Source organism: Gavia stellata, chromosome 4 (genome assembly GCF_030936135.1).
Source record: "Gavia stellata isolate bGavSte3 chromosome 4, bGavSte3.hap2, whole genome shotgun sequence".
In the NCBI taxonomy this organism is placed as follows: domain Eukaryota; kingdom Metazoa; phylum Chordata; class Aves; order Gaviiformes; family Gaviidae; genus Gavia; species Gavia stellata.
The window spans coordinates 54,691,486-54,805,475 of record NC_082597.1 but is presented as its reverse complement, the minus strand read 5'-3'; the positions used below and the strand labels follow the sequence as shown (position 1 = coordinate 54,805,475).

The window sequence follows — 113,990 nt, the reverse complement described above, 5'->3', positions numbered from 1 at the left end:
TGTACTCCAGGAACTTCCAGCCTGGATGCTGTGCCTGGGGCTGGGAGGAGGTGAGGTCTGAACAAGACAGAAAAAACAGCCAATTGCCGAGTCTCTGGCCTTGATCATTTTTCTTCCCACCTTCTTGACAATGCAGGAGCTCCCCTAAGCTAGGGGGAAGAACATCAGTGCGCAGCCATTGTTAGCAGCCAAATGGAGAGGACTTGGCTGGAAGTAAGGAGGTTTACAAAGCTTCTGGCTTGCAGTATGGAGAGAAAGAGAGCACATGCTTCAATTTGGACCAGTAACCGCAACCTAAGGAGCCCCTTTCTGGCCCTGCTGTGCTCCTTTCCTCCCACTTAGCTGGCCCCTGGATGGGAAGGGTGACCAAGCTCTCCGGTGGGAGCCCCTGGGCTCCCTGCTGCTCTCCAGACCCAGCAGCCCTGGCTGTTTTGCTTGGCAAACAAAAGCGACACCCCCTAAATGACAGGAATACCTCAGGGAAGAGTTTAGTGAAGGTTTAATTGCCAATTAACCTCTTCAGAAATGCAAACACAGCTTCAGCCAATGGTATGAGGAATCCAAGAAAGCGTCAGAGATAAGGGACAGCTCTTGGTGTGTGCATGATATGGCAAAGGGAAGCTTCAGCCTCCCCACAGCAGCCATTGCCTGATAATCCCTTCCTTGTTCACTATTAACAAACTGCCATAACAGACATTTGTTTGCAGTAACAAAATATGAACTGGCACATGAGCAGCTCTCCTGAAAAGGCTGTAAAGTGCTTTTTCCAGGAATCCCTGGCTACAGACAGGACCTCACTCCAGGATAAAACCTAGCAGCTGTTGGGCACCAGACAGTGCCGCTGCATTTCAGCAAGCATGCAATACTCCCTCTCCAGCACCTGCAGGGAGGTTCATTTAATCACACAGAAAATTCATTTGCCTTTTAAAATGTAAGCACAAAGGCAAAGGAATCACTACAAATTTTGGCTCTGACCTTCTGCTTGGCACACAACACATCCTATAATGCATGGGAGAAGCTAAGGTATATTCCTGAAAAGAAAGCCCATGCTGTGTGTGAATGAAGGGATCTCACATATGCTATGGATTTCAGCAATATTGCTGACTCCAAGGGCTTTATCAAGATACACGGCCATGATGTACGTAAGAGTGAAGTTGCCATGAGATCTTACATTACATGGGGTTAGCCCTTCCTCAGCCAGAACTGAACTCACACAGTAGATCTGAAGCTGTGTTGAACTGGAACTGAACTAAACTTCAGTTCTTACCTGACAACCCAAGTAAGAACTAAATCCAACCTATAATGATTCACCTGTCTGATCAGCTGTGTGGTTTTACTAGAGTTAAAGGCAAAGGCAAGTAGCAATCCACACGCATGATTCTGCCAAACAAAACACACATTCTAGATAAATTACATGACAGTCTGATTTCTTCAGCAAACACAGCATCTGTTGCAGTCCTGTTCCAATTAAAAAAGTCTGCTATTACATAACAGTTGATAATCCCCAATCTCCGGAGTGGTTAATCTAGATGTCCGCATGGTTAAAACCTCTGCTGGCCAACTGAAATCTGACCTTCCTAACTACTCATTTATAATCATCAAACAGAGAAATGACACTGTTGAGTCTGTTACTTGTTAGGATGTATCCTAACTGTCCAGGACAGCACAAAATTTTGACAGGTTTGCCCTAAATCTAACCATCCTTCTCTTTATTCATCAAAAGGATTTAAGACTAATATAATTAAGTTATTGAATATAAATGAACCATCTCTTCCTAACAAGCAGTCCTACACTATTAAGCAATGAGAGACTTGCCCGGAGAGCCCAGGAGGATCTCCATTGCTTTCTATCATTTACCTCATTGCTTTGTATCTTCTAGAGCACTTGTGAACACAGATCCCAGTCAGTCCCTGAATGGCTGAAGTCATATATGCCTGCAGGTGTGCAATGGAGGGATCTCTACCTGCACAGGGGCTGTAGTAGCTTTGTCTAGCACGAGGCTTCAAAGCACAGAGATGTCTCCTAAAATGCCATCAAGATAGGGAGAGCCACGCGGGAACTGCTGAGGCAGCTCACATCTCCCCTGTACCCTGGAAAACACAAGGAAGGCAGAGCTGGAAGCAAGTGGCTTGGGCAGGCACCAGTCTGTCAGCCAGGAGAATAGCCTGCAGGACCATATTAGAGTGCAGCATGAACAGCAAAGCTAAGAACCAGCCCTGGGGCAGTTTAGGGACCTGGTTGCAGGCTGCTTGGTGGAGCAAGGCTGGGGAGAAATGAGCAGGGCAGAATGAAGAGGGTGCTTAGAAAGGGGGATGCATGCATGAGACCTTCTTGGTGAACACAGGGAGTCAGACATGTAGGAATGGCTAAGAGTGGGGGGGGAGAAGATGGGAGGTCAAAAAAAAAAAAGGCACCAAATAACAGAAGCTTAATAATGCAACACATTCTGGTGCATGCTGAGAACAAGGAAATCTTGCTGGGGGAGGATCTCAGCAGAACTCAGCAGGCCTGTGCCAGCTGCAGGAGCAAAGCATGGGGTTGGCAGTTAATTACGTGAAGGGAATCCTTGGCCGATGCTTCCAAAGGAATAAGTCAGTCCATGCAGAGAGGGAGGCTGCACCCAGGGACTCATGGGTGGAGCAGCTCCCCTACCCCAGGCCATGCAGGGAGATTCCCTCTTCCTCAGCCACAGGAGGGGTGGCTCCCCAGCTGCATGCCCCTGAAGGCGACAACGCCCCAAGATCTCCTTCACTGAATGCTTCCAAAGGTTAGTGGAGTCCCTTGGTCAGCTTTATCTGATCAAATGATGGGAGTGGACTGGGTAATGATGCAATCCTGCAGACAATGCAAGAAAACAGAAAGATGCAAACTCTGCCTATCTGTGCAGCAGGATTTTGCTGACATGCTGAGCAGGCAAGCTAACCTGCTCTGGTGTACCAGTACAGCCTAGTATGTCAGGCAGTCCTGGCTTCTGCCACAGGGCTCAGCCCATTGCCCACTTCAGTCACAGAGAAAAGCCTTCCATCTGAAGCAGGACCTGGGGCAGTGGACAAGCTCACAAGCTGTTTCCTTCTATCCAGGATTCAATTTAAGGCTCAGCACGGCTTCTGATGCAGAGTTACCTTACTTTAGCAAAGCAGGCAGAAACTTACATATTTGTCCTGCCACTGTGAAGTCCAAGGAGGTGAGTGTCCAGATCACAGAAGCCACTTCAAGGCAAGGTCACCCAGCCATGGCTGGCTTCAGATGTCTACTTGTCAAAGGTCTTTCCCCACCAAGAGAGATAAACAGCTCCATGCAACTCACCATGCAGCTATAAAGAGGGACTTCTCCCCATCAGTCTTCCTCTTTATCCCTGTATTGATACCTGTATCAATTCCAGCAGCCAGAAAATTAGAGCTATTACTCAATAGATGTAACCAAAAGAAAGAGCGAAATCTTTTGTAATTTAGAAATAGTTGGAATAGTTGTAAGATAGGGAGCTCTGGGGTGATCTCACTTTAGACAGCCTTGGCCTTGGAGGAGCAGATGCATGGAACCATGAAGATAAGAAAGTTGCAAGATGCATACAAAACCAGCCTTGAAGGACATGATATACATGATCCCAGGACTGAGCTTGTGCAGAAACAAAGGTCAATCAGCAAACACAGTGAAGAAGAGTATGAGCCTTCATCTGAAGACCCCCGACGACCAGCCAGAGCCACTAACAAGCATGTGCAAAGGACATTAGCATACGTTAATAAGTTCTTGGAAATAAGATGAATATGTGTAACAATTCCAGGAAGTCAAATGCATACATATGTAATAGGCCAATATAAGCTACAAACTAACACTGTTTAGGTATGCATGCTAGGTGGAATTATCCGCTGTGCATCTGCCACTGCAATAAAGAATACCTGCTTTCTAACACACAAGCAAGCGTTAGAGAGTTCTTCTATGACCGACTTTTCTGGTAACAGTATCTTCACATGTCAATAACTACTGCACAGTTCTTTCCACAGATGTCAGCACATTTTTGGATGTTAACCCATAAGCTCTTTGAGGCAGAAAAGCATCTCCCCCATGCATTTTGTGCAACCCGTGTAAATTGGTAATACACAGTCCTGTAGATCTCAGGTGATCAGAGAAGCAAAGGGCTGACATGGCTAACTAAGCTGAACACTTCCACCAGGAGGCTGCCCTGGCCGAAGCAGGAGAGACTAAAGAACATGGCAAAGGACAAGAGCTCTCAAAGTTTTTATCCTTGTGTCCTGCTTGGCACAGGACAAGCACACGCTGCTGGTTCAGGGGTTCTGCCTTCCTTTCCAAGAATGGACAGAGCAATTAGCTTTCCAAAAGGCTTGTTTTGTTTAAAAAATGCTTTATTTGCTGTGTGTGTAAGATACAGAGATAAAGACACTCACCAAAGATTTCATTGATACTATGCCCTCCAGCAAGCTGCCTTCCCATTGCACAATAGGTTTATCAACAACAAAAGGCTAACAAGGCTCTGCCCTAGCCACATCTTCCTCTACATCCGCTGCTTCTACTAAATTCAAGAGAGCCACAACTGTCTGCCAAAGGATTTTCAAAGAAACATGGCAGTCATACTCACAAACAGTCCATGCAAATACAAGACCAAGACCAGTGACAGCAATTCCAGCAATTCCCCTTCCATCAGCTTAACACAACCCTGATGGAGAGGGAGATTCCTCACTAATCACAAAGAGCTGTTCATCAGCCAGACCAGGTGGCAGCATCTGTCCTGTGAAAGCAGCGTTAGCATTTTCAAAGAGGGGAGGTAGCCTGGCATTCAGAGGATGGATCTTCCAAAAGCCATCCTCTAAACTAGGTAGAGGCAAGTGTAGCTGGAGTAAGAGAAGTCATATCTGAGTGGGAGCCTTGGAAGAACCAGAATCACAAAATATTAGCATGCTTCACAAGGAAGGGCTCTTTAACAAACTCAGCTAAGATGAGCAAGCCCGGCTGCAGCCAGCCAGCTGAACACAGGCAGAAACATGGCTATCTCTAAACTCGATCATAGAGAAAGCAAACCAGCAAATCTATTTCTGACTTTTCTTCCATAGATCTTTTATTTGTCACTAAGTTATCCAATTTGGAGAGCATAGCCAATACTTTATTTGCATTTTTAAAAGTTTGCATTTTTATCTAAACTCTTCTTGAAAATTGGAAAGGCGACTCCATGATTCCTAGTTAATACAAAAGCAATTCTCACCAACAGGTAGAGCGAGCCTAAACTAAGATACATTCAAGTCATGTATGTGTATCCAATGGAGAATAGTCCATAGCTCTGTAGAACCTCCAAGAGGCATCCTGAGACCTGCAATTGCAGGCATGGAAAGCTGATTCTGCCTAGGCTCTGTTAAAGGAGTCTATTAGGCTGTCTGCTTCATATTGTTAACTGTGTTTGGAGAAGACCAGTCCTTAACAACCAAAGACAGCCTCTGGCATGCACCAAGTTAAAGGTTTAACACACCTGTAAGCATGCACAGGAGGAACAGTAATAGGAAATCACTCACTAGTGGCAAATTTATCATTCTGAATACATATTGAGGAGAAGTATTACTTTCCTGTTGATGATCCATCAAGCACAGAAACTGGCAAGGACAGATCAGGCTGGGTATCTCCTATTATAAATTCCCTTCAACTGAGCTACAATAAAGACAGCAAAAAACCAAGTATATCCAATTACATGCTTGACTGGGGTACCTTAATTTCTGTTGCTTTGAATAAAATTGAACGAGCCTCCACACATTCTCTCCCAGGCTTGCTCCACGGATCCTGTGTCCCCTTACACTGCTACTGCAGGAAGAAGACACTTGAGACTCCAACTCTCATTGTGCAAAAGACTTTTTCCTACATTAAAGCCAAGAAATTTCATTTTTTAGCCCCGTTCATGGGATGGAGCAGATGTACAACAAAAAACACACAAAGGAATAATTTTCTTCTGGAAAGCCAGCATAACCCAAGCAATTCAACCTTATCATGCAACTCTCTTCTACCTCACACAGATGAATTGCAGAGCAAGTTTTGCTATTTGCCTTTCTTCACACAAATATGTTTGTGGGCGAAAAATATGTTGGAGGATTAAAGGGGACTTAAATCGGTCCACATGGAAAACACGTGCCAAAAACCTGCCTTCCTTGACAATATCAAATAGGGAGGAGGAAGTGATGGACAGAAGGAATAGTCTCTTTGAGAGGCCTGTCAACAGGGTTCTTTTTCTGCCTTTGCTAGGATTCGAATGGAAGACAAAACATTTCTCCCTTTTTGCACAGAAAGCCCACATTGCATCTCCCTTTCCTCAGGAACCATTACACAAACACCAAGCCCAAGGGAAGGCCGAAACTTTTGGCAGAGTCCTACACCTAGAGTTCATTTTAGGGAGAGGCAACAGAACCGCATGTACATCCTGGCAACGATGAGAATCCTCCAGCAGAGAAAGGAAAGACAAAAATAGTCCTCTTCCCTTCGGGCACACAGTATTACCCTGTGTCAGCCTCTAGTAAACACAGCTTCAGGCTTCTAGACGCTTCCCTGAAAAAGTGCTGAACAAGCTCCAAGGGCATCCACCCCTCCCTGAGGACCTACAATGTCAACAGCTGAAGACTGCATGGTGCCACTGTCTCCTATTGCATAACTAGGCATGACCTTGGCACAGTCCAACACACATCCTACCATGAAACATGATGTATACCTGATTATCGTGTTCAGGAAGGCACACACCTGTGTCCCAGGGGGACTTTGGAAGCAGAGAGAAAGTGCTATTATCATCGTAAGTTTCCGTATCTGAAGGGTCCTCAGGAAGCGATACAGCACTGGAGGCATGGCTGTATTCATCCCTGGGCCAGACAGCAAGCGACCATTTCCATTTCTTAGGTGCCAGAGGAACAAAACATCTTAGCTCTCCCTCTTAAATAGTTATTCAGAAGGAGCTTTCATAGTCTGACCAGGAAAAAAAGCCATCTGAAGACTAAGAAAGTGTCTTTTAGCTTTTTTTTTTTTTTAAAAGTTCGGGACTTAACCCCAAAGCTTAAGATTCTGTCAGAAACTCATATTCTGATTCTCCATGTTTACACAGTTATAGGTTTTTTTCCCCAAAAATCTACTGGTAAGTGCGTAAGCAAGAGCAGTAAGAATTCAGAATGACTACATGGACTACTTCTGGCACCAAAGCTGCATTTTTACAGCATTTGCTCTGCAACATTTACAAGAATTAATTGCTCACTTGAATGTTTACAGAAGCTCCTCACATGCCACTGCAGGCAAACCACAACTTCACATTTATGCATCAAAATTCTTGGTACATGCCTGTGTCTTTCACAGGTCATGCAATCAATTCCATTTCTTCTTAAGTACTTCCAAGGACTTTTAAGTATGTTGGATATTTTCCTTCTTCTGTGATTGGCTAAACTAGGAACGTTTACTAATTTGAGCTGCTTTGTAAACTAAGGGCTTCCAGATTCCAAAACACTTCTTATTCTGAGAGTTCCCTCCTAAACTGAGCCTCTTCTCAGCACAAGTTAATGGTTTTGCTAGAAAGTCATCATACTTACCTCTCCCTCTTGGTCATCTCTTTTTTGGGACAGGGGGGAAGGTGGGCTGCCAGGTCCTTAGAACAGGCTGTGTTCCTCATGATTATTTTAAGCATACTTAGGCTCAGGCTGCCACCACAGAAAAAAGCCCTGGATTCCCCACCCTGGTTCCCAGCTGTGATTTCCTGCCCACCTCTTCCCTCACAGCTCCTGGGTAAAAGGTGCATGGCACTGGGGAAGGGAAACAGCCAAATCCATTTCAGACATGTCAATCCAGCACAGCTTCTGCTCTGGACCACTGGGTGGTTGCAGGGACTGCTACCTTTTTGCAGGTATCCTCACTTCTTGATGTGGAATAATAATAAAAATGAAACACAAATTTTGGTTTTCTACTGCTTTCACCCCATTTTCATCATTGACGTCAGTGTTTAATTTTACTCCTCCCCTCCAAAAGATTGTCCTACTTCTGCTAGCTCTAGAACATTTAAATGAAAGACACTGTATCGCCATTCTTTACTGCCTAAGGTAGACACCTATGCAGCATTAGAAAACAAAACTATAAAACATTATTTAAAATACATATTACAAGTATATAAACAATCACCTTCTCATTATGGACTTGGGAAGTGCAGAATTGTTTCCAACTGCAAACATCCCCACTGAACATCTTTTGAGAACACAGCTTTTGCTGAAACTTCACTTGAGTTTCAACCATAAAAAAAAAAAATGACAGGTAGTGTTATCCCAATCCTGCCTTACATCACTGAGGTTAATCCTCCACTTCAGCTCCCTGCTGTGCAGACTCAAGAGATGTGCAGAGAGGTGTGCTTCAGAACTGCCCCTTGAGTCCTCCTGACTGAACAAACACACTGGCATCAGTTGTTGTACAAAAGTATGCAGCTGCACACATACCAGTGCTGGTATTTTCTGAATCATCTTTTATCCAGACAGGTGTCTCTCCATTCTTTTCCTCTCATGTTTCATTAGATCAGCTACAGATTTTGCTTTAACCTGTCTGCAAATTCTGTTTTGACCAAATACATCTTTAGACACTCCCTATTCCACTTTAGCTGTACAAACACCCTCTAATCTAGCCCTCATGGTGTAGTCACAATAAGAAACTATTTCCTGCCCCTCCAACCTGTTGATATTTTTAGTTGAAATTGAATGCACATACCTGTGGCAGGTGAGGCACCAGTGAGAATGTGGGTGTGGTGATACCTTTGCTTTTCTAGTGCCAAGTGTTTCTATGACTTGTCATTCCCAATCAAGGGAGGCGGTCAGCTGTCTAGGAGTCCCTCCTCTCAAGGAGGCCCTGCACCCTTTTACAAGGAGCATCTCTACTTCTCTCCTCTGTTATTCTTGCAACTGCAGAGGAGGGATAGAGAATCTTCAATCCCATCAAAGGGGCAAGACAGATCCCATTTGCTGTTGCAGCCTTCCACACAGGAAAACACAGAGATGCTAGAGACTGCACCAATCTATTAAAGAAAGCCTCATACTACTTCTGAAAGGAATGACCCTGCCCTACCTCCTCCAGCAGAAAAATTGCCTTTCACATCACTTTACAAGATTGGTTCAGGACTGACTCTGCATGCCACCCGTTACATAGCTGGGAGTAACACTAAGAGGTTTTCCAGAGACCCAGGAACCTTAGAGGGATTTAATCTTCATTTGCTGATACCGGGACCAACCTTGTCCCACTTGTTAAGAAATTTTGTTCAAGTATCCAGCAAAACACAAGACCAGTCAGGAGAGTTCCCTTGCTCCATGGGAAATGAGCATTTGCATCTCCACCCATATGCTCACTCATTTTATTCCTCTCTCTCTGGTGCATTCTAGGGCTGTTTCCTCTTACCTGTGGGGATCCCTACCAAAAAGCCCTGCAGAATTAACACATTCTCATGACCGGGCTTCCACCCCTGCCTCTCTGCACTAGGACCCATGGAAGACGCATACTCTCTTCCTGCTTTGTAAGAATGCTCTTAGCAGTCAACATACCCAAGATGTGTACCCTTACTTATCTGCCACTGATCCTAGACTGCTTTAGAGCTATCAAACTTGAAGGTGAGTACTTGGGAGATTTGAGTAAATTGCTACAAAAAAAAGGACAAAGAACACTGGCACGCTTCTCACACCAGAGAGTATGTTTGTTCCTCATGAAGACAGCAGAGCTGTTTTAAATAAAAAAGAAAAAAACATGTTCCCCTTAGTTTTAACCATGCTGTGTTTTTTGTAACTTTGCAAAATGTGCTGCCCCAAATAAAAGTATAAAAGCATTCTCGTGTATATTAATGTTGACGCTATGAAGTAACCATTGTGCTCATCTTGACTACTGCAGTAGTTTCTGCTTTCCATTTAGATCTAAAAAAAGAAACTTTTGAACGTTGTTTTTCATGTAGCAGAAAATCCAGTTTATGAGTGGTTCTAATGGACATTAAATTTTCATGTTGAGTGATCACAGAGCTTCTCACCCTACTCTGCCCACCAGCAGAAACGTCCAGTGTGAAAATTTTTATTGCCAATGGCAACTAGCACTAACCTTCTGGTTTGATATGAAGGTAAGTACATTTATCCCATTCTTGCAAGAGTCTACTTATACAGCACTGAACTCTGCCTGAGACAGAGAAATAAATAGGGAAACACAGAAAGAGCCTCTACAATACCAGTTTCTCTTCAGCACCTAGCTCATGAACTGCTTTCCTCTGTAAATACCACCCTCTCGTGTTGGTTTGTAAGTACTACAAGAATCAGCCACAAAAAAAAAAAAAAAAAAAAACCACACACCCCAAAACCCAGACCTTTCCTTGATCTTGCCAATCGTTACAGATTCTGGATCGAATTCCAGGCAGTGAATAGCCTAATCCTGCCGAAACAGGTTCTCACTGTTCTGGGCCGCTCTTCAGCTGACACATCTAAGGTATTGATGTCATATCTGTATCACAAAGATTGACCTAAGAAGAAAACCTTCTGGCAGAGCGATGTTCAAAATGAGCAGAAGAGGTCAAGTGGTAAGACAAGCAAAACCAGGTAGCTTTAAAATTAAGCAAAATATATTTGGAGTTTTCCACATCACATGTCCCTTCACCAAGGCAAAGGCATCATAGCTGTGCTGTGGAAACTCAGTTGCTTCTTTTAACTTTTTCCTCTCTTTCTTCTGACAGACCTATCCAACCCCAGATGTGCTCAGTGTGTTTGAATAGTGAGACAGGCTACAGCAGTGGGAAAGCTGCACCCACACTGCACCTCTTCGTGAATGAGCATGGCCAGACCACAGCTGCTTTCAGGTCCAGAGGTGATGGTCTGGTGTCTCTGAAAGGAAGACTGGTCCCATGGTACCACAATGGGCCAAGCTCAGTCTGTAACTGGTGAAGCAAAAGAGAGGAAGTTGTTTCCCAGGTGGACTGCCCAGTTTCATAAGTAGTTCTGAAAGAAATCCACTGGAGATGGCTTGGTAGACCATTTTTGCTGAGCTCATGTAGCCATAAAGAGAAAAATAAAATAGTCTGTCCAAATACTGAACTAAAAGGCTTTCCTTTTCTTCTTTTTCCCACCTGCCACCTTATTCCTGACACCAATAGCTTCTTCTGTGTCATCATCATCATTCCGAGATCGCTTCTTCTCTCCCTGCTCCCGCAGCTCCTGCAATGCAATCAAGAGATTCACCAAGAGTTCTGGCACCTGATGAAATTCAGACTGAAACAGTGAGTAGAGGGACAAAAAGCCACCACCCACCATTCGAGCAAATCTCTGGGCCTCAGCCACACGCTCTGTCAGCATCATAACTTCTTCCTCTTGCATGGGGAATGCTGGCAGTTTCTTGCCAATCAGGTGTTCAATGCGCTGGAACAGCTCTACATCATACCTGAGAAAAGACAAGACACCAGCTTTAATCAGCCCTCCTGAGAGTGCTTCAGCTGTCACCATTCACGGACACAGAATCATAGAATCTTTTAGGTTGGAAAAGACCTTTAAGATCATCAAGTCCAACTGTTAACCTAACACTGCTAAGTCCACTACTAAACCACATCCCTAAGCATCTCATCCATATGTCTTTTAAAAACCTCCAGGGATGGTGACTCAACCACCTCCCTGGGCAGCCTGTTCCAATGTCTGACAACCCTTTCAGTGAAGAAATTTGCCCCAATATCCAATCTAAACCTTCCCTGGCACAACTTGAGGCCATTTCCTCTTGTCCTATCAGTTATGACTTGGGAGAAGAGACCAACACCCACCTCTCTGCAACATCCTTTCAGGTAGTTGTAGAGAGCGATGAGGTCTCCCCTCAGCCTCCTCCAGGCTAAACAACCCCAGCTCTCTCAAGTGCTCCTCCTAAGGCTTGTGCTCCAGACCACTCACCAGCTATGCTGCCCTTCTCTGGACATGCTCCAGCACCTCAGTATCTTTCTTGTAGTGCGGGGCCCAAAACTGAACGCACCACAGTATTCGAGGTGAGGCCTCACCAGCGCCGAGTACAGGGGGACAATCACCTCCCTACTCCTGCTGGCCACACTATTTCTGACACAGGCCAGAATGCCATTGGCCTTCTTGGCCACCTGGGCACACTGCTGGCTCATATTCAGCCGGCTGTCAATCAACACCCCCAGGTCCTTTTCTCTGGGGGAGCTTTCCAGCCACTCATCCCCAAGCCTGTAGCGTTGCATGAGGTTGTTGAGACCCAAGTGCAGGACCCGGCACTTGGCCTTGTTGAACCTCATACAATTGGCCTGGGCCCATCGATCCAGCCTGTCCAGATCCCTCTGCAGAGCCTTCCTACCCTTGAGCAGATCAACACACCGGCCCAACTTGGTGTCGCCTGCAAACTTGCTGAGGGAGCACTCAATCCCCTCGTCCAGATCATTGATAAAGATGTTAAACAAAACTGGCCCCAATACTGGGCCCCGCGGAACACCACTTGTGACCAGCCACCAACTGGATTTAACCCCATTCACCACAACCCTTTGGGCCTGGCCATCCAGACAGTTTTTTTACCCAGCGAAGAGTGCACCCGTCCAAGCTGTGAGCAGCCAGTTTCTCCAGGAGAATGCTGGGGGAAACAGTGTCAAAGGCTTTACTAAAGTCTAGGTAGACTATATCCACATCCTTTCCCTCATCCACTAAGCAGGTCACCTTGTCACAGAAGGACATCAGGTTAGTCAGGCAGGATCTGCCTTTCATAAACCCATGCTGACTGGGCCTGATCACCTGGTTGTCCTGTATGTGCCATGTAATGGCACTCAAGATGATCTCCATAATCAAGATGAGCTCCATAATCTTCTCCAGCACTGAGGTCAGGCTGACAGGCCTATAGTTCCCCGGATGCTCCTTCTGGCCCTTTTTGTAGATAGGTGTCACATTTGCTAACCTCTAGTCCACTGGGACTTTTCTGGTTAGCCAGGATTGCTGGTAGATGATGGGAAGTGGCTTGGTGAGCACTTCAGCCAGCTCCCTCAGTGCCCTTGGGTGGATCCCATCTGGTGCCATAGACTTGTGGCTGTCTAAGTGGCATAGCAGGTCGCTAACCATTTCCCATTGGATTGTGGGGGTTTCACTCTGCTCCCTGTCCCTATCTTCCAGCTCAGGGGGCTGGATACCCAGAGAACAACTGGTCTTACTATTGAAGACTGAGGCAAAGAAGGCATTGAGTACTTTAGCCTTTTCCTCATCCTTTGTCAGAATGTTTCCCCCAACATGCAGTAGAGGATGAAGATACTCCTTAGCCCTCCTTTTGTTACTAATATATTTATAGAAACATTTTTTGTGGTCTTTTACAGCTGTCGCCAGGTTATGCCCTTATCTCCAGCCCACAGATACTGTTAGCTTGTGCTGATGGTCTCACAAGCACCTCTTAATTGCATTCGAATGATGCCATTGTTTGGGATAGCTTCACTGATTTATTCAGCTCATCTCTGTTCAGAAGTATTTAGCAAAGACTTTTTTTAGACAAATACTTCAGTATTTATCAAAAACCCCACACTTATACATACATTTTCATAATATATAATGCAGGTTATTATACAATCACATTATAAACAGTTCTGCTCATTACATGCCTGCTTCTAGAATTTATCCTAGACCTTTCTCCCTACCCACCCTGGGCTTTTAATTCTCTCCTTTTTAACTAAATAAATCCAACTGGCACCTCAAAACAAAAAGTAGTATTGTCTTCCCACCCAGGAGGAGGTCAGATGTTTTCTGCTCTGAAACACAGCTGGGAAGAATAAGTCTGCTAGATTTTAACACTTACTGTGTGACAAAGGTGATAGATTTGCCAGATCTCCCAGCTCGAGCTGTTCTCCCAACACGATGAATGTAATCCTGAAAATAATTTTCTTGATAAGCAATAAGATACGTGCACCAAACACAGAACACATGTTTTCTTTAAGAAAGAACAAGAAGATGGAGAGAAAATATAGCCAGGATTAAATACTCAGGATCATGTGCAGGATTAGGATTTGAGAAGATGCTGGCTTATGGAGCCGTATCTTTGGTTTTAACAATTGAATTCTTTTCTTTCTAAAGGAAAAGACCACCTCCAATTACTCAAGACTGCAGGACAAAAGTTGTGATACGTGACTTTGCTAATGAACTATGACTTCCTTGGAAAGCTAATATTTAAAGTGAGCCAATGCCTGCATTTTCAGTCTTGGGATCTAGTGCTCTACATAGTCTGTCTTCCAGACAAACTCTCTGGGAAGTAGGTTTAAATTTGGCAAGAACAGTGAAAAGGAGGATGCACGAGAACAATTTGGAGGAGTCTGATCTATTAAGCGTCTTCTGTTTACATGGTTCTAGGCTGTTTTCTAGGTTTTATACTGCATTATGGAAATTAAAATACTCCCTTCTCTATGCAGGATCTGTGGAGAAAGGAAGCATCATGAGAAAGGATGTGTTCTGTGACATGGTTAGACGAGAGGGAAGGGCACAAAAACTGTAACAACATAATTCAAACTGCTGCCCCCACCATTATTTTTTTTAGCCTTTGTCCTTTTACAATGTCAAAAGCAATGTCTTCAAAAGAACCATCACACTATACATTGCAAACAGAAGAACATATCTTTGATCATTATACGGAACAATAGCAATTCCCGAAATGCACGTTAATGGTATACTTTCTGAAACTAGGCTGGGAAACAAAGTCACACTCCTAAGATAATACTATACTTTCTATACGGTAGAAAGTTAGTAACTTACTTTTTTTCAGTTTGCTGTACGTTTGTGATATAAGGTGAAACATATTACAAGACATCTTTCTTGATCAAATCCTCATTATTATTTTTTTTTTTTAAACACAGTTTAAAACATGAAGGCAGACCTGGATCATAGGAACACAGATGACTACCTGAAACTAGTAATATGTTAAAACTATTTTCAAAGTCTAGAAGCCCTTTAATATAATATGGCAAAACACATACTCTGAGAAGAAATACAGAGACACAGAACATCCCTCACTTCCCCTCTTCACTTATGGGATCAGTTCTACAATCCAGATGAGGCCACCCAACCAAACTGAGATACCAACTCAGTTGCAGAGGCTGAACTACATCTTTTAATCTACAGAAGTGGGAACTAAACTTCCAGTCAACAGAACAGAGAAAAGGTGTCTTTGTTCCTTTGTCTAGCTTCACTATGCCTCCCAGTGACTAGAAGCTCTCAGCTGGAACATAGACTAGCTTACCTTAGAGTGCGTAGGAATATCAAAGTTTATCACCACATCTACATGTGGGATGTCCAGACCTCTGCTTGCAACATCAGTAGCCAGCAGAATAGAACGTGCCTTTGCCTTGAACTTGTTTAGAGAGCCCAAGCGTTTATTCTGAAGGACAAAAAGGAAATGAGAGAATAATGCTCATTCTGGCTCTTTTGAAATACTGGTACAGAAGAACTGGAGGAGAAACTACAGAAAAATTTCACTTCTCTAATTTCTTTGAACTATTACAGAATCAGTGGCAGCATTCACATCAGTTAGATTTCTAGGGATGAGTCCAGTCCACTAGCTGTGAAATATTCCTTCTGCAAGGTAGTCGTGACTCAGCATGATGCAGCCCGTTTCCCAAGCGACGGGTCTCCTGTCTACCCCATTCTGTGGGGTATGCCCATACCTGACTCATCTGCCCATGGAGAGGAATGGCAGTGAACCCCAGGTTGCGGAGCAGTAGAGCAGTCCTCTGAGTATTGTTACATGTACTACAGAATATCATGAAAGAGTTTCCAGCTAGTTCATTCAAGATATAAACCAGGTAGGTGTCCTGTAAAGAAACAGACAAAGAAAAGGAAAAAAGATAATCACATAAGCCACATTGAAAAGTAGGTATAAGCCAGAGAAGATGACAAGGTGTTTGGCAGATGTGGGAACAACAAGACAAGACACAATCAGAAGAGGGAAGAAAAAGAAGTGGCACTACCTTGAATTTGGATGGGATGAAAATGTAGTACTGCTGTAGTTTTTCAACTGTCTGATATTTGGAAGAAACAGCACATTTAACAGGATTCTTCAGAGCAGCACGCTGGAGTTTTTGAACCTGGGAAGATCAATGTAAGTTAGTACTAGATAGACAGAGATCTTGTCAGAAACCTGTATCATACAGTCTAGTCAACAGTATAGCCTGATGGAAGGAGAACTAAAGCAGAGTACTCTGGTCTCACCTTCTTGGTCATGGTAGCAGAAAACAGGAATGTCTTCCTGTCTCGAGGAATCACTTTTAGTATCTTATCCACCTGTAAAAATATAAAGGAAATGGAAACGCCAAATACAACAGCATCAAGACATAAGCTTCCACCAAATATAATGATCATCCAAATAAAGAATAAGGCACATGTGCAACTTAGACTCACAGTAGGAACAAATTTCCCCTCTTCCAAAGGGAAGCTGTAGGCTGATAGCTTGTTGACAATTAGGCAGTGTGAACTCCAGCAGTCCAATAGCAGTGCAAATATCAGGCAATATTCCTGCAGGAACGTGCATGTGATTGTGTCCTGCAGTAACTGTGTCAATGTCAGATGCTCCTGAGAAACCAGTAGATTTCAGAGACAAAATGCCTTCTACTGTCTTGCTAGTGCTCTGCAGAACTCTGCTAAGTTCTACTCCCACCATAGACTTTTGTGCAATTATTAGATCTTAGTTACAATTTGCTATTAATTTCTACAGAACAGCTCAGCGTTTACTACATGACTGTACAAAGCAGTTTTTACAGGACTCATCTGGTGTTCCAAACTCTTTTTTTGGCACATTCCTACCTCTGTCTCAAAATCCATGTTAAGGATCCGGTCAGCCTCATCCATCACTAGGAACTTTAGAGCTCGTAAGTTGAAGCCCTTTGTGTTCTCCAGATGATCAACTAGACGGCCAGGGGTTGCTACCAACAAAATCATGAGAGCAAATTTAGAATGAAAGCAAAGGAAAAGATCCAAACAGGCAAGATAGTCAGTCTGTTACAGAAATGGGATTCTTTGCCCAAGAGAAGGAAAGGCAGATTGCTTTGTGGGAAGGACTCTTTCATAGGATATCTTCAAAGTGTTTTGAAATAAGACTAATGTAGTTAGACTCTCTGAAGAATACCCTCCTTCCACCTCTCCCCCTTAAAAAAACAAAAAGCAAAACAAAACAGACTGTAGATGAGCTGTACTGAGAAGGATGAGACCAGCATTTTTGAATACTTGAGGAGAATGAAAAACCAAGTCTAGCAGGAATGCTTTGGAATGAGCTTGTAACAGCAAGGCTACTGCTGTATACTTTAGAAACATTAACAAGCCAGCACTCAGATCTCAGGACAAAAACAAATGAAGGATGTACTCTCACTTCTCCTTTATATGCACAAAACCATTTGGCACTCTTTCTTTGGACAACTGCAATTTGATAATATTCATACCCTGTACCTCCAGCATGTTAACTTACCAATTATAACATGTGGTTTCTTGGCTAAGGCCAGAGATTGAGACATCGTGTCAATTCCACCCACAATAACCGCTGCAGGACAAAACAGAATATAGTGAATCTCTCAGTGTAGCACCAGCCAGCGCCTGGCACTACAATGTTTCCTCCTACTCCCTGCCACCCACAACAACTCTGTACAAATGAAAGGCTACTTATCTTTATGAGAATGCATTTTGCTTTAGCACACCTGACCTTCCCAGCCCTCTTAAGCCATACAATTAAGTCTCTACTGGCACCAAGTATTTTACTTTCACAGTTGAAGAGCTACAGGCAGAATCTACTCCTTGCAGGTTAACTCAGCTGCAAAAATCTAGGAATTCTAAAAATGTCCACCAAGCTTTTATGTTTGTAGAGAATATCTAAAGAACCAATACAGACAGTCTGAAGGAAAGATTAAACTACATCACACTATAGAGTGGAGCTCTATGCAATTTCACTGGACATAAATGTACTATTGAGAAGATTCTCTCCTACTTTCATCTTTAACTGTTTGGACATAAAATGCAGAAGAGCTGCAGACTACTCCATGAGGAAAGACCATACAGTCTTTCTTTCCCAAACCTGATACCAGATCTCTGTCATCCAGCATCACAAGCTTTTCTCACCTTTTGTTCAACCCTCCATACAAATGCTCTCTACTTTTCCCTTTGCAATCTAGAGCTGACAAACTTCAGTCTTCAGGAAAACTGCTCCAATACCACAAAGCTACTTACTACAGTGGACACCGATGGAGGATCCAAGAGCTTCAAACTGCTCTGAGATTTGGAAGGCCAGCTCCCTTGTCGGTGTGAGGACAAGAGCAAATAATCGCTGAGGTGTTTCTAGCAGTGCTTGAAGAATCGGCAAAGCGAAGGCTCCTGTTTTTCCAGAGCCAGTTTCTGCCAGTCCAATGATATCTCTGCCTACAAGGAGCAGCAAGGAGGGCAAAAACTGTTACAAATCTAGACTAGAGAAAGAAGCCTTCAAAGCACTGTGCAATAAAGCACAAGAATTCTCTAAGGATAGAAAAAAAAAAGGACACACATTGTGAAATTCTTTGTTTTGGCCCTTTGTGTATCTGCAGCATTTTTAGAGTGCAACTTAATTTGTACAATAATTACAGTCTCAATGCCTTTCATCTTCTAGCTAACCTTCTGCCAATATACAGGTTTTCATACAAACTTTAGGTTCAAAAAAAGCTTTACTTTATTTCTCAAATCTGTCAGTCAATTTAAAACCTATTGCTTCTATCTGGGTAAGTATTCTAGACCAACTGTTGTCTGTTTACTGGCTTACAAGGAAATAGACTCGAGCAGTCAAGACTTAGGTCATACCAGCTACAAGACAACAGCACTACCAAACTCGCATTTTACAAGCCACAGTCTATTTTGTGCCATTGATTAAAAGAGCAATCTAAACCAGTTTGCAGCAGGAAGGATTAGGACAGCAAGTCCTTCGCCCCAAAACAATGCAGGCAACAGAGTAGAATTCATTAGTAGGATCCATTCTGACCTCCTAAACTCCTACAGCTGAGGAGAACATGCTGCCAACAAGCCTTAAACTGGAGATTACTTCTCAGTAATGCAATCCCACTTTTCCTTGTTTTTTGTTCGTGGTTTTGGGTTTTTTTTAAGAGAATCTTATATACGCCATAAAACAGTCTGACAACAGTTAAGTATTAGGACAGAGTAGACACTGAAAGTTTATTCCCATTCTGTCACTACATTGTTCTGTTCCTGCTTCACAGTGGGTTTTTTTAAAAAAAACAAACAAACAAAAACCAACCAACAAATATTCTAGGGGCAGCAATGTTTGCTGAATTCAGTAATTTATTTTCCTGTAATTCCAGGATGTTTACAGAAAGTCACTGTGATTTGGTTATTACTCACTCCAGAAATCTAATTTCAAAGAATTGCCTGCTCATAGCAAAGCAGATGATAAAAGGTATGTAATCAGTTAAGGCATCTCCAACTTCAGACACACACTGAAGGTCTCTACCAGAAGAGGCACAGTCCTAAATCCATCAAAAGTTTCCTGTGTATCCTTAAGTATTTCAGAAAGAAAGTAGTCAATGCAGACTAGCAGCTCACATGATTGACAGCAATTCTATTTAATGTGGAGTGTCAGAACTACACAACAGTAGTGAACACTCAAGAACCCATGTATATACCCATTTGAAAGTTTGCAATTACAGGTAGTGTTATAGGAGAAATTAGCATTCCAAGCTCCACTTGGGAAGGACACAAGAATGAACACAGAAACTACTTCTAGACAGAGATCTTCGATGATGAAGCAGCAAGAACACTCTCATCCTTGCCACTTACTTTTCACTCAGCAAAACTCATTCACATAGAGCTCCTGGGGCATCCCCAGATTCAGGATCAGGGAAGCACACTGCTCACCTTGGAGAGCCACTGGAATAGCCTCAACTTGGATCTTTGTTGGCATCTTCCATCCTAACTGGTCACAAGCTTCACACAGGACATCTGTCACTCCCTGAACATTAGTGAAAAGAGAAAAGGGAAACACACACCACCAAAGAGACCTAAATTAAATCATAGACTTAAATACATGCTGCAACAGAGACAAGCTTGTTTCCAGTCGAGACAAATCCCATCAGGCCCCCATCAATGCAACTACATAAAAGTGCAGGCTGCTTACAGTGATCCCCACCTCCATCAGTAACTTCATAGATTTGTTCAAAACTGATAGAGGTGACTGCCATCAGTAAGAAATTAGTGATTTTTTTTCCTAGTTTACACAAACAACTTTCCACACACACCCAGCTGTCTCTCTTCCCCTCTGGGGGTATCCCATGAGCATGGAAAAAGGAAAATACCTGCGCAAATTAACACAATTCAAAACACAAGCAGCCGACTGAAGAGCACAGACCGGAGCCCCCCCCTACCGGAGCAGAGGCCTAAACCCCCCAGACCTCCCGCTCGGGCACAGCACCACACCCGCGGACCGACGGCGGCGCACGTGTCTGCGTCCCGCGCACCAGCGGCTCCCACGGGCCTGGGGCCCCTCCAGCCTGCGAAGAGCTGCAGCCTGGGGCCTGTGCCACGACGGGGCAAGCACAGTGGGGCGGCGTGGGACACGGCCTGGCACACCGGGCTGTACCAGGAGGGGTCTCCCCCGCCCGGGGCTGATATGCGGGGTGGGGGCAGAAGGGTGCTCTTCGGGACGAGGAAGGGAGCAGCGGGGGCAGAAGCAGGTCCCGCCCGGCCTCACCAGGTCCTTGAAGCTCCGCGGCTCTTCTACCGCCGCCGCCGGCTCCGCCACTGCCTCCGGCTCCACCGCCTGCCCTGCCTCGTCTCCTGCCGCCATTTTGGACCGTCCCCCTCTAACGCAGCGCAGAGCACTCCGGGAGCTGTAGTCTCCCTTAGCCGTATCATGGGATTTTTAGTTCCGAGGAAAGAGCCAATCGGAGCGGGGTTCGAGGGGCCACGCGCGGCGGCCGTGACCCGTCGGGGCGGTCCCTTCCGCCGCTGCCGTCAGCGGCTGGAGCCGGGCCGGCGCCTGGGGAGAGCGGGTAGCGCCGCGCCGTCAAAGTACTGCAGCCGTGGCAGTGCTGCCGTGAGGTACAGGCGGTCTCATTTTCCTGAGGTCCGGAGGTGTCTTCTGCATCCGGAGTTCCTCGGAGTGCAGCTCTCTGGGAAGTAGGTGTAATGCTCGAGGGACCAAGTGTCTGTTTCTCTTCTCCTGATGTAAAGGAGTCGACGTCGGCCGAGTTGCCATGTCTGCGGAAACATCCTGACTCTGTACAAGGTTATTAAGCAGCACACTTGAGGAGGCCTTTCTTGTAAACGTGTTCAAGGCTTGTTTTCTTTAAACTTAATTGGGCTTATGCTTCTGCTAGGGGGCTTGATTTATGTGATGAGTGCTATGCTTTGCTAACTTAGAAACTGTGGGTGGATTTTCACTGAACTCCAGAGAGGTCTCCAGGGAAGGGGGAGTGACGAAGCTATAGCCGCCTGTATCGGGATAAGGGCACATTCAGTTGGCTGTGTGAAAACGTGCCTGCTTGGCACTAACTGCAAATGGCTACGCCTCTGGCCTGGAGCTCAGCATTTGCGTTGCTTAGGCAGTGTGCGTGATGGTGTTCTGTATTCATAAATTCTACAATTGTGAAAGAAAAAGACAAAATGAGCTAGCCAGGCACATAAATACAAGAATATATATAAGCTTACATATATAATACATATAAAGAGCAAATTAACTTCTTCAGAAGTGCTGGTGTGAAATGTTTTGAAGTACTAGCAAAGGGAAAAAAAGAAAAGTCAAGAACTGTCATTATTCCACCTTGTTTTCCTGTTTATGGTAGTTGCCAGTGTGCAACTTCATAGTGCCAGAAATACATAAAATAAACTGACCTGGGGCAACTCACAGCATGAAATGAGAGAATAGGTGATGGGGATAGATGCAAACACTCCCCCAACTCTCTTGATTGCTGCTATTGTGACTCAGGCAGGGAGCCTGCAAGTGCACAGTGAGAGGTGAAAATGGTGATGGATTTAGTGCCCTTTGAGGAGAGCAGCATCAAAATACCATGTCATGATGGTAGTTCCTGAGCTCATTGGTTTCCATCTGGTCTCGGTGTAGCCTTCCTGATCCGCAGTCCCAATGCTGATTGCCGCAGGGCAACCCTTCAGCTAGGTGAACATGCTTTGTTTTAGGGAAAAGGATGCTATCGTATCAAAGAGCTCGGTCTTTGAAAGGACAGCAGAGCTGACTGCAAAACAGAACTCGTGACTGTGTTTTTGAGCAGACCTCCCTCTCTCTTGCTGGTTGGGAAGCCCGGCTGGATGTGCTTGCAGTGGAAATGCTGACGTATCTGAGCATCTGTCACTGGATTCCAAGCGTGCCATTTCCTCTGCTCCCAGAACAATGAGGAAAGTGAGAGGAAATCCAAACAAACTCTGCGTGACAGGGAAAGGAGAGGAAACCTGAAACAATTCACTGGGCAACAGTGGAAATGAAACTGCTGCATCCCGCTGTGCTCAGGAGCAATGATTTTAAAATAAGTAAAACAAAACAAAAAAAATGGACAAGAAACACCTAATGTAGATGCTAGTTATGACCATATGTTTCAAAAATTATAGCAGTCTGAGCCATGAGCTTGCTATATATCATTAGTGCTGAAGGTTAAGCCTGGCCAGTACTTAGACATGGACCATTGTAAGGGTCACTGGGATGCCTCAGGAAATAGTGTCAGGGATGTGATGGGAAGTCACTGCTTGTCATTCTTTGTTGAACTCATTGCCCGTATAATATGGTAGGTGCTGTTTTGGTGAGGAGCAGGGTGGAGCAATTCTATTATGGTGAAATTCCTGTTTGTCTAAATCCCTTTTGTCACTAGATATATTTCAATAAAAGTTCCCTCCTGTCCTAACTGCTGTTGGGAAGAACTCACTTCTCAATGGTGATTCCCTTTTTGTGCTTCTCAGCACAGGACGCTGCAGATTGTACTGGATTTAGAAATTGTCACTCCAGGGCTTTTAGACTTGGCTTTTGACCAAATACGTTCCTAGTCCAACTGCATGTTACAAGCTCAGTCTTCCTTAGGGGGGACAGGGTGGGAGCATCTGCAGCAGATGAATTTTAGTGCAGGTATGGTATAGTGCCAACTATTTCACAAGGGATACGTAATAAGGCAAGATGGACAGTGTGTATAGTAGGTCACAGTTAATGGTAAATGGACCTGTCTACCCACTCGGATGCCCAGAGAGAGGCTATTGGGATATCCTGACTCCCTGACTGTACTCAGGCTCCTTTATCATAGATACCTTTTATTATGCTTTCAAAACATACTATGGGACTTAGTGTTAAAATGATGTTTGCATTCCTAGTTCACCATTGCATCATTCCTCCCTGCAGGAGTTTCAATAAAAGGGAGTAAAAATGGTATCAGGAGGCCAGGCTTCATTAACTGCCAGCCCTGGCTAATCATCAAATCACACAGGTACTCTTCCCCCCCGCCACTGCAGCTACCAAAGGAAGGGTTCAACCAACACATCTACTCGTTTGAAGGGTAAATAACATAACTACTAGTAAAAGAGCTGCTTACTGAAGACACTTCCCCTGAATGTTGCTTGTGACTCTAAGGGAGCCACAATATTGGAACTAAGCCAATATTGGAGTAGGTGCACCCCTGTTCCAGCCCGGGTCACTTCATATGCTTTCTTGGTACCAGTTCTGATGCTCGTCTGACCCAGACTGTTTCATGGAGCTGTTTCATGGAACAAAAGGAGTAGGAAATGCATCTTGCCCCCCAATATGGTAGATTTTTGCCAACACAGCTCCCAAAGCTGGCTCTCCAGGGTATCACATGAGATCCAGTGCTGACTGAATAGGAGGAGACAGGAAGGCTGCCCAGAGCTGGGTGAGGAGGATCTGACCACCTTGTACCTTGCCTGCTAGCTGCTAGATCAAGCATAGCTCAGGTATGAGGGCATAGACTTAGATTCACAGGACCACCTGGCTTAGAAGGTGTTCAAGAGCACTGGATGGGTTTTTGAGCAAACAAAGTCACACAGCTCCTCTGTCTTGTGTAGGATTACAGACCTTCCAGCCTGCAGGCCCCACACTCTGCCTGAACCTCCCTTTGCATTCCTAGCAAACAAACCCGGAGGGGAAAGTGGCTTAGACCTGGCCAAGAGAGCGTGGTACCTTGGGCTCAATCACACTCGCACAGCAGCACTGCGCAACAACCCAAATCCTGACCTTGAGTGAAGGGTTAATCTAGGGAAAACCAGAATAGAAGCAGGATTTTTTTTTCCCTGTGTGGCTGAGAATGGAAGCAAAATTTTCTGATTTGTCCCAGCTGCTGTGATTGTCGTGTAGGACTGTGCTGAGGACAGCAAATCAGCCCCCGTGAAGCTCTAAGGTATCAAATTCAGATTCTTCTGCCAGTCAGAGTAGTCCATTCAGAGCTGTTGTTTTTCCTATGTAGTTTCCTGTGTGTGGCCTGTATCAGAAATAGTGTGGCCAGCAGGAGCAGGGAGGTGATCATGCCTCTGTACTCGGCTCTGGTGAGGCTACACCTCGAATACAGTGTTCAGTTTTGGGCCCCTCACTACAAGAAAGACATTGAGGTGCTGGAGCATGTCCAGAGAAGGGCGACGAAGCTGGTGAGGAGTCTGGAGCACAAGTCTTATGAGGAGCAGCTGAGGGAACTGGGGTTGTTCAGTCTGGAGAAGAGGAGGCTGAATTACAATTACCTGAAAGGAGGTTGCAGAGAGGTGGGTGCTGGTCTCTTCTCCCAAGTGACTAGTGACAGGACTAGAGGAAATGGCCTCAAGTTGCGCCAGGGGAGATACAGACTGGATATTAGGAAAAAGTTCTTTACTGAGAGAGTGGTAACACAGTGGAACAGACTGCCCAGGGAGGTAGTGGAGTCACTCTCCCTGGAGGTATTCAAGGAGCGTGTGGATGTGGCATTGTGGGACATGGCTTGATGGGCATGGTGCTGTGTGGTGGGTGGGGGTTTTTTTTGGGTTTTTTTTTTTTTGTGGTGGTTTTCGTGGGTGGATGGGTGGTGGTTTGTTGGTTTGGTGGTTTTTTTTGTAATGGTTGGACTTGATGATCTTACAGGTCTTTTCCAACCTTAGTGATTCTGTGATTCTGTGACATGTGGACAAAGCTGCATTACTAGAAAACTGTGGAGGTAGGAGAACTATTTAAGTTATATAATTTTCTCTGTGATGATAAAACCAGCCATCTCAGAAGTATGGTGAAGTCGTAACTGATCTGGTAGAGTTAGCTGGGGATATGCTGGATTACCAAGAAAAATTTAGCATCGTGTCTGCCTTTGTATAGTGCGCAGTTCACACTCTGAAAATACAGTTACGTGCTCACACATATGCACCTCGGTGTTTGCATGTCAGAGATCAGCATCCACAGTGTACCTTGGCTAATTTGCACACCAGGGTATGCACTCACACAGACATAAATGCATACACTCATACACAAGTGCCAGCTGTGTGGCATGGAGCTGATGACCTCACTTTTCATTCTCCCCTTTTGAACGTGTCCAGCTGCTCCTATTGATTCCCTGGCTCCAGTGCCTGAAGCATGAAATCGAGCAGGGTGAGCCAGGGGGCAGGAATGTGATCATATGCAGGTGTGCAGAGAGACACTGACACAAAAGTGCTTCATATTCATTTAATTGAACCAGCAATGTACTTTTCAATTTCTGGCAAACAAACATGAGCATTACAGGCATCTGAGTCACACTCTGAAGGACCAAAGCTTTTGTTCTTCTTATGTGTAAAAACAAATGTTGATGTCATGAGAGGAAGAGACAGAAAGGACAAGGATTCAAGCTTTGTGAGATGTACTATTGCCCTTCTTAAGAGTTTGCTCAGCATTACAGAATTACTGAGTGGGTTTTCTGATCATTTTGATTCATGCATCTGCAGGGAAGTTTCCCTTACCAATGGGGCCTACTTGTGGAGGTGGAATTATCCCTGCATTAACTCCTAGTTGTCTCAAGCCAGTTTCCGGGGCCTCTTCCTTGTACCTCTTCAAGGTACTGACATGATCCCCATCATCACAATACCTGAGCACTTTGCAATATTTGTCCCAGAAACATCCTTGTGAGGTAGGGAAGTGCTACTATCCCCGTTTTTAGACCAAGAGCTGAAGCACTGAGTGGTCAAAAATCACAAAGGACATATTTAGCAAAACAGTCACTTGAAACAGAGTCCCAGTCCTTCCTCCTGCTTCGTAAGTGCTCTACCACTGAATCATCCTACTCCTCTGCACCCCTCTTGAGTATTAGTACCAGTATATATTTTGCTAACATTAAGCTTACCCAGGGAAGCATCACTAGGAGTATGAGTAGCTTTCCGTGAGTGCTGCCTCCACCCTCACAGACAAACCACTGTGGGTCTCATGGGCTGCTTGACTGCACGGAGAGCGGCACCTCCACCTCTCAGATGTCCTCCCATCACAGCTGGGCTGCAGCTCAGACCAGTAACAACAGCCTACGCTTCCCTCCCTGCTGCAAGAGGTACAACTGCTTTCTTCCACCAGTCTCCTGAGGCAGGCTCTGGTCCCAGGGTCACTGACCTGTCACTCCCCATTTTGGTTCCTAAGATCTGTCATTGATAGACCGCGTTTCACCTATTTTATAATGACCAGCATTCAGGCCACACTTTCCTTTTCCTACAGGGACTTGCCCTCCCTCACAACCAAAGAACAGGTGACTTGCTCTTACATGCCACAGACTTGCTTTGCCTCTAAGAACAGCTGCTTTCCTCTGGAGCAGAAGCCTTCTTTTTAAAAGAAAAAAAATACATCTTTAAATACACTATCAAAACCTTAAAATAATCATATGTAAATAAATAGAACACAAACATCACAGTTCTCAGCCTGGAGAGGTTTCTTCAGAAGGGATAACAATTTCTGGCCCCACTATTTCACCCTGGGATGATGAGCCATCCATACAGTCTGTCATATCTGAAATTTCCTTCAACAGCCTTCCCAGATGTACCTTGGTAACAGGACTGTACTCTACCGGGAATTGGCAGCTGCTGGCTTTTTGAGGGTACACCAGCCCTTTTACTACGCATAGATTCATAAGTTATTTACAGTCCAGGGTCAGTCAGCACCACGACTGCAGGGATGTCATCAGCCTCCTGAGCCGCTTCTTTTTGCTGTCTTGGGGAAGCAGAGCTGGGGAGATGGCTGGGGAAACATGGGTCTGAGGAACGGCCACCTTCCCCTGCCTGCAGGCTCTGGGATCTGCTGCTGTGTACCCAATAGTCCACATGTCCATCATAACCTCCAGCCTGAATCCGGTGGCTGCTGTGAGGTGACAGGTGGGGTGTGTGCAAAAGATTTAGCTTCAGCTTCCTATTATGAAGGAGTTTGTGTTCAGGTATAAATAAGGCATGTGAGAGATGTGCACACCTGTCTGGATGAGCATGACCAATATTACGATAGCAACAGGTAGCAGTGCTAATGGTGGCAATTAATAATGTAATGTCTCCAAGCCCAGTTTAAAGTATGGGGCAAACACTGTTTCAGCTGGATGGTCTTGGAGTCTCAGCAGTGGTTTTAGCACCCAAGTTGAGTCTCCTCGTGCGTGGAGAAAGCTCTGTCCTGGACTCAAGAAGTTCACAGACTTCATCCATCGCCCTGGTGCAGGTCTCGAGGTTAGCAGCCAGCTTCTGGATTTTGGCCTTCAGCACAGCCTGGCTCACTTTTGTGACCTCCTTTGTGTATTCTGGCACAAGGAAGCTGTGGGATCCACAAAAGACCATGAAACAGACGGAGTTGTACAGCGAGATGGAGGCCCTCTTCTCTGACTGGCGCAGTGTGGGGTCCCCTGGGCCTTGCCCCCGGTGGAGGAACTCCAGGCAGCCGAGGATTTCCCTCATCTGTTTCCGACAAGTCATTGCAATTTCCTGCACCTTCCTCACCTCCCGGGAATTGCAGAGCACTAAGGAGAGGTCGGAGGTGATGCTGACCGCCCCCCCGGCAGTGGCCAGGCCCAGACCCACAGCCGACGCCAGGAGAGAAGCTCCCAGCGTTGCCGGGCTCAGGGACAGCCCCACGATGGCTGTGACTGCTCCTGCTGCAGTCAGGGTGCTCCCACTGACATTGGCAATGAGGGACCTTTTGCGGAACTTGTTGAGTTTACGAGCCGCCTTGTGAAGGTGAGCAATTTGGCCACGCAGCCTCTGTCTCTGATCCAGCAGTGCTATGTGGAAGTGGTGCGTGGGGTCTAGTGCTCGGGGAAAGGCAGCACTGTTTCTCTCCATGGCCTCTGTCCAGAAACAGAAAAGACTGGGTTGGGATTTATGTTAAAAAGACCCGTGAGACATGCTCAGCCTGGACCACCATTTTAGGGGTGGCATCCAGCCAATTTTCTTTTTGCTTCACCCAGCTACATGAAAGGTTTGCTGTCTGCACACACGTACGCACTCACGTACAGACACACGTGTGTACGTACACACATGTACATTTAATTACATTATTCCACTGTAACTTTCAGACAGAGGAACTTTTAAATGTTTTTCTTGTTCCCTGAGAAGACTAAAATATCTTAAGGGCTGGGATCAGAGGTGCTGTTGTTATTATCTCTGTGAAGACAGAAAATGTCTCTTCCAACTCTAGGGACAGAAATTCCCTCGAGATTAAGTGACTCAGTGCCCAGAGTAGCAATGCTGCCAGAACTAATGTGTTGTCCCCACAATGGGATTCAGAGGATCTGCAATATTCAAAGGCACCTTTCACAAGAAAAGCAAGGCTCTGAGGACGTGAAAGCCACCCATTCAGGTTGCTATTTAGGGGTCATTTCCCATTAAAGGAGGACAGAGGGAAGCTGCTGAGGAGAGTCAAGGTCTGGCTTTTCCATCTAGGAGGTGAGAAGCTCTTTGATGCCTCAGACAAGTATTGTGAACATCCTTCCTTTCTTTATACCTAAGCAACTCAAGGTCCTGCAGCATTTTTTTCCAATTGTAACCTGTCATCAGGGTCTGGACAAAGATGGGAATCATTGTTCTGTGTTGCTTTGTCCAACCGGTGATGATGGATCCCCAGTGACAGTGGCAGGGAGGCCTATGGACCTTGTTTACAAGGTTCATGAAGGGCACATCAGAAAAACGAGCCCACTTTCACTGTGCATTCCTTTGGGGATGGAGAAACAGGGGAAATACAAGCTTGAAAACTGCTGACTATAGCAACTTCCCCTGGCAAGATAGCAGGAGAGTGTCTTCCCTTCTAGAGGGTGATTCTTCAGGGTTTTGGTGCTAGGTGATCTCTGTTTGCTCTCTCTGCTCTTTGTCACAAGGGTAGAAAAAAATGTTCCAATAAGCATTTTCAGGTTGCTCTAGGGCTACAAAGTGCTTTACAAAGGAAGCCAGCATCTTTAACCCTGCTTACATATAGGGCAACTGAGGCAAGGGAAGCAACAGGAGTGATGTAGCATCACCAGTTATCTGGTGGGAGCAGAGCTTTTGTGCTCCACAACACTGCACCGTGCAAAAGGCTGCGCTGCCTCTGCACCTAGCAAGGTCTAGCCATAGAGCTAAGAGGCTGTTTGCAGCCCATAATGCCCTCATAGCCAAAAGAAATCTCTATAGCAGAAAGAACCTGTCCCAGAGCCAACTAAGCAAAACTATTAATTGCTGCAACCACCTTTTCTCTTCTAAGTCTTCTGTACTGTGTGAACTGGAGGTGTCTGGTTCCTCACACAGGCACGCTATGTAGTTAGGATCCTTGGGGATTTCATTCTGCAGAACCCCTGTGTTTCAGAAGGAGGAAACCTCCTACCATAAAGAGTCTTTCCATCCTGTAGTGTGTAAGTAAATAATTCTCACTGCAATTTTCCCCCTTCTACTTGTCCTAATCCATCTCACACAGAATCCTTTAGGACCTCCCCCTATGTCCTTCAGAACAATAACCTCAGTCTCTCTTGGTATCATTGGGCCATTTGAGCCATTTAGTACATTTTGCTTTTCTTAGCTGTAGGCAGTGTCCTCTTATTTTTTACACTATAGTCAGAGATGAAGCTGAAAACACAAGGGCTAACACTAAGCTAAATGGATACCGGCATTGAAATGAACAATGAGCATATCATCAATAACTTAACAACAGATCAATATGTTGATCGTTAAATATATAAATTCCTGTAGCCTTTTAACAATTTGTTCTGCAGATTTTGTTGTTGAGAACAGTCTCAAGTAATAACAGTGGCCATCTCACTGCAGTTAGTAGAACAGTCATTCAATATACAGCATAAGCCGTACAGTGAGGCACGTTTTTTGAATATACTGGTTTATGCCAGCATAAAAGAAAACAAAACCAACTCCTGCTCTTAGAGAAAATAAAGGTTATACATTAGTCCAAAACCTGCAAACGCTTTCCTAATACAGTACTCAGAGAGACTCCAAAAATACTGGTTCAAACTTACCTTTAGTTTCCAGCTGACCTTCCCAAAGACAAATTTTGATCTGTTTCTGGAGGAGACCAATTTATAGCTCCTATGGACCAATTGCTGTGATGGGAATGCTTTGCCTCATACTGGGAGTTTGCCATTTCCTGCTCTCCCTTGTGCAGAAGGATGTGACACACTGGAAAGTGACCTGCGGGACAGCGAGCACACATCATGTTCAGGAAACGATCCCTGCGAATGAACATTGTGTGTTCGCTTTTCCTGAAGTGGAGGGGAAAAAAAATTTTAAAAAATCTCAGCCTATTCCTGGTGCTGAGCTAGTGCAGTCATTCCCCCCAGGGAACAGTTGCCTTTCCTTTCCCTGAAATAGCAACTGATTTTACTCTGTGCTGGGGCCGCCAATTGCTTGATGACTGAAGCTTCCCCCCACCACATGTCTAGAGCCAGTGGCGCATCAGCCAGCCAGCTACTTCATTCAAAGCCAGTGTACTTTTAAAATCCCAACTCTTTGGGACAATCGTGTGTGTGACTGGCTGGAGCACAGCAGTGCTGTGCGACAGCTGGAGCGGTGCTCCACTCCATAAAAGGGAAGCAGCTCCACAGCAAGGTGATTGCTCTGAATTCCCATCCCTTTGCCTTCTGAGTAGATAAAACCATGCAGCATCTTGCAAAAGGAGTGATCTCCTTGTGTTTTTGCTGTTTCTTAACCATGGGCACCATGATGGTTGAGAAGTAACCATGTTGTTTTCCTAAGGTGCCTGCCCAGCAACCAATGATCAGAAAGGGGCACTGGGATCCTCTCTTTTGCTGCCTGCTGTTGCCTGGCAGTTGTGCCCATGTACAGATGTGCTCAGAGGGAGGAAGTGATGAAGGTGTTGGGGAGGAACAGCGTAAGTGACACTCATGGCATTGCCTTTCACATTGAGCCAGGGCTAGCTTTAATCAAAGACATATTCTTTGGATGGGTTCAGGAAAAAAGGATTTTTTTGTGGCACTGAGTGGTGCAGCCCACTTTAGACCAAAGTGGCATGTGTCCTTATTGACACAGGGCCTGTGGTGCCAGGGACACCTGTTTTGAGCAGTTGTGCTTGAAGATGGGACATCTACTTTCTTGCTTGGTGGATTCTTACTCTTCAAGGCTGTTTGTTGACAGGGAACCTCTGATTGTGCCTTAGAGTCCTCCTGGCCTGGCTAATCTGAAAGCTACCTATCTGTCACTGAGTGGAGAGGCTTTACTGTTGAATGTGTGAGATGCATAGCCGTGCAATTGCTGGAGCTGAATTTAGGAAGGGACAAGGACTGAGAGGCAGCAGGCAGGGAGAGGAGAAGGCTGGGATTATTCATTTCAATGGCAACTTGGGTTTAGATCATCTTAAAATGACTGTGAAAAGTATGTCAAGTGTTTTGTCAGGGGTGGACCTGCATGAGATGGGACATGAGTAAATAAATAAATAGCATTGAAGAGCTACTTCAACCTGTCACAGACCTGAAAAGAGAAAACATTGTTTAGAAGATGCTTAAATAACTAATCTTTGTCTGTTACACTTTGTACAAATTGCACGTTAACAGGAAGGTGAGTTTTGACACTGAAGGAAACTGTGCTTTAGCCCTTCCCTTTGTTTTAGCAAACATATGCTTGAATTGGAGCCCATCTGCATTGGCGAAGGTTTGCAGTTGATAGACACAAGAGTTCTTTCGCACATTCCCAAATGGCATAGGCTTTTTTTATGCAACTGCATCTGCATTAGGACTTGTGCCAGCAGGGATGTCCTTGTTAGGATAGTGAGTTTTGATAAAAATGAAATAATGAATAAAAGAAAAAAAAAGGTCTAGAATGAGCCTGAGAAGATGACAGTTTTGGTTGCTCTTCTTCCTTTCCCAGTGCTCTTTTTTCAATATACTCAGCTGCAAAATGTTGTCAGAAACCCCTGCAATGCTCGGTGCGTGGGTGAGCACATGATTAAAGTGCAGAAGAGACAATTCACTTTTTTTATAGCATTCCCTCACAGAGTTTCCTGCACACTGAAATACCTGTATTTCACCCAAGATGAGATGTTGGTCTCAGCCTAGGATGGTTTCTCACAGGGATCATCCCTGTGCTCCTTCACTGTCTAAAGAGAATGTTTCCCCATAATCCACCCCAATAATGAGGTGCATACCCAGAAAGTAAGGACTTCCCATGAGATGCTACAGATGTCAACTTGATTGTAAAAAAGAAATGTGTATTAGAATAAGAAACGTTATTTCTAGGGAGTTGCCCTGCAGAAGTATGCCGTGATCTGGTTTTGTACCTGCTGATACTCTCACAACCATCCCTTTGGTGAGAGTGCTGATCTTCTCTCCTACTGATTACAGAGACCCCCTCCAGCAAATGTGAGCAGGTGGGAATGGGAGTAGGATGGGAGAGGAGCATCTTCTCTGAACACCTCTCAGGGACTGAAAGGCTTTCAGTGCCATTAGTGCACCTGCCCAGATGTGAACACATCTGCCAAATCACCGAGTAGGTCCCAGGGGCCTGCTTGGAGTGAATCTTAGCTACCAGGGATCTCAAGACTTGTGGGGTAGGTCTGACCTTCACTGGGCAGTCCTGCAAGCTAGTGGAGTCCTCACCATCCTTCCTGCTGTATGTTTTCACCCACCCCCTCTGCTGCTGCACTCTCTTCATTCTTGGCCTGTGAAGCGCTTGGGCTTGAGGGTGGAAGGGGCACAGCAGGTGTTTCACAACTACCCTGGCCAAAAATGGACCCTCTGCTCCACCCTTTCCCATCTAGCCACATCCTCTTTAAATGGGCAGAAGCCAGACCCATGCAAAATCTGCCCTGAAGGCATTTTGTGGGAGCAGATGACCAGCAAGGGGAAGGAAGGATGTTATATTGCCTCAGCTCTCTTCCTTCCAGTGGATTTTGGCAGAAAGGACGGGTTTTTCTTCTCTTGTTCTCTCCAGCAGAAGGGATATAGAGCAGAAATGTTTATTCTGAAGCTGTTTGGAGCTAGTGCAATGTAACATTTGAATGTAAATGTGTAACATTTGAAGCTGGAGTTTCAAAGATACACTTGTTTATTAACACTGTTTTGATCAAATAATTGAGAAAATTTGAGTAAATTTACATTCAAATATCATCTTTTTAACAGGGCATTTCTGTCACGCTTGGTACTTTCAACCTTAACTGATGGATCCTGGGGCTAAAAGTTGTCTTCTTTTTTTTTCCTTTTCTTTTTCCTGTGGTCAATTGAATTGACAACAAATTTTAACTCTTGACAGCAAGACATTCGTTCAGATTCAGTGGGAACTTGAATTGGCCAAAACTAAAACAAATAAAGCAAATTAGATCAAAAAGGGCTGCATCGTCTTTTAGTAACCTTACCAGTAGATCCAAATTAATTTTTTGAAAGCATTCCAGAATATGACAGGCTGCTCTGGGCTGTGGTCACCAGTGTGTGTGGGACTTCAGCTGGGTTTGGAGAAAGCTACAAAGAGCAGGGCAGGGTAGGGGGAACAGGACAGCCTGTGGGATCGAAACACCTCTTGTTAGTTCCAATTAAGTAGAATATTAGCCAAGTGCATTGACTGTGCCTGTTCCTGCTTTGTGAGCAAGTATTCGTGTAACAAAAATACCATCCTAAATTGCCTTGTCAAAACACTGCCAGCAGTGTCTACAGAAATCAAGTATTTATTTGGACATGGAAAGAGAATTTCTGCAATGGACTTAAACAGACCAGCATATACTGCCATTTGCCACCTTTAATTATGTTTCAGTGCAGGCAGTATGGCATAAAGCTCTCTCTCTGACCCTCAAAAAACTGACTCCCTGCTTAGCCCATATGCCTCTAGCCTTGCCTGTGGCACAGCTGATGTGACTGAGTGCAGCCGTATGCAGGTTCTGCCGAGACCGGTGCTGCTGGAGGACTTTTTTCTGTTCAGTGTCTCAGCAGTGGGAGCAGCAGCACCACAATGAGCAAGTCTGGCTACCTGTACCCTCAAGCACTGAAGAGAATAGAGAAATCGTTACCATATTTCCAGAACTGCAAAGAAAACTTGGTGAAAAGTAGAAATTAGGTAGCCTGGTTTCTTGTGGCTCTTTTCCTGTGGACTTCTTGATGGCTGAGCTCACGTTGCAACAGTTCTCTCAAAGGAAACAAGAATCTGGATTCTTCTCGCCTACAAAACCATGTCCTCCAGTGCAGGAGGAGGAGCTGCTGGTGCGGGAGCCTTTGGAGGTAATTTCTGTACTGCATGCTGGCGGGTCTGGGCAGTGCCCTGAGGACCACAGTTTGAATGGTAAGAAAAAGCAGCTCATCTGGGAAGCGTGGCGCCAACATGTCTTTACTAAGAAAGCTAACAGGCTGGAAAGACACGGGTGTAAATCCCCAAAACTAGCCTTGGGAGCCTCAGGATAACAGATTACTGGGCAGATGTAGCATTTATTAGCTAGGAAATGAGTGTCTGTGTTTCCATTAGGCAGCACAGGATGGAGCTTTCACCTGGCTCTCCTATTTGCCCCCTGCCAATAGCAGATTGCTGTCTGAGTTAATGATCTCTAACACAGACACTCTTGCTATCTCTTGCTCAATTCTTGCTCACAATTGCTCTGATACCGCCATTGGTAAGGTAACAAGCCTCAGCTTTGAGGGTACCTAGAAAAACTCTAAACTCAGAGGCTTGAGGGCACCAAGCAACAATTCACTAATCGGTCATGGTGGAGGGAAGGGCTAGGAAAATGTACCTTTGTCAGGAAAATTAGATTTAGTATCATCCTGTATTTGCACAATGAAAAGTTCCTGATCCTGTCTCTGTACTTGTCACTGGCCAAGGCCAGAAAGCTGCAGTGACTGGGTTCACCCCACATCCCTGTGTGCTTCCCTACCAGCTACCTGGGCAGTGGCTGGGCAATGTGATTTCAAATGTGCTAAAAAAGCATCTGCTCCGATATTGAACCAAGAATGTGAAAAAATAAAACCAAAAAATTGTGAGATGATATGGTCTCAGTGCACTGACATTGTCTGACCTAAATTTTGTGAAGAAAACCTAACTTTTTTTACTATTTTTATGAACTCTAGTATTTCTTTTTAAATATATGAAAGAAAACCAGTGTGCTTTTATTTAATCTTAATTATTCTCTTGCTTCTTCAAATTAGCCAACTGTTCTATTGTACATCATTTGCAGCTAGTCAAGAGAGATATTTAATATTCTTAACAATACACAGGCATTTCATTGAAAAATAACTTAGATAAGGGAACTTGTAATTAAATTTACATATTGGAGATGGAGTGATTTGGATAGATTGAGGCTGCATTGCAGGTCTGCATGTTAATTCCATACCAGTTTTACCAATGATGCTGACTTTGTGTTGGGAATATTCAGCTTGAAAACCTCAAATTTCATAAAGGGGGATTTGACTTGTCCTGGAATGGTCACAGTCATGTGTCACTGTTGCATTCCTTCATCATCAAATAAGAGAGTTTATCCACAGTCCTTATAGAAACTGGTGCTACATTTGAAGAAGATGAACCAAAAGTTCAGAGGTTTGGACTGAAATAGAAGACCCAATCCTGGACTTCTCTAAATTTTTCAGGTCTCCTCTCAGTTTTTTAAAACACTTGCAAGACCCGTTTTTTGGGGAATTTGTTTTGTTTTTTAAAATTATTATTAATTTCATATTGTTAAGCTTTTACTAACAGGATTAAGGTTCAGCAGGAAACATTCCATATAAAAAATGCACTGCAATGTAAACAAAATAATGAGGTTCATTACATTGGTTAAGCCTCCTGTCTGGCACCGTAGAAACATGACAGACACACGAGGGCCTAAAGAAGTCCAGGAGAAGTTAAAAACTGTTACCTTGAACTTTAGACAGGGATGCAACTCACCTAATTTCAGCCCTCTTCAGCGGTTCACACGCAGCCACTTTACCCACTTTCCGAAGCTCCCTCTAGAGCCAGGAGAAGAAACAGCCATCCCCAAAGGCTGGTTCAGTCCATCTCTTTCAGGCACCTGCTCTATAATACGTGACTTATTATAGCCAGCAATTCTTTATCTCTCTCCCACCCCGTTTGATGTCTCCCAGGTTTGATAGGTTTATGCTCCAATTTCAAATGTCCAGTCCCACAGAGACTGTCCTGGGCCAGAGATGGTCCCTGTAAACCAGCACTTGGTGTCCTGCAGTGCTAGTAGGAGATGCTATTGTGGAAGAGTGCTGGTGGCAGTAGTACATCCTGTCTGTCCCCTTCAATAACAGGCCCTTCTTGACCACGGATCTGTCTGGTACCTTTTGACGCTGCTGACGCCAAGCTGTCTCCACTGCCTCCTGGGACAGTAAAGTCCAGAAGTTCCCAGTTACTTATGGTATAAAGAAGTATTTTCTTTTGCCTGTTTTCAGCTAATAGGTACTCCTTTCATAGAGTGACCCTTACGCTAGCTGTGTGGGATCAGGGACAGAAAAGTCCATGGGTTTAGTGATCCTACACTGTGCCATGCCTGGCATGTGGTCGCCCCTCATGCTCATGACTGACAAGTTGTCAGTCACATTTTGAGGATTAGCAGAGGACATATACAAGCCAGACATGTACAGAAGAACACAAGGGCTTTGCAGAGCTGCACTTGGGAATGCAAAAAAAGCATGTGATGGATAACATCACTGCATCACAGTCCTAATGGTTTCTTCTAGGTCCAGGGAGACTAAGATTCAGTTTTAAATGGCTGAATTGGAACTGGGAAAAAAAAAAACAAAACACAATTCAAATAGTTATTATTTTTGTCAAGCCAGGACTTTTGTTTTCAGGTCAGGTCTTCCATTCTCAAAATATGATAGCTACAAGGTGATTCCTCTTGGTAACCCACCCAGTCTGGGAAAAAGAATCGGAAACTTTTTGTCCTATTGCCAGTGTGCTTAGAGGGAGGGAGAAGGGAAATGCTTCCTCATTAAAGGCCAGATAGATCTTTTTGTACCTTTGTTAGCATTAACGTTAAGGCATAACGTGATGCGAGGGGCTCAGAAATTACTTATTACACATTCCCCAGACCTGATCAGAAAGAATAGCTGTCAGTAATATAAACCTCTTTGAAGGGAAATTTATGAAGAGGGGGTGGTAGTCTCATGAAGGAGCTGAGGGCATCTTTCAAGCACAGTACCAAATCTGTTAATGGGAGATCTGGCAAGAACAAGTCACCACTCCCATGAGGTCTGGGAGCCTGCGCTTCCAGAAGAGGGGAAGCTGGCCAGCTGCAGAGCCAGGACGTCCCCAGATGGGGATGGGAGCTTGGCTTTTATCCCAGGCTCCTAGTTCAGATGTGTGCTGTGCCTGAGCACTCTGCTGCCTGGTGTTCCTGAAGCAATTTCACGAGACTACAGGGATGGTCAGCAGATGCTCTTAGCCTGGGTGGATTCGGCCCGCTTCCTGCACCCTCCTGAACAAATGATCAGGATATGGGAGGGAGGAAAGGAAACCTGGGAGAGAATACGCTTCCCTGCATCTGCAGATACACCCTGCACGATTAGCAGAAGCCGTAAGTGCAGGGCATAGCTGAGCAACCCCATGGTTTGCAAACACATGCAGTTTTAAAAAATACTTTGTAAAAATGGCACCATTCTGGGAGGTACAAAGGCTTGGAGGGGTAGTAAACCTCTCTGGTAGTGTCTGATCAAATGCAGCCCTTGAAAAGATCAGGTAGTGCCTCTTTTTTACCAGTCCAGCAATACAAAAATCCCCAGCCCACTCCAAAACAAAACGCAGTAAGCAAACAAACAAAAATGGAAAAAGATATTTCCTTAGCTATTCTTTGATTTTTTTCTAACCCACCCCAGACACAAAGAATAAAGAGAGACCTGGCTTTTGGGTCTAGTTCAGCTGGGCCTAGGACAAGACTTATAGAGGACAGTAAAGCTGTTTGTATCCCCTGCAGGTTGGATGGAGCCAAGATAAACCCTGTTGCCACTGAGGGCAACCCAGACCAGGTTCTGCCTTACACTTTGCTTCTCACTGCCAGAAGATGCTCTGCTGGCAGCTGGAAACTGCTAGGGTGAGATGAGGAGATTCTCCTCTCAAATACCCAAAAAAGTATTTTCAAGGAAGATTCTGTGAAAAAACATCATAACAACATCATTTCCTTTGAGCTCCATGACATTTGGATCTCTGGGGAAAGGGAAACCCTAAGCTGCACTAGGGAAGAATTAGATTACCAAGGACCACTCTTCTGACTCATGCTTACATCAGGATGACAGTCCATACAAGTACTATGCAGAAGAGATGCTTGTGTGGAAGGCAATCTCCTCTTCATTTCCTCATAGGCCACACGTGGCTACATGTTTAATTTAGCTGTTAAGATAGCTTTTCCCAGATTATTTTGTAGCCTGTCTCTTCACCATATGAGATCTCCCATTCACTCTCCCTATCCCATTCCTGATTAGAGGACACATCGACGTGGCTTGGGAGGACTGCTCCAGACTTCAACCCTGGAGTAAGTTACCAGACTGAAGTACGCCATTCCCATGTGCATACAGGGTCTTGTGGCTCATGCTTGCTCCACACCATATATATAGAACCCTCTACTACATGTTCCTTGCAGTATCCCCAGCAGTGCCCTTTTAGCACTCATCCCGTCCCCTCTTTGTGCACACGTGCTAGATCCAACATCCAGCTTTTCAGCCTAACTCCCTGTTTTGAGACACAGGTGTGGAAGAACTGGGGCTGGAGGGCCAGAGGAGTGTCCCACTACTCTGGGGAGGGACATGAAGATAACAAACTTCACAGGGTACATGGATGGCTCCTAGGATAAACCAGAGAGGGATGCATCGTCATGATCTACTTCAGTACCTGTGTCATAGTGAAAGGAAGGAGAAAAGCTCTGGATGCAATGTGTAAGCTCCTGGGGAAGAAGGTGAAAACCAGAGTGTCTATGCTTGCCTGCTGCTGAAAAGCTCACAGTATGCTGCTTGGGACCAGGGAGGGACGTGGATGGCAGTTTCACAACCTGGCTGAGAATAAGGTTTCAGCAGGAGCTGGGAACACTTCTGTACTACAGAGCACTTGTACAGGAGGGATGGACCTCATCTGGATCAAAAGAGAAATGGACTTCTGGCTATGAGCATTCAGGAGGTTGTCAGTGAGCTTTGTAACTGAGGAGTGGGGGAGAGCCAACCAGTGGTGACATTTTTCAGGAAGGTGTTCCCAAGGACAAAACATAGCAAATTCTGTAGCCTTCAGGGAAGGATATATCAGGGGATAGCATAAAACAAGAGAAGGCCAGGGAACCAAATCAGTGCTGTGATTGTCTCAACGTCAGGGCTTGAAGCCTGGGAAACAAGACAGGAGCACTGGCACATTTTGCTGATATGGTAGGCACTTTGAAAACCCTGAGCTTGTTAAAAAAAAGCTCAAAGGAACAGCTGGGAGGATTAAATCCTCACAGGTGGGTGACGATGGCTGAAGTGACCATGCTGGGGACACAGAGGTAGGGTTACCACTCACCCAGAAAGGCCTGAAAAAGGGAAAGGTGCTGGTGCTGATAACAGGAGGGAGGGTTGAGAGTAAGAAAGCACCATTCAAAAAACTGCAGGTGTGTCTGAGAAAAGAACATTAACTCTAGCAGATTAAGCATAAAAATATAACTGAGCTGTCCAAAAAGGGATTAGAAGATCAGCTGGTTAAAAAATCATAACTAGTACTAAAGCCTCCATCTGTCACAGCAGCAGCAAAAAGAGAGCCTGAGAGCCTGTCAGACCATAGGTCTCTTGGTCTATAAGCCTACTGGCTGTGCCAAACACATTGGTGGAGCTATAACGAGGCTCAGAACAGCCTTCTGGATCAATACAGCCTTTTCAATAATGTCAGCGTAGTTTCAGTATGCAAAGGGAGGTCCTGCCTTACAAACATCTTGTAGTTTTTTTGATGAGGTCAAGTAGTATGTGGGGAAGGGTGATCTGGTTGATGTGATCTGCCTGGATTTCCAAAGGCTTTTGACAAAGCCTCTCTGAAAAGTCAACAACAGCAGGATAAAAGGGAAAATATAGCATGGATAGTTATTTGATAGAAGGTTGAAAAAACCATAGGACTAAATAGAGGAAGGTCACCAGGGAGTTCTGCAGGCATCTGGATTAGGATCTGTGCTCTTTAACAAGTTCCTAAAAGATGTGGAAAAAGGGGTGAACAATGAGATGATGGATTTTGCTGACAATATGCCTTGGCCAAAGCGCTGGTGCAGTTATTTGTTTAGAGAATATCAACACAAACACAATGTGAGGCTGATACCCGCTAAGTATCATCTTAAGCTATGTTTGCTTTTACAGCTGGGGGGAGGAGGGGGTGATAGTTAAAAAAGATCATTTGGAACCTGACCCATAAATCAGATAACTCAAACTGGAGCTTTTTAATTGTTACTAGTGGTCCTAGGCCTCATTCAAGCTGAGAAGCTTTACAATCGGTTAACATGAGAGGCAGCAGAGCTGCAGTGTGGAGGGCAGTCACTGGTCTGCCATTTGCTGCTGCTGCTGCTGCGAGCAAGGACACTTTTGTGTGGAGCATCCCCACCTCCAGACACCCCAGACCTCCCTGGACTGATGCTGTGCCCTGTGGTGGTCAGGTGGCCATGATCTTAGGGAAGGTTTCCTTCTGTACCTCCCAAACATTGCTCATACAGGTACTGCTGCTCGCATCCGTACTGAATGGGGTCCTGCACTTTGGCCACAATAGCCCCATGCAGTGCTACAGGCTTGGGGACGAGTGGCTGGAAAGCTGCCCTGCAGAAAAGGACCTGGGGGTGTTCGTTGACAGCCGGCTGAATGTGAGCCAGCAGCGTGCCCAGGTGGCCAAGAAGGCCAACAGCATCCTGGCCTGTGTCAGAAATAGTGTGGCCAGCAGGACCAGGGAAGTGATCGTGCCCTTGTACTTGGTGCTAGTGAGGCCGCACCTATAATCCTGTGTTCAGTTTTGGGCCCCTCACTACAAGAAGGACATTGAGGAGGTGCTAGAGCGTGTCCAGAGATGGGCAACAAAGCTGGTGAGGGGTCTGGAGCACAAGTCTTATGAGGAGCGGCTGAGGGAACTGGGGTTGTTCAGTCTGGAGAAGAGGAGGCTGAGGGGAGACCTCATCACTCTCTACAATTACCTGAAGGGATGTTGCAGAGAGGTGTGTGTTGGCCTCTTCTTCCAAGTGATGAGTGACAGGACAAGAGGAAATGGCCTCAAGTTGCGCCAGGAGAAGTTTAGATTGGATATTAGGAAAAAGTTCTTTACTGAGAGAGTGGTGAGACACTGGAATAAGCTGCCCAGGGAGGTGGTGGAGTCACCATCCCTGGAGGTGTTCAAGAAACATGTGGACGCGGCATTGTGGGACATGGTTTAATGGGCATGGTGGTGTTTTTTTGGTTGATGGTTGGACTTGATGATCTTACAGGTCTTTTCCAACCTTAGTGATTCTGTGATTCTGTGATTCTGTGAACTCAGGATTTGGCAGGGGGTATTTGGTTGTTGGGACGGCCTTTATGTCCATCTTGAATCAAGACTCTGAATTTGACAAATCTGCTTTGGAAACTGGTTGTGGACTCTGCCTTTAAGAACAAATTGCATTCTTGATACCTAGATTTTAATCCAAATCCGTGAGACTAACATCTCTTGGAGTATCCTATGGCTCCCTTCTAGGCTGGGTAGTATTTTATATTTGCAGTACATCAGAGATTGAGTGACTGTACAGATCAGATGACAACATTTTCTACTGAACTGGTATAGCTCTAGAAAAATGTTTACATGCTTGAAGCAGCTCTGCAGGCTTGGAGAACTGGAACTGGGCAGGGAGGGTGGATATGGCCTCATATTGTCAGCCCTTGCTTGAACACAGTGCAGTCAGGGAGCTGAATCAGGTCTCAGAAAGCAAATATGTTGCTCTATTTTGTGGCTCTTTGGAGAGGTGTCTGAAGATGAGCATCCTTCTTCTTTCACCTTTAGTACACACCAAGCATTGCACCTGAAATACTTTTTCTTCTTTAGCCATTCTATAGGCAGGTCTTCCCACAGTGGGTGCTGTGGTGGTGCATTCCTTTCCCCGCTCTCCTGGGCCACTCTACGATCTCAGAAACTCCAGCTAGGCCCTGACCTTTGTGTAACGAGTTGAGCAGTTAAGCGTCCCTTGAACATTCCAGGAACTCTTACATGGTTAAGGCAGGGAACAGCACTGACTGTACCAGGTACTCCTGTTACCTGACTGAGAATGAGAACAAGAAGAATGAAATGATCCATCATTCCCTAACAGCCCTGGAACACTCCTTATCAGGATCGTAACCCAAATGCAACAACACTATGGTTACAGAAATTCCATCATTTTACTAATGACTAAAGCGTATAAACAGCGGTCCCAAGTGAGACCCTTTGAGCTCTCCTGAACCACACTGCGCTGTGACCAGCATCTCCCTCTGAGTGGAATGCCTCTCAGAGTTTTTGCAAACTCTCCAGTTTGTGAAATTTTTGGAGGACCGCAACCTGGGCTAAAACTCTCTCCTCCCTGAGACTCAGCCCTGGCCCACTGAGGAATGCCAAGACATTTGAAGTGAGTATTTTCACAGAATTCAAAGGAAATTTTTAACAGGTACTTTTGTATATATCTATAGTTTTATGTCTCTGTGTGTGTGTGTGTGTGTGTGTAAATCAACCTGTAATCAAGCTATTGTTGTGATTAGCTCACTTTGTAAATCTTAAATCTAATCCATGGTTAAGTGTCGCTAAAATCTTATGATTTACCTCAAACCGTGAATGAACCTCAAATTACTGCTAAATACACATAATCCTTTAGATGAAACCCGTTGACCAAGTCTGGGACTAGGATTAGACCTAGCCACACCTAGACTCCTCTCTGCGAAGGAGTTTAGAAAGCAATGGAGTCTATTCCAAACCTTGTGACTCAATGGGAGGATTTCTTTATCCCTTGTATATCCCTCTTTTCCTTTAGACGTAAACCATTGACCAAGTCTGAGACTAAGTCTGGATTCAGCTGCACCTAAACTCCCCTTTGAGAAGTTTAGAAAGCAAGGGAGTCCATTCTGAACCTTGTGACTCGATGGGAGGGTCTTCCCTATTCTTGACACCTTTTTATTTCTCTGCTTTCTCTCTGTGTATAAATCATTCTGAGTTGATTCTAATTTGATTTTCCTTTGTATGTTTTAGTAAGTAGTAGAGTGAACCTTGCCATTCAATTCTATTAAGTCGCACTTTTATAAACTTCTATTAAAATTGCTTTTACCAATACCCTTGACGGTGATTCTTTAAGCTGCCTAAACCACTCATTCGTGACAGGTGGTCATGAAGGGGCCTAGCAAAAAGCAGTCTCTTTCCCTAAAATCTCCTCCTCAGTAGGAGTCTTTTCCTCCTTAGTGCAGTAGACTGTAAGCAGGCATTGGCAATCGGGCCGCCTACTTCTCACCACCTTTTATGTTTCAGGAAGCCTACGGTGGTTGACACATTTCCTGATGTGTACTCAAAAATCACATCAGTTTGGATCCAAGACCTCTGATTACCAACATGAAGCTACAGACAACTCACACTTTCTTGCTCTTCTGCAGCGATCTCTATGAACTTGGGAGGTACTTGTTATCACCTGATGTGCAGGGAAACAAAAGTAGGGAGGAAGCTGGTGGTTTGCTCATTGCCTCGTGGGCAGAACCAAATGGTGAATGTAGGTGGCCTCAGTTTCAGATGAGTGTTTGCTCCCTGAAGCTACCTTGTGACCCAGCACAGCTTTTGTAATACTGATCAAGCCATGATTTTAAATTCCCTTGTTCTGGGCCTCTTTAAGACTGGATGGTGAGACTTTCATATTTTTTAAGTGTATATCATACTTCTGATTCTAGACAGCTTGATGTGAGGAATACTAATTCAGCCTTCAAGGCCACAGAATTCTTTTCTTTATATTTCTTGGAAAAGAAAAGGCATCAGTAGGCCAACAGGAATCTTTCCCTTGTAAGGCCCCTCGGACAAAATTTCATTTTTTTCTGAATATGGAAGTGATGGGACAGCTGTCATAGGAATTCTCATTTGAATACATGCCAGCAATAAGGAAAGAATGTTGCTTCATGCAGGTAATTTTTAAAAACCTCTTGGTTTTTAAAAACCTCTCATCAGTTCAAAACTACTAGAGGAGTCCAGTGGCAAAAGAACAAGAGACATGGATGTATTCAGGGTCCCGAAACTAAGCACTTTACATAACATACCTTACATATGCTCAAAAAGAAGGTGGCAAAACAACCCACTAGAAGTATCCCTCCTTCAGCTCTTCTCTGAAGACGTCTGCTTGCCCAGCTCCCTGCAGCTCCCCTATTTTCATAGGTGCAGTAATGCCAGCAGCTATTTTTGCACTTAGCTCAGGGCAGCGTTTAGCTGCTGGGCATCTGTGACAAACTGCTCCTTTCTTTTGCAGACTCTGCATCCCAGCGTCCTCTAGGAAAAGCGCAGGCAATGTCATCTTCAATCCCTGCCCTCCACCAACACATCCTTCTCCCTCAAGGATGTTTGTCCACCTGTCCACCTGTGCTGAGCCACTGTGAGCATGTTTTTGTGAGGTGGCAGCTCATCTCCCTGGCTTCTCTGCAGAAAGTGGCAGGGTTGCAGGTTGTATTTGGGTACTGTGGGTCACTGATGGTGGAAGAAGGGAAGTGAGAAGAGTTAAAGCTATTGGTTAGTAAAGGAGAAACAAAGTTAGTAATGCAGGATCTTTCCATGGAGGCTGCAGAGGTGCCTAAATGCAGTGAGTGCTCTTCTGCAAGTAGGTCTTTTCCCAAATCATGGGTCACAGCACTTGAGAGGTGAAACAGGTCCAAAAGGCAGCTCTTAAGTGTCTAGATTAATCAGGGAGCAGCTGAAATGCTTAGCTGTTGATAGCAAGTAAAGGCAGTTATCCCCTCCTTGGCGAGGGTGGGCACCAATGGGGAGCAGGTGAGTCCCAAGGGCTGCACGCTAGCCAGAAGTTTGAGACCTGCTGTCTTAGAGGAAACAAAACTGTCTGAGGCACCCCTGTGATATGAGTGTCATGGTTCAGAGTGGGACAGGAAAGGACGGGAGTTCCCATCGGCAGTTAGTAGGGAGACTTGTACATTGTCACCCAGACCAAAACTGTAGGTCAGCATTTTCTCCAAATAGCAGCTAAAAGGTGGAACAGATGGCTCTTTCTACTGGCCCCTTTTGGGTTTTGTGACTGTGCTGGAGAGGATGGAAATGTTGTTATCTAGAAGGACAGTTTGGCAACTGAAGCTGGCTGCTACTAGTCCAAAACCTCTTGAAATGTTTCCCTGTGAGGGTCAATGAAATGAAGGTGGAAGATTGGTTCAGATCCAACTGACCACTGTGGGCCCTATACAAGGTCAGTCAAGTCATTCCCACATTTTGATGTGTTTGATGAGAAAAGAGTTCAGAATCATTAAACCGAGGTGCAGCAACTGTTGTTCTCAGCTGTCTTGAACCTAAAGCTGGTGACTACATCCAATGTTAATGATAAGTGCAAATGGCAGTAGAGTTTTGTTATAACTGAAATCTACTTCTCTGTCTATTAGGACTGTAATCAAACATTTGCATGCAACTGGGCCAAAATTTCCCTTTATTGTCTGGATCTAGAGGGATGCTGAAGCAGTAGCTTTGAGACCCTTTTATAGTCCCTGATACACCAAGGAGGGGTCCTGTCAGGCCACCACCAGCCCTGCCTGTCCCTGCCCAGCATCACTTGGGGCTCCCCCCACCCTGCTCAGGTCCCAGGACCCCATTTCAGCCCCCTGGGGCCATCAGTCCCTGCCCCAGTGATGCCACAAGAGGGTCAGTCTCCAGCTCCCCACAGCCCTGCCTGGCAGTGGCCCCACTGCACCAGGAGGTGCTCGATACCCCAGGGTGGGGCTGTGTCTGATTCCAGAGCCCCTCACTGGGCCTGATCCTGATCCCAACTGCAGACTGACATCCTGGCCTGTGTGTGTGTATGGGAGGGAGCTGAGGTTTATGACAAATTGAAAGTTAAAATGAGCAGACAAATTCATTTCATTTTGAACAGGTTTTGTTTTTTCCCCTGTGAAATTAGATGAATCATCTCTGAACTGTTTTTCTGCTGACAGGAAATGGTGAGAGTTAACACATGTAGCTGGGCCTCAGCAGGAGGGACGTGGAAAGCCTGAAACAGTCAAAAATCGGAGGATCCAAGTAACTGCATTTTTAAGAAATGTGGATAAGTGATTCTCAGTTCTCCCATCTCCAAAATGGGGATGGGCTTTACGTGTTTGGGAAAGGCATAGCAATGTGAAATGAATAAACGTAGTGTAGTTAGATACTCTTGTGGAAAAGTCATAAGGAAGGGGAGGAAAAGGAGCAAACAGTTTGGGAAGAATTATCCTCAGTATGTGTACAAACAGCTGAACACTGAACCTCTGTAAGGTGCTCTTCCTAGGACTTGTAAAGCAATCTATGGTGGCCACTATGCTTTGTCACCTAGTGCCAGGTTAAGTATCACAAAAGGGACATGCAATAAATGGAAAATTACCCTGATCTTGCAAAAATTGCTTGTTGTCTTGCAGGCATTAAGTTTCATTTGGATTACTATGTATTTTTCAAGTTAGTAGGCATATATTACTGGTTATAATAATCTATAGTATATTTTCATGCTGTCTGGGAAGCGCTCTAAAGAGGCTTTCAGATCCAGCCCTGCAGTCTGAGCTGACTCACGTTGGTAGTACCAGCAAAAAGTGTTCTGTAGGATTTGCTGGCAGATCTTTGTTACTCTACCAGATATCTCTGTCTACACTGACAGAGCACGTAGGGATTGACAGCGTAGAATACCATTGAGGTCCTGTTGTTCTTGATGGTGACCTCTTCTAAGGTAAGGCAGCAAAGCTTGCTGTAATTGTGATGGCAAATGCATAAGAGGAAGAGAGAATTTCTCCCAGGAGGTGTTCTCCATATCTGCTCCTTTTTTGTGTCTGTGTTGCAGGGAAATGTGTACTACTTCCATGTATCCTAATTAAGCTTGATCATGACTGGAGCAATGACCTCTGGTGCATAACTTCAGGCTTTTCGTGCTGCTAATCATCCAAGGAATAGCAGTATTTGGGGGAGGAGGGCAAACCACGGTCCTTGTGTATTCACTACTGAATGAGGTGACACTGTATTCAGGTCTCCTTGTGTGCCTTGATTTTTCTCTGGTACTTCTGCATCCTCCCTCTAATACACGTGACTTGACTGCTTGTTGTGAGATGATCATGAGAATATATTGTCTTCTTAACAATAATGGAAGGGAATAATGGAGTAAACGCGTAAGTGGAAAATCAAATAAGTAGAAGCACTTAAAATAATTACAAAAAATAGCTTCAAGTTGCAAAATGGCCATTTAACATTTGATGGAGATAGATAGCCTCAAAAGTGGAGTAAGACAAGGACTACAACAACATGCTGCAGTGTTGCTCTGGCACATACTGAGAGGCTTTTCCTCTGGAGATGGTTGGTGGTGTAGTTATCATGGCTATACAGGATTTAGACATACAGCTGTATTCCATCTGACTATGTGTGTGTAAGGACAACAGTCTTGAGAATATCAAATTACAGATTGGAGGAAAATGTGCTATTGTGCCGCATTATTACTCTTGTAAAATAAGAGTTGCAGAGAATGGGGGAAATTGTTTTATTGTGAGGTAGAAAGGGTTCTGTCCTAGCCCCAGTATTGGCATTGGTAATGTGAAAAGAGTTGGTGAGTATAAAAAGATTCAGCTTACAGACACTGTAACAGGTTCAGTTTTTAAAGGACATCGGGGCTTTTACCAGACCTAGATGGGACGGAGAAGACATGCAGTCATCCACCTGATTTCAGGAAACTTTAGGAGACATTAATAATTTCACTAGTCAATTCTTTATGCCCCCTATTATTACATGAAGTAAATGCGTTACAGTGAAGTTCTCTTGCCTTTGTAAAATTATCAGTGAATATTGCTCTATAAGCCATCCCGCTTCCAACACAGCTTTGAACGCCCAGATCCAGATTTGCTGAATTTGCCATCTTATTCGCCCCCCCTGTTTCAGGGATAACTCCTCAGCTAGGAGACCTCAATGATGAAGAAGAGTTAGAAAGAAAACATAAGTGGGAGAGAAAAATGTTTATTTTCCTGAAGTCCTTTTTACTATAAGTATATAAGAAAAGGTCAAACTGCTTACACGAAGTTTTAAAGAATGAGACTTTGTGAATTAATTGAAGATGAAGGGTGACCCAAAATCTTCAAGCAGTTCATTTGCCTTGCCTGCAGTGAGAGGGAGGAGTGAGGTGATATTTTTCCACTCATAGATCTTGCATTTCATTGACAAAGTGAAGTTGATCATCTGGTCAGCACCATATATAAACTGTGCAAGTGCAGTTTGTATACATCAGGTACAAATGCAGCAATATGACAGTGCTAAACTGGCTGATGGCCATTAAACTTCAAGGTAAATGAATTAGGAACTCCTGCCAGAGACACACAAATATATACAAAGTTTTAGCTGATAAGGAGGTGTGCATGCTAATGGAGTAGTCACCACATTGTGGACAGACAGCTTCGCACCACTTTGTGCTGCAGCCAAAGGTTTTATGTGGAGAAGCTGCTGTGACTTGATCCATAACCCGGCAAAAGAGCAGTGAGCAAAAGTTGTGATTTTTCTTCCTAGCCTGGCATGAAAATATGAATAAAATGGTTCTTTCACGTCTCTTGCAGATTGATCTCTGCCAGTTTTTTTCCATGTTACTGAATTATACCAACAGATTTCACAGAATAGCACTATGTGCTTTATTCAGAGTGCGGTCGGTTTCTGTATGCCACAGACTTACATGAAGCTCAGTGATTTGACACAAACCTTTTCATCTTTGGTCTTTGTGTCCCAATTTATCCCACTAACATTAAAGAGACTTTTGCTATGTTAACAACAGCAAGGAGTTGCAGGGAAAGTATCTCATTCTGAGATAAATAAAGCATATGCTGTCTATTATTTGACTCATAGCCTCCGAAAACTTTAGCTTTGGAAGTATGGGGGAAAAAAAATCCCTAACTGAGTGTTTCGCAGTAACCAGAGGTAAAAACCTCGGGAAGAGAAGCAGAGGCACGGCTTATGGAAGTTTGTGCTACCTCACTTTCTTTGAAACGGTTTTATTTTAAAGAATGAGATTCTAACTGCTCGCTTTCTTCTCTGGTGTGGAAGAGACAGTCTGAAGATTAACACTGACTTTCCTGTCTCACGTTAACTTTAAAGTAGAATTTCGAATTTACAAGGAAAAACAAAACTTTCGTGCTCTCAAGGTCCGTTCAGTTCCAGGACTCGGGATTTATTGTCCCCTCTCTACCCAGACTCCACTCTTTTCGCGACAAGACACCTATAGGCGAAAATAGGCTCTTCCACGGCCTCCCAGATGCAGAAAAGAGGAAATTTCGTGGCAGATAAATTAGAAAAAAACCATTTTTTTATCCCCGAAAAAACACAAGCGCAGCCGCGGAGCGGGGCGGGAGGGGCGGGCGGCACCAATCAGAGCCCGCCGCGCCGCTATAAAAGGGGGCGCCGCGAACGCTACCGCTGAGTGCTTCTCCGCGCTGCCGAAATGTCAGAGATTGCCCCGGCTGCAGCGCCGGCCGCCGCGGTCCCCGCCGCCAAGAAGCCGAAGAAGGCGGCGGGCGGTTCCAAAGCCCGCAAGCCGGCGGGCCCCAGCGTCACCGAGCTGATCACCACAACTGTGTCCGCTTCTAAGGAGCGCAAGGGACTCTCTCTCGCCGCGCTCAAGAAGGCGCTGGCCGCCGGCGGCTACGATGTGGAGAAGAACAACAGCCGTATTAAGCTGGGGCTCAAGAGTCTCATCAGCAAGGGCACCCTGGTGCAGACCAAAGGTATTGGTGTGTCTGGGTCTTTCCGCCTCAGCAAGAAGCCAGGAGAAGTGAAGGAAAAAGCCCCCAGGAAGCGGGCAGCTGCAGCCAAGCCTAAGAAGCCAGCGGCCAAGAAGCCCGCCAGCGCTGCCAAGAAGCCCAAGAAGGCTGCGGCGGTGAAGAAGAGCCCCAAGAAGGCCAAGAAAGCTGCCAAGAGCCCCAAGAAGGTGACTAAGGCTGCCAAGCCTAAAAAGGCGGTGACAGCAGCGAAGAGCCCGGCCAAGCCCAAAGCAGCCAAGGTGAAGAAGGCGGCCAAGCCCAAGAGGAAGTAAGCCCCTGTGGAAGAAAATTCTTGTTCCGCACTTAAACCCAATGGTTCTTTTAAGAGCCACCCAACTTTTCTTAAAAGGGCTGAAATGCTGCGGCTGCAACCCGTTTCGGGGAAAGAAAAATGGATGAGGTTTTTAGGGGAATAGCGGTCTGCTGGCAAGAGCGCTTTCAGTTTGGGGACGGGCAGGCAGAGGAGGAGGGTTGGAGCCGCGAATTCCAGGGCTGCTTTAATCCTCCCGCTGCTTACCGGCAAGACAGAAGAAGCGCGCGGGTGACTTTGAAAAGCCGCATGGTGCCGGGATTGGCTGTGGCTTCAGAAGGGCCGAGCTCCTTCCCGGGAGCCCTGTCAGCACCGCTTAGTCCCGCCCGGACGGGAGTCTCCCGGACGGGAGAGAGAACCAACGCGGGGTCGGAGGCGTATATGGACAGGGCTGCGTCCCTGCAGTTGCTGCGGGTGTTCCGCTGTCGGTCTCCGCCGAGCATTTTAAATGGGGCAGCAATTTTTTTGCTACTTTAATGAAGTTTAAGCTCTTTTTTCGACGTTGTTGGTGGCTCTGAAAAGAGCCTTTGGGTTTCTCTGGGAAAAAACTTCCCTGGCATTTCTCTTTGGCGTTCACTTGGCTTTAGCCTTGTGGCTGTCGGTCTTCTTGGGCAGCAGCACGGCCTGGATGTTGGGCAGCACCCCGCCCTGCGCAATGGTCACCTTGCCCAGCAGCTTGTTGAGCTCCTCGTCGTTGCGGATGGCCAGCTGCAGGTGGCGGGGGATGATGCGCGTCTTCTTGTTGTCGCGGGCCGCGTTGCCCGCCAGCTCCAGGATCTCGGCCGTCAGGTACTCCAGCACGGCCGCCAGGTACACCGGGGCGCCGGCGCCCACCCGCTCCGCGTAGTTGCCCTTGCGCAGCAGCCGGTGCACGCGGCCCACGGGGAACTGCAGCCCGGCCCGCGACGAGCGCGACTTGGCCTTGGCCCGCGCCTTCCCGCCCTGCTTCCCGCGGCCGGACATCACAGCGACTCAGCCAAGCGACGATCACAACAGCTCTGCAAAACTACACCAACCTGCTCCTAGTTGCGCCCGCCAGCCCGCTTATATCCGGCTCGGGCGGAGCGGCGGCGCCTTCGCTGATAGGCTGCGAAGGAGGCCTTGCTTCGGCAGCCAATGGGAACGCGAATCGAGAGCTGTCCAATAGCAAAGCTTAGCGCAGAGTGACGACCTCAAGTACAACTTCCAACCAATGGCGATGTGCCGCTGCCGAGCTACTCTTTTACATAGCGGTGCTATAAAAAGGGCTCCCGCGGGCGGTGGTGTTACCCGGTGCTCTGTTGTCGCTGCGTGTTGGTGAGTGAGGGACGCGCGTTTGCTGCGATGCCTGAGCCGGCCAAGTCCGCCCCCGCGCCCAAGAAGGGCTCCAAGAAGGCCGTCACTAAGACGCAGAAGAAGGGCGACAAGAAGCGTAAGAAGAGCCGCAAGGAGAGCTACTCGATCTACGTGTACAAGGTGCTGAAGCAGGTGCACCCCGACACGGGCATCTCGTCCAAGGCCATGGGCATCATGAACTCCTTCGTCAACGACATCTTCGAGCGCATCGCGGGCGAGGCCTCGCGCCTGGCGCACTACAACAAGCGCTCCACCATCACCTCGCGGGAGATCCAGACGGCCGTGCGGCTGCTGCTGCCCGGCGAGCTGGCCAAGCACGCCGTCTCCGAGGGCACCAAGGCTGTCACCAAGTACACCAGCTCCAAGTAATCTGCCTCTGCACCCTCTGCCAGACCTGCTACCCCCAAAGGCTCTTTTAAGAGCCACCCACCTTTTCAGTAAAAGAGCCGACGCTGGGGTCACTTGTTCTTGGCTGTCCCAGGTACTTCCTAGGAAAGGGAGCAATAATAGTGTGAAAGCTCTGTCAGTTGTAAGGAACCTGCGATGTACTTGTTTGCGGTAAACGATGTGCGTCTCTGGAGCAGAGAACGCTCGCGATTACATAAAAATATCCCGAGAGCCTGCTTCACTTTTGCGTCTGGTTTGGGGGCAGGGGGTTAAACAATAAACGAACGATGGAGGAGTTCTCTTTAAATGCTTTTTCCCCGTGAGGCACTCGAACGGAAGACGTGTGAAACGAGCACATCGAAAGCACAGACAGTTCAAGATAACCGTGTGCTTGCTTTTTCCCACCCCCCCCACCCCCCCCGCAAAGAGCCCCGGGCTGGATCCCTCCACACCTTTAGCGTTCTCGCTGTCGACCGGGGGAAGCAAAACCGAGCGCTTCACGGCGTTCTCGCCCCCGAACCGCACAGCCCCGCCCGTGGCCCCGAGCACGGTCTGCCTCCCCCGGCGCCCTTCCCCGGCTCTCTCCCTCCACCGCCCTGTTTCCCCGCGCCCCGTGAATCCAGCAGCCCGCGGGAGCAGGGAGCGGGCGGGAGGACCGGGACACGCATAGCTGCCGGGCTCGGTCTGACCTGAATGAGGACTGCACGGAGCTCCCCAACAAGGAAGGCCCGGCCCGGCGCGACGCAGCTCCTGAGAGGGCGGTGGTTGGTCGCGGCCGCGCTCGCGGCTCGGAGCCCGTCCTCTTTTCACCAAGGCGCGCCCCTCCGAAGAGAGCCGGGACTTAAACCGGGGCAGGGGAGCAGCCAGGAAACGTTCGCCTTACGCGAAACGTCTGCTGCCACCCGCGCCTACAGCGTTCCTGCCGCGGCCCTAAACCAAATGCGGTTCCTGAGTGGGAGGAAACAGCGAGCATTCAGGGGACAATGAGGCTGCCGCGCGTAGGACCCTTTGCTAGCAGTCCCGATGCCGGGGGTGGGGGAGCGAGTTGGGAAGAGGCCGAGGCCAAGGCGTGGGCGGCGGGACCCTGCTACACGCATCTCCTGCGGTGGTTCCTGCCACGTCCCGCCGCCCAAACCGCTCTTCGTGGGGACGGCCCACGCTTTCCTCCTTAGACAGCGAGGGAGCCGGCACTAAAGCCGGGGGAGGGGGGGGCGGAAAAGAGCAAGCGGCCGGGCCGGGGCAGTCCGCGGCGGGAGGGGGAAAGGCGGGCCTGTTCAGCGGCTCTGGAGACGAAGGGGGTGGAGCGGGGCGGGGGAAGGGCGGGTTTCCCGCCAGCGAGACGCGGGCTTTTCGAATACTCGCACCGCCCAATGGCAGCCGGTCTCGCGCGGACGGCCAATCGGCAGCGAGCTTCGGCTATAAATACCGCCGCCGCGGAGCTCCTGCCACGGCTCGGTTTTTGGTGGCTGGGAGTGCGTGGTGGTGAGTGTGGAGTTATGGCGCGCACGAAGCAGACGGCGCGTAAGTCGACGGGCGGGAAGGCGCCCCGCAAGCAGCTGGCCACCAAGGCGGCCCGCAAGAGCGCGCCGGCCACGGGCGGCGTGAAGAAGCCGCACCGCTACCGGCCCGGCACGGTGGCGCTGCGCGAGATCCGGCGCTACCAGAAGTCGACGGAGCTGCTGATCCGCAAGCTGCCCTTCCAGCGGCTGGTGCGCGAGATCGCGCAGGACTTCAAGACCGACCTGCGCTTCCAGAGCTCGGCCGTGATGGCGCTGCAGGAGGCGAGCGAGGCCTACCTGGTGGGGCTCTTCGAGGACACCAACCTCTGCGCCATCCACGCCAAGCGCGTCACCATCATGCCCAAGGACATCCAGCTGGCCCGGCGCATCCGCGGCGAGCGCGCCTGAGGCTTCTGCTGCAGCCCCTCCCCGGTTCCAGCAGACACTGAGGCAGCCCGCATAGACCCAAAGGCTCTTTTAAGAGCCACTACATGCACAATAAAAAGAGCTGTAATTCTTTGGAACTATGAAAATGTAACAATTCGAGCCATGGAATCACTTCACTTTTGATTACAGTGCGGTGGACTTTGGCCCCCGTAAGCTGCTTAAAGCCCATTTACACTGTAATACGAGCACTGAAAAAGCCTTTACTAAATTGCACAGCAATAACAGCTCTTTTTATTGTGCACGTAGTGGCTCTTAAAAGAGCCTTTGGGTCTATGCGGGCTGCCTCAGTGTCTGCTAGAACCGGGGAGGGGCTGCAGCAGAAGCCTCAGGCACGCTCGCCGCGGATGCGCCGGGCCAGCTGGATGTCCTTGGGCATGATGGTGACGCGCTTGGCGTGGATGGCGCAGAGGTTGGTGTCCTCGAAGAGCCCCACCAGGTAGGCCTCGCTCGCCTCCTGCAGCGCCATCACGGCCGAGCTCTGGAAGCGCAGGTCGGTCTTGAAGTCCTGCGCGATCTCGCGCACCAGCCGCTGGAAGGGCAGCTTGCGGATCAGCAGCTCCGTCGACTTCTGGTAGCGCCGGATCTCGCGCAGCGCCACCGTGCCGGGCCGGTAGCGGTGCGGCTTCTTCACGCCGCCCGTGGCCGGCGCGCTCTTGCGGGCCGCCTTGGTGGCCAGCTGCTTGCGGGGCGCCTTCCCGCCCGTCGACTTACGCGCCGTCTGCTTCGTGCGCGCCATAACTCCACACTCACCACCACGCACTCCCAGCCACCAAAAACCGAGCCGTGGCAGGAGCTCCGCGGCGGCGGTATTTATAGCCGAAGCTCGCTGCCGATTGGCCGTCCGCGCGAGACCGGCTGCCATTGGGCGGTGCGAGTATTCGAAAAGCCCGCGTCTCGCTGGCGGGAAACCCGCCCTTCCCCCGCCCCGCTCCACCCCCTTCGTCTCCAGAGCCGCTGAACAGGCCCGCCTTTCCCCCTCCCGCCGCGGACTGCCCCGGCCCGGCCGCTTGCTCTTTTCCGCCCCCCCCTCCCCCGGCTTTAGTGCCGGCTCCCTCGCTGTCTAAGGAGGAAAGCGTGGGCCGTCCCCACGAAGAGCGGTTTGGGCGGCGGGACGTGGCAGGAACCACCGCAGGAGATGCGTGTAGCAGGGTCCCGCCGCCCACGCCTTGGCCTCGGCCTCTTCCCAACTCGCTCCCCCACCCCCGGCATCGGGACTGCTAGCAAAGGGTCCTACGCGCGGCAGCCTCATTGTCCCCTGAATGCTCGCTGTTTCCTCCCACTCAGGAACCGCATTTGGTTTAGGGCCGCGGCAGGAACGCTGTAGGCGCGGGTGGCAGCAGACGTTTCGCGTAAGGCGAACGTTTCCTGGCTGCTCCCCTGCCCCGGTTTAAGTCCCGGCTCTCTTCGGAGGGGCGCGCCTTGGTGAAAAGAGGACGGGCTCCGAGCCGCGAGCGCGGCCGCGACCAACCACCGCCCTCTCAGGAGCTGCGTCGCGCCGGGCCGGGCCTTCCTTGTTGGGGAGCTCCGTGCAGTCCTCATTCAGGTCAGACCGAGCCCGGCAGCTATGCGTGTCCCGGTCCTCCCGCCCGCTCCCTGCTCCCGCGGGCTGCTGGATTCACGGGGCGCGGGGAAACAGGGCGGTGGAGGGAGAGAGCCGGGGAAGGGCGCCGGGGGAGGCAGACCGTGCTCGGGGCCACGGGCGGGGCTGTGCGGTTCGGGGGCGAGAACGCCGTGAAGCGCTCGGTTTTGCTTCCCCCGGTCGACAGCGAGAACGCTAAAGGTGTGGAGGGATCCAGCCCGGGGCTCTTTGCGGGGGGGGTGGGGGGGGTGGGAAAAAGCAAGCACACGGTTATCTTGAACTGTCTGTGCTTTCGATGTGCTCGTTTCACACGTCTTCCGTTCGAGTGCCTCACGGGGAAAAAGCATTTAAAGAGAACTCCTCCATCGTTCGTTTATTGTTTAACCCCCTGCCCCCAAACCAGACGCAAAAGTGAAGCAGGCTCTCGGGATATTTTTATGTAATCGCGAGCGTTCTCTGCTCCAGAGACGCACATCGTTTACCGCAAACAAGTACATCGCAGGTTCCTTACAACTGACAGAGCTTTCACACTATTATTGCTCCCTTTCCTAGGAAGTACCTGGGACAGCCAAGAACAAGTGACCCCAGCGTCGGCTCTTTTACTGAAAAGGTGGGTGGCTCTTAAAAGAGCCTTTGGGGGTAGCAGGTCTGGCAGAGGGTGCAGAGGCAGATTACTTGGAGCTGGTGTACTTGGTGACAGCCTTGGTGCCCTCGGAGACGGCGTGCTTGGCCAGCTCGCCGGGCAGCAGCAGCCGCACGGCCGTCTGGATCTCCCGCGAGGTGATGGTGGAGCGCTTGTTGTAGTGCGCCAGGCGCGAGGCCTCGCCCGCGATGCGCTCGAAGATGTCGTTGACGAAGGAGTTCATGATGCCCATGGCCTTGGACGAGATGCCCGTGTCGGGGTGCACCTGCTTCAGCACCTTGTACACGTAGATCGAGTAGCTCTCCTTGCGGCTCTTCTTACGCTTCTTGTCGCCCTTCTTCTGCGTCTTAGTGACGGCCTTCTTGGAGCCCTTCTTGGGCGCGGGGGCGGACTTGGCCGGCTCAGGCATCGCAGCAAACGCGCGTCCCTCACTCACCAGCACGCAGCGACAACAGAGCACCGGGTAACACCACCGCCCGCGGGAGCCCTTTTTATAGCACCGCTATGTAAAAGAGTAGCTCGGCAGCGGCACATCGCCATTGGTTGGAAGTTGTACTTGAGGTCGTCACTCTGCGCTAAGCTTTGCTATTGGACAGCTCTCGATTCGCGTTCCCATTGGCTGCCGAAGCAAGGCCTCCTTCGCAGCCTATCAGCGAAGGCGCCGCCGCTCCGCCCGAGCCGGATATAAGCGGGCTGGCGGGCGCAACTAGGAGCAGGTTGGTGTAGTTTTGCAGAGCTGTTGTGATCGTCGCTTGGCTGAGTCGCTGTGATGTCCGGCCGCGGGAAGCAGGGCGGGAAGGCGCGGGCCAAGGCCAAGTCGCGCTCGTCGCGGGCCGGGCTGCAGTTCCCCGTGGGCCGCGTGCACCGGCTGCTGCGCAAGGGCAACTACGCGGAGCGGGTGGGCGCCGGCGCCCCGGTGTACCTGGCGGCCGTGCTGGAGTACCTGACGGCCGAGATCCTGGAGCTGGCGGGCAACGCGGCCCGCGACAACAAGAAGACGCGCATCATCCCCCGCCACCTGCAGCTGGCCATCCGCAACGACGAGGAGCTCAACAAGCTGCTGGGCAAGGTGACCATCGCGCAGGGCGGGGTGCTGCCCAACATCCAGGCCGTGCTGCTGCCCAAGAAGACCGACAGCCACAAGGCTAAAGCCAAGTGAACGCCAAAGAGAAATGCCAGGGAAGTTTTTCCCAGAGAAACCCAAAGGCTCTTTTCAGAGCCATCTACTATATCGCTGAAGGGCTAAATTGCTTTGAATGCGGTTGGAAACGCTTGAAAAACAGCGGAAGTATTGTGTTTCTTACTAAATAAATCTTAATGAATTATTTTTAAAGTTCTATTAGGCCGTTTTTAAATATGTCTAGTAAGTTTTCCCCTGCCCCATCCCGGCATACTTACCACTGTGGTGAACAATCGAGTAGCAAGTGAAAACCGCCCCCACCCCTCCCTTCTGCTTCTCCTTTCACGTAGTCGTACACATGGATGCGGAAAAGAAAGCGTTAAGTACCATTTACAAAACTGTGTTTAAAAAACAAAAGGAATTTCAAGTCTCTAGGAATTTCAAGTCTCTAAGTACTTAAGCCGCCTTGAAGCAACGTCGATCCTCAAAGGGGTCAACAATCTCCCCAGTGTTGTAACAAGATAATTATCAGAGCAGTATGAAGGGCCGCTCCTAAAGCGGTGAAGTTCCTCCCTGTCACAGCGCACGCTTTATAAGCTTCTGTATGGGGCACTCCAAGGCTAATAGCGCCTTCGCTAATAAACCCCATTTCCAGCATTTAGCCACGACACAAAAGAAAAGTCCCTTATTTCAGCTCTTTTTGAGAAAACTTGGGTGGCTCTTAAAAGAGCCGTTGGGTCTAAGTGCGGAACAAGAGCTTTTTTCCACGGGGGCTTACTTCTTCTTGGGTGCTGCCTTCTTCGCCTTCGCTGCTTTGGGCTTGGCTGCCTTGGGCTTGGCTGCCTTGGGCTTCACTGCCTTTGCCTTAGCCGGGCTCTTCGCTGCTGCTGCCGCCTTTTTGGGCTTGGCAGCCTTAGTCACCTTCTTGGGGCTCTTGGCAGCTTTCTTGGCCGCGGTGGCCGCCGGCTTCTTGGCCTTCTTGGGGCTCTTCTTCGCTGTCACCGCCTTCTTGGGCTTCTTGGCAGCGCTGGCGGGCTTCTTGGCCGCCGGCTTCTTGGGCTTGGCTGCGGCCGCCCGCTTCTTGGGGGCTTTTTCCTTCACTTCTCCTGGCTTCTTGCTGAGGCGGAAAGAGCCGGAGGCGCCGGTGCCCTTGGTCTGCACCAGGGTGCCCTTGCTGACGAGACTCTTGAGCCCCAGCTTGATGCGGCTGTTGTTCTTCTCCACATCGTAGCCGCCGGCGGCCAGCGCCTTCTTGAGCGCGGCGAGGGAAAGCCCCTTGCGCTCCTTGGAGGCGGACACGGCCTTGGTGATCAGCTCGGTGACGCTGGGGCCCGCCGGCTTGCGGGCTTTGGAGCCGCCCGCCGCCTTCTTCGGCTTCTTGGCGGCAGCTTTGGCGGCGGGCGCCGGAGTGGCGGCGGGCGCTGCCTCAGCAGCTGGGGCAGGAGCAGTCTCCGACATGCCGACAGCGGACGGATGCACGGTGGCTGCAGCAGCTGCACCGGCGCCCTCATTTATAGCAGCGCTGTGGGTGCTGATTGGTGCGTTGCCGAGCCCGCCCCTCCCCGCCGCTTCGGGCTCTGCCGCTCGGCTTGTGTTTCTTCCTCCTCAAAAAAGTGCGTTTTTCGTAAAAAAACCGTGACCGCGGCACCTCATTTCTTAGTAGTGTTGCTGGGGACAGAAGATATTTTTGTCTTTTGGCGTTTCTTTTAGCTGAGAGTTAAAATGAATTTCAGGCAAGCCAATAATCCCTGAGTTTGGGTATTGCACGCCGAGCTGGACGGTGAGATTTTTATTTTTCCTTTTGAATTAAAACTTCCCTTCTGACAGCTCTGTCACAGTGGCAGCGGATTCATGTTCCTGAGACAGTTTTTCATCAACGTAGTGCAAAATGGAGGTAATCCCGAGACATTTACTTAGCGTAAATTAGCTTTGAAAAGAAGCAAGTAACACAAAGTAGCCACTCGGCTCTGTATCTGGGTTATGAGTTGTTTCCCGTAACACGGCTTCATCTCTTAAAAGTAATGAAACCTTTGGACATTGTGCCCTATTTAGCTCTACTCGGAGCTAATAAAAAGTAAAACAAAGACATTTTTCACCAGAAATGTTAATGTGAAAAACAGCTCTCTTTAATTAGCAGGTTCCTTGAACATCTCATAAGAACGTGTAGAAATTCTTTCACTGTTTCCTGCAGTTTTCTGCATTCTTGTATTAATTTTTTGATGAACTATATTTCCATTTTCCTCCAAAATACTTCTTTTGATTAAGCAGAATAGGTAAACACATTCATTTGTATGTTCTTATTTTAAGATAGATTATTTTTGTGCTTGCTTTTACACTGTACTTCAGGCATTTTGTCAGCCAGAATCAGTAGTTGTGCAAAAAAAAAAAAAATCAAAATATCTTGTGCATGTTTTCTTTATGAAAAACAGAGGTAAGGCTGCAGGTATTTCTTTAATAAAATGGTATAAATTAAGTGGCTGAATGAAACAATTGTGTTCTCAGAATTGCCAAGATAAATTAGGGCATGGCTTTTTCCAGCCCATGAGTTTTGTGATGTGGGATAAACTGAATACACATATAATGATTTTTTTCTTGGGATGAGTTGGATAGAGGACTGTCATGTGCAAAAGAATGTAGTAGTACAATGTGGGAAAGAACAGGAGACCCTGGTGATTATTTCATATGATTGAAAATGCAGTCATTTGGCTTCTTTCACTTTTTCTTTTGAGAATGCAATATCACGCACCATCTTGTGGAGTTTTGGTGATGGCGGGGGTCAGTTTTAAGAGCTTGTTTGTGGTGCTGGTTTACCATGACTAGGGTACACATAAAGTGTGAGAAACTGCCAAGAGATGTGGTAGCATTTCAGAGGTGCTTTTGTCTAGAGAAGACCAACAGCAGAATAATATCATATGAGAGAGTATAAAAACACAGGATCATGTGGATTTGGAGCCAACATCTGTACTGATTCACAGTGGTTTCACCTGCTGACCCCCCTGTGGATTATGGGTTGTGATCTACATTGTCACGGAAGTGAATCTATTGGGAAGGACACATACCAATGAGGAGAAATTTCTGGGGACTAGTTCTGTAGCATACATATTTCCTTCAAATTCTCCGTCTTACTCCATTCTACTTGCTCATATCAGAGTCATTCCACTAGCAGCTTTACCTCTAAATTATTTTGATCCTTTGCAAATGCATTTTCCTGGGTTTGGGGTAGGCCTCTATCCTTCTTCCAAACACCTGATGTAGCAGGACCGTCCTGCAGCTTTCCTAAAAGCTCATTTTTCTGGTCCTCCAAAATTTTGACCACATATCTGGAGTTGGTAATTTTGTTTTTTACAGTCATGGACAGTTAGGTTTAGGCCTAGCAAAGGAGGAAATGCAAAGAGATCTTGCAAATGTTATCAGGTGGAGGAGAGGAAGGAGGAATTAATTTTGTAAGTGCTCTTTAATTCCTTTAATTTAATGGACAACCTTATTAAAAAGAAAAGTTCATTACTTTTTTCAAATATTATCTTAAAGAAAAAAGATCTTAACCTTTCTTTTCTCATATGAAGCTTTGTACAATGATGTACTCAGTAAAAGACAGAATGACTTCTGCCTCCTATTTTTCCCTGAATAAAAATAGTCAAGCAAACAGAACATTTATTAAAATACAAAAGGTTGAAGGTACCGCTCACAGTGGACTGGGATATTTGGACATGACAGAAATTTTTCAGAACTTCAGTCAGAAATGCAAGGACTCATTTTTCTCCTACTCTGGTATTGGATAAATGCTTTCATGAAACTCCTTCTTTTGAGCCCGTGTGACTTGGTACCTTATAGAATCATAGAATGGTTTGGGTTGGAAGGGACCTTCAAAGATTATCTAGACCAACGGCCTTGTTGTGGGCAGGGAAATCTTTCACTAGACCAAGTTGCTCAAAGACCTGTCCAACCTGACCTTGAAAACTTCCACTGACAAGGAATCAACAACTTCTTTGGGCAACCCGTTCCTGTGTGTCCCACCGCCTTCATCATTAAAAGTTTCTTCCTTAGAACCAATCTAAATCTACTCTCTTTCAGTTTAAAACCATTGCCTCTTGCCCTGTCACTACAAGCCCTGGTGAAAAGTCTTTGTCTTTCTTATAAGTGCCCTTCACATATTGAAAGGTCACAATAAGGTCTCGCCTCATCCTTCTCTTCTTCAGTCTGAACAACCCCAACTCTCTCAGCTTTTCTTCATGGGTGAGGTGTTCCAGTCCTATGATCATTTTCATGGCCCTCCTCTGGACCTGCTCTAACAGGTCCATGTCTGTCTTGCACTGGGGACCCCAGAGCTTGACACAGTACTCCAGGTGGTGTCTCATGAGAGTGGATTAGAGGAAGACCTCCTTTGACCTGCTGGTTATGCTTCTTTTTATGCATCCCAGGACACAACTGGCTTTCTGGGCTGCAAACACACATTGCTGGCTCATAGCCAATTTTTCATCCACCAGTCCCTCTAAGTCCTTCTCTGCAGGGTTGCTCGCAATCAATTCATCCCCCAGTATGCACTGATGTTGGGGATGGCCCTGACCTAGGTGCAGGACCTTGCACTTGGCTTTGTTGAACTTCATGAGGTTCACATGGGCCCACTCTTCAAGCCTGTGAAGGTCCTTCTGGATGGCATCCCTTTGCTCTAGCAAATCAATGGCACCACTCAGCTTGGTGTCATGCAGATTTGCTGAGGGTGTACACAATCCCACTATCTATGATGGAGATATTAACCAATATTGGTCCTAGCACAGAGCCTTGAGGGACACCACTCATTACTGGTTTCCATTTGGACATTGAGCCATTGACTATAACTCTGCATGCAACCATCCAGCCAATTCCTTATCCAACAGTCCATCCATCAAATCCATACCTCTTGTCTATCACCTCTTTGTCTTCCATATGCTTCAACATAGATTCCAGGAGGATCTGCTCCATGATCTTACCAGGGAACTGAGGTGAGGCTGACTGGTTGGTAGTTTCCAGTGTCCTCCATTTCGCCTGTTCCCTATTATAAAGGAGTATCACAACGTTTTTTAAAATGGATGTGATATTCCCTTTTCTCCAGTCACTGGGGATTTTACCTGACTGCCATGACTTTTCAAATATTATGGAGAGTGACTTGGCAACTACACCTGCCAATTCCCTCAGGACCCTGGGATGAATCTCGTCATGTCCCATGGACTTGTGTATGTTCAGGTTCCTTAGACAGTCTCGAACCTGATCTTTTCCTACGATAGGAGGGACTTTGTTCCCCTAGTCCCTGCCTTGAGGTTCAGGGACTTGAGAGATGGCAGTGAAAACTGAGGCAAAAAAAATTGCTGAGCACCTCAGCCTTCTCCATGTCAGTGGTCACTAGATCTCCTGTCTTATTTATTGTGCAGTATGTTTTCTTTAGTCTTCCTTTTCTGATCAATGTACCTGCAGAAGCCCTTCTTATTATTCTTCACATCCCTTGCCAAATTTAGCACCAGATGTGCCTTAGCTTTCCTGATCCCATCCCTACACACCTGGACAGCATCCCTACATTCTTTCCAGGATGCATGTCCCTGCTGCTACTGCCTGTGCATTTCCTTCTTGCACTTCAGTTTGACCAGAAGGTCCTTACTCAGCCATACAGGTCTCCTGCCTTCCTAGCCTGTTTCTTACACATCAGAATCAAGAGCACTTCTTCTCTAAGTAAAATGTCCTTAAGTAGCTGCCAGCTCTGTTCTGCTCCTTTATCCCTGAGGGCAGTTTCCCAGGGGGTCCCGTCCACTAGTTCCTTAAACAACTGAAAGTTTGCTCTACTAAAATTCAGGGTCTTGACTTTACATTTTGCCTGGCCCATATCCCTCAAGTTTGTGATGGGCCTGGGCCCAGGCTGCAACCCAGGATGCCACCAATCTTGACCTCTCCAATTAGTTCATTTGTGTTGGTGAGCAACAGGTCCAGTAGTGCTTCTCCTCTGGTTGGGCTGTCTTTCACCTGGATTAAAAAATTATCCTCAACACGCCCTGGGAGTCTCCTGGATGGTTTACAGCTTGCTGTGCCACTTTTCCAGCAGATGTCAGGTTGATTAAAGTCCCCCAGCAGGATCAGAGCCTGCGAACATTGTGCTTTGTCGTGGTTTAGTTCCACCCGGCAACTAAACACCACACAGCCGCTCGCTCACTCCCCCCAGGCGGGATGGGGGAGAGAATTGGAAGAGTAAGACTGAGAAAACTCGTGGGTTGAGATAAAGAGAGTTTAATAGGTAAAGCAAAAGCCGCGCACACAAGCAAAGCAAAACAAGGAATTCATTCACCACTTCCCATGGGCAGGCAGGTGTTCAGCCATCTCCAGGAAAGCAGGGCTCCATCACGCGTAACGGTTGCTTGGGAAGACAAACATCATTACTCCGAATGTCCCCCCCTTCCTTCTTCTTCCCCCAGCTTTATATACTGAGCATGACATCATATGGTATGGAATATCCCTTTGGTCAGTTGGGGTCAGCTGTCCCGGCTGTGTCCCCTCCCAACTTGCCGTGCACCCCCAGCCCACTCACAGGTGGGGCGGTGTGAGGAGCAGAAAAGGCCTTGACTGTGTGTAAGCCCTGCTCAGCAGTAACTAAAACATCCCTGTGTATCAACATTGTTTCCAGCACAAATCCAAAACACAGCCCCATACTAGCTGCTATGAAGAAAGTTAACTCTATCCCAGCCAAAACCAGCACATGCTTCCTGTAGTTGAAGTAAGAAAGCTTTGCCAACATCCTCCCCTTGATCAGGTGGCCTGTAGTAAATGCCAACCATGAGGTTTCCTTTGTTGGCTTGGCCTCTAATTTTTACCCATAAGATCTCAACTGTTCATCACTGTTTTTCAAAGACAACTTTCTTCAATCAATCCATCCTTTTACATAGAGGACAACCCCTCCCCTCCTTCCTTGCCTGTCCCTTCTGAACAGTTTATAGCCATGAATTGAGACAGCCCAGTCTTGTGATTCATCCCACCAAATGAACTATGACTGTGCTGGAGTTTTACTGTTTGCTCAGGAGGCTATACGGAGGCCCCCATCTCACAAATGCAGCTGAGGAGGCAGGACTGCAGCATATGTATGCATATTTCAAACAGCGTGATCAAAGTCATGCATTAAACCTATAGCTGCAAAGCCCCATTAACATGATTTTCACCTTGGGCTGCCTAAGGCTGCACAGCATCTTCAGTATTTTCTCAAGCAAGTAGCCCTTCCTGATGCCTGTGCTGCTAAGCATTCATACTTTATATGCGTGATCCAGTTAAATTCATTCTGACTTACGGGTGCTCCAGGTACATAAGAAACATAAATGAAGTCACAGAGCCACTCAAGGCAATTCAAATCTGCCCTTGATATAATTGCAGACTTTGGATGATTTGGGAGATATCTTTTGTCCGTGGATGATGGATTTTATTTCAAAACTGATTTATCATGATGTTCTATATCATAACACATGGTTACATGAGTAAGAAAAATTCATGTCTCAATAGGGAAGGGGTTATGACCACATACAGTTCCGTCTCCAGCAAAGGACTCTTCCCCATGATAAAAGGTTTTTGTATTCATATAGATTTAAAATCCCCAGATAGAATAGTAATCTCTTAAATTAAGAAATCCATGACCAGATGTATGGTAGGCATTAGGCAGAAAATTTAGTTATTACAAGGGGATCCATAGATATAGCTTTCTTCATTTTTCTTAAAATTATCTCCTTGCAAAAATACTTCATTTTTTTTTAAAGTTCTATTTCAGTTCAAAGCAAGAGAGAAATAGCTCCTTGATCATTCCAGACCGTATAGTTTTTGATAACTTCCAAGCTCAGTTAAGGGATAGTTCCAAGAATCAGTTCAGATCAATTAATCAAGCAGTCCATCAGTCACATTATAAAGTTTCTTGTTTAGTATTCAATGTTTCATGTGTTTTAATTATGATATGTATGAAATTGCTACTGTACTGGATGAATTTATATGTGTATAGTGATGGTTTAATAAAAGACCTAATTTTGCCAGTAGGGAATGTGAATTCAGGTAAAGAGAAAATAGCCAGTCACTAGTCTTCCTTTCTGCATAACCCATTCATTTAATAAGCTGGGAGGGTCACAGGGTACACAAAATAATGATGTGTCTGGAAAATGTGCGCACAAGCTGGAGACCAGAAGGATGTGTAGAACAGAAACTCTGGGTATCACTAATTTGAGTATTTCTAATTGTTCAGGCAAATGTTCGAGATCTTTTGGGGGGAACATGTACATATAAAATAACACATTTCAATGCCACATGAACGTGGCATTTCCTTTGCTGCTGCACACTTTGTGCATGTCATCTGGGATCTCCCAGTGCAGCTTGTCTGGACTGCTGTGCATTGGGGATCAGCAGCTCCTTCCCACTGTGGGTTATTCTGGGGAAGGAGGCAGCACTCCCTTTCCTAGGCCACCCACACCACAAACCGCCTCAGTAAAGGTGCTGCACCACATGGCCAAGTTCTCATTTGCATTTCAAGATGGTGAGAACAACGTTTTATCTTTGACTTCTGCCTGGCCCCTGCAGCAGTGTGGGTCTGGATTTTGTCAGGGTGAAATAGGAAGTGACAAACATGTAACACTATACCTTGCTGCAGAACTGAACTGTCCTGTATGGTCTCCTACAAGCTGCAGGCAGCACAGGCAGAGATTGAGTGTCTGAGCCACTTTCTAGCTACCTGGTGCCTTGGCTCAGAAGACCTATGATTGAAAGTGGAAAGCAATACTACCTAGATGGGAAGAGTGCAATCAGCTGCAGTAGTTCAGGATGTGGAAGACATCTAAGCTACCCTTCCTCCTTGTAGGCTGTGATAAATGAGCAGCAGAGCACTGCAGGTGAGCACTTAGAAGAAAGCTGAGACACTGGAAAGCTGGTACCCATGGCTCCTTCCCAGACATTTTGAGGTTGGGAAGGCCTACGCATTTCAGAATGAGCTTGTGCTCCTTTCCTTCCAGGTCATAGCCAGGAAGTCATAGTATGCTTTTTGCTCCCAGGAGCCACTTTGGTTGTTTGCTAAGTCCCTAACTGCTGTTTCCTCCTTCTGCCTCCTCAAAAAAAAAGTGTTGCAGGCCTTGCAGATTATTCTGGGATCTTCCCTGACAAGGTTGCTCTGCATGCAGCCCAGTATTCACAGAATAAGTGAATTTAATTTACAGAATGAGATCAGCAAAATCGGCGGGATGTACCTGTGACACCTCTATTTTTTTGACGATTACTTCTCTTAACTTGGCTCATGAGTACCCTGGCTGCCTCACCTGTCAGTAGGACCACTGCAGAGGGAAGTGTGGGGCCACCACCCCACTTCCCTACAGGATGCTGCCAACTATCACTTGGGCATCCAGGCCCTTCAGGCAGGTGGTCAATGCGGCTCAGCTTTGATTCACAGGTTCCCTGGGATGTCTTTCTCTCCTCAGGATATCATGCATTTGCATCACTATGCCTCCTCTACCCCTAGCTCTCTCCTTTATCCATCTCTTTCTTGCCTGACTGCACACAGACAACTGCAGCAAGATAGCGAGGTTGGTAACCTCTGTTCTGTTGGATAAAGAAGTAGTCTGTCTTCTCTGGTGCTTAAGATACCCACCACAAGTTTCTCCTGTCTGTCTAGGCCAACTATAGTGATGTTTAGCACATTCCTTGGCTGAGTTGCTGCAGCTCAAAACCACAATTCAGCACCACAAATCAGGAATCGGGACATTTGATGAGGCAAGGAAGAGGTGGATGCTACATGTTCAGTAATGACAGGCATTGCTTGCGTGCTGTAAGGAAGAAATGATCCTTCTCTGGGAGGAGGAGTGGGGATGGGAGAGTGCTGATATGTAGCAGCTTTCTGGGAACAAGGGGAATAACTAACAGGAGGTACCTTCAGATGGGTGAGGTGGATAGGAAGAAGGACAGGAGAAGGAAAGAGGAAGGAAAGACAGAACAGGCTGATGGCCACTATTATTGACACCTATGATACTTTGCAGCCAATATTCATAGAAGCAAATGCAATGTTGAACTGTGTCTCTCCAAGTCAGCAATAGGTCATCTTTATGCAAATCAAGGGGAGCCTGCCCTGATATCATCCCAGCATCAGGTATTTGAGAAGGTGATGGCATATCGAGCTGAAAACAGTGATCTGTGCAGGATCAACAATGAAGGCTGATGTCTCAGGAATTGCTTGGAAGTGGCTGAATTTCTACTTCAATCCTCATATCTGTGCTACCATCACTAAAACACTAGATGGGGACAGATGTGTAAATAATGGCTGTTTTAAAGGGGAGAGGATTCTACATTAAGTCTATTTTAACTTCCGTAAATACATTCCTAGATAGACAAACAAGTTCAACAAAGTTCGGGGGGGGGGGGGGGGGGGGCAGCAGGAGGGGGCTGCCTGGCAAGGGCAGGTGAGCTGGGAGATGAGGGGGACAGCAGGGCAGGTAGGGCCATGCTGTCACCAAGAAGGACACAGCCCTGCAGCACCCGCACGTGACCAGTGGGGCAGGGATGTGGCAGTGATCGGGGACAGCCACAGCCCTGGATCACTGGGCAAGTCCGGGGGGACGAGACTGGGATGAGGTCGAGCCAGGAAAGTGCCGCCAGCGGAGTCAGAGATGCGCAGGCACATCACGTAAGGAAGGTAAAGCCTGAGCCTAAATGCAACCCCAAAGCCAAGAAGTTAAAACCAATGGGTGGAGGGCAAGATCTTGAGAAATCCTCAAACAAGTCACCTTCAGGTCTGTCAAAGGGAAAGGGAGAAAGAAAGTCCTAGCAACAACCAGCATGTTTTCCTTATGGGAGCAGAGTCCGACTGGATGCAGAAATACAGGCAGAACTGCAATGAAATCTGCCTGTACACAGTTAATGTGATGCATTTTTGCTCTGCATTGCTGGCCCAGGGTCGGATTTTCCATCGCATGGAATCGGCGCCCAGAACTCCCCTTCCAAATATCAGTCTGTGTTCAGGAAATCAGTTCTTCCATAAAATCTGAAAGCACACAAAAAGTTAGGAAGGGGACAGGCTGGCCGAATATATCTGTGGGCTGTTCCTGTGGGAAAGACAGTGCTTTGCAAGAACAAAAGAGTGCTAAAACCCCTGTCTTCAGATGTGCAAATTTTTGTCTTTGTCTTAGACACTTTCCCATTTCCTTTGACCTCAGGTTGGCAGATCCACCCTGAGCGATGAATTCAGCTTACTCATTTTCAGCTCTCCATACAATGTAGTTCATGCCTAGAAAGAAATCAAACTAACCTTTGTGGCTTGTATGTTTTTGTTTCCTTACGCTTGTGGCTGCCGGGCTAAGTTTGATAAGCAGCTCCCAGAGGAAAACTGATTTAATAAGCAACTCCCAAAGGAAAACTGATTTATACTGCCTGTGATTTTTTTTTTTACCGCGCCTTCTGATGTTGATTCCAGCTGTTTCTCATCGTCGGACATGGTTTAGTGGTGGACTTAGCAGTGTTAGGTTAACCGTTGGACTTGATGGTCTTAAAGGTCTTTTCCAACCTAAATAATTCTACGATTCTATGATCTCTTTCCATGGCACTTAGCTTTCTCTCCTTCCACGGCACTTAGCTTTCTCTCCCAGACAATATGCAATACACACTAGTGTCTATTAGGGAGAAGACTTTGGCTGGCGATAAATGGCAGAGAGGTATCACATACCTGCAAAAAATCCAACGAGAAGTTGTTTTAATTTAGATTCTCTTCATCTCAGGAAAAAAAAATCCTGGAACCATCCGACTTTCTAAGGGCACAGATCGTATGCAAGCGAAAGTGCTAAGTTGTTTAGTAAAATATTTGTTTATGTCGGTGATGGTTGCCATAGTTTAGAGAAGGCACTTCACCCCACCGCTGAGAAGAGGAACTTTATCCTTACTTCATACCAAGATATTCTCACCGTTGTTGCCTACTGTTCCACTCTGAAGGGACCGTATGAAGCTGTTCTTGGACAGCTAAGGATAGCACAGAAAATCAGTTAGTGGTAACTAATATGTAGCTCTTAATTAGGCGAAGAGTGGCTTCCCTGCCAAATCTGTGCGCATTAGTATGTGCTACTGACGGAAGGGCGGGGGGGAGGGGGGCGGGGGGGAGGCTCCTCCCGGATAATCTGCCCCTTGTGTAAAATGGGAGTGTTTCGACCGCTGAAAGGCACAGTGCCGTGCTGCCCCGAGCGCTGCCTATGCAGGCTTCCCTGTGCCACAAGGAGCGAAGGGACGCTACGGACTCCGCTACGGACTCTGCTGCGGGCTCTGCCGGAGCCTCCCTCCCCCCCGGCCAGAGATCGCTCCCACGGGGCTCGGAGCCGCAGTTGCAGCCGCCGTGGAAAGGCGGTGGAGTGTGCCGGCTTAAAGCTCGAGGAAATGGTGGAGGAATCGGCATGGGGAAACGGAGTGGAGGCGGGACCGGGGGGGGCGGTGTTATGTTAGCGGGCTGCCAGTCAGTGCCCGGCTGTGACTCAGCCCCGAGCCCGACCGCCGCAGGCTCTCCTCTCCGATTTCTCAGTTCGTGGCTATTTCCCGCATGAGTGAGCTCCGCCACAGGTCTGTGCACCAGCAAATGGAGCGACGGCTGGTCTGGGAAGGAGTCCAATACTTCCATACCTGATAAAACACGGATTTTTCCACGGCACAGTTCCCACACTTAGAAAATTTCCCTCAACAACCAGCCGAGACAGAGCCTCACTACCGAGTGGCGAAGCAGGGCTGGATTGCTGCCGGCCCCACGCCTGTCCCTCCTGGACAGGGTGGGCGAGGTGGGGTGCAGCGGCTGAGGAGAGCAGCTGCTCCGGGACACAGCTGGGAGTGTGCGCAACCCCTCTGTTTCCGCACGACCGCTGAAGCACCGTAAAGGTTAATTTGGGGCCAATGAGTATGACAGCTCCCTTCAAGGGCTTCCGGCAGCGGTGCAAGAAAGAGAAGATAATTGAACCCCTACACGAATGTTTCCAGAAAGGACTAGCCAGATGAGACAAATACAGATTCGTTACAGGAATGTGTGTGTAATTAACACCTCAGTCACAGGGCCGGGCCGGGAGCGAAGAGGGAAGCGCGGCCGGGAGCAGGGCGCGGCGGAACGCGGCGCCGGGGCCAGAGAAGAACGAGCCGCGGCTTTACGCTGGGCGCAGCCGCCGAAATCCTGATCGCCACGGGCACCTTCGCGACGCTCTCGTCTTACCTAGGCTTAGCGGGGGTGGGTCCCACCGCCGAATGAACCTCGGGCAGGGAGGGCGGCAGGGCAACGTCGTGCTCGGCAAACAGGAACACGGAAATCCACGAGTAGGTAGGTAGTCCCGGCGCTGTGCTGTCACAACTCGCGCAAACTCGACCGAAGAAACCCGAAATGAAAATGGTAAAAGATGATCTACGTGAAGTGCACAGCACACTCACTCCCACGTTGTCAAGCAGCAGGAGACAACACAGAATAACGATGTCTCCTCCCAAGTGCTTGGGGGTCCCAACACGGAGCACTTGTTTCAGTGATCTTAGAGACCGGTTCTCTTAATAGCCCACTGCGGCGTTCCAGTACACGGATTTGTTCAGTGTACACATCCTTTACTTCTTTAGCCTTCCATAATATGTTTGCCATAAAATGATATGCAAACACACACACAGAGTGTGTCTCCGACACACACATCGCGCTGAATCTCACCGAAACACACATCGCACTGTGCCCCCGAAAAAGACACCGCACCTGGAAACACACATTAGATTTTTCACTCCCCGACGCAAACATCACGATACACCGCCGGACACACACATCGCTCTACGTTTGACGGCGATCAGATGGCGCCGCTCCCACCCTACACACGCGTCACTACGCACCGAAGAAAACACACATCGCTCTGCACCGACTGAAGAACACATCGCTCAGCGCCCGACCGCGCACACATCGCTCTTCTCCCGATGACACACACACCGCTCCGCTCCTCCCCCACATGCACATCGCCCCCCTCCCCGACGAACACACACATGGCTTCGCTCCCCCAAGACATTCCCATCGCTCTGCTCTTGTTGACAAACACAGCGCTCTGCTCCCGACGACATCGCCCTGCATCGGCGTTTCCCCCCTCTTCCCGAAACACATCGCTCAGCGCCCCGCCACGCACACGTTCCCCTGCCTACGATACAGCCGTCGCTCTGCGTCCCCGAAACACATCACTCAGACTCCCAAACCACATTACCCTTAGGTCCCGGCACACAGAGCGCTCTGTACCTCCCGAAACGCACATCGCTCTGCTCCCCCCAACACACACTACGCCCTGAGCCCAACAACACACGCATCGCTCCGCGCCGACTGACAAACACATCGCTCCGCTCTCCGATGGACACGGACATCGCTTTGCTCCCCGAAGACACTCCCATCGCTCTGCGCCTCAACAACACATACGTCGCTCTGCTCCCCCACGGACACAGCCATCGCTCTGCGCCCCCCGAAACACACATCTCTCTGCGTCCCTCCCGAAACACATCGCTCTGCAACCCCCAAACCACATTACCCTTACGTCCCGACACACGCTACGCCCTGAGCTCAACAACACACACGCTCTGCGCCGCGACGACACACACAGCGCTCCGCTCCTCCCCTACACACGCATCGCTCTACGCCGAAGGACACACACATCGCTGCGGTCCCCGAAGACACTCCCATCGCTCTGCGCCGGTTGATTACACATCGCTTCGCTCCGCATCGCCCTGCGCCTCACGAAACCCACGTCCCTCTGCTCCCCACGAAAACACACAGCGCGTATGGCTCTGCGGCGACGACAAACACATTGCTCTTCTCCCCACAACACACATCGTTCTGAGCCTCCCACAACACACATCGTCCTGTGTCCCAACGACACACGCATCGCTCCGCGCCCCACGACGCACAAATCGCCATGTATAGGTCACTGCTATCTCTCTGCGTCTCCAGAAACACACATAGCTCTGCTCCCCCCAACACACGCTACACCCTGAGCCCAAAACCACACGCATCACTCAGCACCCGATCGCGCACACATCGCTCTTCTCCCGATGACACACACATCGCTCCGCTCCTCCCCCACACGCACATCGCTCCGCTCCCCGAAGACACTCCCATCGCTCTGCTCCGGCTGACAAACACAGCGCTCTGCGCCCGACGATGCACACATCGCCCGGCAACGACATCGTCCTCCTCTTCCCGAAACACATCGCTCTGCGCCGACGGACACGCACATGGCTCAGTGCCCCGCCACGCACACGTTCCCCTGCCTACGACACAGTCGTCGCTCTGCGCCCTCCGAAACGCACATCTCTCTGCGTCCACTCCGAAACACATTGCTCGGCGACCCGACCCCCAAACCACATTACCCTTACGTCCCAACACAAACACTACTCCACGCCTCCCCGAAACGTATGGCCCTGAGCCCAATTACACACACATCGCAGTGCGCGACGACGGACACACACATCGCTCTGTCCCGACGTACATCGCTCCGCGCCCTGCGACACTGGCACCTCTCTGCGCCAGACGAAAAACACATCCCTTTAGCTCCCCAGGACCCACAGAGGGCCGCGGATATGGCTCTGAGGCGATGACAACCACATCGCTCTTCTCCCCACGACAAAACACATCGCTCCGCACCCCCGCAACACACATCGTTCCGCGCTTGGCCGAAGCGCACATCGCCCGGGGCGGAACCACCCGCTGCCCCCACACAGCCGTCGGAGGCGGGCCTTCCTGGCCTGACGCTGGCAGCCCGCTATAAAAAAGGCTCCCGCGGGCGGCGGCGTTATCCGGTGCTCTGTTGTCGCTACGCGTTGGTGAGTGAGGGACGCGCGTTTGCTGCGATGCCTGAGCCGGCCAAGTCCGCCCCCGCGCCCAAGAAGGGCTCCAAGAAGGCCGTCACTAAGACGCAGAAGAAGGGCGACAAGAAGCGTAAGAAGAGCCGCAAGGAGAGCTACTCGATCTACGTGTACAAGGTGCTGAAGCAGGTGCACCCCGACACGGGCATCTCGTCCAAGGCCATGGGCATCATGAACTCCTTCGTCAACGACATCTTCGAGCGCATCGCGGGCGAGGCCTCGCGCCTGGCGCACTACAACAAGCGCTCCACCATCACCTCGCGGGAGATCCAGACGGCCGTGCGGCTGCTGCTGCCCGGCGAGCTGGCCAAGCACGCCGTCTCCGAGGGCACCAAGGCTGTCACCAAGTACACCAGCTCCAAGTAATCTGCCTCTGCACCCTCTGCCAGACCTGCTACACTCTTTTAAGAACTCTTTTTAGGCTCTTTTAAGAACTACCAATTCTTGAGTTTTGTCATTTTGTCACTGCTGTTTTCCGTCAGTTACTTAATTTCTGTCTTCTAAGTCTCCCTTGCATGGCGTTCTTCGGGACAAGTTTTTAATCAGTTATTGCAGTTTTTCCTATGTCTCTGAGTCTGAAGCCTTAACCTGACGTTATGCAAAATGACAGAAACTTAGGAAACGCCCATCAGGGGGCAGCAGGCGCTAAGAAATCGCAGTCGTTGACTCGCGATTAGACCTTATCTCTCTGAATGTCCGTTCCGAAACTATTAACAATCTTGTGTTAAGAACTCAGAATTAAAAAAAAATACTAGGAAATAGCTTAATTAATCCTTTAAGGCATACATTTTAATAGTTTTTTTCCGGTTAGGGAAGACCAATGAAACAAAACACTAAAAAAAGTGTGTCCTTACTAATTCCTTAAATCATCGAAGACCCTTTTAAATTATATCGGCATATGTCTATAACTGTTAACATGGAAGCTCATGGTATGAGAACAGGGAGAAGGGATGGACCGGGGCTGAAACTGGCCTGAGACCGGGGGAGCAAGCACCGTAACCACTTTCTCTCTTTTCAGACGCCAGGGACTTTTCCTGAGCAAGGGCACTCAGGAAGCGGACAGCGCAGGGAAGCTGCCCTACAAACAGCTGGCAATCGGAGCAGCCAAGAGCGCATGCCCAACGGGCAGTGTGAAGACTCACCGGTAATGGCTGGATTCAATAGTGCAGAGAAAGCCCTAAAGCTAGAGATAGGGGTTGTGTTCTTAATACTAAACTATGCTGGGGTTTTTAGACCATTGGGATTGAGCATTCATCGTTAATATAATCAGAAAACATGCTATCAGTAAAACTTAAGTAAAATATGGAAATTAAAGCTCTTTTACTGAAAAGGTGGGTGGCTCTTAAAAGAGCCTTTGGTTTAGATGATCTTTCAAAGATATTTACTTGGAGCTGGTGTACTTGGTGACAGCCTTGGTACCCTCGGAGACGGCGTGCTTGGCCAGCTCGCCGGGCAGCAGCAGCCGCACGGCCGTCTGGATCTCCCGCGAGGTGATGGTGGAGCGCTTGTTGTAGTGCGCCAGGCGCGAGGCCTCGCCCGCGATGCGCTCGAAGATGTCGTTGACGAAGGAGTTCATGATGCCCATGGCCTTGGACGAGATGCCCGTGTCGGGGTGCACCTGCTTCAGCACCTTGTACACGTAGATCGAGTAGCTCTCCTTGCGGCTCTTCTTACGCTTCTTGTCGCCTTTCTTCTGCGTCTTAGTGACGGCCTTCTTGGAGCCCTTCTTGGGCGCGGGGGCGGACTTGGCCGGCTCAGGCATCGCAGCAAACGCGCGTCCCTCACTCACCAGCACGCAGCGACAACAGAGCACCGGGTAACACCACCGCCCGCGGGAGCCCTTTTTATAGCACCGCTATGTAAAAGAGTAGCTCGGCAGCGGCACATCGCCATTGGTTGGAAGTTGTACTTGAGGTCGTCACTCTGCGCTAAGCTTTGCTATTGGACAGCTCTCGATTCGCGTTCCCATTGGCTGCCGAAGCAAGGCCTCCTTCGCAGCCTATCAGCGAAGGCGCCGCCGCTCCGCCCGAGCCGGATATAAGCGGGCTGGCGGGCGCAACTAGGAGCAGGTTGGTGTAGTTTTGCAGAGCTGTTGTGATCGTCGCTTGGCTGAGTCGCTGTGATGTCCGGCCGCGGGAAGCAGGGCGGGAAGGCGCGGGCCAAGGCCAAGTCGCGCTCGTCGCGGGCCGGGCTGCAGTTCCCCGTGGGCCGCGTGCACCGGCTGCTGCGCAAGGGCAACTACGCGGAGCGGGTGGGCGCCGGCGCCCCGGTGTACCTGGCGGCCGTGCTGGAGTACCTGACGGCCGAGATCCTGGAGCTGGCGGGCAACGCGGCCCGCGACAACAAGAAGACGCGCATCATCCCCCGCCACCTGCAGCTGGCCATCCGCAACGACGAGGAGCTCAACAAGCTGCTGGGCAAGGTGACCATCGCGCAGGGCGGGGTGCTGCCCAACATCCAGGCCGTGCTGCTGCCCAAGAAGACCGACAGCCACAAGGCTAAAGCCAAGTGATCACATCTAAGACTAATCAGGAAACAAAACAAGATAAAAGGCTCTTTTCAGAGCCGCCCACAACAGTCATAAAGGGTTGAAACAGCAAAGAGCAACTCAGTTCTAGTGAATGCAGGGAAAAACTTGTAATCTGTTTTTTTTCTTAAGTGTTTGCCTTAACTATGCTGTTCTTTGTTCCTGCCTGCCTAGTTTTTGTTTATGGAGGTTGTTTTATTAATACTAAATCTTAAAAAAAAAAAAATGGGCTGATATACCGAGAGATTCAATTTAGTTGCTTCTTGGTTTTTTTAGATTTTTTTATTTTTAATAACATTTTGATGCTTTGAGGAAGTCTAGGCTTTTTTAACGTGTTAACAGTGTTAATTCCTTTTTTGTATGATATTGGAGTAAACATTGTGCCTCCTAGTAAGCCAACTCTGCTTTGCTCTAAGTGCTCTATGCAGTATTTATTAGAAGGCGAAATAAACCGAAGTCTTTTTATCAGTCTAGATTATTTCTGTTCTGTTGAAGAGTATCAAAGAGTGGCCGATCGCTGATGAGAACTCTGTCTTGCCCGGAGTTCCAAACGCGGGGGCGTGGGGAGCAAAGCGCACACACAAAAAGTAAAATCCTGAAGAAATCACGCGGTCCTAGCAGCCACCCTGAGCCAATTCTTTCGCAACAGCAGGGATGTTCCCTGCACCGGACCCCTTGCTGATTTCCTTTTTTCACTGTATTTTAACACTATCATGTGAGAGAGTCCCGCTGGCTCTCTTTGGCACAATAAACTCTGCAGAGCACTAGGGCAGGATTTCAGGTAGGGCAGGGTTACCAGTATTCTCAGTGAGCTGCCTGATGTGATGTGCCACCACAGTGGCGGCCACTGCATTACATGGGAGGGGGAGCACTATCGCTTTTAATTTCGTTTTTCTGGAAGTACTGGCTGGATACACCCCCTCTTCTCCATGAGACGTGGGGAGTTTCGAGCTCTCACCTCGTTTTGGGAGAAGGCGAGTGGCTTAGAAGAGCTGCAGCCGTTCCAGCAGGGCACGATGTTGCCTTAAAGTAATTTCTCTCTTTGGTGCTGCCCTGCTTGCTTCCAGTTTCCGTCTGGCTTTAGCGGGACTCCTCGCTGCTGTTTTAGCCTTACAGTCTTGTGCAGGCTCGTGGCCGTGGAGGCCACCAGCTTCTTGACTTTCCTGGAGGTTTTTTTTTTTTTTGTGCTTCGTGACAGACACGTCTTTGGTGATCAGCTCAGTAGCGCTGGAGCAACAGGAACATTTTTCAACATGACCAGTTTTCCCCATCTCTGTCCCCCAATACAGGGAAGAGAGGGATGTGGGCTAACCTATCGGTGGACCTGGTGTTCACTGAGTTTAGCTTTCCTAAAACTGACTCGGTAATAAGTTTATCCATCCACAGGGGAGGAAAGTCTCCACTCCCCTCTGTGTCTGTGTTTCTTCCATGTCACGAAACTGTTGTCTGCATATCAGAACCACGGGATGGCAGCAAAATTGGGGAACGGGCCTGTGAACCCACCCGGGTACATCTGCATCATCTCGGTGTTCTGCGAGAGGATTTATATTATAGTCTCTAGACTGCAGAAACTTTCAAGAGGACAATCTTTCAGATTTCTTGCTGTTATAAATGAATGCTTTTGTATCAATAGTACAGAAGATACATTATTCATTATTATTCTTGTAGTTATTTGTCCTATTTTCCTGATGCAGAATGCCTTTAGGTATTATGTAGCTCTAATTTCAAATACTATATCTGACAAACAAAGCGTTAAAAAACATGAAATAAACCTATAGGATTATGTGAGGTCTAAACTGTGAATGGCCACAAGGCCTCGAATGTGTATTGTACACTCAGGCACTTCACTGAAGATGCTTCATAGGTATGGCTTATCAAAAGGGTAAGTGGACAGATTTTTTTTTTTTTTAAAAAACACGCATATTTCTTAACAAGAGCAGTGTGAACACCTACAGTCTCGTATAAACCGCCCAGACAGATTCCCGGTTATTTATCATTAACGCGGTTTTGCAACGACTGAATGAGAGAGAAGGTGAAAACATCTGTCACCGGGAGACAAAGAGAAATCTGCCTCCTCGAGCCTGTGTGAATGGTGACCACTTAGCAGCTCTGACGAGCCGGCGCCCCGGGCGGCAAAAGGCATCGCATCCCCCGTCCCCCCGGCGGGTCCCGCTCCCGGGGCACTCCCGCGCACATCGGTCGCTGATGGGGCAGCCGCCACTACACATCCTTCCTTCTTCACATACCAAGTTTGAGGAAAGAGGGGGAAGCGTGCGCTGTTTTGGCACCCAGGTTGTAAGAGCTGGCTATACAGTGAAAAAGATCGATTATGTATGAATTTGTTTCTTTCTTCGTTGTGCGCTTTATGCCTTGAGGGAGGGAAGCAGAAAAAGAACCAAAACACTCGAAGGGTTTTTATCTCTAATAAGCACTGTTAGCTTTACTGTGTGATTTAATCCCACGAGTTTAATTTGGGTACGTTAACGGAGGAGAGCTCAGGCTGAAGCCGAGTTACACAGTCGCTGCGTAAATGCAGCGGGTAACCGATAACGGAGCTGGCAGCGATCGCTGAAGGGCGAGTCCCCACCAGGATCCCTCATTCCTCCAGCAACGACGAAACCCTCCGGGTTTATCGGTCCGGCCGTGGCAAACGGATATTTTCCTACTCCCCGCGCCAGTGCCAGAGACGGGGATTTAAGGCCTGATCCGGCTTCAGGGGAGGAGGGAGCCGGGGTCCATTGCGGACGGAGTGCGGTCAACGGGCTGATTCAAGAAAAGAAGCGGGGAGTGTGGCCGGGCTGGGCGGGGAAGTAAGACAGTGGAGACAGAGGAGACAGGGGCTTGGAGTCTGAGGGGGCTGCCCTGCGAGAGGCGCCTGGAAACAGCGGGAAGAAGAGCAAAAAAAAAAAAGGTCAGCTGTCTCCAGGAAGGGCACAGCAAGGCCCGGATTTTTAAATCCAGAAACACAGCATTTTCTTTTGACTTTTTAAACAATTAAAGTTTAAAATCTCTCTCATTGTCAAGAAGTAAACCTGTAGAGTAAGCAGAAGAGTCCACATTATTCAGTTCAGATAAACGCTGTAAATAAACCCCAGTTCTTCTGAAACTTCCTGGTGTCCCCTGTCGTTTATTGCCTGTGCCATTTCCTGCTGAGAAATACAGTCTTTCGTGCAAATGTTTTCACGTGGAAAATAATGTAAAATTGAAAAAAGAGTAAAAGACTTATCTGTCTTCATGGTGAAGGGATTTTCCTTCATGGAAAAGGGTTAATTGCTCTGATTGTCTGTATCAACATTTTAGAAACCTCATTGTTTTATTTTTGTCATGTCAATAAATGCATAATTAGAAGCTGCTATTATAAGCCTGAAGAACAACACATACACATCCCATGAGGTTTTGCATGACATTTAAGTATGGGTTAAGGCTAAAGCTCCAGGAGCTACATGTGGCTTACACACATGTAAACATTTCATTTCTTTCATGGGGTTTGTACCAGCAATTTCAAAAGGCAGAGTTTAAAAAACCCCTGTGTGTAGGGAGTGGAACCGATTCAGATACATTATCTAGGCTTCCTGAGCCAGCTCAGCTAAGCCCACTCACCCGGGGTTTGCCTCTGATGCGGTCAGCCCCGTCTGCTGGTGCTTGGAGCATAGGATGAGGCGGCCTTATTTAAAGATGTATTTTCGATGTCTAGAAAGATTGGGCCTATGTCATTCCTATGGTAATTCTTGTTCTCTTTTCTAAGAGGGCTGATTAAAGATGCTAACCTTGCTGTGTCCCAAGTGCACAAGGCAAAAAAAAAAGTCACTTTGAACATTCAGATTGTTCCATGTTGCAGTGGCTGCTGCTTGCTACAAAAGGAAAAGGGGATGCATACAAGAGATGCCTGCAGTTCTTCATATCTCTGATGCTGCACAAAGGTAGTGCAAGACCCTTTACTCTGTCTGAAGTCCAAATTTCAGCTGTAACTCTCCATGTGTGCCCTCTGCTTATTTTGGGAATTATTCCTTTCATTTTTCTATGAGCCTTTCAAGAAAAAAATCTACATGCAATGCAAGTAGGACTACAAGTACAAAAAGGTTGTCGATTTTACTGGTGATGAAAATTCCAAGCTGTCCTGATGCTCCTTTCACACGCATTTTCTAGTTTTAAAATGCAAGTATGTCCAGAATTGCTTCCTGAGCTTTTCTGCGTTAAAAAAATGGATGGAAGAACCTTTGTGATTAATACTTAGTATCGTTTTTGACAAGGAATATTTTTGGAACAACCTCTCTATCAGGACAGGCTGTCAAATAATTTAATTCTTTGCAGCCACCAAAGAAACACAACCCAAAACCTAAAAAACCCTTTCCACCTACATAGGCCCCCACTTTTGTGGCCCTGGTCCCTGAGGAAAGAGCTGCTCCTGGACATTGTAATGCTGCTTCCTTCCTTGTAGGTATGTGAGCTGAGAAGGGAGAAGGGGTGTTCCCAGCTGCATTCCCGTCTACTTCCAGTGCTTTTCTCCAGTGAGATTTGTGCCATGTCTTGACCCGCACTGTGATCTGATACAGCATAAGTCTGAGACCAGGTTTTTGGAACACAGGGACTCCATTTTTTCCTTTACAGTCTGAACCAGGAACATTTTTATTACTGGCCAAAAGCATTACATCAAGCTGTATATAAGACCAAATCTTTTTGACTAGCTGCAGTTAATATTTTCTCCCTCAATGCTAATTATTTTGAAATATATTCTTTTCTATTAAAACTGGAAAAGAAAGTCTCTGGGAAACTAACATAGCAATAATTTGCCCCGTGTGTTGTCTATTTATAATCTCTGGCCATTAGGAAAACCAGTTTGATTTCGTAAGTAAGTGAGTAGATACTGATTTACTCCATTAAAAAAAAGAATAGGAAGTGGTGTTAAATTGCTATAGCCAGCCTGTGATTTGTTCAGGTTTTGGATCAGGTGTATGGCATCTAGTTCTTGTTTCTGATTTACTGTCCGGTCAGTTAACTAGAGAATACAGTTTTGTTTATCCAGCTGGTGTATTTTGCTTTTGCCGAAATAAAAGCACATTTTTTTTAAACATGGTGATTAATAAATATAAATTTTACTGTAGGTATGCTCATCTAGAGAAGATGTAAGATTTTCCAAGAATGCTACTGACTTTATTATTGTATTAAAAATAAGATAGGGGAATTTTTTTATGTTTGGATTGTTCTTCAGTATTCTTTATGGCTGAATATTCACTAGAGGAGTAAACTGTAATGTAACTCTGATAAATTAATATACAAAAGGTTTGCTGATATTAAAAAAGTATATAAAAAAAGTATTTTGACAAAAATGTTTGTATAACCACAAAATAAATATACCCTGTATTTCAGTTGCTGTGAATAAAGAAGTATTTTGAAGATAGACATGGAGGGTAGATAACACAGCACAAAGGGCCTGTTTAAAGATTACGTATTCTAGCACTTCCTAGTGTTGAGAATTGTTAGGATTAATAGCCTTGCTTGGCACTAGAAGCTAAAGTAGTTGAAGTCTTAGGCCACAAGAGTTGAGCGAGAGTAAATTTTTTGATAAAACTAATGCCCCAAACACAGACCTAGCTGAATCTGTCAGATACAAGCAGAATGAAGATAAGGACCAAGGAAACAATTCCAAGAGAATGAGGTAACTTCAGAAGGCCAGCCCAGCGACCAAGAAAACTAAGAAGAAATCAAGAGACCACCGACCAGAATTAAATGATTGGACTTTGGGATTGGGTGCTGGATGTTACAGGTATAATTGGGAGGGCACAATCTGGGGTAGGGGATCCCTCTTTGGAGGCACCCAGCTGGAGTTGCTCTGCATGTCGGATAAATAAACCACTTATTTACTCAGCGGGTTGGAGACTCATCTTTTTCGTGCAGGCTGAGCCCTACTGAGATGGCATCTGCATAATTCCTACCACGGCCTAGGTGGCAGCAGCATAATTCCGGCTACGCCAGGATGATGTATTTGAACACTGTGCCATCTTACTGTTGCTGGTTGATGTCATCTGGGTAGAGTGGATTTAAGAATACAAAGAAAACTACTTTGAACTGAATAGGAAAGAACATTAAAGAACATGAAAGATGGAAGAATATGCTGTTACTTGATTTTATATTCATACTATTTGCTTTATTAATTTTGAATGTTCATCCTTCTGTGGGATGAAAAGTGTGATGTTCACTGTTCTTGCTGAGCCTAAATCCTACTACTTTTACCTCTGGTGAAAAGCACACAAAATTTTCCACAGGAGTTGTTTTTTGTCATTTTAGAAATTTGGTCTCAGCACTGATGGAAAAATAATGGATGTGTTAGATCTGATGACATGTGTGTGCAGGTAGAAATGCTATGTTCACCTTATAGCTCCCTAATACTGCCTTATCATTCATACTGAGATCGGAAAAAGCCATCATAAGCAACATTTTCTTTTCTGTTGAGTGAAGAGGTTTATGAGCCCAGAAACAATTTCACTTAGTGAAAAAGCCTTTTTAAAAAAAATAGATCCCCTGAAATTTCTGTGAAAGCTCTGTTAATGAAGCATGCAGCATGGAGCATGCAAAGTCAGGAAAGGCAAAAAGAGAGCTTACGGATTTCTGTACTGGGAGACCAAAAGGCATCACTGAGCTCCTACTTTAACTCGGGCAACGGGGCTACCCTGTGACAGCTGCATTTTGAACTAAGGTCTTTTTTTTAGGACAACATAACAGACTTTGACTTTTACGTGTCTGACTATTCAGAATAACAGCTACTGACAAATTGTTCAAATGATCACCACCACAGTCAAAATCTGAGCACTTTTAGTATATGGTATTTTCCGGAGTCCCTTTCTAGCAACCCACACATCCCCTTACACAAAAACCTAGAGACTGGGATATACTATGTTTTATTCAACTTTTTAGGTACTGGGCACATAGAGAGGTCCATAATACGCAAACTATGTTTCAGAGTTTTCACTAAGGCACTTGCAGAGCAAATCTGTAAAGCCCATTTGAAGTTGCTGGAGAACAGAGTATGGAGGAAGGCTCTTAACACTAGATATCTGAAATTCAATCTGAGTTGCCCATCAGCCTTCAAGCTGAAATTAACTTTGATAAATTGGTGGCCGATTTAAGAGAGACCTGGTGCCTGCTTCTGTACCTGTACTACCAAACAACATGCAGTACATACTAGAAAGGTTGACTTTTGTGATTCTATGGTCCCTGTATGTACTAAGTGTGTTCACGAATCCACAGAAAACGTTTAGAATTCAGGATTATTCAGATCCAGTTTGAGAGAAGGTGATAATGGCTTAGATGTGCATCTACAGCAGCGTCTAATTACCCAAGCATATGATGGAGTGATTCAGTCTGCAGTTTGAGGCTGAAAGATTTTAGGGCTGATTAGTAGCTATATGATAAACTCTGACAGTTTACGAAGTCAGTCCACAGTGGCTGGCTTCTTAGTTTTTAATAGCTTTGATACAATTAATAACATAAATACAGGAAAGATCAGATAGGTATGAAATAATATTCATCTTCACTTTGTGTTTTTAGTTACAAGGGGAATATTCTCTCCCTAAAGCAGTCCTAAGGAGAAGCTGTGCAAGTTACTGTAAAAATCGCATGTAGAGCAGATTAAGAAAATTGCTGAAGATGAATAATTTTAGAAAGGACTTCTGTGTTGTATTAATCACTGTACTATTGGTAACAGCTTATTAAAATAAATGTCACTTGTTACACATAAATTCTTTTACAGTACGGTGCACTGTAGACCTCAGCTAAAAAAAAAAAAAAGAAAAAAAGAATAAAGAGAAGACTGAACACCATCAAGTGGTAGATGTTGTAATAGCAGTTACAACGATGTATGTAGGTAAGTTCCCATTAGCAATAATGTTCTTTCCCGACTAGAAAACTACAAAGCCGCTTTTTTCCCTTCAATTTACAACGCATGTAACATAAACATGCTTAGAATTAATAGTGATGTATTACATAAGAAATATACATACCACAATCTTAAAAGCGCAAACGAACTATAAATTGAGAAAACAGTATCACATAGAAATAAAATAAAAAATCACAGAATCACAGAATCACTAAGGTTGGAAAAGACCTGTAAGATCATCAAGTCCAACCAAAAAAAAAAAAAAAAAAAACCCCAAAAAACCCCCCAAAAAAACCCCACCCCACACAACAACAACAAACCACAACACACCAAAAACCAACCCACCCAACACCACACAGCTCCATGCCCATCAAGCTACATCCCACAATGCCACATCCACACGCTCCTTGAATACCTCCAGGGAGGGTGACTCTACCACCTCCCTGGGCAGCCTATTCCAATGTTTCACTACTCTCTCAGTAAAGAACTTTTTCCTAATATCTAGCCTGAAATATAAAAACCTCTTTAGTTACAAAAGCTTCACTTACAGCAAGTCATTTGTTGCCCACGTCAAGTATATGTTCCCTGAAACAGACAACTGGAGAACAATATTTTATCAAAATTAATCTTAAGTGAGATTTTAAAAATGATTGTGAATTAAGAATTCACACAAAGGAATTAAAGAGGTTTTTTCCAAATTTCACTGTACAGCCCCTTCATTGAAAAGGTGGGTGGCTCTTAAAAGAGCCTTTGAGTTAAAACAGATGATGCGAGACACTCTACTTGGAGCTGGTGTACTTGGTGACAGCCTTGGTGCCCTCGGAGACGGCGTGCTTGGCCAGCTCGCCGGGCAGCAGCAGCCGCACGGCCGTCTGGATCTCCCGCGAGGTGATGGTGGAGCGCTTGTTGTAGTGCGCCAGGCGCGAGGCCTCGCCCGCGATGCGCTCGAAGATGTCGTTGACGAAGGAGTTCATGATGCCCATGGCCTTGGACGAGATGCCCGTGTCGGGGTGCACCTGCTTCAGCACCTTGTACACGTAGATCGAGTAGCTCTCCTTGCGGCTCTTCTTACGCTTCTTGTCGCCCTTCTTCTGCGTCTTAGTGACGGCCTTCTTGGAGCCCTTCTTGGGCGCGGGGGCGGACTTGGCCGGCTCAGGCATCGCAGCAAACGAGCGCCTCTCACAGACTCTAACGAGCAACGTTACCAACACCGGAAAGGCTGTTTAAGAAGAAGTAGACGCGTACCACATATTTATAGCTGTCTTATGCAAATGAGCAGTATTCCCTGTGCGTACTGCCATTGGTCAAAAACAACACGCGTCATAACTACCAATTAGCCTTTTTTTATTGGTCGGAATTCGATTCACCTTTTCATTGGCTGCCCAGAGGAGACCTACTTCTCAGCCTATCAGCGAAGGGGCGAGGTGGGAAAACGAGGTTATAGCTGAGAAGTGCCGGTTGGTTGCTCCGGTCTGCTGCTGGTTGCTCTTAGTCGAGAACAAGCAAGCAAGGATGTCCGGCCGTGGGAAGCAGGGCGGGAAGGCGCGGGCCAAGGCCAAGTCGCGCTCGTCGCGGGCCGGGCTGCAGTTCCCCGTGGGCCGCGTGCACCGGCTGCTGCGCAAGGGCAACTACGCGGAGCGGGTGGGCGCCGGCGCCCCGGTGTACCTGGCGGCCGTGCTGGAGTACCTGACGGCCGAGATCCTGGAGCTGGCGGGCAACGCGGCCCGCGACAACAAGAAGACGCGCATCATCCCCCGCCACCTGCAGCTGGCCATCCGCAACGACGAGGAGCTCAACAAGCTGCTGGGCAAGGTGACCATCGCGCAGGGCGGGGTACTGCCCAACATCCAGGCCGTACTGCTGCCCAAGAAGACCGACAGCCACAAGGCTAAAGCCAAGTAAATACAACGGAAAAGGGGCACCTTGTCTCTTCTGTAGAAGATAATCTAAAGGCTCTTTTTAGAGCCACCCACAAAATCATAAGAGAGCTCAGTTATCCCTACTATAGTTACGCTTTTTTATGTGAGTTACTCAACCCGTGTTTTGTCTTATTTTCTCCATGTTTATTAACAGTATATTTCGTTTGGTGGTAGTAGCAACTGTTTCCATGTTTTTGTTAAGACAAAGTCGTGCCAAAATGTCCTCCCAAAGCAAGTTCTTCCTGGGATGGGATATTTTCCGTTTAGTTCTTAAGCCGGAGAACACGGGAACAGTGCATTTTGGTCAGCGCTCCCGCCCCTCCCCCTCTTCCGCGTTTTTCTTCATCGACAGTGGCTGAAACAGCAGTAGAGATACGAGGCGAAGGGGGGGGAAGGGGCAGCGGGCCGGGCTCTCCGCTGGCCAATCCTTGGTCAGGGCGGGCTTTTTCAATACTTAAAGCTCCTTTTCTTTTCTCATCGGGAACAAAAGGAATGGGAGAGCTCAGGACTGTTTTTGGGTCAGTAAGGAAACCTTCCCCTCCTCCCCCGAATAGACAAAACTATTGAAAGAGACACCTTAGAAGAAATAATACAACAGATTAGACATGGCTCAGTAGTACCGTGCCTGACAATCGCATCACTTTCGTTACAAAATATATTCTTAAAAAAATGCACATCTGATTTTTATCAAATCAGTGCTACAAAAGATTGCTTCCCGGTAGTCAAACCAATTACTCGGCAAAAAAAAAGTAGAAGTTTACACTTCCCTAAAGCCGCCGCGTTATACCGTGCTCGTTAGCGTTTCTTTCGGTAATCGTAGGGGAAAAAAAGACACAATTGACCTCTGACGACTTACGAATTACTGGATCCTTGCTGCAGGTTACTGACGACCTCGGTGCCTCAGCTCCTTTAGGAAAAGTGTGGGTGGCTCTTAAAAGAGCCGTTGGATAACAAAATATGTAGAGCAGAACTCTTCTGGTATAATTTACTTCTTTTTGGGTGCTGCCTTCTTTGCCTTGGCTGCTTTGGGCTTGGCCGCCTTGGGCTTGGCTGCTTTGGGCTTCACTGCCTTTGCCTTGGCCGGGCTCTTCGCTGCCTTCTTGGGGCGGCCTGCCTTGGTCGCCTTCTTGGGGCTCTTAGCCGCTTTCTTGGCCGCGGTGGCCGCCGGCTTCTTGGCCTTCTTGGGGCTCTTCTTCACCGCCGCAGCCTTTTTGGGCTTCTTGGCAGCGCTGGCGGGCTTCTTGGCCGCCGGCTTCTTGGGCTTGGCTGCGGCCGCCCGCTTCTTGGGGGCTTTTTCCTTCACTTCTCCTGGCTTCTTGTTGAGGCGGAAAGAGCCGGAGGCGCCGGTGCCCTTGGTCTGCACCAGGGTGCCCTTGCTGACGAGACTCTTGAGCCCCAGCTTGATGCGGCTGTTGTTCTTCTCCACATCGTAGCCGCCGGCGGCCAGCGCCTTCTTGAGCGCGGCGAGAGAGAGTCCCTTGCGCTCCTTGGAGGCGGACACGGCCTTGGTGATCAGCTCGGTGACGCTGGGGCCCGCCGGCTTGCGGGCTTTGGAGCCGCCCGCCGCCTTCTTCGGCTTCTTGGCGGCGGCCTTGGCGCCGGGCGCGGGCGCATCGGGGGCGGCGGCGGGAGCGGTCTCGGACATCGCGGCAGCGTCCTCTGCGGAGCAGGCGAACACAATTGGGCTGGCGCGGGTCAGATGCTCGTATTTTTAGAGAGCAGCCGCGCGGTGATTGGTGCGTTGCAGAGCCCGCCCCGCTGCACGGCCGGGGAGCCCTTCGGTGTGCTCGATTTGTGTTTCTTTGGACTAACAAAAGTGTATTTTCCTCGGAATTTCTGCCACCAAATCGCCCCATTTCCCCGGTGAGGGAGGAGAAGAGCAGGTACTTGCGTTCGGGAGAGTTTCCAGCCGCAAACACGCGGGCTGAGTTAAAGGAAAGACGATAAATCTCGTGTGCTGCTGCTGGAGAGACCTCTGAAGAGAGAAACTTTTGTTTTTCCTTGCAAATTAAAAAATTCCTTTTGACATAAATGTTACAGCAACGACTCGGTCTGATTCTTTAGAGGGTTTTCTTGGGCTCAAAGTTGAAATCTGCCGATATAAAGCTATTTTGACATTTTAAATTGATTTTGAAGAGGAGGAAGTAACACAAACTCCTCTTTCAGCTGTGAATATGGATTAAGAACCGGTTCCTTTGACCATGTGTTTTACCTCCTAAAACGCTGAAGTCTAGTGAAATAGTGTCTCGTACAACCTCTTACTGCAGTTTTTATAAAGCCATAAGCGATTTGTTACTATCTGGAGATTTATGAACATACAGTTGTTTTATTTTGTCTTCCTGGAATTTCACTAGAAGGGAGGCAAACTTACCCTGCTACCTTGTGTTGGGTGTTTTCTTTCTTTTGTTTGTTTTCGATATGAATTTCTGTACCAGTTATTAAGTAAATCAAGCTATTTGCTTTTCATGTTGCATGTCACTTTCAAGGAAAGTAATTTGATATCTGATGTTACAAAATGCAGCTTTGTGAAAGAAAGCAAGCTCCTGAACTTCTGGTGTTATTTACTGAAATTGTCTTTCTAATAATTTAGGATGTTCAAGGACTAGTGTAGCAATTTAGTAGTTATGCTCTTCCTGTCCAGAGAGTATTATCTTGTTATGTATTTTCTCTAATAGTAGTAGAATTTAGAACCATATTACTGTTTGGGTTATTTTTAACACATCTCACACAGTATGTCTACACAAAGGTTTATCTAAAGCCAATTCTGAGTCCTCTTCCCACTCTAAATAAAACCCACCTAATTCTTCCTTATGCATTTTACAGCCATCAGTGAAATGAGGAAATGCTTTCAGGACAAAAACTGGAGCACTTTGTGATAACCTGAGTTTTAACAAGGGGAGAGGTAGGCCATAGGTTGTTCCTGAAGAACCAGGAAGAATTCAATCAATATTGATATCTGGTTGAAGATGATGTAATAGGCTGAACTGAACAGAGGTCTGGAATAATATTTCATTAATCTGTACCTGATTTTAAACAAGTGTATTATCCATTGCCTTTTGTAGTTATTTAAGAATCACAGAGACTACACTTCAGTCCTGCCCCCTGATTTCTTTTAATATAACCAGATATAACATATAATGTAAACACAGTATTTAAGTAGATATTAGCAACCAAAATTTCAGTTTGTATGAATAGGTAAGTTTAATCCTATTTCCACCTCATTGTTTCTTTTGCAATGGCTATTTTGTAAATACTAAATGTGTATATAACACGAAAAAATTTTAGTTTGCTGTAAAATTGTGTTTCAGTGAATATGAAACTGTGAATAAATGCAATGAAGGGTGAAATTGCAACCTGCACCCTAGAATTAAAAAATATCAGAAAAAAGGGTGCAGGAAAAGTGCACCTGAACTCTGCAATACTTCAACAGGAAGATAATTGAGAGAAGGGCTAATCAAATTGGGACTTGCAGGGTCTTGTTTGTAGACGTTATGTAACACAAAATAAGGATACAGGAATGAAATAAATTGGAGTGGATGTGGGTATTGAAGATATACCTTCGCAAATTACCAAAACTGAAGTAAAATAAATATATATATTTTTAAGCCTATATCCTATATATGTTTCTAAATCAATGAATGAGACTTTCCATTGACTTGACTACATAGTGAAATGAAGTAGCAAAGCTGGGAGGAGATTCTATTTATCTGCTACCAAGACACTTCATAGCACAAAGACAGAGAAGAAGGATGGACTATGAGTGACATGTCAGCAAAATGAAAACTCGTGTTCCCTACTCTCGTTATTTTTATTATTATTGTATTACTCATACACACATACTGCAGTAACCTTCACTGGAGGAGATTTAAATACTCCAGCCCTCAGTTGTGGCTTCACAGAGTGTTGATTCATGTTTATTGGTGGCTGAAATTGAGGTGGCTAAAATGGTGACCATCCCAGTTGTCTGCCTGGCTTTTCTCCCAGCAGTTGCTACCCTCTCCCCATTCCCAACAGGGACAGCTAATAATATGCGTAGCAGCTTCTGATCTCCAACGGTTACAGTCTACTATCTTAAAATAAACTGAAGTAACTTCAGAAATTTCATGACACAGAGAGAAGCTCTGATCTTTCTTTTTTAATGGCTTTGCAGCAAAGACATAAAATAACTTTAGCAATATAGAATTGCTGCTTGGAACACGTGTTCTTCTCTACAGGAAAGAAATACATGCAGGAACTACATTTTGGAAAGTTAAGGTGCATTTGGCATTTTTAAAAAGAGTTTGCTCTGCAGTCAGAGCAGGTAGTTTAGAAGGAATGGACAGATGTACTCAGGCAAAGAAATAATGTGGTGAAGGATTATATAAAAGGCAGGAATGTCCGTTTCACCTGCAGCTGAGCAAATGAGAAAAGGAAATAATCCTGTTTTCGGTATAGGATATTGTGGAAAGACTTCATGAAGAAGGCGCCACATAGATTCTGACATGCAATTTGGCTTTTCCAATGGACTGGAGGGAGGTAGACTTCATCATTCATTAAGAGAGGAGAGTGATATCAGGATCTCCAGAGGTACTTTTGGAGAGAGCATCACTGTAATGCCTACTACATCTGAATGACTTCAATCCTTCTCACCTCATGGGCAGCCCAGCAGGCAACACTACATCACAAATCTGCAAAAGGTTGCAATCTGAACCCTGCAAGTCACTTCCCTTCAGATACCCACATCTGTTCAACTTTTGCAGTTATCTATTAAGACCTCTTGGCATAAGCAAGGTGACACATGGACCACAGCCAAGGGCTGGCACTGCATCTGAGAGCTATCAAACATTCCTATCTCCAGTTTAGGACCTGCCAGTACTTGTTCCTAAGAAAATGAGCTCTGGGTTATATTTAGATACATTTGCAATAATGAGAGGTAGCACAGTAGTTGTTCTTCTCAAGCAATTTTGTTAGGAGGCATTAGCATGAGAGCTAGCCACACAAATGTGGCTAATGGGCTGCTCTACCTGCTGCAGGTGAGTGCTGTGATCAGTCATTCTTAGGCAGCTGGAGGAAGTACAGGTGATATGCTTGTGCACCACAGCCCCACTCCTTCCTTCAAGTAACAATTTTCAGAGAGATTTAGGTGAGGGCCCTTACGTTATGTGCTGCACTCCGCATACATGTTCCACAGGAAAGAGGTGTAAATACTCCCTGCAACCGCGATTACACTCCTATTACAGTGTTACACCCATGCCTTACTTGCCCTCAGTGACTTCACCCTTCATCTGAGTTACAAATGTAATAACTTGTGTGATCAAACCAGCCAGCACAGTTTAACAGCTTTTAACTCTTAGCTAAGCAATTTTAAAGTGGTACCTACCAAACTACAAACTCATTGCAGCTCAGCAAACAAGTCTCTGCCTACATAATGCTAATATTGCTGCTGCTGCTAAGACTCCTGAGTGTAATGAGGCCACACAAGGCCTTCTAGATCGAGTGTGTGGCTGAGCATCTATAAGGGGCAGGACAAATAGGGTAGGGCCATGGATGACTGTCCCCATAGACTCAGCTTCCTGGAATGTTGTACACTCCTCCCTGTACTCTTGGTTAAGGGTTGGGGCACCTATTGTGGCCTCCCTTCATCATTGCCACGGCATGTCATTTGGCAATTGAAAACCTATAGTCCAAAACCCGGATATGTCCATAGTTAGGAGGCACTGGGAAGGATGCCCTTCCTCAGACAGCAAAAAAAACCCAGCAAAAATGCAGGGGTCCAAAACCCTTCCCAGAACAACTAATGAGGAAAGAAGATGCACTTTGTTCTCTACTGTACGGGAGTTTACCAGGTTAACATATTTTTACTTTTCTCACACACCGACAAGGATCCTTACTGTTAGTCAGATATCAAAGAACAGAATTATTTATGTCTTAAAGTACTTTGGTCTTCTAAAACTAACCTAAGGCACTTGACAAACTGTCTTCTGGACCACTCTGGCATGCTTTGAATGTAGCCGTCAACCAGTGATTGACGAGCTCAGGCCCTGAGGCAAACTGTCCATGAAAGTAAGCAACATTAACAGAAGCTCCATCAGCCATGGCTCCCCAACGAAATCAACTCCTCCTGAATTGACAGTGCCTGTCTTTCACCTGCATTTAATAGTGAATTCCACCAAGGAGGGGTGCCACAACACTGTCCTTTCCAAGCAGCCTCTCCATCAGCACTGAAGCCTGGCTGCTCAGAGAAGTGAGCAGCCCACTCTTCCTCCCCACAACACTCCAGCACTTCTGCATGCTTTCTGCTCTCCACTCTTTCCTCTTTGTGTGCCAGTGCTCCCTGTGACTGCTGGTAAGAGGGAGGGAGCAATGTGACCAATCTACATATCCCCTCCCACTCCAGCCAGAACCATGTTTGGGACCTATGGAGGGACAAAGTGTCCTTGGGCATGTAGTGCATGCACAGCTGGTCTGCAATCCACCATGTCCCTGGCTGGTGACACCCCAGGCACCAATGTGACAGGCTTCTAGGTTCTTTTGGCTTGGCAGGCAACCCGTTTTCTTGCCACACAGGCAGTGATGGTGGCACGCAGACACAGTGTAGACTGGAATTCTGCCATCGCTGAGAGCCAAAGCATTGTGTCACACATCATTTGAAGGTGCTCTCATTAAGTTATGCTGCCTTGCCAGTTTTCCTCAGAGGTGTGGGGGTGAACCAGGTTCTGGCTCCAGATAAGGCTGTTTGTGCCATATTGCTAGAGCAGGAGTATCACAAGGTAACATTTGGGTGCCAGCAATATAGGCTGGCTGCCTTCTCGTAGAGGGGAGGAAAAAGATTTTGAAGAGTTGTTCAGTGTGTAAGGGTGCTGTGCTATAGCTTATGTTTTTTACAGTACATTCCTTGCAGCTGTGCAGTCCATGGACTGGTGCCAGAGAGGCATTGTCCCTGGTTAGGACGTCATCCAGACTGCCAGGGGCACTGGAAGGGCTGACTGGTGCCTGGATTTCCCCACAGTATACAAACGAGGCCAGTCAATCAGCACGCCTTCTATCAGACAGTTAGGAAGTCAGGAATCTGGCTTCACAGGCTCATGAGAGTATGTGTATACAGTGCGAGCACATTGAAGAAGAATATATTTCACCTATTTTGCCTGCAACTTGCCTTGTATGGTCTGGTACCAGAAAGAAGGGTTGGCTTCCATAAGAAGTGTATTAAGTCTAAATCTTGGTCTTCCTGACATAGTTTTTTTTCTGGTTTGGATACTGAAAATGCAATCAAGTTTTGGTTGATTCATGCATGAAATAAGGAGTAGAATAACAAGTTTAACTTTTGTGTGCTGTTTGACGTTAATCGTTCATAACATCTTACATTTAATTGTATGGTTAACAAGACTAGCACAGAAAGCCAGCACTGAGCAGCTAGGAGCAGGGATCAGCCTGTGTCCAGCTATATAGAGGTGGTAAGTAAAGAGAAACCAGCTGGGGTTTTGGGTTTACTCAAACTGCAATAGGAGACACCTACAAGAAAGGAAACAATAGCCCAAATTACCCAACACTGTTGAGAAAAGGGCCTGCTGATCAATAAGGTAAATATTTGAGTAATTCTGATATTAACTGTCAAGATCTAATGCACATTCATTTATATAAACATCTTAGTTGCAGAAAAGAAAAAGGAAAAAAGAAAGAAAAAAGAAAAAAAGAAAAAAAGAAAAAAACCCAACCAAACCTAAGTAGAGGCAAAGCTGTAATCTTTGCTTGTTTTATTAATTCTTTAGAAGAAAACAGGCCTTGACATGCTTGAGTACATGGAAAGGCTTTCAAGGGTTACCACTGTCAGCCACATCACTGGATGAGGACAGGAATGTTTGTTTGCGTTTGACACTAATGAAAAGAAAAGGTTCTTACACTTGAAAACTGTTAGGGTTTAGGTTTTTCTTTTTTTTTTTATTTTACAATATGTGCTTATTCTCCTAACATGGTGAATGGTCTTAGCTCTGGGGTTTTGATGGGTTTTTTTGTTACCTTCTTCTCCCTAGGGTAGCAGGATCACCTGGTTATGTTCTTTTCAGTGTTGAAGGAGACACTAGCTCTACTGGGCTAGTATCAGGGACACATGAGCCATAAGTCTGGGAGAGGACAAAGGAAGAATACAGAGTGTAGTAGTAGAACTTGTTTCTGCAGTTAGAAGTATCAGCATGGATCCGGAGTGGGGTGAAATGAATGGGCAATATGAGTGGGACAGCCTTGAGATTGTGCTGCCTTCTGAATTGCATTCCGGACAGAGGCTTATGATCATAGCACTGGAAGAACTGAGTAATTCACAGGAAACTTCCACCTGGGTCAATATCCCATCTGTGACAGAGGCCAGTAAAAAAAGAGTGTAAGAATATTAACTGATACCTCATCAAAATGATCCCTTAGGTCCTAGTGATTTGTAGGCTAGGGACTCACCGAGTCAGAGGGGATGTCTTTGAATTTGAGAGCCTTGAATGGATTTTTCTCCTGTGTGTTTATTGATTGCTTTCTCTGGACATAACATCTCTCATTTTTCATGCTTTAGGATGTGGGTTTAGCATGACAAATTATAAAAGGTGGAGGAATAGGTAGAGTGGGAGTGGTAGATGGACAAATGGGTGATGGACATGTATACTACATGGAGTATATCCCTTTCATAGAGGAGAATCTCATTTATATACAGTTAAGTGTCCTATGTTCCCGTGTGTGTGTGTGTTACAAAATAGTGCTGGAAAACATGCTTTCTATGGTGTAGATGAAATGGGACCAAGTGGCAACCAGCAAAGAGAGTGAACTGAACCACCCTTCCTGTAGCAGGAGAGAGGTGAAGAGAATATATTTGAAGCAGTAGTCATGACAAGTCATTTGAAAAAACAGAGAAAAGGAAATCAGGAGTCTTCAGGGCCAGACAGACACATTCCTATAGAAAATATCTCAGCCGAAAGATGCTGGGAAAGAATTACCTCGCCATTATATTTTTAGATCCCATCACTCACGCAGAGCTTCCCTCCTGGAGTCACTGTGACTGAGGCAGAACCAAATGCCAATGTCAGCAAGACAAAGGGTTGTCAGAGTTCACAAAGATTTCCCCGAGTCCTTCATTTTGAAGGGCTCTCCTCCATCTCTGTGTGGATAATGACATGTATACTCAGCCCTGATGAGCACAGGCAAGTTCTCCATATTGGAATTATTCTAGTCTCATAGCCCCAGTGGGCCCTAAGCTACAAAAAGGAGGATACAATGGTAGCCATCAGAAATGAGGTATGGGTTTAACAGTCATGATGACTGATTTTCAGAGTCGTGAAGTCATACTGAAATAACAAAGAGCAGTGTTGATACTGGGAATGTACACTGGTGAAAGGAAAACATTACATGAAAGAAGAGTATCTATCCACTCAGAATGATGTCAGGCCTTTGAAAACATGGAGGTACACATGTACATAGGTGATGTACCCATTTTTGTTGTGCATTTGACATACATGGCTAATTTTCATCCAGTTAGTCGCAGTGATCTAAAAGGAAATATAAAGCTTTTTGAATGTAACCAGGATGCCTGGAACTTAATATGAAGCAACACTCCAGACACAGGATAGAAAATAAAGGGTCTTCTCCAGTTCTGTGCTGAAAAAGTCCTTTGTGGACTCACCAGGGATGCTATATTCTGAAAGTCAGTCATAGCCAGCTTCTAGAAAAACATGCATGTTTGTTTCTGATCTGAGGTGAAGGCATAGACATGATTTTCCCGATGCTTCACAACATAAGCCAAATACGAGCATAAGGCCACAGAGGTGACATGTCAGTTCTTACATTTAGCAGCTGGTTCTCAAAACTGTCATCAAATCCTTGCGATGTGACCTCAGAACTAATGAGACATGGTCAGCATGACCTTAACAACTGTCCGCGGAGGCCTCAAGGCCGCTGGCTCCTGCGCAGTGGCGCGCTCGGCCCCTTAGAGGAGGAAAGTCTGTACGCCGTCGCCCAGCCCGGAGGGGAAGATGCCGGGAAACTGCGCTGCAGGGGCACCGGGGCTGGGGGACAGCGAGCGAGGCGGAGGCAGAGGCAGAGGCAGAGGCGGGAACTGGCGCGGCGAAGCTGGCCGGGGCCCCGGGGAGGTGCCCGAGAGCAGCGAAGGGCTAAGGCCTCCCCTCGCCGCGCCCTCGGAGGGGGCGGAGGCGCAGGCCCCGCCCCCGCCAGCCGTGCCCGCCCCTGCTTCCAATCAGGTCGGACTTCCCGCTATAAAGATCGCGGCGCGGGCAGCGACGGTTTACAGTTCGGAGCAGAGAAAAGGAGTGCAATGTCTGGTAGAGGCAAAGGCGGGAAGGGGCTCGGCAAGGGGGGCGCCAAGCGCCACCGCAAGGTGCTGCGCGACAACATCCAGGGCATCACCAAGCCGGCCATCCGCCGCCTGGCTCGGCGCGGCGGCGTGAAGCGCATCTCGGGGCTCATCTACGAGGAGACCCGCGGCGTGCTGAAGGTTTTCTTGGAGAATGTGATCCGCGACGCTGTCACTTACACGGAGCACGCCAAAAGAAAGACGGTCACGGCCATGGATGTAGTCTACGCCCTCAAGCGCCAGGGACGCACCCTCTACGGCTTCGGCGGCTAAAGCTTTTTGCTCCCAGACGATCTCGAGAACCCAAAGGCTCTTTTAAGAGCCACCCACTTTTTCGTTTGAGAGAGCTGTGTCATTGTGTTTGACTTTGCAGTTTTTGCTATGTTTCTGTTGTCTTTCACGCTTCTATTTTCCTTTCCCTATTCCTCCCCCCCCCCCCCCGTTTTTCTTGCTGAGCTGCAGCTAGACTGTCTAGCAGTTCGGCTCTGGGTTCCTTTCTAGCGCGCTGTTGCTGTATCAGGTCTTCCGAAAGCGACTGCCGGAAAAGAGGTGGCAGAAGAGCTTGCTAGGGCACTCTCTGCCCTGCACAGTGAGCAGCGTGCCAGTTTGTGACTCACTCCCGAGGCATTTACTGAAGTCCTGGAAACTTGCTGGGGCCTGAAAGGCAAGCCTAGTGCCTTCTCTCTCCAGCGGCTTTTTTTGGAAAACAACACGGGCCCAGGGGGAACAGTCCCCCTACCCTAACAAAATAAAGGAAAAAGGCGCAAAACCCGGCTCTGTTTCGCCAAGTTCTCTATCGCAGGGGGGCGGATCCTTCCTTTTCTCCTGCCCGCTCCTGCTTGAAGGGGGAAACGGCAGTGACTACACCGGGTTCGCTTCAGCCGGTGAGATATGGAAGGGGCCTCCTCGCTCTTGCGGGAGGAGGGCTGGCGCCCTCTGCAGCCGGGCCCCGTCTCCGGCGCCGAGCAAGTTAAGCGCCCTCGCTCTTTCAAAAAGCCCACGCGGGCAACGATTGGCTCCGGGCGACTCCGCGCTCGGCAGAGCCCGCGCTCTGCTCTGCAGGCGCGCGCCCCCGCCCCCACCGGGCACTGCCCAACTGGGGGAGTAGCAGTGCTCCGCCCGCCTGCTGGCCGGGGTGGAGGTGGGGGGCCCATGAGGAAAACACAGGCTTCCCAGCTGTGCCCGAGTTCTCCGGTGTAACTGGGCCGGGGCGGCTACAGAAGGGAGACCCCCTGCCTCTAACGAGCCACCTCTCCCGTAAGAAACGCACGCACACCATTCCCCTACAGCCTACTCAATAGCGCCTCAAGCTCCTTCTCGACGCTGTGGGTGGCTCTGAAAAGAGCCTTTGGGTTTCACTTCTGTGCTCAGGACGCTTCTCAGGGATCGATTTACTTGCTCTTAGCTTTGTGACTCTCAGTCTTCTTGGGCAGCAGCACGGCCTGGATGTTGGGCAGCACCCCGCCCTGCGCGATGGTCACCTTGCCCAGCAGCTTGTTGAGCTCCTCGTCGTTGCGGATGGCCAGCTGCAGGTGGCGGGGGATGATGCGCGTCTTCTTGTTGTCGCGGGCCGCGTTGCCCGCCAGCTCCAGGATCTCGGCCGTCAGGTACTCCAGCACGGCCGCCAGGTACACCGGGGCGCCGGCGCCCACCCGCTCCGCGTAGTTGCCCTTGCGCAGCAGCCGGTGCACGCGGCCCACGGGGAACTGCAGCCCGGCCCGCGACGAGCGCGACTTGGCCTTGGCCCGCGCCTTCCCGCCCTGCTTCCCGCGGCCGGACATCCTTAGTCAATAGCTCGCTCCGTACTAAACTCTTACTGCTACTGGAAAAAAAAGCAGGTGAGTTACCCGCGCCCTGAGGCCCGCCCTTATATCCCTTCCCTTTGCGCGGCCGGCGCCTCCTGATAGGCCGAGACGCCTACCGGGGAACGCGCACCCAATGGCGGAGCGAATCTCGTCCTGACCAATAGCGAGGGGCGCAGCCCTGAAAGTCCTCCGCCCGCGTTCTCGAGACGGCCAATGACGAGGCGGGAGGGGCGGGCTTCAGCGGACGGCTCCGCCCGGACGGAACGTCCACGCCCGCCGCCGCAGCCTGGACCCGCGGGGGTCGCGCTGCCCCGTATTTGCTTGTATTTCCTCTTTTTTTTTAAAATTGTTTTAAAGCAGCCGGGTCGGCAAAGCGCGGCTTGGGAGGGCGGAGTTGAGGAGGTAGGTAGAGGGGAAGAGAGAGGCAGCGTGTCTGTGTCGGTGAGCGGGAATAAAGAGGCGGGGGGTACCGGGAGAGGGGAAAGGCGGTACACCTCCCCCGCGTTGTTCCACGCTGGGTCTTTTCCCCGCGGGAAGATTTCGCCCCTTTCCAACACCAGGTCACCCCAAAGCTTTCCGACCCTCCAAAACGGTACACGCTTCCTTGCATCGGAAAACCACCACAGCTCACTCACTCCCTTCTGTCCCCCCCACGCCAAATGCACAGAGGGGAACACTAGTTGAACGCGGCCTCTGCACTCACTGCCAGATTACATCTAAGATTTAAGTTACAGCTTTTTCATCATTTATTAATCTGAATGTTTCAATAAAATTATTAGTAAAGTTTTGTAAATATTATTAAAATAAAATTATCAGTGTCACAGCTCTTTTTACTGAATATGGAGTGGCTCTTAAAAGAGCCTTTGTATCAGTTAAATTTTATCAAAATATATAGTAATGTTCTGAAACGGTTTATGCACGTTCACCCCGGATGCGCCGGGCCAGCTGGATGTCCTTGGGCATGATGGTGACGCGCTTGGCGTGGATGGCGCAGAGGTTGGTGTCCTCGAAGAGCCCCACCAGGTAGGCCTCGCTCGCCTCCTGCAGCGCCATCACGGCCGAGCTCTGGAAGCGCAGGTCGGTCTTGAAGTCCTGCGCGATTTCGCGCACCAGCCGCTGGAAGGGCAGCTTGCGGATCAGCAGCTCCGTCGACTTCTGGTAGCGCCGGATCTCGCGCAGCGCCACCGTGCCGGGCCGGTAGCGGTGCGGCTTCTTCACGCCGCCCGTGGCCGGCGCGCTCTTGCGGGCCGCCTTGGTGGCCAGCTGCTTGCGGGGCGCCTTCCCGCCCGTCGACTTACGCGCCGTCTGCTTCGTACGCGCCATCACTCTCAGAAGACGATAGATACTGATGACCCGAAGCACTAACATCCTGCCAGCATTCGAGGAGTATATATAGCCATAGTCCCTTCTCTGATAGGCGGATAGGTACACACTGACTCTCATTGGTGGATTCAAAGTTTAAAAATCCCGCCACTAGCAGGTACCGCCTACCTTTTGGGTCTTCGTTCTTGCTATATAATGTGTGCCGTCTAAAAAAGCCATTCTTTTGTCCCTGTATATTTTTTCCGCTTCTGGAAACCCTACATATATGATTGATATCGAAGTTTTTTTAGATTTTGTATGCGTTATTAATTAAGACTTGCTTTCTAAAAGCTTTTTTTTCCTTTCACTGATTTTTTTTAATAGAAATTTCCATGCAGAGCTAAAAAACATAAAATTTCTCTGGAAGATCTAGGAATTCTTATGTCAATATGTTGATATATAACAGAAACTTACAGAACATAAGAACAGAACAAAGGGAAACAAGATGGCAGTTGAAGAAAAAAAATACAGATTTATAAAAAATGAAATCTAGGATGTTAGATGTAATCTGGCAGTGAGTGCAGAGGCCGCGTTCAACTAGTGTTCCCCTCTGTGCATTTGGCGTGGGGGGGACAGAAGGGAGTGAGTGAGCTGTGGTGGTTTTCCGATGCAAGGAAGCGTGTACCGTTTTGGAGGGTCGGAAAGCTTTGGGGTGACCTGGTGTTGGAAAGGGGCGAAATCTTCCCGCGGGGAAAAGACCCAGCGTGGAACAACGCGGGGGAGGTGTACCGCCTTTCCCCTCTCCCGGTACCCCCCGCCTCTTTATTCCCGCTCACTGACACAGACACGCTGCCTCTCTCTTCCCCTCTACCTACCTCCTCAACTCCGCCCTCCCAAGCCGCGCTTTGCCGACCCGGCTGCTTTAAAACAATTTTAAAAAAAAAAGAGGAAATACAAGCAAATACGGGGCAGCGCGACCCCCGCGGGTCCAGGCTGCGGCGGCGGGCGTGAACGTTCCGTCCGGGCGGAGCCGTCCGCTGAAGCCCGCCCCTCCCGCCTCGTCATTGGCCGTCTCGAGAACGCGGGCGGAGGACTTTCAGGGCTGCGCCCCTCGCTATTGGTCAGGACGAGATTCGCTCCGCCATTGGGTGCGCGTTCCCCGGTAGGCGTCTCGGCCTATCAGGAGGCGCCGGCCGCGCAAAGGGAAGGGATATAAGGGCGGGCCTCAGGGCGCGGGTAACTCACCTGCTTTTTTTTCCAGTAGCAGTAAGAGTTTAGTACGGAGCGAGCTATTGACTGAGGATGTCCGGCCGCGGGAAGCAGGGCGGGAAGGCGCGGGCCAAGGCCAAGTCGCGCTCGTCGCGGGCCGGGCTGCAGTTCCCCGTGGGCCGCGTGCACCGGCTGCTGCGCAAGGGCAACTACGCGGAGCGGGTGGGCGCCGGCGCCCCGGTGTACCTGGCGGCCGTGCTGGAGTACCTGACGGCCGAGATCCTGGAGCTGGCGGGCAACGCGGCCCGCGACAACAAGAAGACGCGCATCATCCCCCGCCACCTGCAGCTGGCCATCCGCAACGACGAGGAGCTCAACAAGCTGCTGGGCAAGGTGACCATCGCGCAGGGCGGGGTGCTGCCCAACATCCAGGCCGTGCTGCTGCCCAAGAAGACTGAGAGTCACAAAGCTAAGAGCAAGTAAATCGATCCCTGAGAAGCGTCCTGAGCACAGAAGTGAAACCTAAAGGCTCTTTTCAGAGCCACCCACAGCGTCGAGAAGGAGCTTGAGGCGCTATTGAGTAGGCTGTAGGGGAATGGTGTGCGTGCGTTTCTTACGGGAGAGGTGGCTCGTTAGAGGCAGGGGGTCTCCCTTCTGTAGCCGCCCCGGCCCAGTTACACCGGAGAACTCGGGCACAGCTGGGAAGCCTGTGTTTTCCTCATGGGCCCCCCACCTCCGCCCCGGCCAGCCAGGCGGGCGGAGCACTGCTACTCCCCCAGTTGGGCGGTGCCCGGTGGGGGCGGGGGCGCGCGCCTGCAGAGCAGAGCGCGGGCTCTGCCGAGCGCGGAGTCGCCCGGAGCCAATCGTTGCCCGCGTGGGCTTTTTGAAAGAGCGAGGGCGCTTAACTTGCTCGGAGACGGGGCCCGGCTGCAGAGGGCGCCAGCCCTCCTCCCGCAAGAGCGAGGAGGCCCCTTCCATACCTCACCGGCTGAAGCGAACCCGGTGTAGTCACTGCCGTTTCCCCCTTCAAGCAGGAGCGGGCAGGAGAAAAGGAAGGATCCGCCCCCCTGCGATAGAGAACTTGGCGAGACAGAGCCGGGTTTTGCGCCTTTTTCCTTTATTTTGTTAGGGTAGGGGGACTGTTCCCCCTGGGCCCGTGTTGTTTTCCAAAAAAAGCCGCTGGAGAGAGAAGGCACTAGGCTTGCCTTTCAGGCCCCAGCAAGTTTCCAGGACTTCAGTAAATGCCTCGGGAGCGAGTCACAAACTGGCACGCTGCTCACTGTGCAGGGCAGAGAGTGCCCTGGCAAGCTCTTCTGCCACCTCTTTTCCGGTAGTCGCTTTCGGAAGACCTGATACAGCAACAGCGCGCTAGAAAGGAACCCAGAGCCGAACTGCTAGACAGTCTAGCTGCAGCTCAGCAAGAAAAACGGGGGGGGGGGGGGGGGGGAGGAGGAATAGGGAAAGGAAAATAGAAGCGTGAAAGACAACAGAAACATAGCAAAAACTGCAAAGTCAAACACAATGACACAGCTCTCTCAAACGAAAAAGTGGGTGGCTCTTAAAAGAGCCTTTGGGTTCTCGAGATCGTCTGGGAGCAAAAAGCTTTAGCCGCCGAAGCCGTAGAGGGTGCGTCCCTGGCGCTTGAGGGCGTAGACTACATCCATGGCCGTGACCGTCTTTCTTTTGGCGTGCTCCGTGTAAGTGACAGCGTCGCGGATCACATTCTCCAAGAAAACCTTCAGCACGCCGCGGGTCTCCTCGTAGATGAGCCCCGAGATGCGCTTCACGCCGCCGCGCCGAGCCAGGCGGCGGATGGCCGGCTTGGTGATGCCCTGGATGTTGTCGCGCAGCACCTTGCGGTGGCGCTTGGCGCCCCCCTTGCCGAGCCCCTTCCCGCCTTTGCCTCTACCAGACATTGCACTCCTTTTCTCTGCTCCGAACTGTAAACCGTCGCTGCCCGCGCCGCGATCTTTATAGCGGGAAGTCCGACCTGATTGGAAGCAGGGGCGGGCACGGCTGGCGGGGGCGGGGCCTGCGCCTCCGCCCCCTCCGAGGGCGCGGCGAGGGGAGGCCTTAGCCCTTCGCTGCTCTCGGGCACCTCCCCGGGGCCCCGGCCAGCTTCGCCGCGCCAGTTCCCGCCTCTGCCTCTGCCTCTGCCTCTGCCTCCGCCTCGCTCGCTGTCCCCCAGCCCCGGTGCCCCTGCAGCGCAGTTTCCCGGCATCTTCCCCTCCGGGCCGGGCGACGGCGTACAGACTTTCCTCCTCTAAGGGGCCGAGCGCGCCACTGCGCCCTACTTGCTCGGAGGGCGGCCGGGCCCCCTTTCAAGTGCCTCGGTGTGTCACGGCCCTGCGCGCCAATGCGCCGGGAGTCAGCTGTCCAGCGGTCCCCGCGGACCTTTCGAGCGGGTTGGTTCAGCACTTGCCCGGGACAACAGTGCCGAAAAGGGTTGGAGACACTTTCCTTGACTTTGCCGGTTTTATTCTCTCCTGCCATCTGCTGGTCATAATTTAATCTTCTTCAAACATTTTCTCATTACTTTTTCGACAAGATGACATAAGTGTTAGGAACATCTATTTGACTTCCAGTTTTTGTTGCTCTTTTTCATAGTGTTATCATGAATATTTTGAATATTACTGTAGTGCTATACGTGTAGCACAACATATTTATCTTTCGCATATAAATATTTGTGTATAAATTATGCTATTGCCTGCGAGTACTAATTATTTTCAAGAATGGGTGCAGATCTTATGGTTTGGTTTTGTTTTGTTTTCCTTTGTGCATAGCACTAAATCCTTGAATTCTTAATCTTTAGTTCTGCTGATGCTGTGTATTGTATACAAAGAATGAAAGTGACGGTACATTATAAACTACCTGAAACAGTTTGGGTTTACACTAAATATGATAATCAGAAGCAGTATGTCGTGTTTGTTTTCCTTTCTTCCTTTTGCCTTTTTTAGATGTAGTTTGGGGGCCTCCATATGCCCTGGAACTTTTTTAAATAGCATTCCATATGGAAAGAAATATAAATTGCCTAGAGGATAATGAACACTTGTTAATAATTTATAAAGGAATAGGCCAGCTATAGCAAATATGGTATTAAGTATCCATGAATATTCTGAAAGCACTTCTTACAGTTTTTTTTAATTCTGTTCCATGTTCTTTTAGGTTATCTCCATTTAAATTGTTCTTAAAATTTTCTTCTTAGCTTCTTACATACATAAATCATGAGACTAGAGAACACAGCTTGTGGGTTTGGTTTTTTAGGGGTTCTTTTGTTTGTTTTTCAGCAAATCAGCACAAAAATATTTTTATATGTGGATGAAATTCTGATTTATATGTTACAAACACAAATTTGACCTCTCTGTATTTCATCAGTGAGGACCAGCATTTAAGATCTGAAATGTGAGCATGTCAGCTGTAAACTGAATTTCAAAATTACTCCCAAATGCAACAAACAGTAGAAGTCACGTTGAAAGGGCTGCCCTGGTCTTTGTTCCTGTATATGCCCCTAAATGCTTTCAAATATGTGGAGCCTTAGAAAACAATGTTTTGTGCATGTCGTATTTGACACTTCTCTGAATTACATTTCCACTCAGTTATGACTCCTCTGATTATCTTTCCCCACTCTCTCTACTTCAGTACATGCTGAAGAATTCACCTGATAATCTCCTTATATTTGCAAGGGTTAAAATCCTGACAAAATAAAAAAGCGGCAGTGTTTAGGCTTCTGGGACAGACGGTCCCCTGAATTTTGGGGGTTTACTCAGGAATTCCAAGCACCAAAAACTGTGCGGAAGCTCTCTTGACAGCTTTGCCTGGTTCCACTGTCAGTTTGCAGCCATTAGGTTATAGGTAAATCGTTCTCTTGTGTTATGTAAATACTCAGTTAAAAGATTCATCACCGTGGTATTAAAGGACAAGAGGAGTTTCAAGAATTAAAGGAGGAATGTAAGTCTCTCTCTTACCAGAAGCAGCAATAGACATTTTATGTTAGCATAATAGAAAGTAAAAGAATAAAAGTCCTGTTATGTTCTTATGTTACAAATTTTTCTTTTCTCTTAATTTTCTTTTTTTTAATGTTAAAAATACAGCATTGATTTAATAGGCTTTGAAGCAGGCAGAGAGACATTCCTTTCAGTGTAGAAATACCTAGAGATTGGTCGAAAGTAGCCCTCAGAGTTTGGGCTGTTACACAGTAATAGGAATTAGGCTAGCTGCTATCCGTAGAGTTGGGGAACTCCATGTACTGCTTTTGCCACATGGAGGGAAAAAGAAAAATTCTAAGTGCATTAGAGGTTTCGCAAACATCTTTGACTTCCATCACTACTACACCAGAACTTTACCTGTTTGTGCCATATCTGGAGTTTCCAAAGGGCAATAACTGCCAGTTGCTTGTGGGCAAGAAAGCCCCATTCGCATCCTAACCCTGCAATTCTGCAAGGAGCTCTGATATGATCTTTAGAAAAAACCTGTAGCTCACCTCATTCTTCAATCAGCATTGGGAATCTGCAACCTGGAAAATTATTCTTTCTAGTCCATACTTATTACTAGATCTACACTGTTGACTAAACGTAAATTGTTCCTGCTTATCATTCTCATCCTTGTGCCGCTGAGCCAGATCCAGCAGCGGCCGTTAGGTCTAATGCTGTGTCAGAACCTGCTCTTGCTCCACAGGACAGAAAAAGAAAAATGAAAAGTTCCAATCCATTGGAACTTCTGCATGCTGAGCAGCAGGGTTTCCGTCCTCTCAAGAGTGCTAGTGGACAAAGGCTGGAAAACAGAGTAGTTTTCATCTGTATTTGAATGGTGTTTCTGTGGTTTAAAAAATAGTTCCATTTCCTGACAATGAGGTATGTCGAGTTGTATGAAAAAGAAAATTATTTTGACATGTCTTTGAAATGTGGAATACAGACTCTTCTGAACATTTTGTAGTCCACACCTCACCATGAGCTACAGCCTATATCCAGAAATTTGTCACCAGAATAAAATAAGATTGCCCTACATCCAAGCCAAGAGCCTTACCATTGTGGAAGCCACAATTCACGGTGAAAAAATTGGCTGCTATTCATTTGTGCATGGTGGTAATGAAACTACTGCATCAACATTTATTACAGGACATTTTCAATTTCCTAGTAGTTCAGGAAAATAAATGTCAGTAGGCGCAGAGGAAAACAATGGGAGCCTATGACTTCTTTAAGCAGAAGGAAGCAGGGAGTCATGATTTACTGAGCATTAGGACACCTGTGCTTGGCGTCAGCTTTGAAGGAGGGCATTAAAACACAGGGCAACAATCATTTGGGACTACCTACCCTGTTCTTCCTTGGAATAGGAGTAAGGGTAGACATCCAGTTTCAGTAAGCAAGCTGCATAAAGTTGAATTGATCCAAAGCAGGTGTGGGGTTTTGATGCAGAACCTGAATACATCACTTTCTCCTGTCAATGGTTCATTTTTTTTTCCTAGTAACCTCTTAAAGGAATTCTGGGTAGAATCTCCCCATAGGCCTGTGCTAATTTATAAAAGTGTTTATTTCCTGGAAGGAAAATAACAACATTTTAGTAAAATATTTCAGTATTTATTGACACTTGCTGATTCTAAAAATGAAGGAAAGGTGGATGGAGTGGCGATACCCAAATACAACTTCTGCCTGAAGAAATAATGGCATCTCAAAGCCTGGGGAAGCCTTCCTGCTGTACTTATGTAACTGCACCAAGTTCCTGTGTTGAGCACATGCTCTCTGCTTTGGGTTATATTCTACAGTGGCTGAAAAATTAAATTTTAGCCTACAGTGGCTGAGAAATTAAAGTTCACTTACTGGATTACAATCCAAATAGTTGGATAATTCTAGGATGTTATGCTTGAACATCCAAAAGCAAAATGTAACTGAATAAAAGTGCCCGAAGGAAGCAAATGATCTGCTAGTCGCTTCAACACTCAGATCTGCCCTTCCTGTCTTCTGGTTTATGTCCATCTTTGATTTGACCTACATTGTAGGGGAGATCATAATGTTTTTTTCCTATGAGAACCCACAGCCTGATACTACCAGTCTGTCTTTTCTTGGTCACGAATCTCTCACACAGTGGACAGGGATAAGCTCCAACGTACAGAAATATATCATACATGAAGCAATGACGGGCTTGAGAGATCAGAATGAAATCTCTAAACACTTTCCAGTTTCCAAGTAAGTCAAGAAACAAACATGACAATGAAAGAAAAAAAAATGAATGTTCTGTTTCTATTGCCAGAAATCTGAGTCCGTTTCTGCCTTAAAGAATTTAGGAGAAATAAAAAAAAAAATAATTACTATGAATCTTTTACAGACTAATAAGGATGACAATATTCCTTGTTGTACGAGTCCAGAGAATTGACAGAAAGATGCCATTAAATGCGAACAGCTTGAAACAAACAACCCACTTATATGCAGATATCAATGGACTAGAGAGTTACAAAATGTTAGCTCCACTGCCTCTGGGAGGACTTGAAATCTCCATTCTTTGTTACCGTGGGGTCACTATTATTAGTTTAGAAAAAAATCTTTTCCTCAGGGTGTCAGCAGTTCTGATACAGTGTTCAGTCACTGAGGACCTTAATCCTCCCCCATTATAGGAAATAACCATCACATAAAATGGGCATTAGAATTAGTTTCCAGTTTCTGTGTTTAATCAATACGCAATGCACAGTTCTGCGGTGTCACAATTTGCAGTTCTGTCATGCTCATTATCTCAGCCAGACCACCCAAAACACGTATTTACCTTCATTTTACAGGCTGAAGTGCATTCGCTGGGATACCTCACAAAGCTGTATTTATTCTCACATTTCACCTCCAAGCAGAGAAAAAAAAACAGTATGTTAAATTACTAGAATAACTCTAGTCCTTACTTTGATTGTAGCCCTTTAGCATTTTCAGCTAAACACGGGTAATCAGAAAAGAATATGATATTTCTCGAATGTCACATGGAGATTCAAGTCAGCGTATTTGTATATTTTCACAGTCCCAGCCAGCGGGAACTCTACGGTGTACCGTCATTTCATTCACCTTGTTGCACTTTCTTTTAATCCTGACTAGATCTGCTCACCCGTTTTTAGGAGCTGGTGATAGTCTGGTATCTACTGTATGAAACACAATATTATTGCAGGCAGACTGTTAACAGTTTCGTATCAAAAAGAAAGCAACATGCCATTGAAAACGAAGGAAGAAAGTGAGAAATCATCCGTTTTTTGGAATATGGAGCTGCCACTGACCGGGGAGGAATCCTCTTGAAAAGGTGTAAATTCTTATCTTACTTCTGAAAGGAGCAAGGCAGTGAATCACCAGATGCTGTTATCAAAGCAAAACACTTACAGCTTCAACATTCACTCATTAGAACAGAGAAATCAGTTTTGCATAATAAAGTGTTGTGATTACCGAACATACCCTCAAAGGACCGAATTTTCAGCTTTAACTCCCCTTCCAGTTCAAATGTCATTACACCCCAGATTATATTTCCCAATGATTTTTAACAAATTGCTATGCAAAGACAAGTACTTTTATACGCTTTAAGACTAAAATCAGATATATTGCAATTGCAACTATCCTGACTCCTGAATTTAACAAATGCGGGCGACTTCGTTAAGGTTACATTGAAAGTGCCATGACAGGAACATCAGCCTTCAGAGGGGCACGTCGGTGCTTTGTTCCACTGAAGTCCCTAAGCAAACGTAGAGTAACATCGGCTTTCACACACGCTGCTAGAGCACAAACGTCTCCCCAAAAGGCATTAGCTAAGGCGCCGTGGACGCTGAAGGGACACTAAAAGGGAGCATGTGATTTCGGAGGGAAGCGGCTCGGCCGAGACAGCCAGCTCTGCATCCGCGCCCGGCACCACGGCGCGAAGCTGTGTTACTTCCTAGGCTTTATTATCAATTTACCCTGAAACCAACCGCTCAAACCGCTCTGGTTTTTGCCCTTCTCTGGAGAGGACCTTCTAAAGCACAAGATTTCACGCCGGCTGTGTCCATTGAGCAGATGGTATAATTTTAATTTAAAAGATAAAACGAAAGTTTCTCTCTCCCGAGGTCCCTACAGCTCCACACCGCGGAGTTTCTGGGGTCGCTTTTCCCTCATTTCTGCGCCTTTCAGCGGGAAACTCCGTCAGCTGGTAGTCCAGACGCCCCCCTCCCCGCCCGGGAAGAAACGGGGTGAGTCGGCAGAAAATTTCGGGAGGAAAAAGCCCTTTTTGGACTGGGAAGAAACACAACGGGAGCGGGGGCGGGGCGGGATGGCCCGCACCAATCAGCGCGCGCGGTGCCGCTATAAATAGGCGGCGGCGTCCACAGCACCGCTATTGTTTGCGCTGACTCCGCAGAAAGTGCGATGGCTGAGACCGCCCCTGTTGCCGCGCCCGACGTCGCCGCCGCTGCTCCGGCGCCGGCCAAGGCTTCTGCTGCCAAGAAGCCGAAGAAGGCGGCGGGTGGCTCCAAAGCCCGCAAGCCGGCGGGCCCCAGCGTCACTGAGCTGATTACCAAGGCCGTGTCCGCCTCCAAGGAGCGCAAGGGGCTCTCTCTCGCCGCGCTCAAGAAGGCGCTGGCTGCCGGGGGCTATGATGTTGAAAAGAGTAACAGCCGCATCAAGCTGGGGCTCAAGAGTCTCGTCAGCAAGGGCACTCTGGTGCAGACCAAGGGCACTGGCGCCTCCGGCTCTTTCCGCCTCAACAAGAAGCCAGGAGAAGCGAAGGAAAAAGCCCCCAAGAAGCGGGTGGCCGCAGCCAAGCCCAAGAAGCCGGCGGCCAAGAAGCCCGCCAGCGCTGCCAAGAAGCCCAAGAAGGCGGTGACAGCGAAGAAGAGCCCCAAGAAGGCCAAGAAGCCGGCGGCCACCGCGGCCAAGAAAGCTGCCAAGAGCCCCAAGAAGGCGACTAAGGTTGCCAAGCCTAAAAAGGTGGCAGCAGCAGCGAAGAGCCCGGCCAAGGCAAAGGCAGTGAAGCCCAAAGCAGCCAAGCCCAAGGCAGCCAAGCCCAAAGCAGCCAAGGCGAAGAAGGCGGCGCCCAAGAGGAAATAAATTGTCCTAAAAAAATCCCGTCTGCCTTGCAGATAAACCCAACGGCTCTTTTAAGAGCCACCCAAGCTTTCCTAAAAAGGGCTGAAATACTTTATTGTACGTCTGTGTGTGCTCGCGCAGTTTTAACTTGCCTTCTTTCACACTGTTCTTGCTTAATCAAGGTTGATCCGCTAACAGCACGAAATTCCGTGCTCTTGTTCTCAGCAGGTGCTGGGCAGCACCACAGCAGTCTTCACCGCGGTACAGCTCATTTCGGCACCCCCCGCGGACGTGGGTACAAATAGCTTCCCGTTAGCCGCAAAAAATCGGTACGAGCCCAAAGTCCCTGTGGAAGTTGGGCAGCGCTCACGGCACCCCGGCTCTTGGCGGGGAGGAGTGTAGGCGGGTGCCGCGGCTCCCCGTAGCTTCTCTCCAATCAGCCGGGGAACGGAAAGCCGCGTTCGGAAGCGCTCCCGCCCGCCCCCTGGAGCTCTACCGATTTCGAAAAGCCCGCGCTGCAGAGAGATTGGCCGCGACTCTCGCGCTTTTCTGGTGCACAGCAGTTTTCGGGTTAAACAGGCCCTCCACTTTTTTTTTCCACTCGGCGGAAAAGGCTTACGAACTTCCTGGGTACGTGCTCGCCTCCTCTCCCCTCCCCTCCCCTCCCCTCCTATGGGCTTTTTCACGGCCGGTCCAGTTCTATGCCTTGCAAACTCGTCCCTTCCCTGTAAATCGTAGGGCGAGCGGGATCTGAGAGGCACGGCTGTTTCGAGCTGCCTTTTGAGCAGTGTTTGGTGCTGCCCGCTGGTCCTCCACTTCGGTGCTGAATCTCTTACGCCTTGGAGCTGCCGGGCTCGATTCTTGGCCGCGTGCTCATTTTGGCAGCGGAGGCAGCCGCTGGGCGCGGTAGGAACCCGCGGGGGTGGGAGCCTCCCGCCCGCCTCCCTCCGCCTGCCCTGCAGCCCCTTCCTTTTCCCAGTGACTCGACCGTACCCTCCTTCCGTCACCTTTGCTGTACTCAAGCGATACCCTTCGCTCCGCTTGGCTCTGCCTGGGCGCCAGCAGTGAGAAGCAGTCGGGGAGAAGGGCGGGGGGGAGAGGCTTTTTCCTCGCTTTAGTCGCAGTGCTGGTACCACCGCTTCCCCAGCGGGCAAGAGAAGGGTTGATCTCAAGTCTGTATCTGTTAACCTCGTATATCTGAAGGGATTAATCGGAAACGGGGTCCCTGCAGTTTGGAGGAGAAATGGTGGGATTGCGTTTCGCCGGTATTCGTGTTTTCGCAAACGGCACGTGATTTCGCTGTCCACGTCCTAAAGCCCTGTACTAGAAGACAAAGAAATACAGAACAGAGCCTCTATTTTTAAGCCCTGTTCCTGAAACGCTGTTCTTACTCTTCCTCTGCATTGCCTCTCAGGGTGCACCCGACTTTTCGGTCCTTGCTTGGGTTTATGACCTCTTCCTCTATGTAATGTACAAACCTGCATACACGTCCCACTTTTTTTCTGAGATTATCGGGCCCTTCATTCCGACAGCCCGGATTTCTGAGCCTACATGCCTGTGCCCCTGTTTGGGATGGAGATGTGCCGACCAGACTCTCATAGTTACCATAAGCGAAGGGTGTTGGGAGCCTCACCCACTAATTCTCAAAGGGTTTCACCCAACTACGTACACTGACCCGAGGAGAATGGGTCAACTCTGATTTTTCCAGCCCACTGCAACTAGTAGGAGGGGAGTAGATTTTGACTGGGTATGCTGCTGTACCAGATGTGATATTCATGCTTAATTTATTTCTTTTCTTGCCTGAAAAGGCAAAACCCAGTTACAGTAGCATAGGCAAAACTGTATCACACACATCCCTGCTAATTGAATTGACCTTGGCAGGATGGCCCTGGCATAAACATTTTGACCTCTGGAATGAATCAGGATAATGACAGCAGTTCACTCTTGGCCTGTTGCAACTTACCCTCCCTGCTCACTTTGGGGAGGCATCAGGGTGCTTCTTTCCCTTTTCTGAGATGTAAGAGGGAAAACTGAAATAATTATAGCTGTTTTTTAAGAAAATTCGGTTGGAGCAGTTACCCAATTAGGGTATTGCAGTAGTTGAGATTTAGAAAATTAGTGCGTTACTGAAGACAGGTGGTGGTGGAGAGCACTGACCTATGTACAATAATACCAGTCTAAAATACCTTTACAGGCAAAGAGTATACAGCTGTGGCTTCAGCTGAATAGACTTTCTAGTCCTTAGCTAGAGATAGCTGCCGAATAATGTAAGAGATTGTTCCACACTACAGAAAGGAAGCGTATGTGCATGAAGGAACACTGAATGGACTAGCTGTATAGGCTCCAGTGGATATACTGTCCAGTACAGGGACAAAATTAACATCAAACCAAAAAATCCTGTTAAATTTGTAAAGCTGATCTGGGCAGCATAGCATAGATACCTACTGGAAATTTTTTTTCCCAACTGAAAAAAAGGAGTGCAGTGACAAAGAGCAAGAGTGGCCTGAGAAAAATCAGCTTGCAGGGACAACTGTAATGTCATGTTTATGCCAATTGTACCACTGGCTTATCAGTCAGTACCCCTAGTTCATCATTTCTCATCCTCCTTCCTCCTCAGCCTGTGCAGTGCTAGCCCCATGGATGCCAGCTCATCTCAGCTACGGGAGCAGGTGTGCACAACTCCAGACTGATTCTCCCTCAGAAACAGCTTGTCTTAAATTACCGAGTCACTGCCACAGCGTCTGATCCCTCCTCTCTAGAATGTGTTGTCAAGACAAAACAAAGTCAACGGTGTGTCTGCTCCTGGGATCCCCATTCACTCTCCATACTCAATTTTTGACAGCTCTAGCTTTGGAGTTGTGTTTTATTTTGATTTTCACTTGCAGATTGTTTTTTGTGATCTCTTTGCACTTCCATTGCCTTGCGAGCTTTGTTCATCAGTCCTGCAGGCCTCCTGCTGGAACATCCGTGAAACCCCAGTGCTTGGTTTTGCCAAGGAGTGCAGGGTTTGCTTTTCAATGGTTTCAGGAATGGGCTGCCAGGAGCTGTGAAAGAATGAAATGTAGAAAAATAATAATAGGATTATTGTTCTCCTCAAACACTGAAAACAATAAAAATAAACAAAGCATAGGTCAGGACGTGCACTAGCCGTAAAAAAAGGAGTTCCTGTTGCTCTTTCAGCAACCAGTGTGTGCTGGTACTAGTCAACCAAGGCTGTATATACCGGGTCTGCATACTGCGTATTCATGCTCAGTTGTATGTAACTGCCATACTAAAAATCTGCATTGCTATTGCCACTGCCACTGCAATGGCAATGGCAATTTTGCTGCATCTTCCCCGCTTCACAGTTTTCTCAGTTCACAGAGCTCTGTGCCCATTCCCTGGTTGCCTGCTGTTGGCCACCTTGTTCTTAACTCCTTAAATATTTTTCTCCTTCTTTCAGAGAGAACACTTTACTATCACCAGCATCTCTCTCCTGTCAGGACCAGATCTAGTAAGGATGGAGTTCGTGTGCTCTTGAGGCAGGAGACTCCTTTCATTAAACGGGGGTTTGTTTCAGACATATGTTCTCTTCTCCAGTATTGAAGAAAAGCTGACTAAGTATTCCATGTGACAGCTATCCCAACAATCCTAGTTGCTTGGGCAAGAAAAGCAAGCTACATAAGGGCAACAAAGAATCTTTTTTTTTTTTTTTTTCTCAGAAAGGAAGATTAAAGAAAATGTGTCCCCTGCCTCTGATAAATAAGACAGGAGATCTAGTGACAACTGACATAGAGAAGACTGAGGTACTCAACGATTTTTTTGCCTCAGTTTTCACCGGCAATCTTCCCATATCTCTCAAATTCCTAAACTTCAAGGCAGGGACTGGGGGAAAGAAGTCCCTCCCGTCACAGAAGATCAGGTTGGAGACCATCTGAGGACCATGAACATACACAAGTCCATGGGACCCAACGAGATGCTTCCCAGTTTCCTGAGGGAATTGGCAGAAGTAGTTGCTGAGCCACTCTCCACAATATTTGAAAAGTCATGTCAGTCAGATGAAGTTCCCAGTGATTGGAGAAAAGGGACTATCACACACATTTTTAAACAGGGTAGTAAAGAGGACCCTGGGAACTACCAACTAGTCATCCTCACCTGAGTACCCAGTAAGATCATGGAACAGATCCTCCTGGAAGTTATGTCGAAGCACACGGCAGATAGGGAGGTGACTAGAGACAGTCAACATGGCTTCACCCAGGACAAATCCCACCTGACTAATCTAGTGGCCTCCTACAATGGAGTGACTGCATCAGTGGACAAGGGAAGAGCAACTGATGTCATTTACCTGGACTTCTTTAAGGCCTTGACACAGTTCCCCACAACATTCTTACCTCTAAATTGGAGAACTGTGGATTTGATGGGTGGATTGTTAAATGGATAAGGAATTGGCTGGATAGCTGTATCCAAAGAATTACAGACAACAGCTCAATGTCTAAATGGAAACCAGTAGCGAGTGGTGATCCCCAGGGGTCTGTACTAGGACAAATACTGTGTAGTATCTCCATCAATGACATAGATAGTGGGATGGAGTGCACCCTCAGCAAGTCCGTGTATGACACCAGCCTGAGTGGTGCAG

General features: G+C 47.6%; 21 protein-coding genes across 25 annotated transcripts; 9 read left to right on the top strand and 12 right to left on the bottom strand.

The window, feature by feature from the left end:
- Window positions 1-10,299: 10,299 nt before the first annotated feature.
- Window positions 10,300-20,778, bottom strand: DDX47 (DEAD-box helicase 47). The gene is made up of 12 exons (XM_059816434.1): window positions 20,683-20,778; window positions 19,851-19,944; window positions 18,183-18,371; window positions 17,431-17,502; window positions 16,773-16,891; window positions 16,182-16,253; window positions 15,941-16,057; window positions 15,638-15,784; window positions 15,214-15,351; window positions 13,783-13,853; window positions 11,271-11,400; window positions 10,300-11,177 (listed from the first exon to the last, which is right to left on the bottom strand). Exons 1-12 carry the CDS (start codon window positions 20,776-20,778, stop codon window positions 11,058-11,060), a joined length of 1,365 nt encoding a protein of 454 aa, XP_059672417.1. The 3' UTR covers window positions 10,300-11,057.
- A 4,830-nt stretch (window positions 20,779-25,608) lies between these two features.
- APOLD1 (apolipoprotein L domain containing 1) lies at window positions 25,609-30,402 on the bottom strand. Its single transcript, XM_059816423.1, has 2 exons — window positions 30,374-30,402; window positions 25,609-28,225 (listed from the first exon to the last, which is right to left on the bottom strand). Exon 2 carries the CDS (start codon window positions 28,218-28,220, stop codon window positions 27,480-27,482), a length of 741 nt encoding a protein of 246 aa, XP_059672406.1. The 5' UTR covers window positions 28,221-28,225; window positions 30,374-30,402; the 3' UTR covers window positions 25,609-27,479.
- Window positions 30,403-49,920: 19,518 nt separating this feature from the next.
- On the top strand, window positions 49,921-50,511 carry LOC132316909 (histone H1.10-like). Its single transcript, XM_059816694.1, has one exon. It carries the CDS (start codon window positions 49,921-49,923, stop codon window positions 50,509-50,511), a length of 591 nt encoding a protein of 196 aa, XP_059672677.1.
- A 541-nt stretch (window positions 50,512-51,052) lies between these two features.
- On the bottom strand, window positions 51,053-51,512 carry LOC132316982 (histone H2A-IV). Of its 2 annotated transcripts, XM_059817303.1 has the most exons (2): window positions 51,432-51,512; window positions 51,053-51,326 (listed from the first exon to the last, which is right to left on the bottom strand). In XM_059817303.1, the coding sequence occupies exons 1-2, from the start codon at window positions 51,510-51,512 to the stop codon at window positions 51,123-51,125; spliced, it is 285 nt and encodes a 94-aa protein (XP_059673286.1). In that variant the 3' UTR covers window positions 51,053-51,122. The 2 variants fall into 2 exon arrangements, with proteins under 2 accessions (XP_059673286.1, XP_059673283.1); XM_059817300.1 differs by having other exon boundaries at window positions 51,053-51,512.
- A 315-nt stretch (window positions 51,513-51,827) lies between these two features.
- On the top strand, window positions 51,828-52,283 carry LOC132316993 (histone H2B 1/2/3/4/6). The gene has a single exon (XM_059817347.1). It carries the CDS (start codon window positions 51,873-51,875, stop codon window positions 52,251-52,253), a length of 381 nt encoding a protein of 126 aa, XP_059673330.1. The 5' UTR covers window positions 51,828-51,872; the 3' UTR covers window positions 52,254-52,283.
- A 1,484-nt stretch (window positions 52,284-53,767) lies between these two features.
- Window positions 53,768-96,574, top strand: LOC132316987 (histone H3-like). Its single transcript, XM_059817337.1, has 2 exons — window positions 53,768-54,100; window positions 95,998-96,574. Exons 1-2 carry the CDS (start codon window positions 53,768-53,770, stop codon window positions 96,319-96,321), a joined length of 657 nt encoding a protein of 218 aa, XP_059673320.1. The 3' UTR covers window positions 96,322-96,574.
- On the bottom strand, window positions 54,543-54,953 carry LOC132316988 (histone H3). Its single transcript, XM_059817339.1, has one exon. It carries the CDS (start codon window positions 54,951-54,953, stop codon window positions 54,543-54,545), a length of 411 nt encoding a protein of 136 aa, XP_059673322.1.
- LOC132316996 (histone H2B 1/2/3/4/6) lies at window positions 56,438-56,857 on the bottom strand. Its single transcript, XM_059817351.1, has one exon. It carries the CDS (start codon window positions 56,846-56,848, stop codon window positions 56,468-56,470), a length of 381 nt encoding a protein of 126 aa, XP_059673334.1. The 5' UTR covers window positions 56,849-56,857; the 3' UTR covers window positions 56,438-56,467.
- On the top strand, window positions 57,209-57,622 carry LOC132316990 (histone H2A-IV). 2 transcript variants are annotated; one of them, XM_059817343.1, is made up of 2 exons: window positions 57,209-57,289; window positions 57,395-57,622. In XM_059817343.1, exons 1-2 carry the CDS (start codon window positions 57,209-57,211, stop codon window positions 57,596-57,598), a joined length of 285 nt encoding a protein of 94 aa, XP_059673326.1. In that variant the 3' UTR covers window positions 57,599-57,622. The 2 variants fall into 2 exon arrangements, with proteins under 2 accessions (XP_059673326.1, XP_059673325.1); XM_059817342.1 differs by having other exon boundaries at window positions 57,209-57,622.
- Window positions 58,334-59,017, bottom strand: LOC132316985 (histone H1.11L). The gene has a single exon (XM_059817335.1). The coding sequence runs from the start codon at window positions 59,015-59,017 to the stop codon at window positions 58,334-58,336; it is 684 nt and encodes a 227-aa protein (XP_059673318.1).
- LOC132316997 (histone H2B 1/2/3/4/6) lies at window positions 73,385-73,774 on the top strand. The gene has a single exon (XM_059817352.1). It carries the CDS (start codon window positions 73,394-73,396, stop codon window positions 73,772-73,774), a length of 381 nt encoding a protein of 126 aa, XP_059673335.1. The 5' UTR covers window positions 73,385-73,393.
- On the bottom strand, window positions 74,790-75,179 carry LOC132316998 (histone H2B 1/2/3/4/6). Its single transcript, XM_059817353.1, has one exon. It carries the CDS (start codon window positions 75,168-75,170, stop codon window positions 74,790-74,792), a length of 381 nt encoding a protein of 126 aa, XP_059673336.1. The 5' UTR covers window positions 75,171-75,179.
- LOC132316991 (histone H2A-IV) lies at window positions 75,531-76,397 on the top strand. Of its 2 annotated transcripts, XM_059817345.1 has the most exons (2): window positions 75,531-75,611; window positions 75,717-76,397. In XM_059817345.1, the coding sequence occupies exons 1-2, from the start codon at window positions 75,531-75,533 to the stop codon at window positions 75,918-75,920; spliced, it is 285 nt and encodes a 94-aa protein (XP_059673328.1). In that variant the 3' UTR covers window positions 75,921-76,397. The 2 variants fall into 2 exon arrangements, with proteins under 2 accessions (XP_059673328.1, XP_059673327.1); XM_059817344.1 differs by having other exon boundaries at window positions 75,531-76,397.
- Window positions 84,546-85,183, bottom strand: LOC132316994 (histone H2B 1/2/3/4/6). The gene has a single exon (XM_059817348.1). It carries the CDS (start codon window positions 84,966-84,968, stop codon window positions 84,588-84,590), a length of 381 nt encoding a protein of 126 aa, XP_059673331.1. The 5' UTR covers window positions 84,969-85,183; the 3' UTR covers window positions 84,546-84,587.
- On the top strand, window positions 85,298-85,728 carry LOC132316989 (histone H2A-IV). 2 transcript variants are annotated; one of them, XM_059817341.1, is made up of 2 exons: window positions 85,298-85,401; window positions 85,507-85,728. In XM_059817341.1, exons 1-2 carry the CDS (start codon window positions 85,321-85,323, stop codon window positions 85,708-85,710), a joined length of 285 nt encoding a protein of 94 aa, XP_059673324.1. In that variant the 5' UTR covers window positions 85,298-85,320; the 3' UTR covers window positions 85,711-85,728. The 2 variants fall into 2 exon arrangements, with proteins under 2 accessions (XP_059673324.1, XP_059673323.1); XM_059817340.1 differs by having other exon boundaries at window positions 85,298-85,728.
- Window positions 86,697-87,372, bottom strand: LOC132316986 (histone H1.01). The gene has a single exon (XM_059817336.1). It carries the CDS (start codon window positions 87,370-87,372, stop codon window positions 86,713-86,715), a length of 660 nt encoding a protein of 219 aa, XP_059673319.1. The 3' UTR covers window positions 86,697-86,712.
- An 865-nt stretch (window positions 96,575-97,439) lies between the features above and the next one.
- LOC132316992 (histone H2A type 2-C) lies at window positions 97,440-97,829 on the bottom strand. The gene has a single exon (XM_059817346.1). The coding sequence runs from the start codon at window positions 97,827-97,829 to the stop codon at window positions 97,440-97,442; it is 390 nt and encodes a 129-aa protein (XP_059673329.1).
- Window positions 97,830-98,765: 936 nt separating this feature from the next.
- On the bottom strand, window positions 98,766-99,182 carry LOC132316995 (histone H3). The gene has a single exon (XM_059817349.1). The coding sequence runs from the start codon at window positions 99,174-99,176 to the stop codon at window positions 98,766-98,768; it is 411 nt and encodes a 136-aa protein (XP_059673332.1). The 5' UTR covers window positions 99,177-99,182.
- A 1,275-nt stretch (window positions 99,183-100,457) lies between these two features.
- LOC132316951 (histone H2A type 2-C) lies at window positions 100,458-100,847 on the top strand. Its single transcript, XM_059817049.1, has one exon. The coding sequence runs from the start codon at window positions 100,458-100,460 to the stop codon at window positions 100,845-100,847; it is 390 nt and encodes a 129-aa protein (XP_059673032.1).
- A 951-nt stretch (window positions 100,848-101,798) lies between these two features.
- Window positions 101,799-102,857, bottom strand: LOC132316944 (histone H4-like). The gene is made up of 2 exons (XM_059816966.1): window positions 102,836-102,857; window positions 101,799-102,267 (listed from the first exon to the last, which is right to left on the bottom strand). The coding sequence occupies exons 1-2, from the start codon at window positions 102,855-102,857 to the stop codon at window positions 101,969-101,971; spliced, it is 321 nt and encodes a 106-aa protein (XP_059672949.1). The 3' UTR covers window positions 101,799-101,968.
- Window positions 102,858-108,715: 5,858 nt separating this feature from the next.
- On the top strand, window positions 108,716-109,396 carry LOC132316939 (histone H1.03-like). Its single transcript, XM_059816957.1, has one exon. It carries the CDS (start codon window positions 108,716-108,718, stop codon window positions 109,394-109,396), a length of 681 nt encoding a protein of 226 aa, XP_059672940.1.
- The last annotated feature ends 4,594 nt before the right edge of the window (window positions 109,397-113,990 follow it).

What these genes read in the sequence shown, in the direction of transcription:
- LOC132316992 (XM_059817346.1), bottom strand. Translation starts at nt 97,829, where the DNA reads ATGTCCGGCCGCGGGAAGCAGGGCGGGAAGGCGCGGGCCAAGGCCAAG.
- LOC132316996 (XM_059817351.1), bottom strand. Translation starts at nt 56,848, where the DNA reads ATGCCTGAGCCGGCCAAGTCCGCCCCCGCGCCCAAGAAGGGCTCCAAG.
- LOC132316989 (XM_059817340.1), top strand. Translation starts at nt 85,321, where the DNA reads ATGTCCGGCCGTGGGAAGCAGGGCGGGAAGGCGCGGGCCAAGGCCAAG.
- LOC132316986 (XM_059817336.1), bottom strand. Translation starts at nt 87,372, where the DNA reads ATGTCCGAGACCGCTCCCGCCGCCGCCCCCGATGCGCCCGCGCCCGGC.
- LOC132316991 (XM_059817344.1), top strand. Translation starts at nt 75,531, where the DNA reads ATGTCCGGCCGCGGGAAGCAGGGCGGGAAGGCGCGGGCCAAGGCCAAG.
- DDX47 (XM_059816434.1), bottom strand. Translation starts at nt 20,778, where the DNA reads ATGGCGGCAGGAGACGAGGCAGGGCAGGCGGTGGAGCCGGAGGCAGTG. An exon ending in CTCCATCGGTGTCCACTGTA is followed by an intron (nt 17,503 to 18,182) that starts GTAAGTAGCTTT and finishes TTTGTCCTGCAG; the next exon opens with CGGTTATTGTGGGTGGAATT. An exon ending in ATATTCCTACGCACTCTAAG is followed by an intron (nt 13,854 to 15,213) that starts GTAAGCTAGTCT and finishes AATTATTTTCAG; the next exon opens with GATTACATTCATCGTGTTGG.
- LOC132316982 (XM_059817300.1), bottom strand. Translation starts at nt 51,512, where the DNA reads ATGTCCGGCCGCGGGAAGCAGGGCGGGAAGGCGCGGGCCAAGGCCAAG.
- LOC132316909 (XM_059816694.1), top strand. Translation starts at nt 49,921, where the DNA reads ATGTCAGAGATTGCCCCGGCTGCAGCGCCGGCCGCCGCGGTCCCCGCC.
- LOC132316988 (XM_059817339.1), bottom strand. Translation starts at nt 54,953, where the DNA reads ATGGCGCGCACGAAGCAGACGGCGCGTAAGTCGACGGGCGGGAAGGCG.
- LOC132316939 (XM_059816957.1), top strand. Translation starts at nt 108,716, where the DNA reads ATGGCTGAGACCGCCCCTGTTGCCGCGCCCGACGTCGCCGCCGCTGCT.
- LOC132316985 (XM_059817335.1), bottom strand. Translation starts at nt 59,017, where the DNA reads ATGTCGGAGACTGCTCCTGCCCCAGCTGCTGAGGCAGCGCCCGCCGCC.
- LOC132316997 (XM_059817352.1), top strand. Translation starts at nt 73,394, where the DNA reads ATGCCTGAGCCGGCCAAGTCCGCCCCCGCGCCCAAGAAGGGCTCCAAG.
- APOLD1 (XM_059816423.1), bottom strand. Translation starts at nt 28,220, where the DNA reads ATGGAGAGAAACAGTGCTGCCTTTCCCCGAGCACTAGACCCCACGCAC.
- LOC132316990 (XM_059817342.1), top strand. Translation starts at nt 57,209, where the DNA reads ATGTCCGGCCGCGGGAAGCAGGGCGGGAAGGCGCGGGCCAAGGCCAAG.
- LOC132316987 (XM_059817337.1), top strand. Translation starts at nt 53,768, where the DNA reads ATGGCGCGCACGAAGCAGACGGCGCGTAAGTCGACGGGCGGGAAGGCG. An exon ending in TCGAGGACACCAACCTCTGC is followed by an intron (nt 54,101 to 95,997) that starts GCCATCCACGCC and finishes TTCGGAGCAGAG; the next exon opens with AAAAGGAGTGCAATGTCTGG.
- LOC132316993 (XM_059817347.1), top strand. Translation starts at nt 51,873, where the DNA reads ATGCCTGAGCCGGCCAAGTCCGCCCCCGCGCCCAAGAAGGGCTCCAAG.
- LOC132316944 (XM_059816966.1), bottom strand. Translation starts at nt 102,857, where the DNA reads ATGGCAGGAGAGAATAAAACCG. An exon ending in GGCAGGAGAGAATAAAACCG is followed by an intron (nt 102,268 to 102,835) that starts GCAAAGTCAAGG and finishes TGTCTGGTAGAG; the next exon opens with GCAAAGGCGGGAAGGGGCTC.
- LOC132316951 (XM_059817049.1), top strand. Translation starts at nt 100,458, where the DNA reads ATGTCCGGCCGCGGGAAGCAGGGCGGGAAGGCGCGGGCCAAGGCCAAG.
- LOC132316995 (XM_059817349.1), bottom strand. Translation starts at nt 99,176, where the DNA reads ATGGCGCGTACGAAGCAGACGGCGCGTAAGTCGACGGGCGGGAAGGCG.
- LOC132316998 (XM_059817353.1), bottom strand. Translation starts at nt 75,170, where the DNA reads ATGCCTGAGCCGGCCAAGTCCGCCCCCGCGCCCAAGAAGGGCTCCAAG.
- LOC132316994 (XM_059817348.1), bottom strand. Translation starts at nt 84,968, where the DNA reads ATGCCTGAGCCGGCCAAGTCCGCCCCCGCGCCCAAGAAGGGCTCCAAG.